Here is a 144,179-nt window from a genome sequence, read left to right as displayed (position 1 = left end):
AATTATAGGGGAAAGGGTAGCAGAACTCTGGACAAATGCTTATAGCTCCACGGTTTGCCTAAATATGTAAGCACACACATGAACGCCTCAAATGTTTGTGAGCTCCCATCAAGAACAGAACTATTTAAAAATTGTAGCGCTCTCCATTGACACCAGCTGAAGAGCAATTTTATAGCATAATTATAATGCATTGCATAATTTGGATAAGCTTTTGTTCTCATTGTGATTATCCCCAGAGAGTTCCTTTTTCACCTCCCCCTTCCCACATTGACTGAATTAAGAACAACCAATCCTTACAGGCTGATTTTCCTCCAAAGAATAAAAATTATGCTTTAAGATGAAGGGCATCAGAAGTGATGGGCGGGAGAGAAATTTTAGTACATGACTCACTACTTTATTGTGCTAAAGGTAATTTTTTACTGTTTTTAAAATTTTCCAGGTAGGATTTCATTAGGGTAGGGAGAAGTCAGAGGAAGAGAGTTGTAGGCATCAAAAGAGGGAAGGCAGGTAGGTTTAGTAATTTGTTAATGCCTTTGGGCAAGTCACAGAGCCCCTGGGGTCCCATTTTGCTCATCTTTGCAATGAGGAAACTAGACCCTTAAAATAAACTCTTAAATCCTAGAATTCTATTATCTGGGAGATAAGAAAATAATTAGGAACCAAGAATCAGATCAACTTTCTGTGGATCTTAGGAAGATGAAAAATTCAAGTTCACTTTGGATTTAGTGTCTTAACTATCAGGATAAAGCACTTTAGAATGATATTTGCAAGTCCTCCAGAAATGCTGCTGATAGTTCTCTAACTGATAGTGCCCGATTTTACTGTCTGTCTACAGCAAATAGCCCTAAAAATTAAATAAGAAGAGTGAAGGCATCAAAATATACTATCAGTCTTGGGCACCGTATACTGAGACACGTGTAGCATGAATCGTATGTAAAGAACACCTGATGCTTTTCTTTTTCTTACGAAGTACTGGATTTTGATGTAGTGAGCTTTGGCTGAATCAACTGGTTTTTGCTGTTAACATTTTTTTCCAGTCATCCCTAGCATGCCTAGGAAGTCTTCATAGATATGGTAAAACATGCAGCAGTATTTTAAAGGCACTTAAGGGATCAGGGACTGTCACTGTTAATTAAAAATTATCAAAGTCATACATACACATGGTAAAACTGTCAGTACAGGAAAATCCAAAATAATAAATGATTTTTATTTGACTCATTCCTTCTCCTAGTCTCCTTCTATAAGGATTTGTAATTTTAGACATTCTGGTGGCTACCTCTATAACTAAATAACGAGCTGATGGTTTTTTTTCTTGATTTCTTCCCTTTAGACAATATTTATCATTTTCTTTCTATGAAAGATGCAAATTTAGATTATTCTCACTATCTCCCATGCTTCATGCCTTTTCCAGTTTTTGAGAGTAATACTATTGATTTTTCTTCTTCTCTTCATTACTTTTGTATCTTCAAATACTATAATTTTATCTCTATTTCTTGTTCTTTTAACCGTGGGCCTCTTAAATGGTCTTACTCTATTGAGTTTTCTGGCCAGTTCCTGCACAGAATTTACTTGCTGCCCTCTCTGCTATTAATCCATGCCCACCACTTCCTCCAGTACTCTATTTTAAAACATCGTCATCCTTGAAATGTTAACTAATGCTTAAAAGATGGCCATCCTTTTAATCATTATTACACTATCTACACAAAACACTAATGTAATATTAATTTTTATGTGTTTATCTGTATCCTTCACAGGATAATATATGCTGATCTTAACTTCCTTCCTAACCTGATCAACTTTTTGAGGGCAGATAGGATTATTTCTTTATCTTCCCACAGACAGAGATCTGCACCGAAGTGTGCTTGGTACATGCTGCCGATTAAAATAACTAAAGAGACACATTTTTATCCCCCAAATTACTGTTGACAATTTTGAAGTGTCAGCTCTAAGTCACAGGCTTGGAAGAAAATGAGATTCTTTCCAGCCTAGGAGAGCACTTCTGTTCACCTTGAGAGAGTGTTAATTAACTGATATCTAGTGTGTATTCGTCATCCCTTGAGAGTTAGCACCTCTTCTTGGCAGTAAACCAAATAGGTGGGTATTAAGCATTGCAAGAATTAGATAAAGGCCAGGTATTTTTCATACTTTCTTTTTTTTTTTTTTGATATGGATTTTGTTTTTGTGTTGTGCAGTACAAGGTTTGATGGTTCTTAGTTTCTGATCCACTTTTTTTTTTTTTTTTAAATCTCAGTAGAAGAAAGTAAGAAGCCCAGGCTGGACGGGATGTTCTGGGAGGAGAGGGGAAACGATTGATTATGTAACCTGGCTGTGGTTCTATCCGTGCCAGTCAGATTGTGACGAGGCAACTAAAGACATTGGAAGGTGAGAAATCTTCTGGGAAGCAGGGTAAGCACAGCACACTCAAGCTGGTAAAACCAGCTTCCTGATCCTTTGAGCTCTCTCTTAATTAGATCTTCTTTACTTTTTCATAAGGTTTGTTATGAAGAATTGAAAGCACCTGCAGAGTCTCAAATGTCTTTTTAAATCATCAAATAAAGATTCGATTCAATTCAATATCGTCCTAAGTTTTTGAGCAGTACTAATCTATTTGGTTAGCAGAGAGCATCCCATTTCCTGATGATGGCATTACACATTTTACTGATAAGCTCAGAAAGGAAGTTGTCCTTTGTCTACTGTCACCATTTAATCTTCTGGTTTGGGGTCAGCCATGTGATGAAGATCTACAACTGCTCTGTGGTGACCCTGAATCAACACCCCTGTAATGTGCCGTTGTCTGGCCCACCCTTAGAACACCATCTCAGTTCAAATAGGCTGGCTGCTCTGAGGAGGAATTTAAATTTTATAGTAATACGGAAGCCCCCTCCCCTTTCCCCACCATGACTGAAAGCAATTTCCATGCATTGAACAGAATTCTATTAGGCAAATAAGTATTGGCCCTATGCAGTATTTTTAAGTTTCCTGGGGTGGGGTGGGGGCAGGGGATAAAAGCAGGGGCCTACCTAGGGCTCTGCCAGTGTGAGACCACAGCTATCAGCTGTGGAAAAGAGACGTAGTGATCTCTAGCAGCTAGAGGCTTCTGAAAATATGTGCAGCATTTTCCCAGCATGGACAATTGCCTATTCCAGAATGCTTTCTGGTAAGTGCGAGAGAAAGTGCTGTGTGAGAGGTGGGGCACGGTGCAGGCTTGCAGGTGCCTCAGGAAAGCTGAGCACCGTCTCTGGCCTCTGAGGGGAAGAGAAAGGGTTCTGACATGTTCTAATATGGAATTAGAGATGGAAATTGGTATGTATTGACTTCTGATTTGCCGTCTGTCAGCCCTTGGAAGAGCAAGTCCTTCTGAGGGCTACTTGGCTTTCCGTCTCAAACACTGCAGATCTCAGGATGACGGGTAGGTCATTTCCCTCACTGCTGGCTGTCCTGTCCTCTGTGTAGGCCGCTCCGGAAGTGTCAATGGGAGGGTGTTAACAGATCAATGCCCTCGGCTGTACACTGCCTGTTCCCACAGTGATCTCCCAGGATGCCTTAAAAATAATCTCTTCTTTTCACGTGGAGTGAATTTGCAGGTCTGAAGTCCATAAAGCCAATTTTCATTTTTAATCTGGTTTGATCCCATCTCATTAATCAGTCAAGGCCTGCTTTTCACACTTGCCTTGGGACACAAAGGGAGCCCAGTTATGAGCTGTTAATTAGCTATTAGGGGACTGGGAAACTTCCAAGGGGTCATTATTCACACTGTTTGAGGCTAATACTTATTTAATTAGAACTATTCCTTTCCTGTCATAAATCCCTAGTTAAAATAAATTTAGCTCAAAATGTCAGCTCAGCTCAAAAGAAACTAGAGGTTAATTCAAATTCTGCTGATTTTTTTATGGCACAAATGTTTGAACAATTGCTGCAGTCCTGCCAAGCCAAGCACAGTGAGAGTAGGGACTAAGCAGACCTGGTGCTGTGGGGACGTGTGTGTGTGTGTGTGTGTGTGTGTGTGTGTGTGTGTGTGTGTGTGTGTAGACAGAGAACGCTCATGAGACCAAGGAAGTGGGCTCTCCTTGACCATACATCACTCTCTCATACACTTTTTTTAGCCTTTTGAAGACTTTGATAACCTGAGACCTGACTGAGTTGGGAGAAGCAGGAGGAATGGGATCGAGCAACATGGTCCTTATGCACACTCGCATGCTGTGCAGACGTGTCTTATTACATGGCCACACATTCTTACAACCAGGATTAACCAAAGCACTTGGAGAATAGAGTGTCCTGGATCATGAGGTTTGTAGTTAAAGTGTTCAGCAGAACACTTTGTTTCTAATGGTTACTGAGGCTTTCGAAAAAGGAATTTCTGTATTTTCCTCTAGTTTTAGTTATCTATTGCTATATAACAAATCACCACAAAATTTAGTGGCTTGAAACAACCATTTTCCTTATAAGTCATGAATTTCGGTAGGGCTGTGTTGGGTGGTTCTTTAGCTCTACATGGATTCTGCTGGGGTTCACTTGGCTGCATCTGAAAAGGTTTTATCATAGGTCTGGCACCTGAGTACTATTCCACAGGTTCCATCTCTCTCTCTCTTTCATTGTGGCTAGCTCAGGCTCCTTCACAGCATTGTGGTCAAAGGGTAGGTAGATGTCATATATGATGGCTTGGTTCCAAGAAGGAGTGTTCCAAGCTGCATTGGAAGCTGAAAATATCAAAAGGCCCAGCCTCGGAAATTACCCAGTGTCATTTCCACTGCAATTTATTGGTCAAAATAGGCCATGTGACCAGCCCACACTGAACAGAAGGGGAAATTGATGTCACTTCTGAATGGCCTCCCAACGACAAAGAATGTGTGACCGTCTTTAATGCACCACACAGAGCTCACTACATGCAAAACCTGTACTTTGTTTGTTGATTGAGGGTTGTGTGGTGCCTCCAGACCATCATTCAAGATGTGACTGATGATTGCATAGTTCTGCAGAGGCAGGAAATGTGGTGAATCCTGGCATCAGTTAAAGATGCTTTCAGCTGTGAAAAACAGAAAATCTAAATCAAATCTGTTAACATCATATGAAAATATGAAATTTATTTGCTTATAAGGCAGGAAGTCCAGAGGTGCGGGATTGCATTCAGGGTTGGCTGATCCAATGTCTGAGTGATGTCATTAAGTGATATCTCATTGTCCTCATGTCTCTTTTGTGACGTTCCCAGTAATGGCCTCGTCTTAATCCTAACTCCTCTTCTTATGCCAGGATGGCTGCCAGTAGCAATTGTGGCTGCTGGCTTCCTTGTTCACATTCAGCGAGAGAGACTCATTATTTGTGGGTCTTTCTAAGAGCAAGAAAGATGTTTTCAGAAGACGCTATCAAATCTCTTCTCTAGTCTTACTGGCCACAGCTGGCTCACATACCCACTTCTGAATCAATCACTGCCAAGAGGAACGGGATTATTTTTATGCCAGTCTGCCCTATCCTGGACCTGAGGGTGGGATGAGCTTCTCTGAGAGACATGGGTCCTGTGGAACAAAAAACAAAGTTGGAGCTATATTAGTAAGAAGGAAGATAGTAATAAATTTTATAGAGGCAACCAAGAATGTCTTTGCATTGCTTTAGAAATAAATCCATGGCATCTATTTATTTTCCTAAGAAAGAAAATTAAAATCCCTTTTAACTGAGGATTCGGTTTAGGGAGAAATCAATGTAAAGTAGCAACATTATGCAGACAAACCTCGTTAGAATCCTGTTTCTGTACTGAGAGAGTAATCTTCTTAAAGACCCTATTTTCCCTCCCTAAAACCAGAATAATTGTATGAGCTACTTAGGGTTAGTATTAAAGAGCGATAATGTGTGCAGGATAACGTTTGCAAGAGGAAGTAAATAGCCCTACTTTGAGAGCTTAAGAGCATGCGAACGGAGGGGTTCCCCTGAGCAGACAGTGGGGTATTTCTGATAGACAAGGGGTAGAGGAGATGCGGAGTACAGTAGCTTTTCAAGGCAGATTATCTGAAAGCCCAGAATGTAAACATTTGCAACTAGGACCATCTGGAATGGTAGAGGTGGTCATACAGAGCTGGGGCAGATTCCTCCAGGTGTTTCCTCCCCCACAACATGTTTTTTAGAAGTGAGATCAGGTTACGAAGAGCACTAAAGCAGCTTTGAAGGGGAAATCTTAAAAGCACTGGCTGCAGCTTAAGGGTGTGAGCATGTGTTGTGTGCTCGCTGGGGAAGGGGGCGTGGGAACAGCAGGCCCACCTACTCAGCCTTGCCTGATGGCATATTAGGTCATTAGCTGATGGCCTCACCTCCTCCATGCCTTCTGCCTCTCTGAGTCACTGCCCAGCAGGGGTACCAGTGGGAATGTCCCAAAGCTCAGGCTAGGCTCTGGGTCCCTTCACCCAACCTGGAAAATGACAGCTGTAGAGCTCTTTGACTCCCACTATTTCCTACCTCCTACAAACAAAGAGAGGTCTTTCTCTCTCTCTCTCTCTCTCCTTCTCTCTCTCTCTCTCTCCCCTTCTCTCTCTCTCTCTCTCCTTCTCTCTCTCTCTCTCTCTCTCCTTCTCTCTCTCTCTCTAAGTATGTCTGGAAATTAAAGTTAAGAGATTCTCAAAGAGGAGAAGTTTCCATCCAAGTATCATTCAATGAAGATTTTTTTTTCACGTTACCTTAGCCAATGTGTCAATATATTTGATGCCTTATATACAGTAAAATTAAGACAATATGTTCTTCAAAGGTGAAAAACAAGCCCCAGACGTTTCAAACAGCAGCTGAGTCATAAAACACTTTCAAAAATTTCCTGTAACTTTGTTTGACTGTAGTACAGACAATCTAAAAAAAAAAAACTTTAAAAAGATTTTAATGTTGCACATGGAGTTAACTAAGCATCATATTTCAAATGTTTAAGACAATTTTTGGTATGTTTTGGGGAGACATTAAACCTGAAATGAATATAGAGGCTGGCTGAATTGCAACAAAAGAAAAGGAAATCTTTATGTCGTGAACGCCAATAGACAGCAGGCCAGCTATGTGCACCATGTTCTTTTCACCCTTTCCAAAAGCTAGAAGGTTGGTGTGAACATCTTATTTCACAAGTGAGAAAACTAGGGTTCAAGGAGTCCATGTCGAACAGGTAGTAATTGGCCAATCAATTCCATTTCTTTGTGTGTTACACTAGTTTCCTGCTGATACAATAACTTTTCTTTATCCATGTGCTGGTCCTTGCATAAGGTAAGTCAATCACAAGTTGGGGCATGTGGGTTCCTGCCCTAGCTCTAACCCTGTATCAACAGGCATTGAATGAATGCCACTTCCCCTTTCTGAGTGAATGGACCAGCTAGAGGGTCTCTGAGAGCAGAATCAGCTCTGAAAAGACAAGGTTGCTTTAGCTATGTTGCATCCTCGTCAGTATGCTTATTTAATTCTACCTGCTCACTAGTTCTCACGAAGGGGTATAAAGTTGTATGGCTGGGGTATAGCCTCCCGCAAATGTCATGGGTGGGAGGAGAGTAGGAGAGCCTCATCACACCTTTCTCGGCCGGGAGAGCCACTATCAATCAAGCCTCCCTGGAATCAGCCATTGGAAGTGCATTCTCTCTGTGAACAAGTTGGGGCTGCAATGTGGGAGGCCCTTCTGTTTTCATCCTAAAGATCACACTGTCAGATGTCTGTAGATTAGAAAATAAATGAAGTTTCTGTTGAGATGAGGTATTATAAAGTATTGCACGTATCCTTACAACAACTTTGCTGTGTATACAAGACAAGATATAGATGATATCACACTGGCACCACTTCATGTTTATAAACGGTGAGAGGTGAAGTCAGGGAGTAAAGCAGGTGGGTGAGATTCACCAATAGGCTTCTTAGAAATGGTGGTTTTGAAAAAAAAGGAAGGGAAGTTCTAAGCTTGGTATAGATGTTTGAAAAAGTTTTCTGATGCATTGGAGCTAAAAAGTAGCTGGAGGAGGAAAAATGCAAGGTACAAGCTATGAGGACAATGAAGATGCTTGTTAAAATTGGCATTTGTAGATGTTGCTAGGAGGAAAACTTGGGATCTGCTGGATGGTGATTGACTTATTTCCACTGCTTTCTTTCCTTCTGAGGATGTTTGCTTTGGGTGGGGCCTGCATTGATATATCTAAAGCAGGTGGCTGGATCTAGGCTCAATGGCAGTGGGCTGGGAGATGGGGAAGGACAGGTGGGTGCAGATATTGCAGACAGATTAAGGCGACCTTTCTGCCACCCAAGGGACAGCCACCTTCTCTTACAAACATTTCCTCTCTTCTCATTACTTCCTCTTCTGTATTTATTCAACTCACTGAGGGTGATTTGCAAAAGACTTGCAAAGCTCTGATTTTTAATTTTAATTTCAATTGCAAGTTGGACGTTGAAGGAGGACAAGGCAAACTCTTTAGTAGCACTTGCCCCTGTGGATACCGTGTTCATGTGTGTTCGTGTGTGTTAGGGATGAAGGCTTCACACTGCCTGTGACTATCCAGCAAGGTCCTTGGGGAGCAAGACACTGGGAGGACCTTTTCTTGTAGAGAATGCTTTCAAAATAAAAATACAAAGTCTATCCTGGATCCTGAATACTAAGGCTTAGTAAGTTTTTATGGCAGCAGCTGGTTCTAAGGCACTTGGAGTGAAAACCACATGATCTTCTTGCCAATGAAAAATATACAAGATAAAAAACCACACTGACCATAACGTGGAGGTACAGCCTACCTTTGTCTAAATTGGAAGCCGCAAGTCACAGGAAGATGTCCTCTCCCACATAATGGGGGTTTCCTTTAACAGCTTCCATGACAAATGGCAGTTAGCCTCTTGAACAATTCCTGTGATGAGAAATTCAGCTACCACTCCAGGGACCCCGACGACCTGTTGTTGAAAGATGTTCCTCTTAATACGGAGCTGAAAACCGCCTCCCAGGAATTTCCACCCCCAGGTTCTAATTCTGGAATTACACACCGAAAACCATTTTCCTCTTTCAGATGACAGCCCCTTTAATATTGTACGACCATTTCCTTGTTCCCTTTTCCTTCCCTCTTCTTTCTCATAAAAGTTTATTTTCTAGGTCTGAATTCTCTCAGCTGTTCTTCAGTCTCAAGTGGCTTCCAGGCCCTTTTTCTGCAGATGCCCTGGATTGTCACTGTCCCAGTGAAAGTGTCGTCCAGGATGAATACGACATTACAGACGGCCTGCTTGGCAAGGAGGCTGGGGGGCTCTGATCTCTCTTGAGCTGGGTGTTAAACTGCTATTATGGCTGGCTAATCTCAAAATATTATGTTAAATGAAGGAAACTAGACACAAAATCTTGCAGGCAGTATGGTTCTATTTATGTGAAATCAGGAATAAGCAAAACAAATCCTTGCTGATGGAAATCAGAAAGTGGTTCCTCTGGGAAGGAGGAAGAGTGACTTCATTGGAAAGGGGCACAAGAGAGTTTTCTGGAATAATAAAATATTTCTTGTTTTGTTTGGGATAGAGGATACATGGGTGTACCATTCTCAAAACTCACCAAATTGATCACTGATTTGTGTATTTTACTGTATGTAAGTTATACCTCAATATAAGGAAAACTCAGATAGTTTTCAAATAGAAAACTACTTTGTTTCCACAAAATTTCTTTTCATTTGTTCAGCTTGAGGTGTTTATAAGATACAAAAATGCCATAAATGTGTATCAAGAAGAGCAGCTGCCAGCTTTTTTGTTGTTAGTCAATTAAGCGTGCACTGATTTGCCTTCTCTATCATGTGCTTCCTCTTTTGTGTTGAAAGAAAAATAAAACCGAAAAGAAAACTCAATCATGAGTAATATTTTAATGCCAATTACTTTCATAAAAACTAATTGCTCCTTGGTATTGTGTTAAAATACAACGATTATAAGGTGATTAGAAAAAAAACCTTTATGAGCTGAAATCTGACTTATGTGCCTATGGAATAGAAGAAGCAGTGCCACTCAAACAAATGTGAATAAAAGCAAGTGATACTAAAGGTTTCTTATAGGTTCTGCAGTGCAAAGAGTAGGTTTTAAAAGCAGATATTTCAATACTTTTTCTTCTACTATTTTTAACTCAGAATTTGAACATTAGCTCAGTCCACTAACATGGAGAGAGACACTGAGATTTTCCAGAGATCAGAAAGAACTCTCTTCAGTCAATAGTTGGGACCATTTTCAAAGTCTATTCCCCAAGCGATACAAAACAGGATGTAAAAAGCCAAGGGTGCCCCATAACCCCAGTCCTACTGTGAGAAAAACATCAGACAAATTCCAACATAGGGGTGTCCTTTGATATACCTGACAAGTACTCCTCAAAACTGTCAAGGTCATTAAAAAAGTCTGAGAAACTGCCACAGTCCAGAAAAGCCTAAGGCATGAGGAATAAGTGCAGTGTGGGGCCCTGGATGGGATCCTGGAACAGATAAAGGACCTTAGGGAAAAAACGAAGGGGACCCAAATAAAGTGAGAACTCCAGTTAACAATAATCTATCTATAGTGGTTTGTTACTTACAACACATGCATCAGACTAATATAAGATGTTAATAACAGGGAAACTGGGTGAGGGGTGTATGAGAGCCCTTTGCACTATCTTAATTTTTCAGTAAATCTAAAAGAGGTAGGTTACTAAACAGTTTGCATAGTATGGAAAAAAAGTTCAGAAGGTTACATAACAAAATATTTTCAGATTTTATATATCTTTAGGGTGGAATTAAAGGGTTTTAAAAAAACATGGGGGGGGAAAAAAAAGAGCAAGTTCTTCTCACCTGACCCCTGCGCACAGGTCTTTGGGTCTTGGGAGGGCAGTACTAGCCTCTGACCGTGTACTTTGACTATGCTACATCTAATATGATGACTAGAAGCTTGAGTTTTTATCCTCAGTCAAATGAATATTTTTGCCAACATTTGATAACGTCAGTCTTTTTGATATTAGCCATTTTGGTGGGTATGAAAGCGTGTCACATCTTGTTTTTAATTTGTATTTTCTTGATGAAAATGGATATCAGCAGCTTTTCATGTATTGTTGATTTTCGTTTGCAAAGTCCTTCCTTCTGGGAAGCCAGCTTCTCCTTCTATCATTGGGTTCCAAGTCTGAAACTTGGGTTTTATGTCCAGTAGCTGGGCAAGGGGTCATGGATTTCTACTGGAGCAACTGCCCGCGGCTTCTTGACCATCCATTTTCAGTTTATTCTGATGGTAAACTGGAGAGTTCCTTTGTTGACTGTCCCTCTATTTTGCCCCTGGGGATGCTGTGTTATGTTGACTGCCTCCATAACTCTCCTGGCCAGGCCCTCCTGGCTATCATGCCAACCTTGCAGCTCATGTGATAATTGGATTCATCTGATTTCTGACAGTAAAATGCTACCATCCTGGGTTGAGGCAAGTGGTGGTTCCTGTCATACCTATTGCTATCAGCCTAGTTCTGTGATCACCTTTGCTGCCATCATCAGTGATGGTTGGAGAGCCCCCACTGAAAGTTTTGATGATGCTGATGTACGTCTTACCAGTGCACTCCTTATGGCTTTCCTGTGCAATATAATCATTTGGTGGCTACTTTAGCCTTACGTGGTATGTCTACTCCAGCATGCCCACTTCTCTGGGTCCTTCAATCTCTTCTTCCCGCACCTGCTATGGTAATTCTGGCATTTCACCCTGACTTAGTGGGAGCCATCGCTTTTCCCATGAATCTAGGAAACAGCATAGTAGTGAGTATACACCATTTCTTGGGGTCCTTGCCAGGATGTTAGAATCTGTACTTCAGAATCATACTCCCAAATCAATAAACTTTTCCTTTTTCAGTATTATGTTCTAGACTCCTTGATCAGGTACCCTCAGAATCCAGTCCCGTGTGTGTACATACTAGGTAGGTTTTGCAGCTCCTTTGGGTGTGTAGCCCCTTTTCTCCCTTATCAGGCCCAGCATGTCTACAGCTGAGTTAAGCTGCAACTTAATCCTAGTTATAAGATATAGGCCAAGAGGCCAGGAGGGGAGGTAGGGGCCTCTGCATTATCTTAAGTAAGGCAGTGGTCCTAGCTCTTAACAAATAGCGGTGGATCACTTCTTCAGACTTAGAGGATTTAGAAGAATTTGGGAATTCAAGAGTTTGGGGTAAATCAACCAGACATTCCATCCCATGGGTCAGGATTTATTTCATACCAATCAAATTCCTGACTTTTGATCTTCCTGGACTGGGAGTTTTAACCTTCATTGGAGTTTGGGCTGCACTCACTAAGAAGACATGCGTCTGTGTCTGGGTCTCAACTCTCCCCGGCCCTCCTCTTCAGGAGAGGAAAGCCTCTTCATTTGCCTTTGTGGAGACCATTTGGCTTGAACTGTTGGCTTTCCATTGCCTGTTAATGACTCTCAGACTTTTGTTGAGCTATATTCTTTTTTTTGTAGCACTTCACCAGAGTGTAACAACAGGTACCCTATCTCACTTTTCTTAAGGTTACCTTTTCCCCCAGGCTTTTCTAACCAAATACGTAGTACCAGCTATTGTGTTTCCTTCTACCTATGCACTCTCTTCTGATTCACCACAGGAAAAGTTTTAATGATTGGGCTGGGGCTGTCTGTGCTCCAGCTTTCTTCTGTGATGGGGTCCTCATGGCCAGCCAGGTGTGAATGAGACAGCTCCTAAAGATCAGTTTAATGCCTGCTTTCTTGAACCACTCCTGGCAGCGACCTTCACAGGTTGGATTCTCTGGGAAGCAGACTCTGAGCTGGAGTTCAGGGTGCAGGACGTTTATTAGGGAGTGTCACTGGGATCATCCTTGGAAATACAGAGGAGAAAGAAGGACTGGGCAGTGGGAGAAGTCATCTAAAATTTTATATTACAAGAATTAAATGATCATTGCAGAAAACTTAGAAAATAAAGAGAAGCAAAAGAAGCAAAAAATCCTTCTTAATCCCAACACTGCTACTCTTTTGAGGAATACTATTTATACATTCTGATATGCGTGTATGTGTAATTCCTTTCTAAAAAATGTTTTCACACTGTCTTAACTTTTCGTAATCTACTTTGCTCATTCATATATTATAACCATTTTTCATGACAGTGAATTCGAATCTATTTTAAAGGCTTTACAGAGAGGCTTACATATCATATGAGGGGCTGTATAGTGAATGTCTAAGAGGGCAGGCTCTGGGGCCAGACCCGCTGCGTGCTGATGCTAACTACGCATTGACTAGCTTTATAACGTGGGACAAGTTAGTGAACCTCTCTGTACCTCAGTTTCATCATTTGTAAAATGCTGACGGTATTTATAGTACCGTACAGTAATTGTAGTTGGGAAGATCATAGGAGTTAATATGTGTAGCGTTAAGAAAAGAGCCTGGCATTCGGTAAACACTATGTAGGTAGCGTTAGTGCTTTGTACGAAACGCCATTAACCAAAGTTCCTCCTTTTCGATTCTTCCTACGATAATGTTGCAATGAATACTCTTCTTCTAGGGGGAGGGTCAGGTACACCTATTTTCTTATTTCCCATAGATAAATTCCTAGGATTAAAATTGTTTCTGTGCTAAAAGACGAGTGCATTAAAAAAAACCCTTTTGATATTTCTTGCTAAATAAGCCAGTTCAGAATTGCAGAATCAGCAATTTCCAGAATCAGCACTAATGTATGAGGGTGCCTATTTCCTCATGCTGTCTGCAACATAAGCATTGACATCCATATAAACCTTTGTCAGTCTGCTAAGTGGAAAATGAAGTTTTAATTTATATTTATTATTAAAAAGGTTGATTTTTTCATAGTTTTATTTGTTAATTCAACTTATTTTCAGCTGGCTATTTTATAGCCTTTGACTATTTTTCTAAGGAGTATTTTTTTAATGGATTTGAAGTAACTACATATTAAAGATGCTCTCATATTCTTATTTAAGTCTTAAATATAAAGCTGGCTCATGCAACTTTTATATTGAAGTTTGAGTTAGGCAAGGCATTAAAAGGTATGATGGATATGAAAGGGATCAATTGGTTTTTTAGTACCTCCTTTTAAATAAACTAGTGAATCTGGATACAGAGTATACAGGAGTTCTTTCTACTACTTTTCCATTTTTTTCTCTAAGTTTGAAATTATATCAATATGAGAAGTTCTGAAAAAAAGAAAAGAAAGCCCATTTGTGGGGTTGCTGGTGCCTGGCTAAGCCAACCACTAGCTTCCTGACTATTCTCTTTCATTATATTTGTGGCCATTATAAATAGAGAGGCCCCATGGTCATGTCCATGGACAGCCTGAGACAATAGTCTATGAGCTACTCCTGCTGAGACCAGCTGCCTGGAGCTCTGCCCTTCCCTGGCCAGAACCTGGGTCTGCTGGAACAATCAGACCCTTTCGGTCTATTATCATGTGTTCAGTATCCTGCTTGAGATGGTAAGACACTGCAACCTTACCTAGCCTTTTTTGTAAGGGAGTCTCCCCTTGCTTCTCACTGGTTTCAGGAGGATAGAAGGTGGCAGCACAGCTCATTTTTGTTTTCGCCATCCCCCATGAGTCTGTGCGTCGTGATAGGGCTCATTCAGAGGAAGAAGACCCTGCTCTTAGTTTCATCTCTGCAACTAGAAAGTTAAGTCCTTGGTCAGACAGACATACTTACTAGGTTATGCTGCAAAAGCAAATTACCCCCCAAATCTCTACGGCTTAGTGCAGTGAAAATTTATGCTACCTGTTCAACATGAGCTGTGGAGGTTTGGGGTCAAGCAGCATGGGGGTTAGTGATGGCTCTCCTCCACATAGTCACTCAGGGATTCAGGCTAACAGAGGCTCTGCCACCTGTCATGTTACCAGCTGCCACAGCAAAGGAACCAAGAAGCATAGAGAAATTATACTCACTTTTCCCTGCTGTGACTCAAAAGTGCCACATGTGATTTCTGCTCATGTCCTATTGGCCTGAATTAGTCACAATTCCCCACCTAACTGCAAGGTGGCTGGAGAATGTGGGGAAGGAGGCTGTGTGGTGAGCTTTGCTGTCTCTGCCCGTTCCCAGCATTATAATTTAACTATTTATAATATTTTGTTTAATGTCTGCCTTACCGCTAGATGCGGAGCTTTTGAGGGGTTGGGATCTGGTCTTTTGTTTCACCATTGGGTTCTTAATGCCTAGCAAGGTGTCTGGCACATAGTACGTGAATAGAACTATGACTTCCGATGCCATCTGGTGGCAGTACACATATATTACAGGAGCAGTTACTTTTAAATTATGCAGAGACTAAGGACAAAGACTAATTCTTTTTGTGGGGTGCAAGGAGCGTGGGGAAGTGAAACAGAGTGTTAGAAAAATGAAAGATTTTCAAACGTTTCAGTAGACAGTGCTCTAGAGTGAGAATCTCTATGTGTCATAGTGTAGTTGTCCTATCGGTTCTGGCCTCACCTCAGTTCACCCCTTTCCCAATTTGGCTGGTGAAAGAGCTGTTTAAGTAGTCTGGGTTTCCAGAACTGTTAGGAGACAAAATGAGTTAAAATTACATATCAAATAAGATTAAATCATATACCCATATCTGTTAAGTCAGTTGCAAAATGAACCGGTTTACTGGTCTACGTCAACTCTGACCTACCCACCCCTAGCACCAGGGAACAGAAAACAGAAAAAGCTAGTGAACATTTTTTTTCTTCTAGTACATCCGTTCTTCAGAACCCATGTTCAAGTGGCTTTTGTCAGAGCCTAAAACATTCAAGGTAAGGAACATTATTAAGGAGATTTCTGAAAAAATTATCTGGCCCCGAACCTTGAGATTTCAGAGAGTCAAGGTCAGCTCTGGCTGCTGACTGCTGTGTCAGATGAAAGCTAATGACCCCTGGGGGGCAGACGAAGGGTTTTAAAGAGCAAAGCTTAATAGAAGGTAATAGTGAGAGACAGGCAAAATTGGAGAAGAGTAATGGACAGGGTGCATTAGTGAGGCTTCTACGCTGTCGCCCTTTATCCAGGGACTCCAGGCTCTTGTGTAAGTGGCCCCTTGCTCTCTGGAATCCATTATCTCCCCAGGATGTCCCATTATGTGCTCAGCGAGAAGGAAACTGTGGTGCCCCACCTCAGGCGCTCAGAGAGGAACCAAAGGAAAATAACATTTCCCAGAAAATAAGAAACAAAATGAAACTAAGTTAAACAATGAAGAAAACAGACTTAAAAAAAAAAAAAAACCTTTTATTTTTTATTTTATTTTTTTTTAAGCCAGTCAAATTTAACAGTGGGGGGTTGTACACCAACTTTAGTGACACTAGGGTTTGCAAGTTCTGATACCCTACTACCATTGGACCTGCCAAAAGCAAGCTTTCGATGTACAAACTTTTGCCTGAGAAGTATGCTTTGTTTATGAGGAATTGGTGAACTGAATTTGGAAATGCTTTTGGTTTGTTTGGAAGTGAACAAAGACTTACAAATATATATACCTCGTTAATACCATTTCTGAACACAATAAAGAAAAATTAAGAGAGAAAGTTTACTCAGGTGACACCCTTTTTGGAATCAGGGAGGACAATCTTAAATTTTCAATTAATAATAACTAACATTTATTGGGTGCTTGGCAGGTTCCAGATACCAGAGTAAGTGGTTCCGCATGGTTTATTCCTCAGTTCTCATGGTACTCTGTGAGGTACATGTTGCTTTGATCCCCATTTTATGGAGGAGAAATGGGCTCAGAAGGTTCTAGAACTTGCCAAGTTCATGCAGCTAGGAGGGGTGGGACCTGGACTCCACCCTGGACCTGCCATCTCCAGAGTTCCAGCTTTCCCAGCAAGTCTATGTGACTGCCACTCTGTACTTTCCTGGACCATGAGTCCTAGTTCCTAGATCCCACCTCACTAGTGTTTGTTCCTAGTGGTTCATTTTGTCTCTCCAGGCTGCCTGCCCTGAACTTCCCTTCACTCCACCCCCCTTTCTTCCTTGCCTCGTTAGTGACATATTCGAGCTATCGTCAATATCATCAAGATAAATTTAGTGTGCTGTGCCAGAACACAGGGGGACGTAGCCACATATGAAGGAGGGGCCCACGGTCTCCAGAAGTGATGCATCTGGCTTACCAAGTTTTTACATGCTGGTTCTTCTGTCCCTTGATTGTCACTCCTCCCACCCCCCTCCCTCCCTGCAGCCCTCTTTTCTTGGCCCCACCCAACATCAAAACTGTGATCTCAAAGGAGCCCAGAGAGAACAGCTAGAGGCCCCTGAGCCACCCTTTCCTGTGGGAAGTTCTTAGAATTTTTCAAACGATCTACCCAGTGTTACAGGGTTACAGGTATCACGGAAGAGCTCAACAGCCAGCTGAAGCGGATCTTCAATGAAATGCTTTAAACTAGTTCTAACTCAGTTACTCAGTTTGCTGAAGATTAATTATTTTTTTGCTCGGACCTAAACAGGGAAAGTACAATAGGCAATTTGGGGACTATAGGGTGAAAAATGTCAACTGGGCTCTGAATTTCCTTTCTTGCTGTGTAAATAAATATTTGCACCTACAACACAGAGGAGACTGAAGGTGGCAGAAATTTCTCTGAGAAACTGGAGGAGAGTGCACAGAGGCACTGCAGCTCTGGTAGGCCCTGAGCGTGGTGAGGGTGGGGGCGATTAGGGCTCAGAGGCCTTTTCATACTTTAGCACAGGGTAAGTGTGTCCTGGCTGGTAGTTTTCTTATAGTCAAACATTGGGTCACTGTCAGGGACAGAGTTCAAGATTAGGAGTTGGAAGATTAGGGCACGAAGTTTAGCTTTCTCACTAACAATCCATGCATGATCCTAAACATGTCACTTTTCTGCCTTAGTTTCCTTATCTATAAAATGGTCTAATAGTGCTGTTATCCTTTCTCATGAGTTTTGTTAGTTAACTAAACCAGTCAAAAGTAGTAAATTCTTTTGAAATACTCTGGTCAAAGGCCTTAGTAATGGGTAGAACTGATCACATCAAAACTCTGCTTAAGAAGCTTTGGCTCAAAGGTTAAAGTGCCATATTTTAGCATGGAATTGGTATAGAGTTGGTATAAAGATGATTTTAAAATGAAAACATTTGAGGTAAAGAAGATGTAGAAAGAAATATTATCCGAACTTCTCTTCTGTGACTAAAGCAGACTCCTGAAAAATACAGCTGTCATTTAACCCCCCTTGAGGATTTTCCTTCAGATTTAGCTGGCAGGGAGATAGACTGCCCTTTCCATTAGCAGCAAAAAGCCCACTAGAACATTCTATACTTTCTCATTGAAGCCCTGACACCCCCCACCCCTTTGTAAAGCTTGGTACAAATAAACCCTTGATCTCTGTCTATTGGATGAGTTACTCATCACTGAGTACTTTCCAGTTGCATGTGTAAATAAAGTCTGTTCTTTCCTTGTTAATCTTTTATTTAGTTTAATTTGCAGGCCCCCAAAGACTTAACATGAGAGGGCAGAGGAAAAGTTTTTTCTTCCCCTACAGCATACAAATTCCTTTACCGTCTGACTACAAGATCATGTCCCTCCAAGGCTTGCCAAGTTCCCTGTACTCCTGCTGTATGCATTTATCTGGAGTTCTTAATCAAATACTTTTCTTCTTACTTCTGTCTGGGCTGTTTTCTTTGCCTGCGATGCTCTAATCTTCCTTGTCTGCCTTGGAGTTAGACACTGGGTTTATCCTCCCACCATCACTTCTTTCCTTATAAGTCAAATGAATTTGCACGAGTTATTTAGTTTATATGAGCTTTGGTTTCCCCATCTCTAAATTGGGAATAATAATTTCCTGTGACAAGCTGGAAGTCCTGGGGGAGGGTGGGGGACGAAGGGGAGGAGAGAGGGAGCACAATTGTTATTCTAGACATGATGGTTATTAAGACTCAGATGAAAAAACATTAGAGGAAGCTGTGGGAAAGAAAGCTGGGTTTGTTCAATATGCATTTGAGACATCAATGGTCAGAACAGGGAGACACAGAGGAGATGGTCAAGGGATAGGACCTTTTAATGTGCTCATTCTTTTTGATGGTAGAACCTGCCCACTCTTCTAATGCAATTTCCACATCAGTTGATATGAGGATTAAAGGAGAGAAAGTTTATGCAGCATTTGATACAGGACTTGATACATAGAGCTCAATAAATGTTAGTTATGACTGTTATTTTTCATTAAATTGCTCTTTTGCCAGCGCTCCTATGGTGCTTTATGCATAACTTATTAAGCCACTTATTTACTTGGGAAGCCGCTTACCCTCTTTGCACCTGGATGTCCTCATCTGGAAGATGAGAATGCTAATAGTACTACCATCTGGTGGTGTTGTGAAGATTACTTGAGATAATACATGAAGCACACCAAGCAGTGACCTGCAGAAGGCATCAGCTGTTACAGTCATTTGTTGTGAGGGGGGTCAAGCAATACCATGAGAGTGGCCGGGCCTAACAAACATTAGGGAAGTTCAAGTATATTTGGGAAGAACAACAATGTTAAGACTTGCTCTAGTGAGGATGGAGAACTGCAGCTGATGGCGGCCAGCTGATGGCTGGGCACCCCCCGTGAAGATTTAGGGCATAGCTGAGTCGTGGGTCTCCTCCAACTTGCTTACCTCATGGGTTTGAATGGGAAATTTCTAGGAGAAACAGAAGGAATTCAAATCTAAAGATAATGAAAACTACTACAAGTCCTATGTTTTAGAAGCAGGTATCATGTTGTACTGGCCTTCCCTCTGGCTGCGAAATTGCTTGTGAATGAGAGACTGTGAACTAAGCCTTTTAAAAAGCATACCAAATAAGAATAAAGATGTGGGTCATTGCATTCAATTGAACCCCCCTTTCGATGACCTGTTGTTATTGTAGGTAACAAGTATTGGTCAGAAAGAAGAGATGGGGGGATTGCATTTACTTCTAACTCAAACACACACATGAATTAAGGGAATGCACTGTGGTCTGAAGTGGAAAATGTACTCCTCAACCAAAGCCATTTTGTTTCTCCTGCCTCCTTCATGGCTCATCACCTTTCCGTGAGTCTGCTTTTTGATTTTCTTCTTTTGGAACTACTTCTTTCTAGGGGCACCCTGGGAGGATGACTGACTGAAAGAAACCCCAAGACTGCAGGTGGTAGAAAGTCAGGCCCAACCTCGGGCTGTGGAGGTGGAGCAAATATAAAGTGCAGATCTTCTTCCTTCTTGCAGGAAGCTGTAGCTTTAAAAAGCCATGCAAGGTGTGAGGCTAACCAATGCTCACTGGTGATCCATTTTGACCAGTCTCCTTTCTGGCCACCTTTCTGCAGTCATATCCAGCCCAGTTGAGGGTCTTTGAAGGTGTAAGAGATCAGGAAGATTTTTCTTCTCAGTCCTGGGTTGGTGTGCTCTGAGTAGGTAAAGTAACATTAATTTTTTCCTCAAAAGATCTCTCCTCAGTAGGATTTAACCTGATCTTCAAGAGAGCAAGTCAAGAACCAGAGCAACCTTAGCTCAGGGTCTGCGGCTTTCTACAAGGAGCAGGATGTGCCAGGGGAGATCCATTCCATGCTGATCTTAGCCCAGGGTGAGAAAGTACTGGGGCTCAGGGAGGTGGTAATGTGGAACTGGGAGGTAAGAGTTCTGTTACTGTGAAGGTAAGAGAAGAGAAAATGTTAGCAGTTCCTGTTCTAGAAGTAGCTCACTGTCCAGGGAAGCAAGGGTACATACTTTTACAGGGCTCCAAAGAGGAGAATGTGAGTGGGATACACATGAGGACACAGGTTCAAAAAATAGGGCAGAAAATCCAAACATGGAATGGTCTAGATGAGCATGCTTGCACTTTGGAGCTTCACAAACCCAGTTTCAGGGGGAATGGCTGCAAGGTGAGGATCCAAGCATCTCCATCAGGCAGCGACCTCAACACCCAGCAAAGTGTAAAAAGCGTATTTTATGCATGTGAATGTACATGTGAATCAAGAAGGGGAAAAGTGTGCCTGAAAAAAATAGCAAGCATCAAATGGATGTGTTCTAAAGTAAAGAATAGCAGACTAGTAATTGCAGACCAAAAAGCTTTTTCCTCTCCAGAGCCCAAGTGCTAATGCAGGCATTGTTCTTTCTTCAGACATTGTCACAATGCGTTAGTGCTTCAGAACATTTATACCTGTTAGGGTGTGATCATCACAGCTCTTGACAAAGCCTCCAAATTATACCTTTTATAATTTTCTTATTCTTTTTGGGCCGTGAAGTCTTATGCTGGGCGTTAATTTAAGACGATTAACTCAGGAAGAAAAGAAAGACTAGACTTTTCCCTTTCCAGATGCTGAAATCGCCCCATAAGGTGCTCTGTTGGAATCGCTCTCGAGCGCCACCTTCAGGCAGTATCTTGGTACTGCTGCTGAAATTTCCAGCTTCAATTTTGCATGTGAGCTCCTGTAGGAATATGGTACAAGTACAAGACCCTTCCAAGAAGCACTGATATTTCTGGTGACTGCTTGCCACTGGAGATCTGATTATTTTACAATGACCAAATAAAAAATGAACTTTCTAATGTTTAATGTGAGGGCCCTAAATGGAAAATTAATGGACTGAAGACTCAATTCAGTTGAAAAACTGGTTTGATTCATTAGTCACTGAGTTTATTGGCTAAATGAATAAATTTACTAAATGTTTCAGTGAAATCCAAGACAATCCAGATTCCTTATTTTAGTTATTAGTTTTAGTAAATTTCCAAACTTCAAACCTGGACTTTCTCTCCAATTTTATTTTTTTAAACCTGGCAATGAACTATCTAAATAATGTTCTTCATTTTCAGGTAGGTTGGGACTCTGATGAATAGGAAAAAAGGAAGAAAAAAATTAAGATAATATATTACAACCTTAACAAACTGTCTCTCCCCCCCTTTTTTTATTGAAACATAATTGATTGTACATATCCATATTGAAGATCAATACCTATGTGCAATGTGTGATGCTCAAATCAGAATAATGAGCATATTCAATAGTAAACAATGTAATTGCTTTTTGTGACCCTTTACCAATTTCTCTCTAACTCCCCTTTCCTTTTTCCCATCTCTGGTAACCTCAGTTCTGTTCTCTCCTTTTGAAAATTCGGTGTATTATTGTGATTGTTGTACCTTTCTTTCTTCTTTTTTTTTCTTTTCCTTTTTTTAGCTCCCATTTATGAGTGAGGACATGCGGCATTTCTCTTTTTGTGCCTGGCTTAGTTCACTTAACATAATTTTCTCTAAGTTCATCCATTACAATCCACTTTTAACAGTTAAAATCTGTCTAGAAATTTGATAATGCGATCCAAATATCCTCCCGATGGTCTGTTGGCCTCTCCTGACTCTTAGCTTCTGTTGGCTGCTTTATGGTTGGACTTAACTTTTGATTCTGCCACTTTCTGTATGACCATATCACAGCTTCAAGTAATGAAAAACCTCGCTGAAACTGGCCAAATCAACCTTTATTAACTCACTTAACAGAAAGTCCAGGGGCAGGGCAATGCCAGGGTTGGGTAGTTCATTTGCTAAATATCTAGGCCTTTTCCCTCTTTTTTTCTCTGCCAACCATGGTGCATTGGCTTTTGTTCTGAGGATGCTGTCCTCAATTCCAGGCTTCATATCCAGGGGCAGCACAGCTTGTTTCATCAAAATTATGTGTCTACTTTTTTAAAAAAGGAATTCTGCCTTCCCAGAAGTCCCCAGAACATTTTCCCTCCATGTTAATGAGAATGGAAATTATCATGAGTAATTTATATTGGCCATGCCCGGCCTTGGATGCACATTGGAATCACTGGGGAGCGTCATATAACCACTGAGGGGTAGTCTCGTCCCTTGAGAGGCTGATTTAACTGTCCTGGGATGGTTCTGATGAGCAGCCAGCATTGAGGCCCCTGGCTTAGTCCATTCAAGATTCCCTTATATGGGCTGGAGGAGGGGCTCATCCTCCCCTGAACACTGCCCAACTGATATCCTTTAGAAATCAGGGTTCTGATAGTAGGAGGAGGTTGGCTGGGAATAGCAATTTGGCAGGAGGACAAGTGCATTATCCATCATCAATCAGTTATACCTTGTGTCTTCAAATTTTTGCCTGGAAAACAAGAATTATAATACATGTCTTGCAAGGCATGCCTTCAGGAGTTGCAGCTCAGAAAACTCGGGGATGGGGCAAGGAGAAGAATTTCATTCTTAGCTACTCCTCAGATCCCCATACCTCACAGAGAGGCCATTCTATCTTTCCTTTTTTTCCTCGGGCCTTTCCTTTCCCAACTCAGGACAGGCCTCAGCATTGATAACAGGTGGCAAGGTTACAAGTTACTTCTCACTCGCTTCTAAAGCAGCATTATCCACAATAACCAAGATATCAAAACAACAAAAGTTTCCATTGACAGATGACTGAATAAAGAAAATGTGTGTGTGTGTGTGTGTGTACAAATGGAATATTATTCAGCCTTGAAAAGGAAGAAAATCCTGCCATTTGTGACAACACTGATGAACCCAGAGGAAATAAGCTAGACACAGAAAGACAAATACTGTATTTTATGTATGAAATACATGTATCTCATGTATGTAGAATCTTAAAACATGCCAAAACTTGAGAATAGAATGTTGGTTACCAAGGGGCAATGGGGAGATATAGGTCAAAGTGCACAGTTGCAGTTATGTAGGATGAACAGGTCTAGAGAGCTAAGGTCCAGAATGAGGACTCTACTTCATAATATCGAGCTGTGTACTGGAAATCTGCTAAGAGTAGATTTTAGGTGTTCTTATCATAAAAAAAGGGTTACTATGTGAGATGATGGCTATGTTAATTGGCTTGACTGTAGTAATCATTTCACTATGTATATGTATATCAAAACATCATGTTGCATACCTTAAATATATACCATTAAAAATAAACATCTGACATATCCAATTAAATAAGTAACTAAATAAGCTCTCTCTATCCCTCTGGCCTCTAGTTGGCTTTACAGCTCACTATCCAGCAGGGGGAAAATCCAAACAGCTTTTCTGGCTCACTTATATTGTGCTCCCTGATAGTTACTCTTGGGCAGGGCTCTCTACAGGTGTAGGAGTCCAGCATCCAGTGTCTCGCTTCCCAGAGATCTTCATGGAGGCTCTCTGGAAATAAGATTTTTCCAAAAGATTTCCAACATGGGCTTGCAGGGCCCTCGTAATTTTACACTTCAGTGCTCTTCTCCCCTGGGTGGGGATGAGAATGACATACGTAGCCCTTTACTTGTCCCCGAACAGCCATTCCATCGGCTGCATGGTCCCACCCTCTCCTCCAGAGTCCTTGTCCCTGTGGGATGTCCCCCAGAGTCCAGTTACCTCGCTCCTTCCCTCCAGTCTGACCTCCTCTGGGGATTCCCAGCCCATCAAACATTTAGTCTGAGTATGCCTTTCCATATTTCTTCAGCCCATGTTTATTGGTGTTTGCCAGGCACCATCGGAGCCCTGGGACACAGCAGCAGCCGAGACTGACAGACGCCTGCCTCACGGAGCTCACCCTCGTGCAGAGTGACACAAGACAGCAAACAATAAGCAAACCACGTCTAAGATCATGTCAGACAGTGACCAGAAGAAAAGAAGAGAGGAAGGCAAGTCCTTGGGGTGGGTGGGCTACTTCAGAGAGGGTGTCAGGGAAGGCCTCTCTGAGGGGAGATGTTTGAGCTGATGCCTGACAGGTGAGAGGGGCCTGGCCAGGAGGAAGCTGTGGAGGGATGTTCTAGGTGGAGGGAAAAACAGGTAAGGCCTCTGAGGTGGTGAAAAACTTAGGGTGTTGGAGGACCAGTGGGAAGGCTAGTGGGCTGGAGTAGAGGAGGGCCCCAGCCCATTCTGAGGGCACACATGGAACTTAGGCCAATCTCAGGATGTGACTGGACACCTATGTTAAGGGTTCCTAAATGGTAGTGTAACAATTGAGAAATTTCCCAGATGTCCTATGATGTCCTTGTTTGCCCAGAGCATGCATTGCCCAGCTCCACCTGCTCACCTGAAAGGATTTTATCTTCAACTCTAGAGACAGGGACATCCATTTTAACATCACCCTTGGTGACATTATAATTCTGATGTGTTCTGAAATATTTTAAACATGAATCTACATCTTCCTGAAAGCATGTAGAAATCTTTCCCCATGCTCCAAGAGCTGTCTGATACCCTTAGTCAATAAGATCTTGCAGGGCTCCATGTTCTGGGCATCCCCAGACAGCCTGCAACATCACAAACGCTCTCGGCCAGTGAGCTCTCTCTGAGTTGAAGACATTCCGCAACATGTGACTTTATTGTTGCTATTAATTTCGTGTGCTCAAAATCATTAGCTTACATCCCCAGTAAAGACACTGGGTCTAGGACCGGAGCTATTCCCTATGAAAAGGAAGAGGGACTTTGCTCCTAACTTCCCAAAAGGTGGATGGTTGAGATGATGTAGGCAACTTTTGAGGGGTGCAGAAAGGGGGGTGCCAAGGATGCTGTCATTCCAGGTTAGGGATCTGCAATCCCTTTGATGTAAAAGCTTGTTGGGTAGTTGAACTATTAACTTGTTTCTGGGATTCAGACTATGAAGCTGAAATGTGGGAAGTTGCGATATTTTAAGAAGGTGCAAAGTCCTTTCCAGGGAAGTTTTATTCAAACTGGATCAAGAACAAGAGGGAAATTATGTAACTTTGGTAACAGAAGCTACATCTACATGTAATCAGCAGTCTGAGGCTGCAGAAGGTCAAATAGTCTTGTGCCTTTCTTAGCAGCAGCAGCAGCACAGTTCTGTGTCATACCCCATTACTAAAGCTAAAGTTTGCACATGATTAGAGACATTTATTATTCTGGTCACTGTAATGGTGCTCTTTGGGGGAAGATCAAAGAAGAAAACTCCCTCCTGGCCATACCCAGAGGCTGATGTCCTTAAAAAGACAACCAGGGCACAGTGCGTAAGACCTACTGGACAGAGTGATCCAGACCTGACAGGTGCTTTCTTTAGAGTGAGACCCATCTTCCAAGCCACACAGATGTCATCAGGAGCTTGTTTCCATTGACATGTTTCCTCCTTGCTGCCACTTTGTTTTGTGTCACTCAGGGCTATTGTCAGTGACTTAGCCCTGAAGAAGCACGCAGGAAAGATAAAAAAGGAATGCTGTGTTTGTGGGGAATCACTTCTTGAAAGCCTCTTGCCAGCAAATTTTAAGTGGTAGGAGGAGAAGTGCCAACCACAGCTGGCATGTTGGGTTTTGTGGTTGAAGAGTGTTGACCCTTTACCTCCGGGGCATCGAGCACCCCTGCCTGGAGCTGCTCCTGCCGCTGGAAGTCTGGCTGGCCAGGACGTGATGCTGTGGTGTGGACTGTGGCTGGACCCCGGCTGAGGAAGGTGGAGCAGCCTACCCTCTCCCTCTATTTTGAGTTTGGTCTGGAGCAGAGAGCCTGAGTTGTGTTGGCCAAATGCCAGCCTGTGCTTGTCAGACTGGGCCGATGACTTCCTTTCTGGTTTATCCCTCACCTCTCATGCCATGGCTCTGGGAAGTGTGACACTCAGCAGGGTGACCCGTGGCCAGGATGCCCACCAATCCAGGGAGGCCTGGGACTGGAAGCAATGTGGGGGCAGGATCATGGCCGAGCCCATCAGGAGGCTGCCCCTCCTGGAGCCCTGCTGAGGGCTGCGGCCTCCCAGCTGACAGCTAACCACTGTGCTGACTCACCATCCTTGTGGTTGAGAAAAAAACAGCAAGCCGGTGGCTCCCATAAGCCCTGGAGCTGCAAAATGTAGCCCAGGGAGCCTGGGCCGGAAGGAGCTTCAGTTTGTGAGAAACCAACCTTTCTCTACCCTCTCCCCATCTCTCTTTTATGATATGGAGGTATAAAGGGCCCAAGAGGACTTGGGCATTTCCCTCTCTAGTCCCCTGGGGGACAGTGAAACCAGGTCAGAAAACGTGGTAGAGGGCAGAGGCAGCATCTGTGTACAGGGGCCTCTCTGGGATGCTGCGACTCCCACCTTGCTCTTGTTTCTCTCTCTGCTATGGCTGAACCTGGATCAAGCAGGGTCCCTGACTCAGTCCCCTGGTGAGCTTAGCCCCTGCTTCCCGGGGAACTGTAGTGACCCCATCCAGAGACCTTCAGGAATTCCAGCCCAGAGCTGCAGCCTGCATCACTCAGGGGTGAAGGCTGAGGAGTCAAAGAGGTTCAAGGGCAGGTGGGGTTTACATATTTTATATAAATGGAGCTGCCTGGATTACTGCAAAGGAGCCCTAAGTCAGATGTCCCAGTGTGTGGTACCCCCTCACCCTCCCAAAGCCCCTGATACTGACAAATCAGTGCCTAGCACTGTACCTGGCAGATTAAGATATAAATAAATACTTGTTCAATATATAATGGTTTGGTAGGCAGAATAACGGCCCTCAAAAGATGTTCACATCCTAATCCCCAGAACCTGTGAATGTGGTACCTTACATGGCAAAAGGGATTTTGCAAGTGTGATTAACATTAGTGATTTTGAGATTGAGAGGTTATCCTGGACTATCTGGATGGGCCCAATCTAATCCTTAAGAACAGAGAACCTTCCCTGTGGGCAGAGAGAGAAATGTGTCCGTGGAAGAAGCTCAAAGAGATGGCAGTGCGGGAGGGATTTGATGCTCCGTCGCTGGTTCTGAGATATGTAGGGTTACGTGCAAGGACCAGAGAGAGAGTCCTCTAGGATGTAAGGGTGGCTCCAGCTGCCTGTTGCCAAGGAAACAGGGACCTTGGTCCTACAACCCTATGGCCCTGCCAATGCTTGAATGACCAAAGAAATAGTCCCCTAGAGCCTCCTCTAAGGAACACAGTTCTATCAACACCTTGAATTTAGTCCTGTGCACCCCATGGGACTGTTGGCCTACAGATCTAAGAGATAATAGATGTGTGTTTCAGATGCTAAAGTTGTGGTAATTTGTTACAGCAGCAATAGAAAACTAATACAAATGGCTAGAAAATGAGATATATTCTATAAGTGAGCATGATTTCCTCACCTCTGGTGTCTCTGCTTTCCTTGGTGGCCCTTCTTCTTAGTGGAGAAGTCCTATTTCGTGGTTGGCTGTGTGCTGGTGGTGGGGAGGGCGTCCTTCCTTCCGGTCCCATGTGCTTCCTGGCACCTCTGGGTTTCGTCCTCTGCTGGTGTCTGCTGCTGGCATCACCACCCAGCCTGGCCCTGGCATGGGTGTTGCTGGAGGCCAGTCTTCTTAGGAAGCACACAGGGCTTCACCCCAGGCAGGTGGTGTCCACGCACCCCCATTTACTAGTTACCAGTTCTGTGCAAGGAACTCAGTAAGTTTTATTTCATTTAATCCCCATAACAACTTTGTGAATTAAGTAATGCTATCTCCATTTTACAGATAAGAAACCTGAGGCTCAGAGCGAGTATATATCTTATCCAAGCCCCCACATAAGAGATTGGGGATTAAAATCCAAGAGAAGAGGCTCCTCTTCTCTCATCCGCATGTCCTCCCGGGGCCAGCAAATTGTCTCAAGTTCCCACTAATGTGTTCAGACCACACTGGGACCCAGGAAACTCGTGGATCTCCTCCAGTACAAAACTGGGCTTCAAGGGAAGCCCGGAAGTGGCGTCCAGCCTCTCCCAGCTGACCGAGCCCTGCCCTTTCGCTACTTCCTTCCTCCCCAGGACCATGGCAGCCATGTCCGTGGGGGCTGCAGTTAGGAAACCCCACTGGGGGAGAGCACGCCAGTCTGTCCTTGGGTCCTCTGTGGGCATCCTGCTCAGTTCCTTCCTCCCCCCAGCCCCACACCAGACAAGGCCTGAGGGTTGACAGTGGAGGTGGTGAGGGGGTCAGGGGAGAAGCTACACATTGCTTCTCATTAGCTCTTCTTTAAAACTTTCCTACCCCTCTCCTCCGCAGTCTGCTTAAAACTCTCACTCCAGCAGGGGAGGTAAAGAAGCCCGTCCTGTCCACATGTACTCTGATCTCTAGTGGCTGCTATCTCACAGCTGCTGCGGTGTCCTTTGCATCTACCAGTCTGGTCTAGACATGAGTGTCTTTGTTCTTAGCAGTTTTTGTGGGGTTGGTAGCAGAGGAAGAAAAAAGAACAGTTAATTTGATTACTCAAGTTCTTTGTGTGCAAAAATTAAAACCCGAGCACTGCTTACAAGTGGATGGTTGTCATGTTGTGACAACAAGGACGCCAAGCAGGACAGCTTTCCCAGGGTGTCTGTCTTCTCAGACCTATCTGAGGGCTCAGCGCTCTTCTTGTTCATGCAGGTTGGATTTACTTTGTCCTTGGCTTTCTCTGGGCCTCAGTTTCCCTATTCTAGGCCAGAAGGAATTTGTGGCGTTAAAACAATCCAATCCTGACAGATCATTGATGCTTTCAGCCTGTAGCCTCCTTAAGGCTTATTGTGTAATCAGTTTTCTAAGGGTCCATGGGTGGCCTGTTGGGGATGGATGCATGAAATGTCTGGATTGGCTGTTACAGGAGCCACCTCAGCTTTCTATGGAGATAAGTCCTAGTCTGATTTACACTCTGGGCCTGGAAAGTCCAATATCCAACTTGGAAGTGGAACTAGAAAGACTAAACAGAGCCCCTCAGGGTTCCTTCTGAGGTTACTCAGAAGAGGAGAACCAACCAGTTTTGGACTTGAGATACCTGAGGTCAGTTATTTAGGGTTAGCCACCAACCCCTGACTTGGTTCCCTTCCACCAGGACCTCTGACAGGTTCCTCTTTGGGTAGTGAGGAAGTCATTTTTAGGTGAGGTCAACATGGGCAAAATAGTGAGGCCCATCCGTAGGCCACTGTGTCTTTTCTGAGACTCTGCAGAAAGTGGCTGCAGCTTCCAGCTTGGAGGGCCTTGGTGAGGACGGACCTTGCACCTCTGCTAACGAGCACTCCGCTACTGAGTGCTGACTGCACCCCGCTACTGAGTGCTGACTGCACCCCTGACTCAGTGGCAGGCTCTCTATGTACTTCATCTCCTTTCATCCCACAGCAGCTCTGGAGGGAGATGCTGTCATTATCCCAGGAGAGGAAGGTGGGATTGTTTGGGAATCAGCCTGGGGTCATGCAACAGCCAGAGTGCCGGGTTTCAGTCCTTAATCTCTTACGTGGTGGCCTTGGATGAGATACATACTCGTTCTGAGCTTCAGGTTTCTTATCTGTAAGATGCAGATAATGTTACCAAATTCATAAAGTTATGAGGATTAAGTAAAATAATATCTATCAAGTTCTTTACACAGAATAGGTGATTAATAAATGTTCTCTGCCCCCACCCTCTGAAATGCAGAGCAAAGCTTTGACAAGGTCCTCCTATAATTTTAGGGTAGGCAGAAGTTTCAGTCAAAAACAATTGGATGGAGCCCCTGCCAGTGCTGTCTGGAGCCTCTAAACCTCCTTCCTCACGAGAGAGTTCAAGCACATTGCCAGGCAGTGGGCAACATGCCCACACCCATTCCCCTCTCCTTTACCTTAGAGGGCAGCACTCCAGCTGCCGAGGGTGGACAGGAGACTCTTTTGTCTTTCTTTTTTTTTTTTTTTAAAAGATGACCGGTAAGGGGATCTTAACCCTTGACTTGGTGTTGTGAGCACCACGCTCAGCCAGTGAGCGAACCGGCCATCCGTATATGGGATCCGAACCCGGGGCCTTGGTGTTCCCAGCACCACACTCTCCCGAGTGAGCCACGGGCCGGCCCTCTTTTGTCTTTCAACACTGTCTGACCTGTCTCTGGTCCTGCACATGTTTTCTTACTGATTTTGTGGTTGTGGTTAATTTAGATTTTTGCTAAACTTTCAGTGAAATAATGTCTAGTGGCATTCCTTTCAATTTTCCACGTGCTATTTTCCCCATAACTCCATTTTCTTCAGGGTGGTTTTGGGCCTTCATTTTTCCACCACGAGGCCGTGATAGGCTTTCCCCCACGGGCTAGCTTGCATACCCCAGACTTCCTGCATGCCGAGCCTGACATTGTCGAGCTGATTCTATAGAGAGTGAAACTGCCACCTAGCGACATGAAAAGGCTCAGGACTTTCTATGAGATCTCTTGTTATTGCTAAAAAAAATTGTCGAGGGTTTTCTTTTAAACGAACTTAGAAGCTGTGATGTGAACCAGACCAAACAATGTATCTGCTTCAAATCCTTATTGTAAAGAGGTGGAATGTAAATGAATATTTTCAAAGCTAAGTGAATTGTGAAGCAAACAATGCTTATGTTCTGTAATTATGAATATGCTAATTAGCCTGATTTGATCATCACATATTGTACACAAGTATTGATATTCAGCTCTGTACTCCACAAACACGTAAAATCAATTATGTTTCAGTAAAAAAAATCAGATTGACATGTACCACTTTGCCAAACTTTAACACTAAATTTTTTTTTTTTTTACTAACTTAAATCTAATTGAAGTCCCACAAAGATAAAAGAAACCAATTAACAAACCACCTACACCAAACAACCCAACAAAAAATGGAATGGTCATTTTCATTTATCCAGCACAAATCCCCTTAGTGCTGGGCTGGTTCTTGGGTGCTGGTTGGCACCCAAGTGTTTAGTGGTAATTTAAAATTAGGTAAAAGAATGCAGTGGGAGGCCACAAAGAGCAACTTTGTAGAGTAGTAAATTTGAATTGAGTTGTCAAGTAAGATTAGCTCTTGTCTGGCAGGAGGGAGAGAGGGCAGGAGGGAAATTCCACCTCAATGAAGGAAGAGCTCATGCAAGGCCCAGGGGAATGGAAGAAAACAAGCTCAGGTGTCTGAGTGGTTCACTGTGGCTGACAAATGTCATTCCTTCTAAAGCCTTGTAAAAGTAATGCATTTATTAGCCACATATTTTATGTATTTATTGTCTATCTATATTATTCAAAGTACATATACAAAGGTATGAGGCAGTGAGAAAAATTTAAGACAACGTGGAGGCATGTCGTAAAGATGTCAATTCTCCCCAGATTAGTCTCTAGATTCAAAGCAAACCCAGTAAAAATCCCAGCATGTTTTTTCTTTTGTGGAAATTAACAGGCTACTTGTAAAATTCGTGTAGAAATGCAAAGAGCCAAGAATAGCCAAAACAATTTTGAAACAAAACAAAACAAAACAAAGCTAGAAGAGTTACACTACCAGATAACAAGACTTTCAATAAAGGTAAAGAAACTAGTTGTTGGGAAACTGGCAGGATCTGCTAAAATCAAAGGCACACCCTCTGACTCAGCAATTTCACTCCTAGCTATATGCCCAACAAAAATGCATATGTATTTAGCAGAAACTTACACTAGATTGTTCACAGCAGTACTATTCATAATAGCTCTGAACGAGAATTATCTGAATGCCCATCGACGGTGTGGTGTCTTTGCACAGTGGGGTTCTATACGGCAATGAGAATGAATGGTTTACAGCTACACACAGTACTATAAATGCATTTCACAAATGGAGTGTTAAGAGAAAGAAGCCAGACTCAAAGGAATACATAGTGTACAATTCCATTTATATAAAGCTCAAAAATGGCCAAAATGAATTATGGTAGACTGTATTAATAGCTCCGATTCTTCATCTCTCCTGATATCCATGCCCTTTGCCATGCGGCTCCTCACACTAAAAATATGCAGTGACTTCAGCAGGGTCAGGACAGTGGGGAGACAGTGAAGGCACTTGCCCCAGCCATAAAATTAAGGTGGCACCAAAAACCTCAGTAACCAAGAGAAATAATATTTTAATGCAATGTTTTAAAAATGTTTTTAAAAAATACAAAAAATAACTATGGTGAACAAAGTGTCAGCATTTTCAGTAAAGATAGTAGCTGACCCTGCACTTGAGTCATCACTTTTTTAGCCTCACTGTAACGTTGGCTCTATCAGATCCCATCCTGAGCGCACAGGAGGCTTGCCTACTTCTGCTTGTTCTCTAATCCTCTGCCATCACCATGCTGAGCACCGGCCAACCTGCTGGAGCAGAGCTGTCCCTATCCTAGCCACAGACACCCAGCCAAGGTGAGCAGAGCTGCCTGTATGACCACCCCAGGTGAGTGAATGATAAAACCCTGAAGTTTTGTGATAGTTTGTTATGCAGCAACGGCCAATGGATACACTAAACTATGTAGTTAAAAGTCAGGATAGAGGTTGCTCTTAGAGTGTGAGTAATGACTTGATGGAGGCATGGAGTGGGCTTCTGAGGTGCTGGTAAGTTCCATTTCTTGATCTGGGTGCTAATTCCACAGTTGCGATCAGTTTCCAAAAATTTATTTACTTGTATGCTTATGATCTGTACACTTGTCTATGTTTTTATTATATTTGAATAAAAAATTTTCAAAGGTAGGAGAAGGGCCCCTATCAATTTTTTAAGGACAACTTAGCTGGGATAAGAATCAAAGAAAAGTTACAAGCACCAGGAACTGAAATAAAAATCCAGAATAAATTGAATTTGACTCAATATTCAGAAAATCTGTGAAAATTTTATTTTGGACTCTATCTGCAATCATTTGTGAGAAAACACTCAGAATTATTTGGGCCATTATTTTAAAACTAAAACTCTGTTAGGCCAGACAAAGTCAACATAAGACTATTCTCTGAACCAGTATTTCATTTGGCTTGGGTTTTTGCCAAATTCATCCTTACATTTGGCTTTAGATTGATTTCATTTTAATGAAAAAAAATAAGTATGATGATCATTTATTTTCAACCAGATGTTTACTGCTAATGTTGGAAAGCCTGGCTTTTTTATGTACAGAGATTAGCTACAATTATCATTCAGCACCAATTGAGGAGCTACTTATTGTCTGTCTGTCTGTCCGTCCGTCCGTCCGTCCGTCCGTCCGTCCATCCATCCATCCATCCATCCATCTATCTATCTATCTATCCTTATTCCTAATGGGAAGAAGCTCATCGTCTTTCCACAGTAGATGAGGGCCAGGCACAGGGCCAAGAACTTTAATTACAGGAACTCATTTTATCTTTGCAGCCTCCCTATAGGGAGGTACAAACATTACCTCCTTTTTACAGGTGAGGACACTGAAGCACAGAGACGTCGGATCACTTGCCTAAAGTTCCACAGCTAGAAACTAGCAGAGCCCAGACTGAACCCGGCTGTCTAGCTCTGGAGCATGTGCTCTTAATCATCCAAACTTGCTTTCAAATCGTCCCTGAGCTCACAATCTCAAAGGAGCTGTGAGAAATCCTCTTTTAAAGTGATTTATATTGTAAACAGAGCTACCTTTCCCTCGTTTGCAGCTGATGTAAATCTAAATCTTTACACACATCAGGTTTGCTTGATGTGGGACAGGACATTCTTAGAGTATGAATTTACAATAAATGAGAAAATTCTGAAACTAGTGACTTAAAATTGTCTTTAAAAGAAGTACTTATAAAGTACTTTAAATGTATACCTTATTTTATACTGTCCTGTTTTGACTGCATCACATAATAAGTCTGCGTGGTGTTTTGTACTCAGTGACCGTGTCACAAATCGTGGAGGCTGTTTAGGACAGGAACCAGTTCGTCGTCTCTTTTAAAAGCTGTGGCGCCCAGCACAAACGGTAAGACAGTAGGTGCTCACTGATTGATTAATGGACTGAAGTAAACGTCTTACAGCTTAGCAGAGATTCCAGAGAGAAAAGGAATAAAGTAAATGAAAATGGGGTCTGTCAAATTGACTAGCGGTACATGTGTAAGTTACTCAAATGTTTTCATTGACGAACAGAAATAGTACCCTGGCTATAAAAATATTGTATCTGTTTTGCGCCGTCTGTGTTCCCTGGTTGTAGCAGTCTTCCTCCTCTCCTCCTACCAGCATGAGTAAAGCAGCATCACAGAAGTTTTTAGGAGATCACCCAACAGATGAGCCCCTTTGACTGTGAGACACTTTAGCTTTCAAGAGGTCGCAATTTCCACTTTCTACCTGAGGGTCTGTCTAGTCCACTTCTCTTCCAGGAATCTCACAGAGCTCCTCCTCTACACACCTTTCTTCCTTTTTTGTTGTCAGAAAGCTGAGTTGTGAAGATTCCAGACAGATGGTGAGAAATCTAGTGGTTTAATCCTGCTCTGCTCATGCCTGGATGAGAGGGTGTTTCTGGGGAGACTGTCCTGGGCTCCCAGTCCTCCCTCAGTCACGGCTGAGATTCATGGCTCAAAGGGTTCCTGAGTGCACTGGCTACAACATCCGCTACCAGCCATCTTTCCTGTAATCTCTGTCATTAGGAATTGCAGTTCCGTTGTTCAAAACAACATGCTGACTTCAATCACCTGCAGTGGCAACCCATTCTTGCTCCTTAGACAGACTGGTCACCAACTTATTTCAAGAATTCAGCTAATGTTTATGAGCTTCCATTATAGACAAAGTCCTATTCTAGGAGTATCTCAGCATGGGAAGTTGAGGGTGCAGATCTGCTCTGTGGGGCAGGGGAATTGGGGACAGGGAGTTAGGTTAACTGTGACATGTGCACTCTGATGAGGGACACGGAAGTGGGAAATAGACACCAGGTGGGAATGTGGGAACACCCTTTATTGGAAATGGGATCCATGGATCCCGGGTTGAAGAAAACTGCCTCCTTTTAATTCCCATCTTAGTTCTGGCATGTATTAATTCACATCCAAATTTGTTGCAAATGCACTTAATTAAGCTGCCAGCCTCCAGTCTTGCTCCACTGGAAGCCTGCTCGTCACTGTCACAATTAGTGTTCCTGAGTCACCCAGACAGTTCTTGGACCTATAAGGGGTTTCTCCTTTGTGTAACTGTGTGCACCCTACTCCCCACTACCCAAGACATTTTTCTTTCTGGATTCAGACTTTGGTCAACATTAAAATGATCCTAACTTTCATAGTTCATATGGGAGATTTTGGAAAGAAAGCGGCCATGGATTATATACAAATTGGGTTATTTCCTCATTTGGAAATGGTGTACCCAATAGAAAACATGTTAATTGTAAGCAAACATGTAATAAAGAATGCTTGCCTTTGGTGACCTGGAGCTAAAGCCACATCTCTTGTAAGCAGCGCAGGTCTGGCAATGCAAGGTTTGATCGAGTCTGTTTTCCTGTTTCAATATCAGGTACAGCTGAGATGCTCCAGTGGGTCCAATTGTGAGCTTGCAGATTGGCTATAATTAGAATCCCCTGAGGGGAGCATTTTGAACCTGCAATTTCTTAGATTCCAGCCCTAGAGATTCTGTTGACTTGGAAACCTGTTTTCAGAAAGCTCTCCAAGGAATTCTGTATAAGCCAAGTTTGGAAATCATTTTTGCGGGGACTATGTGATTCGCAAGTGAAAATACTGGACAGTATTGATACTGAATTAAAGCTCTTACTTGGCCTCAGTTTCAGGGGTGCCCTCACTCCAATGCCTCACTGCTCATGTGGGTGAGAAGAAGGATAGCTTGTTGGGCAGGGTTGATAGTGGTCACCATGTTGGTTGGACACACTGGGTTTGTTTCCACTTGGGAGAATATTTTTTGTGAGTATGATATATCATTTTGAAGTGAGTTTTGGGGAATTTGGATTGATCCTCTTGTATATCTACACAATTTAAGCAACAACAACTTACTGATTGGCTATCTGTCACCATGTATCATGACTACAATGTGTAGTATTAAGTGACACTAGAAAAAGAAATAAACCACACTGGTTGCAATCTTTATATATCCCCCTTTTCACTTTTCAACACTCCCTTATTATATTTTTTATCTTCTGCAAATTCATTTTTTATTAGCATATTCATTATTACAAGTCATAATTATTCTTTATGCCCATTACCCAACCAATCACTCCCCAACCCTCCTCCCCCCCATCCAACTCTAGTATCCTTAGGGTTCTCTCCTTCTGAGAGTTCAACATATTATTGTGATCTTTCTCTCTTTCTCTCTCTCTCTTTTCCTCTCTCTCTCTCCCCTTCCTTCTTTCCTAGCAACCAGTTATGAATGGAATTTCTCTTTCTCTGCCTGTCTTATTTCTCTTAACATAATTTTCTCCAGTCTCATCCATGTTGGTGCAAATGGCAGAATTTCATTCTTTTTCATGGCTGAGAGGTATTCCATTGTGTATATATACCACATTTTCCTTATCAAGTCTTCCGTTGAGACATTTAAATTGGTTCCATATTTTGGCTATTGTATTGTGATGAACATGGGAGTGCAGGTGTCCCTTCAACATGATAATTTCCATTACTTTGGCTATATATCCAGTAATGAGATTGCTGGATCATATGGTAGTTCTATCTGTAGTTGACTGAGCAACCTTCATACTGTCTTCTATAATGGCTGTACTAATTTAAATTCTAACCAAAAGGGTAGAAGTTTTCCCCTTTCCCCGCATCCTCACCAGCATTTGTTATTCTTGGTCTTTTTGATAATAGCCAGTCTAATTAGGGTGAGATGACATCTCAGTGTGGTTTTAATTTGCATTTCCCTGATGATTAATGATAATGAGCATTTTTTCATGTATGTTCTTGTTGCCTGTCAAAGATCAGTTGGCTGTTAATATATGTGAGTTGATTCCCAGGCTTTCTATTCTGTTCCATTGATCTGAGTGTCTGTTTCTATGCCAGTACCATGCTGTTTTGGTTACAATAGCTTTGTAATATAATTTGAAGTCAGGTAGTGTTATGGCTCCAGCCTTATTTTGTTTTATTTTTCTGCTCAGGATTGCTTTGGCTATTCAGTGTCTTTTGTTGTTCCATATGAATGTTAGGATTATTTTTTTCATTTCTGTGAATAAGGTTATTGGTATTTTGATGAGGATTGCATTGAATCTGTAAATTGCTTTGGGTAGTATAGACAGTTTCATGATGTTGATTCTTCCAATCTAAGAGCATGGAATATCTTTTCCTGTAGGGTAGCCCTGGCTACCACTGTGGTGGTAGTCATACTTGCGGAGGCAGTAAGTATGGCGGTGGCTGTGGTGGACCACCTTGGCTCCTGCTCAGGCAGTGGAAGGGGCTCTCAATGGCTTTAGGCTGGGTCCCTGCTGGCATGCAAGAGTGGGATGCTCACCTTGGCTCCAGCTCGGGCAGTGTCTTCTTATATTCTTATAATCATAATTTTTGCTCTGCTCTCATTCTCACAGTAGTATTCTACTGGAACTTTTCTTACATTGTTACAGAGGTTTTTTCTTTTTTCCTTTTGACACCTGCCTGCTCTTGCTAGTTTTTACTGTACCTGGGTTTACACCATATAAGTGGACTTTTTTGCTTGGCAAAAATCAATGTACTGGAAGTTGCTGGAAGGCCATACTCACACTTTCATATTTTAGGTATAGTTTATTGACACCATTCATGGCTTGGTGTACTTTAACGGCCTGAAAGTCGCTCTTAGCAAGGGCTCAGCTGTATCTGACGTTTCTAACTCTCTCTGTGCAATACACCAGATTGACCAGCAGATGGTGGTGTGGATCAACTTTTCTTCCACATTCAGCAGTGCACGTGGTTTTCAGAGAACCCAGGAGGAATATCATGAGATAAAGCTTTCATTTCTTTCCTACTAGGGTTAATAAACTGCTCTAGTCTGCAAGCTAAATAAAATATTTCAAATTAAAAAAAAATTAATTTTAACTAGAGATAAAAGATGATGATGGACTGACTTTTAATACTGCTCTAAAGCCATCAGATCTGAACTTCACACTGAACTTGAACTTGGAGGAGGTAGTGGGTTGAATGTTTACTGGCAGTTTCCTTTCTTAAAAGAGAGTTCAGAGAAAGCTTTTGAGGAAGACTGGAGACCAGACTGGGGCTTCCTGCTGCCCTAAAGGCAACACAGAGAAGTGATTACAATATAAATGGAATTCTAAAAAATGCATGTATTTTATGTCCTCCTTGGTTTACTCATGAAGGAAAATGTTGCTGTGTACAAAATTAGCATGAGGAAAACATCTGGTGCCAAGGGTCATAGGATTTGCCCAAGCCCTTTGTAACTGCTAATGCAGCTGGCTCACTTTCCTAGGCATTCTAAGATAATGCTAACAGACTGTTTGGTTTTCTTCTTATGTATTTATAACCTCTTCTGGTGTTTGTAGTTAGAATGTGGCCTGTTGGAATAGATTTTCTTTTCCTATTTTCATGTAAATAAATGACTGTGACCCTGTAAATTTCCCACAGGCCCTTTTAGAAATTGGGTGTTGTTATTCCAGAGGTAGGGGCCCCTGCATCGTTACCAAAAGTGTCTAAACCAATTAACTCAGTTGGTTTGAGTATGGCTTAGAGCCTTGGAAATCCAAGGTCACAGTAACCGTCTGTGGCAAGATCAGTCAATTTAGAAAAGAGAGAGCCTGTGTATTCCAGGTACCAGGAAGAATGTGCTCCAACACAGGCAAAGGGTGGTATGGTAACATGGAAAGTTATTGGTAACATGGAAAAATATGTGTGGCTCAATGTCCCTCAAGCTTAACAGAGAGGCACTCGATGATGTCATCCTCAATAGCAGAACCATTTATGTCTATAGAGGGCAACCACCTTCCCAAGAATAAAGTTGTGAGAACCCATACTTCCTGACTCATCTGTATCCATGTGACTCTTCACACTACCACTACCCGTGTCTCCTAAGTTTTCATTTTTTTTAAACCATCACAGACAACAATTATAAAGAGATGGAAGAAAGATAACTTTGCTCATTTACGGAATCAGGGAATGGTGTGAAACTCCGTGGGTGATTCTCCCACTGGGGGGCCCCCACCAGCTACAAAATTTTAGGGAGAACTGTGCAAAACAGGTTTTTTTTTTATCAGCCTTGCATGCTTTCTATTGGGTCTGCCTATTAGCCACTGCAATCCAGATGTGTACTTGAGATTTATAGTTGTTTACTTGGGAAGAAAAATCTCATATGAAACAGGAAAAGGATTTTTCATATAAAGAATAAATATTTGTGTTCTAGATGGAGAAGCAAATGCCTTCCTGAGCCCAGTTTCTGCTGCTGGCTGGCTAGATGTTGGGTATATAACAACAACTCACATTCATCGACTAAGGGAAAGCACTGTGCTAAACACAGAACAAACATACCTTCTTTTAATTCTCACAAAACCGTGTAAAGGTGGGTACTGTTATTATCTGCATTTTTAAGGATGAGGAATCAGGCTCACAAAGATAAAGTGATTTCCCTGAAGTTCCTTAGCTAGTAAATGGCAGAGCCATGATTTGAGCCCAGGCCTTGTAGTTCTGAGGACATGTTCTTAAGCACTATGCTATTCTATTAAGCCTGTAGTTTATCAGATACAACCTAATCTCAATCTGATTCTTTTTTTTTTTTCCCAAACAGGATTACATACCTGTAATTCTGTAAGTGGGAAGTAGGCATCAGTTTCTGTGTTTAATTATGCCTTGAAGCTTCTCTTCGATATGTTGCAGGTTCAGGATTGTTTTTCAGTAAGTCCTGTGTGTGTGTTTAACATCTCTCCTTGGAATGCAAGGCTACCTTGTTCTTAGTTTGGGAATATGTCAAAAATTCTAGACAACAGGAAAAGTTACAGCAGAATATTCCACTCATGGACCAAATGGACTAAGACACTACCTAAGTCTATTATGTGTTCGCTCTCACCATGCTCCAACACGTAAAGAGCTTGGAAGTGCTCACTAACATCCTCACAAAACAAAAGCTTAAAAAATAACAGTTCTTGTTAGATCCACCAGAAAAGTAAAGTCACAGGGAAAATCACTGCCTCATAAAGCGGAAAGGTAAATACAGAGAATCACAGCTTAGAGGCAGAAGTCACTAGAATAAATAACTAGTAGAGACACTTAAATGGTAACCGACAAATTGTAGAGGCTGAGCTGTGGACTAGCTTGAGAACTGGAAGGTCTTGGGGGCCCAGTCTTAGGTGGGGCTTCCTGCACATTTCTGAGTTTTACCTCCGGGAACCTCATTGGGTTCTCACTGTGAAGATCAGAGAAAATTTCCCTCCTGCTTCAGGCAGGGGCTTTGGGGGCAGTGGGGATAAGCAACCATTTTTTAAATTCATTCAAAGTGTTCTGCTCTCCTCAACAAAGGCCTGCCCTCAAGAGAAGCTATTTCACCAAAGCCTTGTCTAATCTAGGGAAGGGCAATTATACAGCTTGAACTCCCGCTAGCCTTCTCACATAAGGGGAGAGAAGAAAAAGGCTAAGAAATTCTTCTGAAGGTCATGACCTGACTCTGCCAAAAAAACCTGAGACTTAATCATAATATTAGAAAATACTTCCCCTCCCCAATACCCTACCACTACATCAATAGGGCTTCAGGATAATATATGTGGATTGCAATTGAGAGAGCTGCAAGACAGACTCTATTTAAGAAGGAGTTCTTAGGGAAACCCAAGGGCAACAGGGAAGGGAAAAGCACCCTGAGAGACAAACTAACAAAAACCAAAATCTAGAGGAAACAGAGGCCTCTGGAACAGCTACAGCAAGCATTAAACGTAGCCCAGCTCCTAGCCTGATTAACATAATACCTCATACTAAAAGCCTGAGTACCTTAGATACATAGTATCTGGCTTTTAGCAAAAAAATATCACAAAGCATGCTAAAAGGCAAGACAAGGTTAAGAAACCCAATTTACTAATGATGCATGCATTGAAATTTCTGCCCTTGCCCAGCTCTTCTTCCCAGTGGCAGGGGGAAATCTTATGACCAACTGAGACTCTGTGTGCTCCAAAATGAAGGAAGGTGGAAAAGATACAGAGGGTGGGGCCACAAATTTAAAATGAAACTTCAGCTCTAGTGAAATGGTTAAGGGTAGGGGCTCTGTAGCCAGATTACCTGGGGGTGAATACTGGCTCAGCTGCTTACCAGTGTTGCCCTGGCTGGCCTTTCTGTACTCTCTATTAACAATCTGTAAAATGGTGCATATGTTCAGTACATTTCAGAGGGTTGTTATGATGAGTAAATGAAATAATACAAATTAGGCACTGATAAGTGCACCAAGCACATAATAAGCATTCAAATATTAGCTATTGTTATCCACAAAGGCTAAAAGTCATTCAGCTGTCTACATTTTCCAATGTATCTCCTGTTCTTATGATCAACAATCTTCTGTTATGCCAAGAAGAGATTTTATTCTGATGTGTGGAGTAGTTAAATAACAAGGAACCAGAGTACTAATTTGCTGGCTGTAAAAAAGAAATTTTATTTGTTCCTGTCTAAATTCAACTGTCTTTAGAGCACATTAATACATATAATGTCCATTGCTTCATTTCTAAGAGGTTCTGAAGCCTTCATGCCCTGGTGTTAAACTAAAAACCACTATCAGCAGTAGGTACAGAGAAATGATCAACAGTTCTCCATTAGAAGAAAAACTTAATTCAAAGTACAGCTTGGCTCAAAGATGATGGCTTTTCAGAATAAATGTGTCCTAATCCTTAGAAGACAATTTCTACTTTGAAAGAAAGGAAAGAAGGAAGGAAAGAAAGACCACAGTAGTGTGGTGGTCTTACAGAGGGAAGGAACATTCCTAGGGCTACAAAGCAGAGTGGGGGCAGAGGGGGAGGGGATGGGAGGTAGGGGGATAATGGGGTAGGGACACAGGGTACACAAGCAATTTCTGGTAATTTGTATCTATGAATATTCATAATAAATAAGTAAATCAATTAATTAAAAAAAGAATCTAAGTAAAATATTAGTATTTGACTATTAGTATTATAAATTGATGATTTAATTATATTGCATTACAATTTCTATTTGTGAATACTGGCTATTGTTTTGTTTGTTTATCCATTCTGTATTTGACATTAGTCTTTAATAACTACTAAGGGGGAAATGGGTCCTATGGTTACGGACTTGGGGCAGAATTATCTCGCATATGTATTCCTTTCCACTAAAATCTCATACCAATAATATTGAATCAATTCTATCTGCCTTAAAAGACTCATTAGTTCCCATTTTGGTGCCTTACTTCAATTCTTAATAAGTTATTTTTTGCTATGAAAAAAAGAATATTTCACTCATCTTAGTGCTCAGTAAAATGAAAGTGATAGGAAGTATCCTTCTTAGAAGGTATTTAGGGATCCATCTATTGTTATTTGAGCATATTCTCTGAGGAATCATTCATTCAAAGCATCCCCCTTTTCTCTTGCAATGCATGCACTACTCTTGCAAAGGAAAATTCTTCCATATTATTATCATGAGGATACATTTTTCTTCAAATAACTTATATATGTAAACTTAAAACAACACACAGATAAATAAGAATTTGTTTTAAATGTCTAACTTGGGCACATGATTTTAAAGGTGAGAATGTAGTACCACTCCCTTACTTTGGAGGTTGGTTGTTTTTTCCCTGCAGAGGCCTTCCTCCCTAGAAGTGTCTGTCTTGGGTATACCATGTGGCACTTTGCTACAGGGACTTGAATAAAGGGTATGCCATTATAGATAGGTAAGTTAGGAAAGGTTTTGTGGAAGTTGGACTTGAGTTAGACCTTGAAGGAAGTGCAGAATGTGGACTGATAAGGGGATGGGGCAGGGTGAGTCATGTGGAGAGAACAATAGGATGAGCCAAGATGAAGTGAAGGAATTGAGCCTACAGGGTATGGAATATGAGGCCTGACTGGAGTAGAAGATAAGTTGCCTCTATGGGGTGGGAGTAGGTGCATATCTGAATGGATGTGGAATGTAAAATTAATGTAGGATGTTGTGGAGTTGGAAGGATACCAATAGCAGGATTTTAATGTGGACATATCTTTGGAAACCTTCTATTCCAAGCCTCACACCCTACAGAGGAGACAACAGAGATTCAGGGCAGGGAGGCCACCATCCCAGGGTCTCACAGGGTACCAGTGGAGGAAAGGTCATTCATTGTTTGCTCCTTTGAACAGTCCTGCATTTGGATTGGTCTGAGCACAAACATGAAACCATTGTAGCCCAGGAAGTAAAGAAGCTCTGCTAAAACCCAGTGTTTTAGATATAGTACTAGTTTGCTGGATATATTAAGTAGAGAGACAATAGAAAATCAGAAGAAGAAACTACCATTATATCAAAAGCTTGAAGTATATACTGTGGCCATGTTTATTGGCAGGGGAAAAAGGAGATAATCAGATACACTGAAGGAGAAGTTGGTAAAACCCAATATAGGGTCCATAAGCTGACTGCAAATTTCATATTTTGGGTCCTTATAGAATAGTGTCACAGGGACAAGGAGGGCAGATTCTGAGTTTGAGTTTAAAAAGGTGTGGAGAACAGACTTTGTGATAGACAACTGGGAATAGCCATTCATTCATTCATTCGTTCATTCAAGTGAATGTTTACTGAATGCAAACCTTGAGCTGCTGTGCTAGGTGCTGGAGACACATAGGTAAACAAGCCAGATGTGCTTGGATCAGGACTTCCCAGAGCTTTCATTCTGGTGTTTTCTGGTGGGGAAATGTGGCTTTACGTGGAAGGCGCATCTTGGAGTGGTGGCTCTGTGGTGCTTGGTGGTGACCTCTTGTAGACAGTGAGTAGAGAGTGTCCTGTAGTGGGCTGAGGACAGAGCATGCAGACACTTGATTGTTGCAGTCAAGTGCTGTCATTTATTAACAGGTTATAAATTTTACTTAAATTGTTATAAGAGTTTTTAAACCATTTTTTCTGTCTCAGTTCTTTTTATTTAAGTCAATTTTTTGAGCTCTTCCTCACTAGAGAATTCTCTGACATTCAAGTGAATAGAGAGACTGGTTACACAGGCTATCAATGGTGCAGATATGTCCACTGATCCAAGATAAAAGGTGACAGGCTCTAATCATATTTAAAAATCCCTCTGGCCCACTGAGCCGGCCCTGGCACCTTTTGTGATTTTATTTTACAGGATTCTTCAAGCTTGGCCCCAGCTCCACAAGGTGATATTAAGTGCTAAACTCTCTCTTTCTCTCTCTCCCTTTTTCTCTAGTTTTAACCCAAACTTGAAATGGCTTTTAGGTAGATTAGGAAATTATGGTGAGTGGGATACCTAAGGGTCATAAAACATAATCGCCTGGTTAAATAGCACAAGTAGTTTAAGATAAAATCGTGTTGAATGGTAATAAATACTAAAATTAGCATTGATTTATGTTTTCAAAGGCTTATTTACTACTTCATTATATTACAGTGATTAATTTTGTCAAATTTAAAACTTTTAGAAAATTCTAGATGCAATCACAATGTAGATCTTATAAGAAGGTAAAAGATCAATTATTAAAAGCAAATCTACACCAAAAATAATTAGAAAAATTGGTAGTTTTTTTTCCAGAAATGTCTTCTTGGGGTGTGTGTATGTGTATTGAGAAGACCCATAAATGTTCACCCTTTGAAAGACTCGTGATCTGAAGAAATTTTTTGATTCCTTAGGGCAGGAAGGAACTAATCCCCAAACCCGTATTTGCTCTGCCAGCTTTCCTTCTCTCTTCTGTGTAATCGTGTGTGTGCGCAGGTGCGTACTATCTTAATACTTTTGTCTGTGGAAATGCTTGGTCCGCTGACATGTTCTCTTTGCCTGTGAATCTCTTTATCCTTTCTTTCACTTTTCTTTCCCAGGACACAAAGGGTCTTAGAATTTTGCTTATATCTGTTGTGATCCATTATGATTTCGTTTTAAAGTTTAATTCTCAGGATGGTGTTATTTCCTGTATGTTGCAGTTCATGTTGGGATGGGGGAAAGTGTCTCACTACGTCTCCCATGTCTAGGCAACAAGAACATTTGTGCTGGAACATCCTGGTTAGCTGTGGATGCTGCAGATCTGAGGTCACAGCAGTGTGTCTCGATCTTTTCTGAGGTGCACCACAAAAAATTCCCAATTATTAACAATCTTAGTACCAAAGTGTGTGAATGATAAATCTTGAAACATAAAAAATCAGAGAGGATTATAAGTTATCGCTATAATCAGCAATCCTCCCTCCTTGGCATTCCAGTGTATCTGGAGTGGAAGGGAAAGCTTTATTGTATCATTGGATCAGAAATGAACATAGCCCACAGTTGATCTGGGTACCTACAAGGCTGTGAGTTTACTTATTATTTTTCAGGATGGGAGGCAGAAACTGCATCATTGAGCTATTTGAAAAAAAACCTTCAGATTTTATTTAATAATGAATCAAGCAACTGTGGGGTTCACACCCCTCTCCCTCATGAATATTGAAGTTACATTGAGGGAAGTAAAATTAAAAGGAATTTCTATCACAGTGTAGTTCAGTCAACATGTATTGATTGGACATGATTTATAAATCTAGCTCCATCACACGTTTGGCTCTTTGGAGACCTGCTGAGCCCCTGGGGCCCACCCACCGCCCACCGCCGGGCAGCACCTCCCACTTCTCTCTCTGCCCGTCCTTGCTCCTCTCTTCCCGCTTTCCTGCTCTGCTCCTTTCCTCCTTCCTGCTATATGTACTTCCTCACCAGACTCCATCGCTCTTCTTCTCTCAACAGAAAGTCTGTCTTCCTACAGTGTGGCTCCATGCCAGAAATAGTGGAAACGGTGGAAAATTTTCTTGTGGTTAGAGGTGAAGCCAACAGTGAGGGAAGCTTGTCCCTTGGTCTCCTCGCCTGCAGACACCCTCCTCCCCAGCTAGGCGTTCAGGCTGGGGGTGGGGAGTGTAGGAGGTGCAGCCACAAGATCAAAGAGATTCTCGTTGGCTTTTGCTGCCTAATGTGTGCTCCGAAACAGCAATCAAAAAAGCTTTCTGGAAGCCCTGGAAGGATGGGAGGGTGCTTCAGGAAGAGGGGCTGGACACCAAAGAAGAGCCCCCAACTTTCATGGGATTACCCCTGCTGGACCCCTGGCAAACACAGCGGCCCAGTGGAGTGTATGTCTCCAGACCCTCGGGGTCAATGTGGGCTCGTTAAAACTGTGCCCCTGTGTGCTTGGGTTAGTTCATTAGAGAATTTCTAGGACTCTTGAAATGCTTGTGGGAAACCTGGAATTTCCTTAGAGACCTGGCTGCTGAGATCACTCACCAGCTTCAGGGATCCACGCCTTCTGTGAGGGACAAAGACATCTGTGTGAAAGTGGGTCCAGGAAATCATTGGAAATTCTTCAGCCATAAATCCCCTATAAGGCACAAATATGCCAGTGGTAAAAGTTCTAGGATATGGCAGAGAAGGTTTAAATCTCAATCAAGCCAGATATATGCCTGCAGCTATCACTGTCTCTGGCTCACTCTAAAAGCCAGCTTTTTAGTATTTGTTGCCACAGGCCACACAACTCAGGAGGCCAGCTTCCATTTTCCTAGTTCTCCTTGAAGTTGAAAGGCAAAATCCTCATGGGGTTCCTTGTAAATCTCCAGGTCTCATGACACAAAACAGTGGTTGGACAGTTGATGTTCTGAGTAAAGACTTCACTGACCTTTCCTAGCAGATGCTAGACTTAAATTCCATCAAGGGAAATCTCAGAAATGGGTACCTGTGTTCTTCTTTTGAGATGGATCAGAAAGGTCACTCTTGTTTCAGCCGTCATTCAAGCACACACTTGCGAACAGGAAACACTTTTAGGGGCTACTGCCTTTCCCTAACTTTCAGTAGTACCAGCATGTTCCTTTCTCATAGATCACAGCATTTTGTCATTTTTGATTCACGTAACAAATGTTTGCTAAACATGTGCCTGATCCCTTATTAAGTAGTGAGGAAGAATGGTGAGCAGGATTGTCCCAGGTCCCTGCACCTCCCAAGTACAAAATCACCATAAAACAGGACAAAGGGTCCCTTTGATGCCACACCTATGGGCATAGGCTCTGGAGCTTGGACAATACTGCTGTTCTTGCCCATTTCCCCACAGCCGTTCTGACTTCAGCAGTCGCTGAATCAAAGGTCATAGACTAACAGCGTGCTGTCTCCATCTCTCTTGAATTCTTTTCCAATAATGTGTGGGCACTCAAAGAATAAAGTGAGTTTGGTATAGTATGTGATAGTTCAGGCTGGGGAACCAAACTGCCTAGGTTTGAATCCTCTTCCTCTTCATTAGCTGTGTGACCTTAGGAAATGTTCTTAAGTCTCTCTGTGCTTGCAATTCCCTGTCTTTAAAATGATGATGATTTTATTATGCACCTCATAGGGTTTTTGTGAGGATTAAATGAGTTAATAAGCAAAAAGTACATAGAACAATGTCTAGCCCTTAGTAAGCATTCAATAATATTAGCTATTGTTGTTAATTACAAAAAAGCACCAGGGGCTGGAAGGGACTTGAAGATCTAATCTTCAATTCAGATAATGGGCATCTTATGAATGAAGCCCTGGTTAAGGTGGGAAGGGAGAGGATGAGAGCAGATGGGAAGCTCACTCTCTCGGTTCTGCCAGCGAGTTGTCTACATCAGGGCATCTGGAGCTTGCTCAAGACGTCAGAATGCAAGATCGTTTGAGAAGAGATGCTGCGTGTTACTGACCTACTGGGGTGCTGAGAAGACCTCAATTTCAGAAAGATGAGTGGGAGGTCTTCCACCAACCGGGTCATAAGCAACGTTCTTGTAACCCCAGTCAGCTGTTTCTTGGGAAATCTACTTTTCTTTCATGGTGTTTTCCCTCAATTGACAATTGGCAGAAGTTATTCTGGGTTTGGGGTGAAGCCATGGCATAAATGAGCTGCTATATAGTTTTCTTGAAGTGTTTATAAATGGTACTTCTTACATGGAGAGAAACTTCTGGGAATGATTCTTGGTTATTGAGGACAGACCCACTCTTGGTTCTCTGCACCATTCCCGATGCCAGTAAATCCTTGTGTCTTTTCCTGGTGAAGGTGGCAATGATATGGACCTGAGGGGTGATGGACGGGAGTCATGGACTGTGAGTTAGGAGGACTGGGTTCCAGTTCTGGCTGTGTGTGTGGGGTCATGTAATATGTGTGCCTATCAATTTCCATATACATCGAATGTAGAGTAAAATTCGATACCTGCTAACGGTGCTTGCAACTTCTACTAGTGTTTGTGTAACATGCCCCAATATCGAGTGTGCCTATGCATTTATTAATTTACTCACCTATTGATTTGTTCCCTTACTTAATACTTCGGTTTTTGTTTTCTTTTTAATAAATTTTGCTTAAGCTATGAAAATTTTAATTACACACACAAATTACAAATATTTATGTGTCTACCATTCCGGTTTAACAGATATTAATATTTTCTTGTATTTAATCCATATTGTTCTTTAAAAAGAAATAAAACATTATAGATAAAATAACCCCCACGTCCTCACTCCCCAGTGATAACCGCTATCTTTAAATTAGTATTTATTCTTCTTGTGTAGATTTTTGTACTTAAATGTAGATATGTTCTCAATATATAGTATTGTTTTGAGTTTTAAAAATGAACACGAACAGTATACTGTAAGTTTCTTTATTTTTGTTCAACTTTATATTTTCCAGATTTATCTACTTTACTGCCTATGGAATTTTTTATTCATTCATCTTAAGAGAGGCTTAGTATTCCATTATATGAATATACCACAATTTGTCCATACCACAGTTTGATGGCATTTAGATCATTTCTAACATTTAGCTCTTATAAAATAACATGACAACAATCAACTGTGTAGAAGTCTGCCTGTGCACGTGTGTTAAGAGTTTCTCTAGGCTAATTACCTGCAAGCAAAATGACTTGGTGGCAGGATATGTTTATTTTCAGCTTTTCCAGATAGTGTGAAATTGCTCTCCAAACTGCCTGTAGGTATTTAACCTCTCACCAGCACTATATGACATCTTGTTTTCCCACATCCTTGCCCACTTGTGTGTTGTAAGACTTTTAAATTTTTTCCAATCTGATGGGTATGAAATAATATTTTCTTGATGTTTTTATGTATTTATTGGCTATTCAGTTTTCTTTGCAAATTTCCTGTTCATATTCTTTGCCTATTTCTTAAAAACACAAATTACACTTTCTAATTTCTAATCTTTCTTCCCAGTGATTCATTGTAGGGGATGAGTTATAATTAGGCACATATTTGACTCTTTAAGTTATGGGATTATTTACCAGCCAAGCAATATGTTGATTTGGTTCTTATATTTGTGATTTGGGATAATAAATAGAGTTAGGGTGAGACCACACTGTTATTCATTTGAAGAATATATTTGTATATTCTGAATACTAATTTTGTTTTGGTTTCAAGAGTTAGAAATATTTCCTCTTAACTGGGGCTTGTCTTTAATGTTAGAAAGATATATTTCTGCATATCCTAAAAGTTTTACAGCAGTGCTTTATTTTAATATCTAGGTTTCTAATCCATATGTGATTTATGTTTGCATAGGAAACTAATTTTAATTTATTTATTCAATTCGGATAGCTAACTGTCTTGGCATCATTTATTAAATAACTTCTTTTCTCCATTGACTAGTATTGTTACTGCTGTCATTCACAAAGTTTCTATATAGATGTGGGTATATACCATTGGTGTGCTGGGCTAACCCTATTATAATTACTGTAGCTTTAGAGAAATTCTCAACAGCTAGGTATGTAAGAATTTTATTTCAAAATTTTCTTGACCATTTTTTTTTTTTGACCGGTAAGGGGATCGCAACCCTTGGCATGATGTTGTCTGCACCACGCTCAGCCAGTGAGCGCACCAGCCATCCCTATACAGGATCCAAACCCGCGGCCTCGGCACTCCCAACACCACACTCTCCCGAGTGAGCCACGGGGCTGGTGCTTCTTGACTATTCTTGATGCTTCACTTATATGTACGAATTTTAAAATCAGTTTGACACATTCTGCAAAAAAAGGTCAAGATATTATTTAAAATGGCATTAAATGTATAGATATATTTGAGCAGAATTTTCATCATAATGATACTGAAACTTTCCTACTATGTGTCCAGAATATCTGTTTATTTATTCAGATATTTTTTCTTGTCTTGAAATGTTTTGTAGTATGTTCCATAAAGTTTTGTCTATCTCTTGTTACATATGTTTCTGTTTACCTTAAAATTTTTATTGCTGTTGTGCATAAAATCTTTTTAAAAAAATAACACTTTCTAATTTTTCTAAAGTTGTAATTTCTAATTTGCTGTTTCTGGAATAGAGGGGTGATATTGGTTTTTTGTGTATTATTCTTAGCATGCACATTTGTTGTTTTCTTTTCACACTGTTTTTTGTGTGTAAAATCTCTTGAATTTTCTGTTTAGGAAATAATATCATCTGCCAATAATGAAAACTTTGTTTTTTCCCTTCCATTTCTTGTACTTCTTATTTCTTCTCCTTGTTTGCTTATGCTGGCTGCGACCTATAATACAACACTGAGAAGTGGTGAGGGAGGGGATACTAGTGCTGCTCCTGGCTCCAGAGTGTACCCCTTTATTATTTCGCTCTCAAATATGCAATTTACTGAGGTCCTAGATTAGGAGTCCTTTAAACCCATTCTAAGCTTCTGGGTGTCCCTCTGCTTTTCTTTCTTACCAGTTATTCATGATAGAAAATGAGTTGTGATTAGCATATATTTGACTCTTTAAATTGTGGGGTTATTTACCAGCTAAGCAATATGTTGATTTGTTTCTTATATTGTCATTTGGGATAACAAATAGAGAGCCAGGATGAGACCCACACTGTGAATTTCCTTACCACGGAGAAGACATTTTCCTGGATGATGTAACTGTGGAAGAATGGAAGTCATGGGCCACAGCGCTCTGTTTTGTTGGGAAGGGCTGACTGTACCTCTGGATGGAAGATAAAGGTGACTTTAGTGTGGAAGGCTTAGCCTGGTAGATGGTTGGATTGCTTGGGCTCACCCAGGCCTCCAGGCTTTAGTTCTTTTCAGAAGAAAATTTCAGGGACTGCTAGAGTAGGATAATTTTTATAATGTGTGTTGAGTGGTAAGGCTAAGGAATAAACTCTTATGAGAGATCCAGCATCTGTAGCAACAGAGTGGGAAAGAGAGCACCTTGATTACAAATAAACATAGAGCTAATGGAATCTTTTTTTCCTTTTTTAAAAAATTCTTGAACCTAACTGCCTGGCAGAAAAATCTTGGCCTGTGCAAATGGTGCGGGAAAGTAATTTTCTGCACTTCAAACTCATAAAATCATGAAAGGGTGTAATATTAAATTCAGTATGATTTGGAGCCACCATTGAAGACCTAGAATAAGGAAGAAACAATCTCACCTGTAATTCTATCTTCTGGGACCAACTCCATGGGTAGTGTTTTCAGGACTTTACAGTGAGGTGTACTAAGGATACCAGAAGAGTGATCAGACCGATGGATTCCCAGGAGCAGAAGCTTCATAAGGGACTGGGCAAGCTATTCTCTCATAGAATAGACACCTAGAATGCTAGTGCTTTATGTTGAGATTCTGCTAACAACCTCTTCTACTGGGGAGCCACTTGTAAAAAAAGAAAGGGGGGAGGGGGGAGAGATAGAGATGAGAGAGAGAGAGAGAGAGAGAGAGAGAGAGAGAGGAATAGCATGGTTTTAAAAACGACCATCACCAGCCATCTGAAAAAGGAGTACAGAGTGCTGCTGGTTTTGTGTCGGTCATCACCTAATTCTCTGGGGTGAGAGTCTTACCTGAGTAATGTGGGGCTTAGTCTCAGTAGTGACATAAGAGGACTTAATAGCCAGATTTTCTCTTTAGCTAGGACGACTCTGTATACTGGTCTGCTTATGATGGAACTGGCTTATGTATTTTAGTTAATATTGTACCGCTTTACTCTAAAAAATGTCCTGTTTGATACTATAAATTATGTGGTCATCCCATCTTGAACTCATACAAACCATTCTTATAAATATGTTAACAGTTGTCTGTTCGCTTGTTCGACTCCCCTCTTACACCACAAACTTGTCAAGTGTACAGACTATGTCTGTTTTGTCTTTGTATACCCAGTTCTTATCACTGTGCAATTAGTAGGTACTCAATATTTCAAGAAGGAATGGATAAAATTTTACCCCAAAGGAGTCCTTTTTTGAGTCATTGAATTGATGAAAGTACCTTTGGGACGTGACATTTTAAGTCGCTTATGAGCGTCTGAATGAAGTGCTTAAGACTAGGTGGTAGGGTAGACCCCTAACGAGGAGGAGTGTGGGAGCTACATGAGCAAGTAAGTACATTAAAAAGCTGATGTGTAAAAACAGGCAAAGTCTGTATTCTTCATAGTTTGTGGCCAGGGCTGACTTTGAGCCAGTCTTCATGATCTTATGAAAAAAAATGCCACAGTAAAAATGAATCAAACAGCCTTTTGAGATCTTCAAGAGAGCTCTACAATTCCTAAGAAGCCCCAGCTCTCAGCTTTAGACTCATCCTCTCTGCAGTGAGAATGTCTTTTGGGAAGGAAACACTCCTTTCTGTACTCTGCAATTATTTAGATAGAATAATCTACAGCTGGAAATGGCCTTAGATACTGCTTACTTCAAAGCTCTCATGCTAAGACTAAAAAAATTGGCTCAGGCAAGTTAAGCAGTTGGCCAATCCCACAGAGCTAGTTAGTGTCAGAAGCTAGTTCATGTAAAGAAGAGCTCTCTCTAGGGCTCCTCTTATCTTCAAATTATTTTAAGATCTACTTTGCATCTCTTTCTACAGCATCCTGATTTCAACCCCTTCCTGGTTCCAAGACCTGCATAGAGTCAGTCATTGCCAGTTGGCAAAGCCATACCTTGATCAGCAGAACTCAATTTGCACAAAGTGGGAATTCAGGGGCTCAGTAGTAGAGGATATAACATTGCAGACCAATTTCCAATTTGTCTGCAATATTATATCCTCTGCCACTGAGCTTATCCTGAACCACAGTGAAAAGACGAGTGAAGGGAGCCCTCTGAATGCTTTGTGGTATAGAAGTGGATGTAATTGTCCACAGGATAGGGAGAGGGTGGATTGTGCATCTATGCTGCACATACTAAATTGACAACAATGTCCCATGTGGCTCTTGAGGTGAAGGCAAACCCTTTTCTTTTGTCTATAACCCCACCATAAAAACTGACAGGAACAGATGTTCCATCCATGAATTCTGAAGTTTGGCAGTTAATAAAGGGTCTGGAGACGTGGCATAAAGGAAGGCAGATCATCTTGGCTGCCCATCCTGTCATGTGGATGGAAAAATGTGCTGGGTGGAAGTAAACAGCCTTCAGGACACCGGGCTGGCTCAGGAGGGTGGTCTCCAGGGTGGGTTGGGAAGCTGGCCTTTCCTCCCATCTCACCTGAACTGTCTTTATTAACGACCTTAGGGAGAGAGAAAGGACATGAAAATGAAATTCGCAGATGATTTGGAGCAGAGAAATGTGACACACACCAGAAAGCAAAAGAATAACCTAAAGGAATTAGGAAAATGAGAAAGGCAGGGGCAAAATGCGATTCATCATGGAAAAATGCAAATGGACCTGTCTGAGGCGAAATAATCCACAAACCAGATACTCGTCGGGCAGGAAAATTCTGAAGTGCTTTAAGAATAGAAAATCTGCTCTAAAATGGTTGCATTCTGACAGTTGTAGAGATTGAAGTGGGTGGGCAGGCAGGGAGGAAGTGAGTGTGGGAGATGGGTGGTCCTTACAGGAGGCTTACCCACAGGTGTGAAGTGGTTTCATTACAGGGCCTGCTCCAACCTTCTCCCCACCTAAGGCTTCCATGGCCCCTTCTGATGTCCCACGGGGTTTGCTGGGGGGAGGTGCACATCTTGCTGGGGCTGGGACATGCCTATCTGGGGTAAACAGGTAACATTACCACTGCTTTGGAGTGAGCTTTCAAGACTGTATTTATTTATTTATTTTTTTACAAAATAAGTTTGATTTAGCAAACAATATCTGGATTCTTCTTTAGAAGAATAAGAGAGTGTGAAAAAGAATTTCCATCAAAGAACAAACATGTCCTATTTATATTATGCAGAGTAACAAATTTGGGATAATTGTCTTTGTTATATTGATTCTAGAAATTTGCTACCAAAATCTTTCCTTTTAACCTCACTTGTAAAACTTTAACAGTTACAAACTGATGATGACCAGAGATTCTCACATTTTCCAAAACAGCCAACATGTTTATAACTCTGGAAATTGCTCTGTTTTGGAAAGTTCTGCTTGAGACCCCACTGAAGAGCTCTGTATTGATGAGGCCTTCAGCCTGAGGAATTCTGAAGAAAAACAGAACCCTCCAGCCCTTTCCTATTAGAGTGGAGTCAGAGCCCCCTGGCACAGGCCCAGTTTCCCTGAAAGTTCATCCTCTTGTTTTGAGCAGCTCTTCAACTTGAAAAGCAAGGCCAGAAATCAAGGTCTTATAACTGTTGACCAAAATCACTTAAGAAAGTACACGAATAGTGGTGCAGACTCCTGGGAACTTCTTTTATCCTCCAAGTGGATTATCTAGAGGAAATATTCAAAAAATATAAGCTGAAATAGGATATTTGAGCCTTCATGATTGATGAATAGCTTCTCCTTGCAATAGGAAACCATTTAATAAGCTATTTATTCGTTTGTTTATTTTGTTTTCGGACCTCTTTCCATCTTCCTTTAATCACAGTAATTCTCTCCAGGGGGGCAGATCAGAATCTCCTGAGGAGCTTGATAACTACTCAGGACTTGGCCCCAGGATGGGGCCGTGGAACATGGTGGTGGGGAGGCAGGAGGGCAGAGCTATTTGACCTCCTATTGATGACCTGACCTGGACCAATGGGGCCAAAGATCTAATTACCTACTGACAGGGAGCCCGAGGATGCAGCTGGAGACACTGTCTCTGGGGACCCTGGCCTTCAGACTCACACTCCTAAGTCCCAGCCTCGGTAAGCCTGCCCTCAGCTCAGGTGTCAGAGGGGAGCCGGAGCCTCATCTCTCAGCAGCCTGCCTCCCATCTCCACCCTCTTGTGATAACCCTGGAAAGCCTGTCCGTGGGCAGTGGCTGGGCTGGCTCACCCTGGGATGGGTTCCCAAGGGTTGAGTCTGGAGGAGGAAGAGAAGAGTGAGAGTCAATCTCTAGGATGCCAAAATCTCTTGTCAATTTCAAGCACCCAGAAACAAGAAGCAAGGCCAACAGGGCCTGAATAAGGGCAGCCACGGCAGTTAAGTGAGGGCACGAAGTAAGAGGCAAGGAGAGTAGCACTGAGTAGTGAAAGAAGGCTTAAATCTCAGTTCTTTGTTTGCTGGTGGGTGTCTGTGTAACCAGCTGTGGGCTCTGGGGTGCTCGGGTGGGCGTGTCTGGTTTAGAAATTCACGGCCAAGACAGCCCCAGCTGCCTGGTGAAAGCCCAGTTCTGTTCCTATAGGTTCCATTAAGCATGGCCTGCCTGATGGAAAGCTTTGGACCCTCACAGGGAAAGTGGTGAACTGTCCAGCAGGGCCCACCCCAGGTGGATCAGCATCCACGAAGTGACCACTGTGATATAAGGGTCCACACCCGAGGACCTGGGCTCCCGGACAGGTGACTGGCTGGGCATAATGTGGGAGTGCTGGGCACTGGCAGTCATTTGAACTGAGGTGTGATCAGGAGCAAGATGGTACGGGTGGAAGCAGCCAGCAGAGGGTGGAGGCTGGGACTGTGAGAGACATGAAGGTGCATGAGAACCTGGCTGAATTCAACCTCCAGCCAGAGGCTACCCCATCTACCATTTTTCCCTCAATTGGTTTACTTTAGGTGTTTCTTCTTCCAAGATTCAAAATACTAATTCTGGTTCTTGACAGACTTACATGTGTTTATTTTTTCTCAAGAGAAGAGGTAACTCTGAGTGCCAGTCTCAATCATCATTTTGTCTTCATCTTGACATAGCACCTATGGCTACCCTATTTTATTTATATTTGTGTCTTTATTGTGTCTTTCCTTACTTCAATGTTATCTCTGTGGAGAAGGTATCATGACGTTTGTCACCACTGTGCTCCCTTTGCACAGTGTGGTGCCTGACACGTCATTGTCTCTTAACAGGATGACACTTAGATGAATGGTTTGACACCTTGTGTACATGCATGTTCGGAACAGGAGTTGCTTTAGAGCAGTTTGAGTTGGTGGGACTCTCTGACAAAAGGAGCTTATAAAATGGACCTATGAGGTGCTCTCTTAGTATTTTAAACAGCTTTATTCTCCTTGTTACGTATTTACTAGTGAACAGTTTTGTAGTGACCCTTGAAAGAGTGGAAATGTCTTTGCCTGGGGTTCTCCATCCTGATGACATCTGGATTCACACTTTCTATGCTGGGCAGACGGCATGGTGGGCACAAGAACATACATCCTGGGGTCAGTCCAGGCTCTGCTTCTTACAGTGTGACTGCCTGACTTCTATCTCCACTTTCCTTGTCTAGAGTTCATGGACGACAACAACAACAAAACCTATTTCTAGGACTGATTAGGGGAGTTCGTGAGTGCATATGTATAAAGCATTGGACCGTAGAAAGCACTATATACGCATTAGCTCTTATTCTCATTGTTAATGTGAAAATTACAAAAAATATGGCAGTCTAATGAAAGTTAGTTATTGTGGTATTTATGACTGTTGTGTATTGAAAAGATTTTCATGATGTCATTTATGGGTATTTGTTTTGCAGCTTTATGTCACTGGGTAAAAATGGTTAAACAGGAATAACTTTGGAGCTGCCATAGCCAGGAAAGCTACAGCATTTAATGGCCTTACCTATAGAAGCTCATAGTGTTTCTTTTTGCTTAGTGGGAGAAAGCTCTTTCTCAGCTAGCATCCTGTAGCAGACACTCCTTAGGTAGCTCCCTATGACTCAGGCCCTTGTATAACCTCCTCCCTTTGAATGTGGGTAGGAGGTTATACAAGACTTACTTGTAGCCAGTAGAATACAGCAAAGGTGAAGGAATTTTGCAAATACAACTAGGGCACCAAGTGAGTTGAGTTTGAGTTAATTAAGAGGGAGACTACTTTGGGTGGGCCTGACTTAATCAGGTGAAAGCCCTTAAAATAAGGACTGGGGCCCTCCCTGAGGTGACAGACTCTTTCCTGCTAGCCTTGAAGATGCAAACTATAGGAAATAAACCCTATCATTCCTCATTCCATACTAAGGAAGCAGGAAAGTGGATCTTTCCCTAGTTGAGCCTCTAAAGAGAATGTAGCACGGTTGACTATAGCTTTGTGCAACCCTGAGCAGAGAGGACCCATCTTACCCCTGCCCAGACTCCTGATCCACAGAAACTGTGAGATAGTAACTGTGTGTGGTTTTAAGCCTCTGCATTTGTGGCAGTTTGTTATGTGCCACTAAAAACTAATATAGACCCAATTAATAAGTGACTCTTTCACCTTTAAAAGTGGCTTGTAATTTTTCTTTTTGTTACACAGATGTAGAGATCATGGTCAGGTGAGAACATTGATATAGGAAAAAATACTGTGAGAGAAAGCTGTACTGTCAAGCAAGGTAAAAGTTAAGTTGAAAAATGCAGGAGTCAACCTGCTACAAATTATATTGTTAGAAGAAACTGCTATGGTAATCCGTTGATAAATGTGATTAAAAGTGATTTTTGAGAATATATATAGAACTCCTACAATGTAATGTCAAAAGAAAAAATAATTCAATTAAAAATGGCAAAAAATGTAAAAGACATCTCTCCAAAGAAAACATACTAGTGGCCAAAAAGTACATGAAAAAAAGCTGAACATCATTAGGGAAATGCCAATCAAAACCACAATGAGATATGACTCCACTTACCCTAGAATGTCTACAATCAGAAAAAAAGATAAGAACTGTCGGTGATAATACAGAGAAATAGGAACACTCATACATTGCTGGTGGGAATGTATAATGGTACAAGTGCTGTGGAAAACAGTTTGTCAGTTCCTCAAAAAATTAGTTACTATATGACCCAGTAATTCCACTCCCAGGTGCTTACCCTAGAGAATTTAAAACATATATCCCTCCTAAAATTTGTATATGAATATTTATAGCACCATTATTCACAATAGCCAAAAAGTGGACACAACTCAAAATTCCATCAACTGATGAATTAATAAATAAAATATAACATATCCATACGATGGAATATTATTCATCCATAAAAAAATGCTATGAGGAAGATACACCTTAAAATATGATGCTAAGTGAAAGAAGCCAGACATAAAAGGCCACATATTGTATGATTCCATTTAAAATGTCCAGAAAAGGAAAATCCACAGAGACAGAAAGTAGATTAGTGGTTTTCAGAAGTTGGGGGAAGGAGATAATTGGACATGACTGCTGATAAATATGGAATTTCTTTTTAGAGTGATGAAAATATTCTAAAGTTAGTGGTAGTGGTTGCACAACTTTGTGAATATGCTAAAAATCACTGACTTGTACCTTTGAAAAGGATGAGTTTCTTTTTTTAATGACAATTTTTTATTGAAAGATAATTGATAATATGTATTTGTGGGGTACAGAATTGAATATCAACACTGTGTCCAATATATGGTGATCAAAACAGTATAATTAGTATACTCATGTTTACAAACTGTAATCAATCTTTGTGGCCTTTAGTTTCTTGCCATCTCTCCTCCACCTCTTTTGTCACCTCTAATAACTGCGGTTCTGTTCTCTCTCTCTTTTTTTTTTTGAAAGATTAATGTATTATTGTGATTCTTCCTTCCTTCCTTTCCTGAAAAGGATGAATTTCATGGCATATCTCAATGCAAAAAGTGAATTTTTAGTTGCTACTGTTTAAGAACCCCCAAATGAGGAAGGAATTAAGTCCAGTATAGATGGCATATAATCCGAACAGCAAGAGTCACCCAGAGAAGGATTAGCAGAGGCTGAAAGTTTGGATTGAAGCAGACTGGTCGCTCCTCTCTTCCTCATTCTGCCCGAAGGCTTCTCCCCAAACCTCCGTGGGGTAAGGCTAGAACTGAACAGGCCCCAGATCAGTGTCCAGGCTGGCCTGTGATTTCCTCCACCCTTCACCCTGCCTGGCAGTATGCTCCCTTCTGTTCTTTCCTAGTCTGCATCCACCACCATATCAGTCAATAGGAGGATCTGTTTAGGCTTCAGGTGTTCAGTGCACTAGCTCTGAATCATAAATTAAATATGTCTTGGGCACAGCAAGATATTAAAAAAAATGTTGCATGTGTAAAAATTTAAAGTGTGTCTGCATTGATAGAGAGAACCAATAGGTATGTACTCAAAAATTAAACACAAAGAAATTTGGGTTTTAAGGCATAAAAAAATAAACCAGAAATGGTCCATGCTCTTTATAAGCTTTGGGTAGTTAGGGAGTTGACTCACAGATAATAATTAACTACACAAGGCAGCATGTTATACCCAGTGCTAAAAGTTATTAGTTAATGCCACTCTCTGAAGCTATGGCAGCTAACAGGCGGGAAAATTTCAATTAGGCTACAGAGATCAGGGCAGTTCCTCCGAGGAAGAGCTATTTGAGATGGATTTGATTTAGACAGAGAGAACAGGAAAGGGAACTCCAGGGCAGAGGGAATGTCAGGCATAAAGGTATAGAGGCCAGAATGTCCAGTATGTGCTGGGAAGTGTGATTGGACCAGCTGGCCAAGAAGGATTTGCTTTGGGAAGTAGTGAGATAGAAGTTTGGAAAGAGATGAAAGAGGAAGGGAACGCTTATTTTTGAGAGAGAGGAACAGTGAGAGACATAGATTATTTCTTTTGTAGGCTAGAGCTAGAGCTAGGCTGGAAGAGCCCTTGCAGATTCACCTCTTTACTTCGCTCTTCTCTCTGACTGCATGGAGGAAAAAAAAAAAATCTAAGGCTTCCAGAAGCTTGGAATTAGCTACATTTCACCAGAGAAGACTACTCTGCATCTACAGGGAGGAGAAATCCTCAGGCAGCACAAGTAGAGCACTGTTGAAGGCTCATGATGATGTATGTTGAAAGCTTTCTTTGGAAACATCTTGGGCTGTGGTATTTGAGCCCAGTATTTATTCTATGATGCAATTGTCCTCACACAGGATGCTCTTGATTACCAGCTTTGTCCACAATGATGCCATGCATACATGTTGGCATGGACGTATAGAGTGGGTTTTCAGCACTGCTGGCTTACAATTGGCTGCCATTCAAATTCACAATCCAGCTCGTGCACAAGCAGCTTCACAAACCTCAGACAGAACAGCTTTGTATCTACTGCACCACCTTGAAAGAGAAATGTACCCTTACTGGTCTTTCTTGGCTTAAGTTCTTGGCAGTTTAGGGCCTTTTTCAGTGGAGACAGGTAACATGTGGCTGTGGCCATCAGAAGAACTCTGCTTTTCCATCCTGGCCCACGAAGGATACCTCTGAACACTGGGGAATTGAATATGACCTCTTTAAGCACATAAGTATGTGAGTATTTCCTTCAAGTTAGAGACCTGTTGTTTATTAAAGAAACTTGCCTATCCCGTAACACAGGAAAATTATTAATTTACCAAATTACCCTTGGAAAACTGGCACTTTATGCGAAGGATGAGGAAATGAGCTATTTTCTCCTAATGTCTGTCCTTTGTTGTTTTATGGTGGTGGCAGTGATGGGCAGAGGGCCATGTGAGTTATTTTCTCCACAAGAAAAGTTCCCTGTGAGCCATGGATATCCTTGGGTGGGGTCTCCAGACAGAGTATCTGGGTCTCCATCAAAGCAAAACTCAGGGCTCCAGGGGAGTCATTCTCTTCCTTCTCTTCCTTGTCCCCTTACATGCCACAAATACTTTCTTCTCTGCATCTGTACATGTGAATTTCCTCTCATGGCAATGCCCTCCTTGGCCACATTCATCAGTCTTTCATGCTCCAAATCCCATGGCATCCCCTTCATGAACCAGCCACTGGTTAGTTCAGTTCACATGAATGACCCTCTATCTGACTCCTGCTGCCTCCCATGCCCTCCCCAGATGCCTTCATGTGTGTGTGTGTTATCTCCTCAAACAGACAGCAAACCTCCTGGGCACAAGATGCTTGGTAGAATAAAAGAAAGTAAATAACTGTGGCTTTGTAAGAGCACAGTGATAGTGTTTACACATTTGTTTTTCTTCTAGAAAGAAATGTAAATCAAGAAGTCTTTGCAGAAACTGTTATCGTTAGGAGAACATCATCAAACAGCTATCAGAAGAGGGTAGCCTACAGTATTGCATTCTAGTTTTGGAAGCAGGCAATTTGCCCTTCCCAAGCATCTTCCTTAGCACAGCCAAAAATAGGGTGGTGGAAGCCATGGTTGGGCTGAGTGACTGAGTGGTGAGGTGACAGAGCAAGGCTTGGCACATGGCGGGCCTTGAGAGTAGATCAGAACCAGGGCTGTAGTGAAATAGGCTGCTCTTGTGTCAGTCTCTTTGCCTAAAAGTCTGCAATTCTTCCCAATTTCATAGCCAGTTTTGAGAAATCTTTTCACTTTAAGTCAAACCAATGTCAAAATAAGAAGAATTATCTTAGGATAAAGGAACTTAGAGTCAGCTCATTGATAAACTAATATAAGTTGTGGGTACAGATATTGTATGTCTCTCTCTACCTCTCTTCCCATTTCTATAATGACTCTCAGGCCATAAATGCAAAGGGAACCCCATTTAAAGAGGAAAAACTGCTGGAGATGCATATCTAATAGAGTTTACATATCCCTCTCCTCCTATTTTATTTTACATTTATAGTCTAACTTGATTTTGTCTAGTTTTTCCTTTATCTAAGCCTAAAATGCAGGGCTACAATGGCATTACAGGTCATCATTTCTTTCAGTGACTCAAAAGTCACCTTATTAAAGGGGGTCTTCTCTGATCATCCCATAAAAAATTTCATTACTCTCTTTTCACCCGTGCCTTGGCTATTCTCTCCGCCACTCACCCTGCTTTAATTTTCCACATATATCTTATGCTCCCTGCGATATCATATATCTATTTGCTTATTTTCCATCTCCTTTTGCTAGAATATAAGTACTACAAATATGAGTCTTTCTTCTGTTTCCCGATGTATCTACAGTGTCTATAATAGTGTCAATAACTAAATGTGACTCTACATCTAATTGGTATTTAGAAAATCAAATACCAGAACCTAGAGAGCTTCCTCTTTCTCTTTTCCTTTATTCCCTGTAGTGCTTACTGCTGTGCAGCTCTCTGGTGCTGTATTAGTCAGAGTTCTCCAGAGAAACAGAACCAACAGGATATATACAGATACATAAGAGATTTGTTATGGGAATTGGCTCACCCAATTGTGAAGGCCAAGTAGTCCCATGATGTGCTATCTGCAAGCAGGAGAACCAGGGGAGCAGATGGGGTAAGTCCCAGTGCAAGTCCGAAGGCCTGAGAACGGAGGGTGGGTGGGAGGGGGTGGGCAGAGAAGGGTAGTTGCTGCTGCTGTAAATTCGAGAGTGAGTCTAAAGGCCTGAGAACCAGGAGCTCCAATGTCCGAGGGCAGGAGAAGATGGATGTTCCAGCTAAAATGTGAGAGAGTAAATTAACCACTCCTCTGCCTTTCTGTTCTGTTTGGGCCCTCAACAGATTGGATGATGCCCACCCACGCTGGTGAAGATGGATCTTCCTTACTCAGTCTCCTGATTCCAATGCTAATCTCTTCCAGAAATACTATCAGAGACACACCCAGAAATGTTTTACCAGCTATCTCGGCATTGTTTAGCCCAGTCAAGTTGACACCTAAAATTAGCCATCACAGGTACCTTGTAATATATGACTTTTTTGTAGTTAATGATTTTTTTCTGGTTATTATCAATGGTAATTTTGGCCTGATGTAGATCATTCTATCCTACCTGGAGGAAAAACTCTTTGCTTGCCCCTGTCCCTAAACAGTGACAGTTCAGTTAGATCCAGTCTTCCTGTTTTCTCCAGACTCAGTCGATCAGAAAGGATCAAAGCAGCATTTTCTGCTCTTTGACCTGCCACTGTCATGCTTTCAGGGCCACTTTTGCTCATGCCTTTACCTGTTTCCCACGGCCAGTTCAGCTCATTGGCTAAAGGTTCTTAACTTTTCATCTCTATTAAGGGAGATCTGATAATCATTGCTTTGGATGCCATGATGTAGTACAGTCTTGTATAAGTTGATGGTTTGCTTATTAATTTCTTTTCAATAACAATAGAGGGCATTGCTTACTATTTTCTAATATATTGACTAAGCAGTTGCATAGGTGTGATTGGCAACTTCATGATTTGGATGCTAGTTGAAGTAAAGCACTATAAATTAACTTGTCTATAGACATGCCACAAAACTATGTTGAGTGTGTTAGATAATGGAGTAAAAAATTTTTAAAAAAGGATTCCAACAAGCTATGCTGATGGACTGAAACTGTAGAATAAAACAGAATAGGGATAGATATGTAATCCTACATTTAGGAAAATAAACTTGGCTGAGGACAAGATAGATAAAGATGGCTTAAAAACAGGCATTGGCATTTATTTACCACAAAGTATAAATGAACTCTCAGTGTGATGGAGTTGCTAAAAGTAATGTAATAACATTTTCGGCTCTTCTAATACTGGTGTGGTATCCAGGTTAGTTCTACTTTTCTTGGTCACACTACATCTAAATCATTCCAATTTTGGCCTTACTTCTTAAAAGGGACACAGATAAACAAGAACTAATATAAGTATAGTGAAGAACTTAGATAGAAATTTTAGACTGGAGAACAGACTTATTCTTTAATAGTTGATTTTAAATATCGGAAGCATGGCCGTGTAGACTTACTTTATGTGTGTCTTAAGACAGAATGTTCCAAGTCAGACAGAGGTATAATTTGGGGCCATGTAACTGTAGACATTTAAATTATTACAGCTGTTTAACAGTGAGGTGGGCTGCTGTCTTGAGAGAGAAAACTGCCTGTCCTTGGAGTTATAACAGAATGGTCGTGTCCCTCTCAGGAATAGTGTGACAAATGGAAGGTTATAGGAGATGACCACTAGGGTTGCTTCGACTTTAAGATGCTCAGCTTCAGAGTAATTGTGCAGCTCTACCTCAATGCTTTGAGAAGCACTGAAGTAGGGGGGTCAAAAAGATTATAAGATTGTCCTTAGACCTTAGGAGTCTGCAATCTGTAAGAAAACTAAAGGGATCACAGGGTAGAGAGAGAAGTGGTGGTTCTCACTTTTTTAAATTTTATTTTTACAGTTACAGACTCCTCTCTCTTGCCTTTAAAAAAATAAAAGGCAATATAGATCCCAAGTTGGAAAATAAATAAAGAGCTAATTTGAGTGCACAAGACTGGGGACAACCACTGACCAGGAGCCCCATCGGCTCAACTTTTCCCTCACCCACAAAAAGTTTCCTTTGTTGTCTCTATGGAACCCAGAGCTCCCTGGAATTCAGCATGAAAGCCACTGCTAAGGGCAGGCTTGAGAGAATCGCTTGGATTTGTAAGGAGAAAGAAATGGGAAATTCCTGGGAAAACATTGTCTAGTCTCTTCAGTCCCATTAAATACACTATGTTCACATAAATAAACCAAGAACAATAGAAAAAAATTCTGAGGAGCTTTCTCTCTTCAGTTCCCTTCTACCTATTCTGAAGTACCTCATTTATTTTCTCCTTATTCCTGTGTTCTGGGACTACAGTTTAGATCCCACTTTTCACCTTCTTGTTAGATTTAGTGATCTAGTTTTTGATTTGCTAGCCTAGTTCAGCTGGGCCAACTCTTCATCCAGTCCCCACGGGTCAGGGGAGAGAAACGGAAGAAATGTGTAGAGTCTGTATGCCAGAAGACCTAAATGTTGGGGTCTGTTATCTAAAACAAGAGGTGTGGCCACCCCAGGGAAACCTATCTGTGTAATCCCCAAGTAGGGAATGCTCAAAAACTGTGCCGGAAGCTGTGGTAGGAAATGGCATGCTTTCTTCCTGTCTCTTCTCACCACACACTTAGGGTACATCTTTGGTCATGGGGAGGTAGGGTGGGGACAGAACGGCATGACAGCATATACCATCTGTAGTCGTCAGAGTCCAGCACACTCAGTTTGGGTTATATGAAGAATGTAATGAAGGTGCAGACAGGATTTAGGGAAAACAACAGGAGATAGATGTAGTACTACCCCTGCATCTGAAGAGGCAAGGGAAGGACTTGTTTCTGGAACCCACACAGACAAAACTGTGTGGATAAGGCCGCCTAACAAGAGCTGTGATCTTCAGCAGAGGGAGGCAGCCAAATGTCAGCAACCTTCAGGAGTGGAGCTAGAGGATTAATGCCCCGCTTTCCCCACTGCTTTTTGACTTCCTGCTAGAGCCTTCCATTGTCTGAACCCAATGTGAAGTCAGATATCAGTGCAATCATTTGATTGTGTTCAGGCACGTCAGCCTCCTGGGTTTGGAGCAGTGTGGAAAATAGATCTGAATGGCAAATAAAAGATTTTCAGCACACTAAACCTCACAATCCAGGCCAGCCTTTGTGTCTCAGCTATCTGGAGAACATCACTTTCATGTCCCCTCACTTTTATTCAAAGCTCAGTTGGAGCCATGTTTTACTGATGGTTATGCAATGTTAGTAGATACAGGACTCCTCCCTACAAACCATTTGTCTTTTTTTGATGGGAAGCTCATTCTTACTGAAGTTAGTTCTTGACCGTATCTCCAATCATTTCTCAGGAAAGTGAAGCCAAAAGAACCATTTAAGGATACCTGATTCTATCTCCTATCTGACATTTGCCTTTGTTGGTCTTCTAAGCAGACACTTCAGGGTCTGAGGTACAAGGCTGACCAGGACTCCAACACTGAGGAACATTCTTTCTGCTTTAGAATTGACCTTAAGGGATGATGGGTAAATAACAATTGGCCTGGACTTTATAACCTCATTTTGTTCAATTGTCTCATTTGTGGGTGAAATCCATTTAATTCTCCAACTTGTTAAGCAGATAGATATAATTTTTATATGGGTTCTAGCTTAACATCCTCAAGGAGTGTGATGTAGCCAAGAAATAATTGAAAAATAAATTGCTGTAGACTGGATGCCCCTGCAACCTCACTGAGGCTTCATCCCCCCTCTAGCTGTTGAGGGTGAGAAGTCCTATTATGGTAATTGAAAGGTGGAGCCTTGAAGAGCTGATTCGATTCTAGGACCATGCCATAGTGAATGGATTAATAATGGTGTTCAGGGGCATGGTTATGAGGGCTTTAAAAGGAGAGTGAGTCAGGAGGTTAGGCTCTCTCTCTGCTGTGCCATTTCTCAATGTGATACCTGGGATCATTGTCACTACCACCAAGGACTCTCACCAGATGTGTTCCCTGGACTTTGGACTTCTCAGCCTCAGAAACTGCAAGGAATAAATTTCATTTTCTTTATAAATTACCAAGTTCCATGTATTTTGTTATAAGCAACAGAAATGGACTAATACATAAATTGTCCATTTATTTAGCACATATGCTCAGTTGGGTGTTTTATTCAAATGGAGACTTAGTCCATTTGAGCTGCTATAACAAAAATGCCATAGACTGGTTTGCTTATGAACAGCATAAATTTATTTCTTATAGTTCTGGAGGTTGGGAAATCCAAGATCAAGGTACTGGCAGTTTCCATGCCTGGTGAGGGCCTGCTTCCCAGTTCATAGATGGCCATCTTCTCACTATCTCCTTACATGACAGAAGCGGGGAGGGAGCTATCTGGGGTCTCTTTTATAAGGGCACTAATCTCATTCATGAAGGTTCTATTCTCATGACCTAATCACATCCTAATGGCCCCACCTCTAAATATTATCACACTGGCAATTAGATTTCAACATATGTTGAATGTTGGGGAAACACAAATATCCAGTCTACAGCAGATGGACTTTGAATAGATTACTTTTCCTAGAAATAAACTGGATTTCTAAATTACAGGAAACTCAAATGTAAGCTACCCCAGTGGAAGCTTATGAAGTGTCAGCTTCCTTCTCAGTGGAACAACTAGTTATTGACTATCTATTACATGAAAGTATTCTAGTTATCAATTTCTGCATAAGAAACTGCCTGTCTTAATCTGTTCAGCTGTTAATAACAAATTACCTTAGACAGGGTAATTTATCTATCTATCTATTTATTTATTTATTTTTAATTTAATTTAATTTTTTTATTTATCAATATACAATGTAGTTGATTTTTGTATCCCTTTACCAATTCCTTTCCCCTCTCCTTCTATCTCCTCCCCCCCCATCAACATCATATCTATTCACTTAGGGTAATTTGTAAACAATAGAAGTTTATTGCTCACAGTTCTGAAGTCTGGGAAGTCCAAGATTAAGGCACCAGCAGATTTAGTGTCTGATGAGGACTTAACACACACAGACGATGGCTTCTTGCTGTGTATTCACATGGTGGAAGGGGTAAACAAGCTCCCTCAGTCCTCTTTTATAAGGATACTGATCTCATTCATGAGGGCTCTGCCTTTATTACCTAATCACCTCCCAAAGGCCCTAACTTTTTAAACCATCACATTGGGGATTCAGTTTCAACATATGAAATTTGTAGAAACACAGACATTCAGACCATAGCACCACCCTAAAACTCACTGGTTTAATACAGCAATTTATCATTATTTTTTATAGTTTACTGTGTTGCCTGGGACACCTTGAGACAGACAGGGACATCTGCGAGGAGTCTATGGTTCTCCAGGTGAGAGAAGCTGAGGGTCTAAACAAAGATGGCGATGCAGAGCATGGAATGCAGGGGATAGAATTAGAAATTTTAAGAGCAAAACTGGAAGCTTTGGGTAATTGTTTAAATTTTGGGAGCTGAGTCCAAAGAAATTATATGTTTTAATTCCAAGATTTCTGTCTAGAGCTTGAGGGTCTCAATTTCTGAATGAAGTAGTTAGAGATAATTCAAGAATTTTCCTTAATTTATAAAAAGCTTAATCTTCAGATAGTAGAAACACATTGCACCCTGAGCATAACAGAGAAGGAAAGAGTGTGTGTGTACATGTGTGCATGTGTGTGTGTATCTGTGTGTGTGTGTGTGTGTGTGTGTGTGTGTGTGTGTAGTCCTTACAAGTAATCAAGGCACAAAGACAGAAGAAAACTTGATCAATCCAATGTAAGTCAGGAAGGGAGTATAAAGAAACAAAGAAAATATATGATCATAAAAACACAGAACACAAGGGTAGAACCAAGTAAAAATATATCAGTTCTCACCAGTATGAACAGCTTGAAGACATTAAGAGATTCTCAGAATGGGTGAAAATATATTCCAGCTATATTAATATATGTGAATATGTTTGCATGTACACATGTGTGTGTATATATATATTGTGGAAAAGGATGTAGCAGGAAAATATTAAGCAAAATGAAATTAGGTCACTATAGCAATGTCATCAATGTCATATTAATGTCATAGAATAAATTTAAGATAAAAGCCATTATAGGTGATATAGTATCATTATATAATAATACCCCCAAAATTCGATATTGCATCTGCACGCATCAAACATATATAAATCCCAGACTGACAAAATTACACAGAGAAATTGATAAATATATAATCATAATAGTTTTAACATACATTTCTCAGAAACTAATATATCAAGTAAATGACAAGTTGATAAGAATAAGAAAAATTTGAACAAAACAAATAGCAGGCCATATTTGTGAGGTTAGGAGAGGTGATGCTGCTAAAACATTTATCCACAAAATTTCAATAAGTTAGTAGTCATGACTCACTTCCCACTCATACTTTGTCCAAACGAATCTGGGACTATGCATCCACAGAGACTAATGGAGGCTTACTACTGTTTAGCTTCACCATCTGGGACAAGTGGTCTTCTTCATTCACTGTAGGAGAGAAAGAGAGAGCAGAGAATTATGCGTGGCTTTTCACTGCCTCTGTCTGGAAGAGACATGACCCTCGCACTCATATTATATTCACTAGAGCTAGTCGTATGTATGCTGTGACTCACAGCAAAGAACCTGGAGAAAGGGGAAGGGAAGATACAGCCTTCTTAAGAATCACCGTCTGTCACAAAAGCTGGATCTAATGCAAACACAGATAATTCTGGACCCGTAGTGCTCATATTGGAATTTTGTTTTTCCAAACTGACGACACACTAGACCATGAAAAAGATAAAACAAATATTGTGGAATCAATATTCTTCTGATCAATATTCTTTTGCTTTTCCAATTTGAAAAATAAATAGCACACAATTGATTCATGTTTCATAGAATAAACCGTAATGAAAATCATAAAATATTTAGAACTAAATAATAAAAAATAAAAGAAAATTTATAACAATTTTTGTGGCATTGAGCTAAAGTGGCACCTGGAAGGACATTTATAGCTTTAAATGCATATATTAAAAAAGAAGAAAGATTGAAAAATGAGTTAACTCTTTCACTCAAAAATGTTTGGAGAAAACAACAAAAGATAAACTCCCAAAAGTAGATGGAAGTAAATACTAGTGGTAGAAACAGAAATCAATAAAATGTAAATCCAAGAAACAACAAAGAAGATTAACAAGGATGAAATCAAGTTCTTAAAAAGAATGATGAAATAGATGAAATTCTGGAAAATTAATCATGAGAAACAGACTATAAAATGAGAGGGTGAACACCATATAGACAGCATAGAGACTGAAAACAATAGTGAGACTATCCTTTATGTCAACAGTTTGAAAATGTAGAGAGTATGTACAATTTTATAGTGAAAAATAATTTATCAATCTTGACTAAGGGTAGAGACAATCTGAAACCTATAAATATTAACCTATAATCTTAAAAAAATTTGAATCAGTACCAAAAACATCCAGCGAACGTCCTATTTAATGACTGAATGTTAGACACTTTGTCTTTAAAGTCAGGAACAAGACAACATTAGTTGTTAACAGTGATTCTGTTCAAAACTTTCCCGAACAGTCAGGACAGTGCAGGGAGATAAGAAAGAGAAATAAGAGGTATAAAGACTGGTGTGGAAGAATCAATTTCGTTATTTGAGGATATTCAGTCATGTGTCGCATCACAATGTTCTGGTCAATAATGGACTACATATATGACAGTGGGCCCATAAGATTATAATGAAGCTGAAAAATTTCTATCACCTAGTGAAATTGTAGCTGTCATAATGTCATAGAGCAACACATCACTCATGTAGGAGCAATTGGCTACATTATATAGCTCAGTTGTGCAGTAGACTATACCATCTAGGTTTGTGTAAGTATACTCCATGATGTTCACGCAAGGACCAAATTGCCTAATGACACGTTTCTCAGAACATATCCCCGTCATTAAGTGACACATGACTATACTGTACAAAATCCAAGGGAGCTTATAAACCCTTAGCACTAAGTTACTGTCATTGCTATAAACTAATCGATGTCAACTAAAAAACTGTAATAATGTATATTAAAAACAGTCCCATTCAAAATAGCAATTAAACCTACAAACTTTGTAATAGGGAAATTTTGGGAGCCAGTTAAATGTCAATCGGTAAATCAATAATTAAATAAATCATATACTCGAATACAAAACAACAGTTAATATAAAATAATTGATTCTATCTCTATTAATATTGAAAAAACAATTATTCAGAAAAAATTTTGGGTAAAAAATATAAGGTATCAGAATATCTGCAGTATGATTCTGTTTATGTAAATTGGAAAACGTACAAAATAATGCTACTTATTTCAAGTATATATATATATATATATATATATATATATGCTGTGAAAGTATAAAACATGGATGGGAAAGATACATACCACCCCAGGATGGAAGTTACCTCCAGGAAGGGAGGGAGAAGAATGGATCGGGAATTGAAGGATTCACCAGTAATGTCATTTCTTTTGAAAAGATAAGAAGTGAATGATTCAAAATGATATAATTTGCTAAATCTGGATGGTACGTAGCTGTATGTCTGTTAGCCTCTCAGGTTCAATTTATTGCACAATTAAATAATTTTTTAAAAAGTTTAAAAAGTGAATAGGAGGTGAAGAAATGTACACAAAGTTCATTGCCAGCACTTTGAAGAGGTTTGACCATGAAGTGCTATACTTTCTATTGAGGTGTGCTGGAAGACGAAGCCAATGTGCAGTTTCTCACCTCCCAGGGCTTTTTCAGGCTACTCATGACTGCTTTATTCTACGTGCAGAGATGATCTGTCTGCAATATCTCTCGACTTTTAATGAGCAGGGTGATGGGTTCTGTCCATTTATCCAAAACACACACTGTGAGGAAACGCAAGAGCTAGATTTTCCTTTGAGGCACAATAAAATAAAAAAAATATTTTCTAAATCATTTAAAAACTATTGAATTGCTATTGGTAGAGCTGAAGTTTTGATTATTGTATTCTAATTCCTCAGAAGTTAATTCCTTAATAGTCTAGTCATTTCCAGAACAGCCCCATGTTAAAATAAAAACTTCAGACAAATTAAATTTAGCAGTTTAATTGAGTAAAGAACAATTTGTGAATCGAGCGGCCCTCAGAACCAGGAGAGGTTCGGGGCACTCCGTTCCACAGTGTGGGAAGTCAGCATTTATGGACAGAAATGGAAGCGAGGTACAGAAACACTTGGTTGGTTATAGCTTGGTGTTGGCTTCATCAGTTGGCTGCTTGTGATAAAATGAAGTTGGGTTACTACGATGGAATGAGACTCAGCTATTTGTTAGGCTTTCAGTTAGTTCACATACTGAATTAAGTTGTCATTCGTTATGTAAGAACTCAGGTACAGAGGCATCCTCAGGCCACATTTAGTATAATCTATCATGTGTTTTCTCAGTACTGTACTTGAGTTTACTGTAATGTCTGTCATCTTGTTTCAAGGAACTTAACAGCAATGGTAATGATGGTGTAATTACACAGGACGATGTATTTGATGATAGTTTTTGTGTTTGCTGTTTCAATTACTGTCTCGATGATCTTCAAAATCAGACTTATCAGGAGGACACTGGAAGAAAGCCCTCATTCTAACTATGGGAAGGAAAATTTTGTAAGATGAAGTGCTTATGCTATCGGTTTGAGAGTTACATGATACAGTCCTTTTGGACAATTTGGTAGCACCAATCAAAAATTAAAATGTATATGACATTTAACCTAAGCTTCAAAGATATTTTCATATGCATGTGATTGAACAGAAATGAGTTCACCCACCTTCATACAGTCCAGCCAATAAATCCATACACCAAGATTTGCAGTAGTAAAGATTAGCATTTATTGGAGGGTGCCAACCAAGAAGAACAAGCCAGCTAAAGCTGTACCTGAACCCCCTGAAGGCTTAGAATCACAAGTATTTATAGGGTAAATTTTGAGAGTAGGAGTCTGGGGTTCGTGCTGGATTTTGATTGGCTTGCAATGCAATCAACAGCTTTATTGATGTCTTCTCAGAGTCTCGTGGTACATGTCGTATAGCAAGGCTGCAGTTCTAGATTGTCTGGAAAACAAATCAACATACAAATAGTGTCATCCTGCCCCATTACCAACATTGTGAATATCAAATAATCATGGGAAAAGAGGGAACTCAGAGAGATGCATGCTAAGCTAGCCTTTATGTACCTTACATTCTGCTAGACAAGCATACTCCTATTTCATAGGATTCAGCCAGCAAACTTCCTCCAAGGCTGAGGCCTGCTCCAGCCCCAGGGGAAAAGGATCAGAATATCAGTTATGGGGGTCCTGCCATTACATGTGCGCAAAGCTATGCATAAAAGGAGGTTCACTGTAAAGGTTATTCATTGTAATATTGGAGTGAACATCCTTGAACATATAACTGAATGTATGCTCAAGAATACAGTAGTAGTAACTTGGAACTAGGCCAAATGTGCATCAATAAGGGAATGGATAAATACACAATGGAACATCTATGTTATGTAATAATATGTCAGTTAACAATAAATGAGGTAGATCTCTTTATATAGAGAGAGACAAGTTCAATGTCTAAGATATATTGTTAAATGAGAAAAAGGTTATGGAGCAATATATGAGATATGATTCCATTAAAGTTTTAAAGATCTCAAGCCCATATATGTACAAATGTAAAATATACCCATATGTAAACACATGGAAAAAGTCACAAACCAAACTGTTAATACTGGCTACTGTTGGGAAGAGGGTTTCAGGTGGAGAAATAGCATGCTTTATACATATATTTCTGAATTTAATATGTGTCTATTCACATATTCTTGTATTAGTTTTTAAGACTGCTTAAATTCTCATATAAGGTATGTTAAATACAAATTCTACTATCTTTCAAACTCATTGTTGCCATATTGGCTTACAAAATTAATTATGAAAGTAATGTGTTTTTTCTATAATCAGGAAAATGTTTTTTTAATAAAGTTGTGGGTGCTCATTGTGAAAAATTTTAAAATATGACAAAGTACAGAGAAGGGAAAAATCAATTATAATCTCATCATAATATTTTGATGCTTTCTCTTCCTCTATAACTACAGTTGTGATCATACCGCATATACAGTTTTTATTCTGATTTCTTCTTAATGCGTAAATATTTACCTAGTTATTAAAAACTTCAAAAACAAGATTCCCCATCATTCACTTAATTATTCTCAGTTGGTCTTAGATTTGGTTAAAACAATGATCAGGAAATCTGTTTCTGAATCAGACTTTGAGAGCACATTTGTGAAATTAGAGAACCTTTGGTGAGGTAGCCACCATGTGTCTAACATGAGCAAAGGTTAGAAGGAAATCTAGGAGCTGAAGAACACATTGATGTTAAACAAGACACTTGTTGGGAAGCAATGACCAGGAGCCCAGATTAAATGCTTTCTCTTTTCTACCTTGTATTATGGTGTTGGCAGAACTTATCTGTGATTGACATAAATTGAATCTACTTTTGAAGGAACCTTCTATTTTTCATATATTGGAGAGAGTAATGATCCAGCAAGGAGGTCCCATCCTTAGTTCTGTCAGAAAAGCACAATTCCTTTTTGGATGGAAAGGACCCTTAGCCCCTAAGATTCACAAGAGAGTGGCTCTGATGGAGTTTATTTGATATTAGAAGAAATGTGGGGAGCCCTGAGGCACAAGACAAATAGCGAAAGACCACTTGCAAGTGTGAAAAGTGAATACTTCTCCAAAGGTTCATTAAATCACACCACTTCCCTTGGAGAGGGTCTTTATGGTGAACCTCACTTCCCTTTTTTCAGGCCAATAAGCAGAGGCCCTGGCTGAGACCACCCAGACTGCAATGGAAGCTCAGGTTTTACAGCAGAGGCCCCTACCCCTCTTACCCACAGGGACAGGCACAGGAATTTCTTCTCCAGTTTCATCTGGCGAGGGTTTGAGGTTTCTCTTTTTGTTGGACTCACCGCAGATTGAAACAACAAGGCAATAGAAGCCTGCAGTCCTTTACAAATGGTCTGAATGGGAACCACAAGGCCTGGAAATCAAAGGGCTTTGGCAAAAATGCTGCTTTGTTTTTCATGTTCTTAAATTGATCTAGCTAAAGCCTAGGGCAACAAGGAGCGGACAGTGCTGGGTACAACGTGTGCTGTGTGCTGCGGTGAGGTCGGTGGGTTGTACTGGTGCTTCTGTGAGACTAGATCCTCCCCATCTGCTATTCCTGCAGTTATTTTGTGGCTCCATCACTCAAGCTGAGGGCTTCCCAGGTTCCTGGCTAGGCTGATTTTGTTTTATTTTATTTTATTTAAAAAAGCTCATCTCTATCTCTCACTGGCACATGTTTGGGTGTTTTCTTTTCTGATCAGCTACATTTGCCAAGCCACACATTCCGTGATAAACAGAGTGTGCCTAAGTCTCTGCCGGCTGTGTTTTCTTCTGGATCAGTCCTCATACATCTCTTACTAAAATGCCTCTGGGGAATGATTTGACTGATCATTCATTCTTCTGTCTTTTCATTTTTTCATTTATTCGATGCATATTTATTAAGCACCTGTTATGAATATACTCTTCCTGAGGCACTGTGCTTGGGAATTCAATGGAGAATGAAAACAGACCTGGCCCTGCTCTGATAGAACTGTATTAACAACTAGGGTAGGACAAGGGCTTTGATAGAAACAAGCTATCACCTGAGAACATGTGGCATGATGGCTGGGGTCCCAGCAGTTCCACGGCAGATCACAGGCAAACAGGAAGAGAGCCCATTGCAGCTTGATAGAGATTCCTTTCCCATGGTCCCCAGGGGTGGGCAGTGATGGTTTTGCCACAATTTACAGTGTTGGTTGATCAGGTCAGGTATATATATATATACTGCAACCATCACCATCATCATCATAGATGTTATAAGTATGAAGTGCTTAGCTATGCCAGAAGGTGGTATCAAAACTCAAATTTTCTTTATTAAACTAGGTTTCAATGTCTATTGAAAAACCTTCCCTGAGGAAGAAAAGGACAGAATCAAGGATGGGATTCTGTCCCCTTACTTTACAACTGAGTCTTTGATTCTGCAGGGATGTCCACATATTCACACTGGTAAGAAGGCTGAGCTTTGCAATATTTGGGGAACCCTTGGTGGATGGAGGGCAAGAGAAGGCCTGGAGCCCACAGCAGTCTCTGTCTCCTTGGACATGGTCTCCACTCACCCTTCTGTCCCCTCACCTTAACCTCACTTTGCCCTCCAGCCAAGTAAGTTTTAAAGTTTCCTGATGTTGGCCAGGGAAACCCTGGGGCAGAGATGTTGATGGTAAACTCCACGAAAAGCAGGAATTTAGCCTTTCCATCTCCATGCCCCTCACACAGCATAGAGCCTGGCACAGGACATGCACATGCAGTAAGTGCTGAGCAAATGAAGGATGTGCACATCTGGGAGCTGTATGTCAAGTGAAATGACCTTATTTTAATTTGCCTGTGTGAGAAAAGACAGATAAGTAGGTTTTGCTCTCAGAAAAAGTTTTCTTCTATCAGGGGCATGATACCAGAGAATCCTAGCCTTCTCCCAGTTTCAAATATCCCCTGGGAAAAGTAGCTTGCAACCTGAAGGGTCTAACAGAGCCATGAATATTCAGAGGGACCCACAGTGTCCCTTAGTTTGGACTGAGTTCCCTGGGAGCCCGAGGAGCCAGGCAGCTTGTGTTTGAGGCAGGGTTCAGCTGTCATTTGTGTCCTATATTGTTTAACATCATAGCTCTTGAAGTCAAACTACATGACTTCTCGTCTTGTCATTCTCGAATCCTTTTTTTGCTTTTCCTTGATTTTCCTAATGTTTGACTCAAATGCATAGGGGAATCATATGCATTGTCTAATTCAGTTCAGTTCATAGTATAAGGTTCTGTGGCTCTATACACAGGAAACTCTAAAAAATGTTTAATTCCCTCACTGAGCACAGCCTGCCTTCATAGGGAAGCCCCTCTCTCATCCCTGAGGAAACACGGACACTCTAATTCCTTCCCCTCCAAGTCTCTCAGTGACCCCTCAGACTTCGTGTACATGTGTTTGCTGGGCTCTGCGTGCAGGAAGCTACTAGCTTCTGCTTGACCTCTGTGGAAGGACATTGCGCCCTCCTCTGCATGACTTTCTTGAAAACGTGGATACAGGGAGGATAATGTGCCAGTAGAAAATTGAGGCAAAACAGTCTGCAGCCAGCTGGATGGTTCTGAGGGAAGCCATCTGGGCAGCTCATGCTGGCTCCACACAGTTTGACTGCCTGTGGTCTGCTTCTTGGACCCCAGGGTGGTACCCCATGAGGAGGCCATCTCTGGCTTGGAGGGATGAAGGGGTACTGGCCCCTAGCACTGTAGTTCTGGAGCATCCAGGGTTCAGGCTCTGGGTGGCGCAGAAGAGGGTCGACTTGCACATGGCACTGAGGAGAGCATCTTCCTGGCTTTACTGGTTCCCAGCAGCCTCTGCACCTATAACACAAGCTATAGCTTTAAGGCTTTGGCTGAGGGTCAGATGATGACCAACTCAAACAATGTCAATGTATGAGTTAAACCCAGATCAGAGCCCGTCTTAGGCCAACTGGGGTGGGGGCTGCAGTTGCTTCCCCCACAGTCAAATGTTACTTCCCAAGACATGATTAAGAAGCTTCAGGTAGGATATTCAGCCTCTCTTCATTACTAAATCAGGCCAGGTAGGGTTTTTTAGAGCATTACAAGTCCTTGCCCCATCACGGTGTTCATTGGGAGGCATCATAATGTAGGATTCAGAAGAACTGTGTTTTGTGCGGGCTCTGCTACTATCTGTGAAACTCAAGTAAGCTGCACTATCTTCCCATTTCCATTTCTTGGGAAAATGCTGTCTGCCCCTCCATGCCTCGCAAGGAAGAGTCTAAATGAGAGGATCAACCAAACACCTGGAGCTCTTGAAAAGAAAGATGCTGTGCCCTCTCCCACCTTCCCCCACGAAGTCCCCATGTTCATTGCCTTCTGTGGTCTGCTGGATGACGTGATACTGAAGTAACTAGAAACATTAAGGCAGGCTGAATCCAACTGCAAAACTGCTATATTTTCTTGTTGGTGAGGATTGTGCTGCTAGAAGTTCTGCATACTCTCTTCCTCTCTCTCTTATGGTGATGAGCTTTCTTGGTTTGCACGAGACTACAGGATTTCTGGGAAGCAGGACATTTAGCAGTAAAACCAGGACAGTCCCGGGCAAACGAGGAAGTTGGTCATCCTACTAGTAACCCAGGAAAAATTGGCCAGAGAGCAGCATGCTCTTGCTTCTCCTGCCAAACCTCGGCTTATTTGAAGGGCTGTGTTTGGGGAGACACATGGGGGGGAGACATTGGGGGACAGGGAGAGGAGAGAAGATTTGAGTTGTAAACTAGTATTTTGAATCTCCATTTCCCGAGCTCCAATTTGGATGGATATCTCCCTGCCCAATCTATTTTCTAGTAAATTAGTGGCTTTGTGGGGTGTATGGTTAGGCTTCTTTATGAGAGAACCTCATTACTCACTGGGAACTTAGGCACCCTGAACAGAATTAAACATCCTTTATTTCTATTATTCCCATGGTAATGATTTGTTCCTCTTTTTTGTGTCTTGCCACCTCACTATGCTATTATTTGCATGATCATTTTAATGGCATGAGAACTCAGTACATCCAAGAGCCCATTCAAGGTTCTATATACCCTTAGACACCAAAAATAAAATTGAAAAAGAAGCAAGACCAACATTACTCCTGGCAGCATAGCCAAATTGGTGAAAGCCACAGCTTCCATCAATTGTTGACCAAAGACATGGATAAATAAAGAGGTAAGAGGCTTAGACTTGATTAAAATGGATTTCCTCTAGCCCCTAGTAATTGACAAGCTTTTAGAAAGATACGAAGAGGTGACAGTGCCAGGGAGAAGCAGAAATGAGGAATGAGTTTGGAAGAGTTTGAGTTTGCTTAGCGGTAAATATACAATAATTCATTCTTTCATCAAATGCCATCCTGCTCCCTTTTCTTCATGTCCACTTTATGAGGGTCTGGGTGAGGTACTAGAATAAAACAGTAAACATAATTTTTTACCCGCTGTAATGGTCTTAGAATTTAACAACTCCAAACTGATAATCTGTATATGTGAACTCATGAATTTTGCATTAAGTAAAATACATTGAAATCTAAAAGCTTAAAAAAAAAAAAAAAAAACTGCCATAAAGCCCTGGCCAATATTTCGAGATGGCATAGCCTGTAATTTATAGCTGTGACTTTTATATGTTTCCAGATGAGGTAGTTTGTAGCTCCCACAACTGTCAGTGGCAATAGACAATCCATTGGGCATTTGATAAATGATACCATGTTGATGGTGTTTTTTCTTTTATAGTTGTTTTTGTAGAGGGGAGCTATCTCCCTCTTTCATATCTCACAACTGGATATTTAATACATGTCCCTCCAATCAAGAGGAAAATGAGCAACAGCCATTGGCAGCAAAATGAGCTTCTTAAACACAGGGATATAAACCACAGAGAGGATAACTTGGAAAAGTATGTCCTGAAATAAAAGGACCAAACCACAGAGCACTTTAGCAGTCACCAAAACCCACAGATTTAACACAATTCACGTTAGAACTTAATTAGGACACATGCTTGTATATTTATAGAAACAGAAAGTATGACAGAAAAACAAGCTTGGCCAGGTTATTAATGCATTTAGAAATGATTTCAAAGGGGAGCTAGAAAGACACACTGGCTGCCTGAGATTTTAATATTGGAAGAGTTCTTGGTATTAGCACAGTTTTAAAAAATATTGAGAATACCTGCGTGCCTGGACTCCCAGAGATGATGACAACTGATGTACCAATAGAGGTCCAGGGGGTTGGGCAGGAGGTGTGACTGGATTTAGGGAAATAGGTGACAAATTCATGTTATATGCCACCTGCAACACTGGCAGACAGGTCAGGCTGAGACTTAAGCTTACTATGGTTTTTACCAGACTGAATAACCTACCTTTTTCTCTGCACTCCCCCTCCCACCACCCACCTTACTTTTTCACAGTGCTGGAAGAGTTCATGGTAAAAATTTTTGTACTGAACTGAGGAGCCAGGGGCAAGTGACTATGTGGCTAGAATGTCATTTAGTTAGAGCCACTGGGACACTTCAGAAGTCAGGGAATTTGGCTTGACAAGTAGATCGTCCAATCCACACCCCATGATGTCTCCCTTTCTTGTGCTGCTCCGTTTTGAACATTGTAGTTGCTGCAAGAACACATCTGCCGTAGCCAGTCATCAGAAGAACTCTTTGCTGTGGCCTTTACATAGTGAAGTAGCTCCCCAGGTATTTAGCTCAAGGGCTCAGGGAAACAAATCTATTCTTAGAATCAACCTCTTTCTGCTCTGGAAGCTAGGAAACAGGATTCCAGTTTCCATCCTGTGTACATCTAGCTGTGTGACTTTCTGGATTTCTGTTTCCTTTCTGTAGAATGTGGAGTTGACTTGGACTGAGAAACTTTAAGATTCCTCCCACATCTAACATCCTATGAACTTCAAGTATTTACAGTCCTATCTGGAAATATATAAACCTTTCTACGAATCTCTTATTTGACAACGGCAAAGAAAATCCAGAGCAAACAAGGATCAAGCCTTGGTTCAGCAACCCCAGCAGAATTGTTCCTGAGGTTGTTTCTCTGACTTTTCCATGAGGTGTCCAGTTGTCTTTCCCATGGAGTCAGCCAAGGCACCAGCTGGAGGCAGTTACAGGAAAAGAGATGATGCAGATTTTAACAATGCAATTAAAACTGTCATGTTTTGACAGGTCTATTCTAAGGGCAAAAACAAAGAGGGATGCGAAGTAAGTGTTTGGGCTGTTTTTGATCCCTGTGGCAGAATGGTCTCATTGTCTACTGAAAAACAAACTGGAAGATGGGCTCAAGCACTCTCTCCATTTGGAGGTGTGCTACGAACCCCTAACGTCTTACAGAGAGGGTTTACTCGTATGTTAGAGCAAAATACTTATAAATTATCCTCAGTGTTATTGGCCTTCATATACACACTAATAACTATACAATACTAGACTTGACCTTGGCTATATATCAAGTTGTTCAAAATGGCTTTTTCCCTCCATGACAGAGGTGAACACTGGCTATCCGATTTTGTCTTTTCTTCCCTAGTGAAAATTTTCCTGGCTAGTGTTGGCTCTTTGCAAAGTTGTGATGCAGGCAAAGGTTAAAATGACTGACATGCCCTTTTGTTTCCCCAGCTGTCTTGATATGATTACATCCCTAGGATGCCATTTAAAAACAAATAAACCTTTTATTTTAGAACAGCTCTTAGATTTACAGAAAGGTTGAGAAGACAGTACACAGAGCTTCCATATACCTCAGATCCAGCCTCCCCTACTGTTAACATCTTTTATTAATATGGTATATTTGTCACAATTTTAATGAACCAATATTGATATGTTTTTATTAACTAAAGCCCAGTCTCCATTCAGATATCCTCAGCTTTTACCTAATGCCCTTTGCCTGTTCCAGGATTCCATCCAGAGTACCACACTACATTAAGTTATCGTGTCTCCATAGGCTCTTCTTGGCTGTGATACTTTCTCGGGCTTTCCTCATTTTTGATGACCTTGACAGTCTTAAGGAGCACTGGTCAGGTACATTGTAAGTTGCTCCTCTACCAGATTTGTCTGATGATTTTCTCATGATCAGACAGGAGTCATGGATTTTTGGGAGAAAGACCCCAGAGGTGAAGTCCCATTTTCATCAGATCTTATCAAGGGTACATTCTATTGCCATGACTTCTCTCTGTTGACTTTGGTTACTTGGTTGAGGTAGTATTTGTCAAGTTCTCCACCGTAAAGCTATTCTTTTTTCCTCCTTTTCATACCGTATTCTTTAAGGCTGGCTGGATAGCTCAGTTGGTTAGAGCACAGTGTTATAAAACCAAGGTCAAGGGTTCAGATCCCCATACCAGCCAGACGCCGAAAAAAACAAAAAACAAAAAACTTTATATTGTACTCTTTGAAAGGAAGTCACCAAGCAAAACATACACTTAAGGAGTAGAAAATTATGTTTCCATGAGGGCAAAATGTCAACATAACTTATGTGGAATTCTTCTACATAGGAGATTTGCCTGATGCTATTTTGACAGCTCAGATTCTCTTTCTATAGACTGGGCCTTTTTCTTCAGATTTATCCCATGGTTGAACATTTTCTCAACTGCTCTTCTCACATAAAAACTTATTGTCTGGTATTGTACTCTGTACTAGATTTGATAACTTCTAGTTATTCTGATGAACTCACCCAAGCTTATCTGTAAACAGGGGTCAGTGTGTTATCCTTCCCAGACAGCAGAGAGATACTTCACAGAAACGCTCTCTGCAGAAAACCTTTAAGCCAAGGAACTATGTCCAGAAAGAACCTCGTTAAGCACAAGCTACTTTAATTCCTTCTCCCGTGGCTTTAGTAACAATTTTTTCTCCTGTTTGTCCTCCTAACTCAAGCTGTAGCTCAGGCTCCCTTTCCAATCTTCTTTCTTCACCCACTGTTTACATGTTGGTGCCTCTCAGGGCCTAAGCTGTGACCTGTTTAGGCAATATCCACTCTGAGCACCACATGTGATGGTACCAGGAAATCACCACTGCCTCCAGAATCTATATTTCCAGCCTGACTTTCTCCTTTGATCTTCTGATCCACACGTTAAGATATTTACTAGACATTTTCATGCAAATGTTACACAGACACCTCAAACTCAACATATACAGAAAAAGATATCCTATTATTATATGAGTCCCATCACCCACATCCATGGTTCATCAACACTTGTCAATTATGAATCTTTTAAATTTGTCTCCTGCTGATTCCCTTACTTCTAGTCTTTGTCATATGTCATACAGATCCATTCTCACTGATCTCTCCTTATCCAAGCTTTCTCCCCTGGTTAAATTGAAGACCGTAGACAGATGTCTCACAAATTGAGTACTCCAAGATACTTTAATGATACTGGCAAATGGAGAGCAAGCTTTATCCAAATAATTAATTTTGTTCCTGAATTGTTCATTTTCAATATTAACTGAATTGGAAGAATTATCCAACTGTAATTCACTTTGTTCTCCAAAGCATTTTTCTCCCTCTATTCTGAAAAGAGTATATCATATATGTGTATTTCAGGCTGTATGTTCCAGTTGAGTAGGTACAACTTGCTTGGCACAAAGCCCATCATTCCAGTAGAATAGCTGCTCAAGGAATATTGGTTGAGAAATTATCTACTCGGATAGAGTGACTTTAAACCTTTAGCATAAAGTCTCATAAAGGGCCAAGTGGTGGTAATCTTTATGCTTTGCATTGCCTCCAGGCTGATGAGGCTGGTGAACACGAATTAATAATAATAACATTGCTAACATTTTTGTGGTCTTGTGTTGTGCTGAGCAATGTGCAAAACCCTTTACAGATATTGACTCATTTAATTCTCACAACTTTCCTATGAGTTTGATCCTATTATCCCCTCTTTACAGCTGAGGAAACTGAAGCTTCAAGAGGTTAATCAATTTAACTAAGGTTGTGTAATGAATAAGTGTCAGAGCAAGGAGACCAATACTAACATAAGTAGGGGGAAAAAGTTAGAAGTGAACAGAAGAAGAAATGAGGGACAGAATAAATTGGTGAATGGAAAACTGACAGTGTCTGCATTCCCTGTCCTCCAGTAATTGAGAGGCATGCCTGAAACTCTGGATGACAGTGCCCAGAACCACCAGCTGTTTAAGAGACTGGCTGTCTTCCTGCAGAGCAGGCTACATCCTCATGACGTCAGGAGTGGCAGCCATTGTTGCTCTCTCCCATGGGATACAGCGGTAGGAAGCTTGGTAGACAGAGCATGAGTTGAACTTGCTTGCTAGAGAAGCATTCTACCTGGGTTCAGCTATTGGCTGTGCAAACTTATTGTGTGAACTTGGGCAAGTTATGCTACTTCACAAACCTCAATTTCTTCATCTTTAAAATGGGTGTTACAGGGCTGAGCCCGTGGCGCACTCGGGAGAGTGCGGCGCTGGGAGCGCAGCGACACTCCCGCCGCGGGTTCGGATCCTATATAGGACTGGCCGGTGCACTCCCTGGCTGAGTGCCAGTCACGAAAAAGACAAAAAAAAGAAAGTTCAGAAGCTTTTGGGCCGAGCCCGTGGTGCACTTGGTAGAGTGCGGCGCTGGGAGCGCTGCGACGCTCCCCCCGCGGGTTCGGATCCTATATAGACCTGGCCGGTGCACTCACTGGCTGAGTGCCGGTCATGAAAAGGACAAAAAAAAAAAAAAAAAAAGGGTGTTACAGTAAATGTGATCCAGAGCTGTTGTGAGGACTAGAAATAACACACTCAAGGTCCAATGGGTGGCAAATGGCTCACATTCAATGTGTGTAGCTGTTATGAACCTGTACATGGTCCAGCTTAGGGACCAGTGTCAACAGCTGTCTCAGTCATGTCCTAGCCACTGATTCCACAGTCTTCTCATTTAGTATTCCCCAAATGAAAGTCAAAGTCATTTAAAAAGAGCATTTTACTGAGACTCAGGGAAGCTGGCTTCTGGATTTAGTCCAATCCAAGAGCACCTTGGCTTTAAGCATGGCCCTCATGGGGAGTGACTCTTTCTACTCCAAGGACAGGGCACATAAGGGCAAATTCAGGAGCATGGAATCTGCCAAGCCTCCTCTGTCCCCTAGTCCCAGTCTATGATTCCTGTCCCACCCCTCCCCCTGGGCCAGTCTGACCTCTGTTTTTCACTCCACATTATATTTGGCATTTTTATCACCAGGGTTTGGGCAACTGGGCAAAACCTTCTGGCTAAAACTGGGCATTAATTCTGAAGAGTTTCCCTCAGTGACCTGCTCGACACTCTGCTGGGTCTGAGTGGGTGGTTTTGACAGCTGCAGGGAGAGGTGTGTGTTCTGGGGTGGGATGGGCGATGAAGACACCATAAATCCCCAGTCTGCCTGGAGCATAAATCCGAGGGCTGTGCAAGTGCCAAGGCAAGGAATTTGGGGGTGAGGAGCCAGGGAAACAGACCTGAGTCAACAGGAGCAGAGAAGCAACCCTTGTGGCCCTGCCATCTGCAGCCTGGGGCCGGGTTGTCAGAGAGTTGGATGGCTGACTTCTTAGCAGTCATCTTTGGTTTTTATGGTTTTCTGAGGTTTGGGAAAGAAAATAAATGCAGGGCAAGGGTGGGACTCCTTCTTGCAGTGTCTGGAGCAGATGCTTACAGCACCATGGCGCCCGGCAAATTTTCCAGATGGCTCAATCCTTTTGGCGCCTTCTCTCTCTGGCCAAGTGAGGAAAGAGCTGCTCGGCTGCCCCATGGGTCACGGATGGGCAGGTCCCTGGTGAAAACATAGAGCTTCGAGTCAGAGTACCCTGGTTCCAGGCTCTGCTGTGCTACTAATTGGTGACATGATTTTAGGTCTCCAGACTTCTCTAAATTTCAGTTTTCTCATTTCCTAAATGGACATAATACCAATAGCCTACCTACTTCAGAGGCCCATATGAGGTTATAAATGTCAAATCATTTCAAAAACTCCTTATCTTGGGAAACTGTCAGACTGTGAACATTTATTAATAATAATAATAAAAAAAGACAGCTATCAGTTGCTGAGCACCTTTTAGATACTTGGCACAGTAATAGGTGACATACAAGACTGGTTACATAATTTGCAGGGCTCAGTTGCAAAATAAAAATGTGAGGCTCCTTGTTCAAAAATAAGAAAAAAAGTGCAGTTAAAGGTATTAAAATAGAAAGCTTTTTTCGTTCTTCCTAAGTCTCTCTCTCTCTACCTGTCAATGTGGTTTTTTATTTGCCATTTAGTGTTGTACTCCCTTGGGCAAAGGGATACTTGCAGAATGAATACAGACCCTCATAAGCTCCTGGGGACTCTGCTCCACAACTCTGTGTTTGTGCATGTGCATGTGCGTGTGGTCCACCAGCTGCCACACTGATGTGCCATGTCCTGGCTGGGGTGGGGAAGTCAAACCAGGTATCTCTCCTTCCCCAACCCATGGTGTACAGGTGATCCTGCACTGGGACCCACTATGTACCTGAATGGAGTGGGTGGGAGGCTCACCCTTGCTGAATTGCCCAATAAACACACTCTGGTTTGGCTATCCTGGGAAGTGTCACCATGCCCTACTCTGGCATGCACATACCTGACCTTGACCTCCCTATGCCAGTGGGCAGGACCCCCTTGGTGGAGATGAGGAAGGGCAGCAACCAGGTTGGACCCAGGACACCAGATAGAGGGGAAGCGGGTGGCCAAGAACCTTGCCCCTGGGAAGTGGTAGGAAGCAGGACCATCGCTGGACCAAGGCTCCAAGCCTCCTGGGGTGTACTCCACTGTCCTATCAGAATTCCCCAACAAAGCACAAATTCAAAGATATAATTATTAGGAATTTTGGAACTGCCACTGAAGAACTTTACACGTCCCATGTGGGGCTCCCTTCTGAGAACTGGTACTGTGAGACTGCTTAGGTTGCATGACCTGAAGCCAGCCCAGGTGATTATCTCTGGAGGCCTAAAGATGATAATGCAAGGGAGCTATTCCTAACTCCCATTCAGTAGGAGAGAAAACTGAGACTTGCATCAAGCCCTGTGGAAGGAGAGGAGCATTTGAGCCCAGGTGTAATTTGTATGAATCCAATAGGATCTCCCTGGAATGGATAAATGTGCAAGTTAGGCTGCTGAACCATGCTCTCATCTGGCCTAAGTTAGTAAACTAATACTCGGGTATCATTAAACCTCTCAAAGAGAAAAGTCATGGTGCATCTTATTTCCAACAAATGATCGTTCCAGCAACACTGTGAAGAGTCTGTTTGATGAGGAATCTAACACCCAGGGTGGTTACAGGAATGGTTGAGTGCATTCTATTACTGAGTGACAGGTGTCACAGACTAGAATTTTGCTTCGCATTTTGGGGGAATATACATGTGATCAAGATCTGGCCTCTCCCCTCAAGGAATTTTTTTCTGCCTGGAAACTTGCAAACACTATCCTTAATGCAAGATCAGTAACAAAAAGTGCCCGATGAGAGGAAACAACTGCTTTCAAGGAGGGGGGAATTCCAAGAAGAGAGGCCTCTTGGAAGGGATGGAATAAAGCTTCCTGGCTGGGTGCTACTCAAGATGGCCTTGTCTGGAGGTTGTGAGGTGAGATCACAAGGCGGACATGAAGGGAGGGGACAGCAAGGGAGAATCTGTAGAGCTTGGGAAAGCATGCAGCCTGTTCTGGGAACTGCCCCTCCTCTAATCCCAAGCTTGTGTTTTCATGTCCTCACCTGACCCCGTGTCTTGGCCGCATCTGAACGATCGAGAGGTATGCTTCTCTGGGATTCTTTTTTTCTCCATATGCATGGGAAGAATGAAGGTGACAGGCAAGTGGGTGATGGCAGGGCAGCGAGAATTTACTTCCTTGTTTCCAGTTCTTCCCAAAGCCCAAAGGTTGCACCAGCTTTCTGTTCTGCAGCTCTTCCTTCTGGGGTCCTTCCAGTCAAGCCCTCCTGTATGTAGGCTACTTCAAGGTGAGTTTTTGTTCCTTGAAATCCAGAGACTTTGTTCAATTACAGGGGAAACTGCAGTGATCCAGGAGAGGACTCAGGAGAGCTTGCTGCAGGGCAAGGGGAGAAGGTGGAGGGAGGGTGCTGGATGGAGGACTCTTTGTGGAGATGCATGTGATGGGACTGAGCTGTCAGGATGTGGTGGCTGTGGATGCATAGAGAGGCAGAGATGGTGGGCGAACCAGATTTCAAGGGGTAACCAGTACGGAGGCAGAGTCACTTCACACAGCACTGTGATCAGGGAAAAGGAGTAGTTTACTTTTATGCTCTAAGGTTTAAGAGCTGTCCTGGCATCCACAACCATATCCTTAAAGCAACCAGAAATGTAAACCTTGTCCCATAGGTGTGGGTGCCTATGAGGGAGTTGCATGCTTAGATTCTGGAGCCAGGCTCACCTGGATATCGCTCCTGCTCAGCTACCCACTAACCATGTGACTCTGGATAAGTCATTCTCTCTTCCTCAGCCTGATTTTGTTGTCTGTAAAATGGCACAATATCTAACTCACAATCATAATATGGACTAAATGAAAAAAGGCACTAGTGCCTAGAACATAGTAAATTCTGTTGATATTAACAAAATCAAACCAAACAAAAACTTACTGATTACTAGCCTAAGAATTTCTCTCCTTCTGGGAAATCCTATTCTTCATATCCTATTGACACAAGGAAACTGAGGAAAGTAATCCTAATATGTGCTTGGCGTTTTTAAAAATTGAGATTGTATTAGTTTTTGGTTGAGGATCAGTACACAGATATTATGAACTATTTGTACATAATATAAGTCCCACTGATTCTTAATTAATTTCATACACCTCCCACTACCTACTCAAAATTTTAATTTTTTATAGGACATTAACAAAGTTATTAGGAAAAATGGCCAAAGATGTCACAGAGAACACATCCGAGTTTAGATCAGCGAGCAAGTTTCTTTAGGAAACAATTCTACTTAAAACCAATATAGGCACATGAGTAATTTAAAAGGCTTAACATATATTAATTGCATGACTGTGACTCTAAATTGCCATTTAGTATGGTGTGTATTACAGGATATAAAAACTGCTCCCAATCCAACCTATAGAATGTTAAGTTGACACCAAAGACAGTCAAAGCTTTTTGTAATTCAATATCCCACTGTTTTCTGATTGTGCAGAAAGATAGACAACCAGCACAAGATTTCACATCTTAAAAAAAAATTTGCATTTATCCAAATACGTTTAAGAAATGGGATGAGGTGGGATTTTCTTCTTCTGGAAAATCTATTTCTAGAGCTGCTAAAATACTTGTGTTTACAAAATAGTTGATGAAATTATCCCCCTTCTGGTTGCACCAGAAGAAAGACAAGGGCCACTGATAAGATATGGTGTATATTGCACAGAGTGGCCTTCTTTCTCTCCCGCTTCATCAGACTAGACTCTCTTTGGTTTTGGTTTCTCCATTTTCTGCAGGTGAATCTTTTTTAGATTCTTGATTATCGCTTTAGCCTGTTTTGCCCTTACTCCCTTTTGTTTGCACTTTTATTTTGTCTGAAGAATTTTCTTGCTCTCCTGCAGCCCCTTTTGGGCTTAGTTTTCGTTTATGTGGGCGCAGGCTTAGCTGACAGCCTTGCCGATCTCCCTGGAATCTTCCTTTCCTGCCCCTTCAGCTGCGTTAACCTCCTGTTGGATTGCCCTCTCAGTATCTAAGTTTCCAGGAAGACGATGTTGTAGAAATTCACACTTAATGGGAGCATAAGAAAAACAGAGAGAGCAAATAATGGCTTAAAAATATTTTGATAATCCTGTACATTTGTTTGTATAGTCAACCATGGATTTCCAAGAATGTGAAGGAGGGGGAAAGGGAAGCAAAGTTTAATGGACCAATTGTAGGAAATAGACTTGCAAAGCTGAGAAATATGATCTAGAGGCTTTAACAAAACACACACTGGGATGATGTTATAAATAGCTGCGGCAGCATGTGGAGTTCATTAAGGAGGAGGAGTGGTGCAGGCATCTTGGAAGGGGGCAGGCACACACCAAGCCGTGCCCTTTCACTCACAGACTTCACAGATGTCAAGCGTTTCCAAGGGCTCTGGTCTCTCTGTCTGCCCTCTGAGAGGTGTGGCCACACGTTGCCCTTTGCGAGGCCTGGCTCAAAGTGACCAGAACTTGCAGAGCAAATGTCTGTTGTTAATAGATCTAACAGAGGGATTTGGACTTAGGACTGGTGAATTTGCCATACTAATGTTTGTTCTCTCCTCTTTCTCATAGCTGCTTAATGTCACACTAAAGTTTACAGCTGTGTATCAAAAGTAATTAAATATAATTTCTGATGTTGGATGCCAAAAAGCAATATTTCTGGCATTAGCCACATGACGAATGGCTCGAGCAAGAGAGAGCAGGGCTAACCTGCTCACCCGCTCTCCTTATAAAGCCATCAGAACCATGCCCATTACCACCCACTAAAATCAACTTCTCACTCCATGAATGGATCAATCCATTCACTAGGACATGGTCCTCACAACTGACCCCGCCTTCAATTACCATAATAGGATTTCCCACCCTCAACACTGTTACAGTGGGGATTGATACCTGAACCTGTGGGTGACAATTCAACCCATAGCACTACCTCATCATTCTTTCCTTTGAACCCTTTTGGTCTCCATCTCTTGCGTTGTGTAAAAGGAATGGGATTTCACAGACTGGTGTTCATGTCTTGGCTGTGTCTCTTATATGTTATCTTGAGTAAATTCCAGCTACCATGCCATTTAAACAGGGATTACTAAATGATCGGTGATTGCTACATTACATTTGTACTTTTACTTAATTCTCATCCAAACTGTATAGGAGGAACTCTTATTACCTTCACATTTTCCGGATGGGGAAGCAAACTCAGGGAAAGGAATTGCCCAAGATCACAGGGCTTGTGGGTGGTAATGCTGTCAGGATCTGAATGTGGATTTCCTATCCATTGTGCTGTATTGACTCCAGCTTAACTTTTTTGAGCTTTGGTTCCTTCATCTTTGAAATATAGATAGTTGTGTAATTGTAATGATTTAATGAGAAAGAGAGCCTGAAGTGTTGGGATCAAACTATGTGTGTATGTAATCTCTTCCTCCCCCTCCTCCTTTAATTAGGGTTTTATGACATGCTGTCATACATCTCCTCATGTTTATAAATTGAATTTCTACTTAGATCCTGAATTTTCTGTATGTGGTGTCTCTCTCATGCAGATTCTACAGATGCCATCATGTAACACAGTGGTTGCCACACAGGACATATGGACTGTGGGGATGACTTACTTCATTTGATAATTACGATGTCTCCTTCTCTCCTTTTGGATACTCCTCCTAGCCTGGCATCACGTCCATCCTGTGAGGTTAAAGCAATCGAGACTTGTTTGTTACATTCCTCCCCAGATGGAAGTTTGTAACTATAGTATGGCTAGTCAGGAAATTAAGTCCATGGAACAATCAAACAAGTTTCCAACTATTTGGGGATTTTCTTCAAAGATTCTTGGGTGTTTACTCTTTCTGTTAGCTATCCAAAAGTATAATAAAAATAGGCAAGGGTGGGAACATGTGCAGAGTCAGGTAAGCAAGATACTTGGGCCTCTCTGAGCTACTCTTCTATAAGAACTTTTGAGTAGTTTTTGAGTGAAAGATTTTAGCAAAAGAGAGCTGTGGGATGTAAAAAAGAGGAAGAGGGGAATGTGCAAAGAGGGAGGTTATTGGTCCCTCATTAATTTCTAGCATTTTCCAGTTTTTTGGGACATTAGATGGTGGGAGCATGTGTGTCCATGGCAGGGGTGGGCAGTGGACACAGCTAGTGACCCTCAATCCTGGCTGCACATGGAAATAACTTGGGGAGAATTAAAAATGCCAGTGCTCAGGCCAAACCCCAGACTAATTAAATCAGAATCTCTGGGAATAGGGCCTAAGAAATTGGTATTGAAAACAAATTTTTAGGTCATCTCTTGGGTGTCTGGTGTTGAAAACAACTAGCCTGGGAGGGTTAGCCAGACCAGGCCCAGAAACAAGCTGTTTTCCTGGCAATGCCTTTTGGAGAAGTGATAAAAGAATATAGTTGATCTTGAAATATAGGAAAGTGGAAAATTTTAAGGGCCTCAAGAATGTGCACTTTGTGTGTCTTTTTGGCAGAGGTGACTACCACCATTTATGTGTATTAACAACAAACTAATTTCCTGTTAGAACCACAGGTGAAAGGTCTAGGACAAGCATGTCTATGTTCAGAGGATTATAGAAGAGTAGGCAGGATGGAACCAAAAACCCTGGAAATAAGCTTGCTTTATCCAGTTACACCTCCAGAATACATCCCATCCTCGGCTTTCTTTCCCTGGTCTTGAAAATAAGGGTACCAATCCATCTCAGTCCTCTCCATTCTTCTGCTACAATCCCTCCAGTTCCATTGTGAAGAAGAAAATTTTCAATTTTCCTTTGAATGTTATTTCTACCTGTTTATTATAGTAGTAAATGGTACCATTGTCATTTTCTTTGAAAACCAGTGAAAACATAGTGTGAGGTAGTGGAAAGAGCATGGGCAGGAATGAAACAGAATTGTTTGAGCCTCTCATCTGCTGTCAAATTCTGACATTGAGCAAGTTTCTTAATCTCTGAGCCTGAGTTTCTCAGTCTATAAAATGGAGGCAATATTGTCTACCTTAAAAGGCTGTTGAGAGGTTATGTAAGTAAATGTATGTTACACATGTAGGCCAGTGTCAGGAATATAAAAGTTGTCTGGAAAGTGCTGATATTGCTGTTTGGGATTTTTTTTTTTCCTTTGGTACATTTGCTCATTTAATATCAGAGAGGAATAACTATGTTAGATTGCTATAAGAAGTTAGACTGAACACACCACACTTAAACAAATCCTATTCACATTTGAAGATCAAACACAAATTATGTCAACTTTAACCCAAATGAACTAATAGTGACAAAAAACACTGGTTCAGGGCTTGGAGCATAGTAGGCATGCAATAAATGTTCCTTATTTTCCTGTTCTTTCCCCTATTTTGGGAGAATTTTCTAGGCAAGAAAGAGAACTCAGCACAGTAATATTATATGCTGAAGATTATTATATTATTATTCTAGAGCATTATAATATAATTATTGCTTTTACCCTTTTGTCACACCATAAACTTTCAACAATTTTTCCACTTTTGGAAACACTTTATCTAAATCTTACTCTCATTCTAATTCCCAGGTAATTCTATCTTGATATTGAGCCTGCAACTTGGTCCTTCCCTCTACTCCGTCCACTACTATTATTCTCAGGGAGTTCAGCAACCATGTTGACCTTCCAAAACCCTGAAGTTATAGTTCTTTGTCCTTTAATTACTTTTCTTCATTCTACTACATCTTCCTACATGCATGACTATTATTAGAAATGTCTCCTCTGCCAAGATCTGAATTCTATAATTATACTTTCTGAGCAAAGCTACCCTCCCTTGTATCTACTGGATATGTTTGGACACACAATTCCCAGATGGGGTACACAGTCCTTGAAGTGGATGTATAAAGAAATTGTCAACAGAAACAGAGCCAGAGAAATCAAGTTGACTTCAATGCCAAGCTATCCTAGCTTCTTTTGAGAACCTGAAACAGAATGCTTATTATGAATGTCAGCTGATATTTGTAGACACACAAATGGTACTGAGCTGTGGATTATATTAGATGGTACAACAGCAGTGAATGCAGGAACTATAACCCTTTCACTGGCCTGTAATTACACTATTGATCCTGACTTGTTATTACATTCAACTTGGTACCATCATTTGACCCGGGCCAAATAACCTTAAGTAACGTTCACGTGTTGGGGTTGAACTGAAGTGAATCTGAGGGAATGGAACACATAAAAGAATTAGTAGAATGGAATCATTCCTCAGTCATTGAGCACCTACCACATTCTTTGAGCACCTACTATGTGTCAGACACCATACTAGGTTCTGAGTGTGGAAGCTAAAGTTGATGAAAAGCCATCTAGTGAGCAAGACAGTAAGGCAGACACAGGTGGCTGTCCAAAAAGGTATTTCTAGCTCCTCCCTGGATCACAGTTTTACAGAGATGTTCATTGTGATCATTACCGTGGGTGGGGTTGTGATGGGCATAAGGGCTGCCAGTTTAGGATGTTCTCTGTCACCTTTTATACACAAAGAATAAAAACGTCTGGAGTCACCCTAATGAGTTTTAAATTTTTGAGCTTCTTGGCATTACGTTAGAGTAGTCGGCAGATGGAGTTTGGTGCCAGGTCAATAATTCAGATTTATAGTCCCATATATTTGGAAGTTCCTTAAGGGACATTCTGGAAAGGAAGTCTATTCCAGGAGGATTGTAATGCCAGTGGGTGAAGTCATCAGATGTACCATTGTTCATAATGATTTTTAACCATTTCTGGTACCAAAAGGAAAGGAATGTGGATATATGAAATGCTGCTGCCTGACTATTCAATAAAAGAGACTTGGGGAAGAAAGAGGCAGCCTTGAGACCTCAAAAATGGTAAGGACAGTATTGAAACCCATTTGATCACTCCAACTCTTAGAGTACATCCAAGAAAAACTTTTTCCAACAGGCTTTGGAAACAGAATTTATTCTATCCCTAGTAGTTTCTAAGGAGGTCATGAAGGAATGTTTTGTCCCTTAACCGTTTTGGTACTCACCAATCCTTAGTGAGAACAAAGAATATGCTTTTTGGATTCCCTTTGGTGTGAACAGAAGAGTTACCAGAGATCATGTCTAAAGGAAAACCCTCCTGCCAAGGAGAGGTCTTGTGGTCTCTCCCCTAGAGCTCCTTGCTGATGTATTTATTCGTAAAGCTACAGATCCTCCAAAGTGCTGACTAGATGTGCCTTGGTGAATGTGTCGCTGTCACGCAATAGGAAATGACATTAGGTCAGTTGGTAATTAGTACTCCATGGGAAGTATTTGCATCCCTGCCCATGACTATGTTGGGGACCCTGCTGATCCTAGAGTCATCTCTAGAAGGTTCAGTCCCACAGTTCTCCCCCAGCTTCCTCAACATCTGATGGCTGTTCAGAATTAATGGTTTCTTTTGTCCACATGCCCGTGGCTCTCTTGTAGGACTTCCCCCCTATATTGTAGTTATGTACATTTCCATCTCCATTAATAAGTGATAAATTCTATGAGGGTTTGCTTCTACATCTCTCAATAGTCTCGACATATTGAGTGTTAATTTTCTTTTTTGTGAAAGCATCAAAGTAGCTTTAAAGGAGTAGGAGTGAGTGAGGAAATTAAAAGGACTCACATACTGGAAGGTCATGATGCTGGTCATGGGGGTAGGGGGCACATGTCCCACCTTTTATTCTGGTAATAGACGTAGGGGACATATGGGGTTGGCTGTGATAAGAAAAGTGCTGGTCTTTATTTCAAGGTGTCAGCTGCCAGTTACATCTTTCTTTTTGACTCACTTCCTTGCTTCAGATATAGCATCTCAGACTCCAAAATAAATGAAGCTCAGCACTGTAGCAGACTCTGTGGGGGATGCCAAAGTTGTATGTTGGTCCCTGACCTCCATCAGCTTATTCTAGTAGAGAGTTTGAGTCTAACTGCTGTGAAATCACTAGATAACTAAGCAAAAAGACCCCTCAGTTGTCCCGGGAAGAGGATGATTAATAAGGACTGGATAAATTTGAAACATTTTAAAATTAGGACTTGAACATCTTAAAAAATGAATAGCATTCAGACAAGTGGAGAACAGAGGGGAGGGCGTTCTATGAAGGGACTGGGGATATGACACAGTGCTTGTGATGGTGAGATCTGCTCTGTTCAGGGATCTTTATTCTCATAAACTTTAGTCACTTTCAGCAAAAGATACATCTGAAGACACCAGGCATGCTCTGAATAAGTTACAAAGGGAATGTATTGACAAGAAAGGAGACCGGCCGCTTTCCTAAAACATTTTTTTCTTGTAAAGGATGGATATGACCATGGTTTGGCCTGGGAAAGAGAGAGACAGGGTAATCTATTCTGGAACTAAAATCAAAAACTGTTAGAGTAATCCACATATATTTAAGTTTCATCTGTCAACTTTTGTCATTGTTTTTATGAAAGGCAACTATGCCCTCTAATGCACTCTTCCCTGGACACTTCTGCTCCTTTTTAAGCTTCAACTCCAATGTCACCTGCTCTGTAGAGCCTTCTCTGGCCCCAAATCCAGCATCTGCTCTCTCTGTGAACCTTTTGGGTATAGCCATCATGACACTGATGACCTTGCATTGCAGTGGTTGGGATGAGTCTGTCTTGTCACTGGACTTGTAGCTTCTTTAAGTAAGGCTGTCTATAGTGCATGGTGTGTGCTCAATAAACTAATGAAAAAATAGGGATTCTTTGGGACCATTTTAATACCTAATAGATAGGCTATAAGGCTGACCCATTATGGTGTTTCTTAATTTTATTAAGTAGAGAAATATATTGGTAGAGATGGATTTAGGCTGTATTAAGTTCAGTCACTCATTTACCTTCTTAATGATTTTATTGTATGTGTTAGCTCATGTACTATTATTCCTATTCCATCAGTCTTTTTTCTTTTGCTCAACATTTAAGTTTGTTTAATAGAAAAATTTTAAGAAAATGAGGAGGGCCGGCCCGTGGCTCACTTGGGAGAGCGTGGTGCTGACACCACCAAGTCAAGGGTTAAGATTCCCTTACCAGTCGTCTTTAAAAAAAAAAGAAAGAAAGAAAAGAAAATGAAGCACATGTGCATAACTTTCCATAAATAGAGGAAAAACATTCAAATTGGTTAAAATATGAAGTGCTAATTCCATGCATTGCTTAAAATTACTTCAGTATAATTAGGGGTAAGTAGATCACTCTTTAGAAAACATGGCCCCAGGGCTTTCATGAGGCCACTATTTTTCTTACTCTAAAGTATCCTTACCATTAAGCATGTTGTCAGTATTCCTCAGACATCTCATAATGTCTCCACTAAAGTAGTATGCACGGGAGAGTAGAGGAGACAGCCCCTCCCGAGGTGGTCCACCTCCCACAGGCAAGAGTCGCCACGCTGTCTAGGGTGGTCGGGTGCACAGCATCAAATTGGACCATCATAAACTTCTTGGAAATCTTCACTTTTGTCTTGACAGTCACAGACATTCTGCTCTATACCATAATATATATTTGTAATTATTTTCATACAAAGATATAGTTTCCTCCAACTATTGGAGTAAAATTGATGATCTTGGATACTGTTTATTTGGTGATTTTGAGTACAACCAATTATATCACCATGTGCCACACTTTGAGAAGCTAGTCTTGAGTAAGACACAATGTTGTGTTAGATAATCTCCATCTTAGTACCAAGATATAATTTGGTATAAAGATTCCTCACTGAATGATATTGAAACAAATCCAGAGACTGAAATTTGCAGAAAATTCCAAAAAGAATTTATCTACTGAAACAGTAAGGAGTAAAAAGCAGTGGTCATTATTCAGATTGTTTTAGACCAGACTTCAAATTATTTTTAAAAAATTGATTCTGAAGGAAGTTGAGAACTAGTTTTTAGCTGAATGAGAGAGTGATAGAAATACACCCTCAGTCGGGGCAGAGCTGGGACTAGGACATTTGACTGGTACATGTTTATATTTTGGCTTATCTGATCTCATTTTTTGAATTTATAAAAGGGGAGGAGAAGCTCTTGGCTTTGTGTTCGTATTCTTTTCCTGTACTTACTGCTAGGGAGGTGGCTGGCAGATTGATTAAACTGTCTTCATTTAGCTAGTAGGAGCCTTATAAAGCTAACAAGAAATCAACAGAACAAGCCCCCAAGGAAAAATAAATAACTGCATTGGAGTCAGTTTTAAAGTTTGAGACTTTGCTTCAAATAAAACAATCTACATGGGCATTATTATTTAACAGAAATTCTAGGATTTTTAGTAGGTTTAGCTAATAGGATCAAAAAAGACAAATTATTTTAATGTAGCTTTTTAACGTACTGTAGCATGCTCAGTCTTACCTCATGACGTGTGTGTGTATGTTTGTGTGAGAGTGTGTGTGTGTTTACATTTGTATGTGTGAGTGTATATTTGGAAGGGAACTGATGGACCTGTAGAGCAGTTTCTGCCAACTATTGCCTCATTGCTGGCCAAGTACTTGGGAATAAGATTTGGTGGCAAATGGCCATTGGGCTGAAGAAAATTAGCCCACGTGCTATCTCCTGGTATACTTGGCTTTAAGAGCCATTAGTAGCTTTCCTTCAAAAGCAACAGAAACTGGGTCCCTCTGTTCCATGGTGAGGGCTGATAGGTTTACTACCTATTTGAAAACCAGAGATACTCATGAGAGATAAAGACAGGATCCCTGCTCTGACCCTCCAGCTGGCCTGTGGACTACTTCTTTGAGTCTGTGTTTAGGAGTTGGAAACCCAAGAACACAGCCCCCATTCATCCATTGTTAACTAGCCTTTGAGTAAACACAGATGCTGCACCTATAACGAGCCTTGTTTCTTGACAACATTTTGTTTGCAACCTTTAGAAAGATGCCCACAAAGGCCAGAGATGCATCTACTTTGCCTCTTCTTTCTCCCAGTGGTCTGAGGTGGATATGAGGGTAAGAGCTGCAAGTCTTAGGGCCCACCCTGTTTATCAATGAATCTCTCTCCACATGACTCAGCATAAAGAAGAGGAGCTGCATGGGAAATGTCCCACACTGCCATCCTACCACACCTTCCCAAAGGCAAGATGGTGGGGATTGTTAAGATTTGGCACTGGCAGACACTCCTGTGTCTCTGACAATGGGTGGTGCAGACAACTGAGAGGAAGCTGAACTCCTGCTACCAGTGCTCATGGCCAGCACACATCACTGCTCCTCCTAATTGCCCAGTCACTCAGCAGGGTTGACATGTGGCGTGGAAGAAGGCTGGACTCCGCTCTGCCCCTTGCCAGCTGTCTGACCTTGGCAAGCACAGACTCACCTCTCTGAGCCTTTATGTCCTTGCAAGTCAGAGGAGGGGTTTGGACATTTTCTACTTATTGGACAATTTCTACTTATTTGCTCTGTCACCTTAAGCAAATTGCTTAACTTCCCTAGATCTCTGCTTCCTCTTCTATACATCTGGAGGAACACCACCATCCATTTAGGGTTGTTGATCTTGGTATTTTTATTTTAAGAACTAAGTGGTTATATATTTGAAGTGTCCAGGATAGGGCAAGCTTGTGGAGGTACTCAATAAATACATGAATTTTCTCCACTTTTCCCTCTCTCTTCCAATTTTGTGAAACCCAGTGTGAAGCTGGGTCTTTCCCTGAAGAACTTGCTCTGGGCTGGATGTTCTGATTAGGTGTTACTCAATCAAGGTCAAAGGTAGCATTCAGAACATCGCTGATGCTCTTCAGAGCAGGAAAGTGCCAAAGCAGAGACTTTTCTACTTGTTCTCCATGTTTTCTGAAGCTGTGTAGGTGAAGGATGGGAGGGTGCTCCAGACTGGCACAAGCTGTGCCCCTCTTTCCCACCCCTCCCCCAAAGATCCCCCACCTCCTGAATCTGATCCCCTTATTCCAGATACGGCTCTACAGCCCCTTTCTCTGTGGATTCTTCCCTGGTTATTCTAGCCAAAAGAGCCCTCTTCCATGTCTGGAGCTCTCTCACACTTCCTCTATGAGCCTGCCTTTCACTGCCTTATGAAATATCATCCATATTTCAATTTGGCATTGGGGTTTGCATATCCTTTTGCCATTTAACACTGCACCTTTCTCTTATCTCTTCACCCAGATGGCAGATTTCATGACAGCAGAGAGTCTGTGTTTTCTACAGCTCGCTGGACATGGCAAGCATTTCACATGCAAGCAGAGCCCATAGGAGAAAATAACTTCACACTTACACCTGTTCCAGGGGTAGCACTGAGTCTCTTCTCACACACTCTTACCACTCTTCATTAGTGATAATAAAGACTGATTTAACCCAGTCAGTCACTTTGCTTCTGTTCATCCTAGAGGAGATGAAGCTTCTGAACTTGAGCTTCTGTTACTTTTAGAATGATTATTTTATTTTTCTCTTCTTTTTACACATAAAAATGAGACCTGCTTTCTCTTTTTTTGCCCTTTGCATACCTTTCTGAGGTCTCAAAGACCTGTCTCTAAACTCTCTTCCAAGGCTTTTAAAGGTGGAGAATACAATAGCCTTCCAATAACGATAACTTTTCTTTAAAAATGGTTGTCATAAGCTCTTGATTCCTTCCATACTCCAGGGCTTCATTATTGTATTCCAAGAATCCCCCAAATTGAAAATATCAATCACAGAAATCAATTTCCAATTTCCACTTAACCGATTCTCCACAGTCAAATCCTAGCACCCACCTTAGAAGTTCTGCATTCCTCTGATGCTAGATGATACAAAAATGTCAAAACACCCTTGTGTTTGAATCAGACCATGTCTCGCTGCTAATATGGGCTTATTCAGCAGATTGGCCCCTGGTGGAGGGTACTGGTTTCTGGGTTCATTTCTGGCCAATTTAAAACAGACAGAGGCATCTCCAAGGCAGCTTTGTCAAAGGCCAAGGACATTTTTTCGGCGTAGACTCTGAGTTTATTGCCACATAAACAAATAGAAAGAGTTCACTTTAGCTTCCTCAGTGTTTTTGGATTGACAAGTGCTAAGAAGGAGGCAAAAGCCAAGAAGGCAGCCCAGAATAGTTAGAAGCCCAGAAGGAAGCCGAGAATTGTTGCTCTGGCTCTGTGCTCGGGGCGAGGCTGTGAGCAAGCGTGAGCCATGAACAAACGTCTGGAAAACCTCTCAGCTGGACATTTTGCCTGTAGACCCAGAGGTTGGGTGATGTCAAAGTGAAGAGAATCAACCTTGGCTTGTAGCTACTACCTCCCGGACTATGTAAAATAGAAAAGATGTTTAATGAAGTCAAGATAAGCCCTTTACTATTGGAAACTTATAAAAAGCATATATTTTAACTTTCATATATATATAAATATACACACACATACATATGTGTGTGTGTGTTTATCCCTATTCTAACTCCTAAAGGGGCTATCTAAAAGGGATATGAGTTAGGGAAATGATGAAGGGGAGTAGTTATAAATAGCTAAAACATATTTTATAAAACTCTTCTACAGAAGTGAAAGAAAAAAAAAAAACACAGTCAAGGTATTCAGAAGAAACCATAACTTCTCATGCTCAACAATCAGTGGTTTGCCATCATGGTTGCAAAAATCCCCTTGAGATCTTCTCAAAAGTGTCCATGCTAAAATTCCAATTCAACAAGCCTGGGGAGGGGCCTGGACATGGGCAAGTTTTAACAGCCTCTCAGGTGATTTCACTGTGCATCCAGGGGTGAGAACTACTCACCAAATCAAAGAAATCCAGTCACTTCTCTTCACTTTTATATAATCCAGCCTCTGGGATCTACAGGCAAAATGTCCAGCTGAAAGGTTTTCCAGATGTTTGCACAAATACACAAATGGGACTACATCAAACTGAAAAGCTTCTACACAGCAAAGGACACTATCAACAAAGTGAAGAGACAAACCACAGAATGGGAGAAAGTGTTTGCAAACTACACATCAGACATGGGGTTAATGTCCAGAATATATGAGGAATTCAACAATTCAGCAGCAAAAATCCAAATAACCCAAATGAAAAATTGGCAAAGGATCTGAACAGACATTTCTCAAAAGAAGGCATACAAGTAGCCAACAGGTACATGAAAAAATGCTCAACATCATTAATCATCAGGGACATGCAAATTAAAACCACAATGAAATATCATCTCACTCCAGTTAGAATGGCTATTATCAAATAGACAGAAAATAAATGCTGATGAGGATGCAGAAAAAGAACTCTTTCTACATTATTGATGAGACTGTAAATTAATACAGCCTTTATGGAAAACAGTATGGAGGTTCCTCAGAGAACTAAAAATAGATTTACCTTGTGATCCAGCTATCCCAGTACTGGACATACACCCAAAGGAAATGAAATCAATATATCAAAAAGACACCTGCACTCCCATGTTCATTGCAACTATATTCACAATAGCCAGGAGACTGAATCAACTTAAATGTCCATCAATGGATGAATGGTTAAAAAAACTATGGTATACAGACACAATGGAAGGCTATTCAGTTATAAAAAAAATGAAATATGGTTAATTGTAGCAATGTGGGCAGAACTGGGGACCATAATGTTAAATGAAGTAAGCCAGGAACAGAAAGACAAATACTGCATAATCTCACTCATATGTGGAATCTGAAAAAAAAAAAAAAAAAGTGGTTCACATAGAAGTAGAGAGTAGAATAATGGTTACCAGAGGTTGACAGTGGAGAGGAGGGGGCTATGGGGAGGGGTAGTGGTGGGTTAACAGATACAAAACTATGCTATCTATCTAAGTGAATCAATGTACAGTATGAACGTATTGAAACAACACACTGTACCCCACATACATGTATAATTAAATCTTAAAATTAAAAAAAAAAACTACCAAAAAAGCTAGAAATAATTAAGCTTAGTGAGGAAAGTATATCAAAAGTTGAGATAGGCTGAAAGCTAGGCCTCTTGCTCCAAATGGTTAGCCAAGTTGTAAATGCAAGGGGAAAAAGTCCTTGAAGGAAATGCTACTCCATTGAATACATGAGTGATAAGAAAGCAAAACAGCCTTATCGCTGATATGGAGAGTGTTCGGGGTCTGGGTAGAAGATCAAGCCAGCCATAGCATTTTCTGAAGCCAAAGCCTAATCCAGAGCAAGGCCCTAACACTCTTCAATTCTGTGAGTGCTGAGAGAGGTAAGGAAGCTACAGAAGAAAAGTCTGAAGCTAGCAGAGGTTGGTTCATGATGTTTAATGAAAGAAGCCGTCTCCATCACATAACAGTGCAAGGTGAAGCAGCAAGTGCTGATATAGAAACTGCAACAAGTGATCCAGAAGATCTGCCTAAAATAATTGATGAAGGTGGCTGCACTAAACAACCAATTTTCAAGGTAAACAAAATAGCCTTCTATTGGAAGAAGATGCCATCTAGGACTTTCACAGCTGGAGTGGAAAAGTCAATGTCTGGCTTCAAGGCTTCAAAAGACAAGCTGACTCTTTTGCAAGAGGCTTTATTAGTCAGTTTTATGTTGCTTATAACAGAATATCTGAAACTTGGTAATTTAAAAGAAAACAAAATTTATTTCTTATGCTTTTGGAGACTGGGAAGTCCAAGGTCTAGGGGAGCATGTGGTGAGGGCATTCTTGATGGGGACTCTCTACAGAGTCCCATGGCAATGCAGGATATCACATGACAAGAGGCTGAGCAAGAGTGCACTAACATGTTTCTTTCTCTTCTTATTAAGTCACAAGTGCCACTCCCATGATAACCCACTTAACCATTAACCCACTTATCCATAAATGGATTAATCCATTCATGAAGGCATAACCCTCCTGATCCAACAATCACCTCCTAAAGGCCCCACCTTTCTACAATACCACACTGAGGATCAAGCTTCAACGTGAGCTTTTGTGGGGACAAACATTCAGACCATAGCAGGGGCTAATACAGCTGGTGACTTTGAGTTGAAGCCAGTGCCCACTTATTATTCCAAAAACCCTAGGGCCTTTAAAAATTATGCTAAAACTACTCTGCCTATGCTTTGTAAATGGAACAACAAAGCCTGGATGTTAGCTACAGATACAGTGATTCCTCTGGTGGATCTGGGCAAAATAAATTAAAAAATCTTCTGGAAAGTATTCACCATTCTAGATGCCACTAAGAACATTTATTATTCATGGGAGGAGGTAAAAATAACATTGCTAGGAGTTTGGAAGAAGTTGATTCCAACCTTCATGGTTGACTTTGAGATGTTCAAGACTTCAGTGGAGAAAGTAACTGCAGATATAGTAAAAATAGCAAGAGAACTAGAATTAGAAGTGGAGCCTGAAGTTGTGACTGAATTACTGCAATCTCAGATAAAACTTGAACTGCTGAGGAGTTGCTTCTTATGGATGAATAAAAAAGTGGTTTCTTTGAACTACCTAGATTCTTATCCATGTTCTGCATATAAACTGTCTGGGGAAGACTAATTTGTCAATTTTTCATCTGTAAAATAAGGAAGCTGCCTTTAGAATGCCAGGGTTTTATTTCTCAGCATGTGTTCTGTGGAACACAAGTCCACAAAATGGGCATTGGCAAACAGGTTCTAGGATTAAATAAATTCAAGTGAAACACAAGCTAGCCCTCCTCTTAGTGATTCATAATATGAGGGGATTTCAAAAGTCATGAGAAAATGAAATTAAAAGATAAAAATAAAAAATATGAAATTTTTTCCTCAATGTAAGGTTCATCAAGTTCAAGACACTTTTGTAAGCAATGATAGCAGCCATTTAGTCCGTCCCTAAAGAACTGAGGGTCCTGGGAATTTAACCATGTCATTGCAGTCATTTTTACATTACTATCTGTAGAAAAATGGGTGCTCTTTAAAGATTTTTTTAAGATTAGGAAACAAAAAGAAGTCAGAAGGGAGCCAAATCAGGACTATAAGGGGACATCTAATGATTTTCCATCAAAACTCTCCCCAAATTGCCCTTGTTTCATGTGAGGAATGAGCAGAGGCGTTGTCATGGTGGAGAAGGACTCTGTGGTGAAGCTTTCCCAGGCATTTTTCTGCAAATGATTTGGCTGACTTTCTCAAAACACTCTTATAAACAGCAGATGTTATTCTGTGGCCCTCCAGAAAGTTAACTAGCTAAATGCCTTGAGCATTTCAAAACCTACTGCCATGACCTTTGCTCTTGGCTTGTCCACTTTTGCTTTGACTAGACCATTTTCACCTTGTGGTAGCCATGGTTGTGCTTTCACCTTGATTGTGCTTTGTTTTCAGGATCTTACTGGTAAAGCCACGTTTCATCTCCTGTTACAGTTCTTCAAAGAAATGATGTAGGATCCTGTCTCCACTTTAACATTTTCATTGAAAGCTCTGCTCTTGTTTGCAGCTGATCTGCGCACAACAGGTTTGGCACCTGTCAAGCAAAGAGTTTGCTCAACAGTAATTTTTCAGTCAGAATCATGAAAACTGAACCAGTTGAGATCTCTATGGTGTTGGCTATTGTTTCTATTGGTCCTTTTCAATTAGGGCACAAACAAAATTAATTTTTTCCTTGCAAATTGATGTGGATAGTCTGCTGCTGTGGGGTTCATCTTCAACATGTTTCATCCTTTCTTAAAATGAATTATCCATTTGTAAACTGCTGATTTATTTGAAGCATTGTCTCCATAAACTTTTCACAAAACATCAATGATTTCACCATTTTTCCAAGCTTCACCATCAATTTGATGTTTGTTCTTGCTTCAATTTTAGCAGAATTCATGTTGCTCTGATAGGGGCTCTTTTCAAAATGATGTCTTACCCTTCTCAGTGCCTCAAAATAGATCCTGTTAAGATATTTTATAATAAGTTAGTATGAGTTTATTTTGCTGCAAAAAAAGTTTGAAATCCATGGGTAGTTTTTTCATAATACACATTATCCCTGAACGTTTTTGAAGATTCCTTGTACACATGAATGTTGAGAGTTTTGCACAATCACTTAGTAAAGAACTCTGCTTAATGTTATTTAACACAGTTTGCCAAGTAAGTAGCCATACTTGTTTGACTGAGAAGCTGTATTCCCAGGATCAAGAATACATGTACAGAAATGATGCTTTCTGCTCTATGTCTCATAAGAATCCCGGGGCATTCTCATGATCAGATCAATGGTATTTTTTATATAATGTCACCCACCCTATTCTCCTTGGGGTGCTGTTGCTACTTAAGTCTATGTCATCCCTTATGTAGATCCTTTACTTCCCAACCTCAAAACATAAAGCTAATGAACCTCTCTGGCTGGTTGTGAGCAGATTCACAGAGGCCATAGATCACCTGTAAAAAAAAAAAAAAAATGGAAGAAAGGATTTGAACTGCATGAAGAATTCACTTGGTAATGCAAGGCAGAAGAGAAAGAGAGAACTTTCATTGTTCACCATAGTTAGGAAGGCAGGTAGACCTGGCACAGTAAGACTACAGGGAAGGCAGTGTTATGTCCTTTTCTCTTAATCATGGTCTGTGATTAATCACATTGATATAGACATTTGTTATTTCTAGGATAGTATTTTTCCTCTTCTTGATGGCTGGTTCTTAGAGAATACCAGTAGACTAGATCTAGGAGGCATCTTAGAGATTACAGAGTTGAGATATGGCAGAGAGGTTTAACAGATGGTGCCAACTCTAACAGTGGTTGCCTAGAGCACTGGATTGAGAAGGACACTTAGGCTGTATCCTGACTCAACACATTTTGTGCAACTCCCCATGATGACTGCCATATGTAAGATGGTGACACAGTGTCGTGTGAGCAGAATATTTGTCATTCCTAACGTAGATGAGGAAATTACTTGCAGATGGGAGAATATACTTGTCCAAACACATAAAAAGTGGCTGGTTCCTTTCTACTTTCTCATTTATTAAGCATGAACATTCTTGATATTTAAAGGATAAAGGAATGAATTATATACCTTGACATTGTCTTAACCCAGTTGAAATACGCAATCATTTGTTAGCTTTGAATAAATGGTAGGGGCTAATAGGAATCCCTCATGCCCTAATTCTAGACTAATTCTAGACAATTGCTTCCATGTTTCCTTGCCTTTATTAGCCCATAAAAACATGGCCAGTATTTGCAACCAAAGCTGGAGCACTAACTTAGTGGTTAAAAGACTTTTGAATTTTGTTGCTTTCACATTTTGTCACCTGGGAAAGGCTGATATGTACTGGCATTTGGGAGCCTCTGCTCCAGCCTCCCAGAGGACTTTTCAGCTTTACCTACAGGTACTTTCCAGTTCTGATGTGGGTTTTTACAGAATTAGTAGGTGACATGATCTTCCAGAGACAAAAATTTCTTCCATTCCCTAAGAATGTGTCCCCATACACAGCCATAGATATCTGGATCTCAGACAGGAGCCATTTCCCAAATTGAAGACCCTGGCTTCCTTCTCTTTACTTCTGGCTTACCTTGGAAGACCTGGATGACCCCTTTCAGTTCTGTTCCAAATATCCAGATCATCCCTTGACTCTGGACACTCCCAGCATTTTATTTTCCTTGGCAGCCATTCTGGGGATCTAATGTGCAGTGCACAGGAATAAACTGCCTACTGAATCAGCAAAACTTTCAAACTCAAGCCTTCTGCCCAGCTCTGATGAGTGTATGGCAGAGAGACACTCTTCTAAATTGAGCAGAAGAAATATTTTCCCTAATTGTTATTGATGTTCAATTCAGTAGACCATTACTACATATTTGTCTTTCTACTTTGCAAACTGATAGACAGTTTAGAATAAGTTACATTCCATTTAAAAAGCTGTGCACTAGTATATGTATGTTTATACCTTCTAGTGAAATATACCACACATTATGGTTAACTTGGGGAGTGGGAGTGGAGGGGGACTTGAGGTGGATCTTCGCTCTCTATTTTATAGAAATCAGTTTTGTTTGATTTTTTTTTACAAATAAGCATGAATTTTTTAATTAAAAATAAAAACATTAAGTAAATTTTTAAAAATAAAAATCATTTACAAAATCTTAGAGATGAAGAGACTCCAGAGTTTATTTGGTCCTCTGATTCAAAATCTGCTGTGTATCTTTGTCAAACTTATCATTCAATTTTGTGTGCGTGTGTGTGTGTGTGTGTGTGTGTGTGTGTGTGCATGTGTATGCACTGGTGTAAGGTTGCCAACTGTCCTTTCTTAGGAAGGATTGTTCTTTATTCTGAATTTTGTCTCTCTTATATTTTTGGGGTTAAAACATCTTTTTGTTTATGAAATAATAGTGATAGCAAATGACAATTATTTTAAGTCCTTACTTGGTATAATAAAGAATTAGAGATTTAACATCAGTTCTCAAAACTTTTAGACACTTATGGCTTGTGAATTTATTAAAATTATACTCTTGGAACTATTAGTATTACCAACTTCCCCATTTTATTGATGAGGGGACTGAGATTCTTCAAAATTGTGAAATATTACCAACAATTGATTTAGCTGTGTTCCCTTCAACACACCACTCTGTCACTCAATTTTAAAAAATATTATTTATACTATATTTAGCATATAACATTTATTAGACTAGGTGCTAGGGATAAATAAGAATAAATAGATATAGGCTTCTGGAGTTTATAGTGTGGTATAATGTCTAGCAGCGTTAGTTTACATACCATATGTTAAATCATTAAAATACTTTTCTTCTTTGGTAAATAAATGAGCCTATACCATCTTATTTATTACATATCATCATTTCTTTATCTATAGTTTATTCCTATTCTTTATAGCATTCTGCTTTCTTCATAACATTGGCATTTTGCCTTGTACTTGAACCATGCAGGAAATTGAAATGTTTTAAAAAGTTAGGCAGAATGAGTATGCATGTTCACTGTAAATATTTAAGCAGTATTTAAATATGCAAAGAAATAAGTGAGAATCTGCTTTCCCTGCTCGTATCTCTCTAATTCTCCTTTGGTCCTCCAGAGTTAACCACAGTTGATAGTTTTGTATGTGTTCTTCCAGAGCATTTTCCTGAGTTTATGCATAGATTCAGAGTTACTTCTCTTTGTTATGTAGCTTTTCTTATATAATTATATATTTGTTTCTTGCAGAGTGAATTCACTTTAACCCAATTAGAATGATCCTGTCATTTTTGAGAATATGATCATCAACCAGTCTTTAGGAGCCAGTCTGTGACAGTTTTACCCACACACCGGCCTTTTTCATAAACAAGTGGTATTAAAAAGGTTTTTGTTTTATAAGCTGATTGCTTGGAACTTGAAATGCATTTTCTCATAAAATGAGTTACAAATATGCTTTAAGAGTTGGCTGTCACATCACAAGAAAAAGGTCAATAATGGGAAAGGAACTTTAAAGAGTATTTACCGTGTGTGAGAAAGCTTGTTAAGAACTTTCCTTTGCTTCATTTACTCTTTGCAACATTTTTTTACGGTAGTTATTATTCTAGATTATACAGACGGAGCAACTAATGTTCTGTCTAAGTAACTTGCCCAGCATCATGGATTATAAAGGGCAGAGCTGAGAGTCAGGTCCAGGTATGTTTGGTTTCTAAGCACATGCACTTTCCATGTCTCTAAAAGTCTGTTTAACATGGGAAAGGTGCACAAAGAGACACTTTGAGCCTCAGGAGGTGGCACAGTGTTTGCCTCCTCTTGCTCAGGTAATCACAGAGGGAAAGATAAGAAGCTTTAGGCTAGAAGATCTGATTCCACCACACCTCATTCATACCCAATCAATGCCTATGTCATCCCAGAGGATGTTGCTGTATAGGTGTTTTTTCGGCTTCCAGTGCCAGCCAGTAAAAACACCTTGCTGGAAATTCTGTTTTTCCCTCTAGATCCACCGTCCAGCCTTCTGCATCCTGCTCTGTGCCTTGTGAGATTGACCACCTTGGGCTCCATCAACTGGCTGCTCCCTTTTCTTTTGGCTTCTGGTTGAGTTTGTCCAATGAGAGGCACCAGCAGGAGACTGGGACATGTGAGGGAAGAAATGTCAGAGCACTTAGCCCCCTGCTCCTTTCCTGTCAGAGCTATTTTGCAGTGGCTGGATTCCTATACCAAAAGCCACTGCTCCTGCTGGATGGCCTCCCCTGCATCTCCAGCTCTGCCTAAGTTCCAGCAAATACTCCCTGCCTTGTCCCTTCAAGCCTTGGGCTGCTGACAGCTTTCTATTCTTACTAGCCAGGTGTTTTACCATTTCTCGTTGGTTTAATAGCCTTGCTCACACTCTTGTAAATGTTCCTTCATTAAACTCTCTTTAATTACCCCTTTTAAGTGTGGCATCTATTTACTGCTGGGAACCCGACTGACCCAGTAATGGATCAGGACTGATACAGTAATGAAACCAGGTTTTGTTCCAGAAAATAGATCCTTAAGTGGGATTCTGGCACAGGCCACAGATAATCTCCTTGCCAGGGTGAAATGGATAGCATGACATGTGGTGGAATGACACTCACATTATCATTAGCTGTTGCATAGGATGGCATGCAGGTGAAGGGCAAGGCATTGGGTGATCACGTGACTGTGGCGTCCGTTGATTTGTCAGGTGATTCAGATGACGTAGAGGGTGCCATGTGCTGGCTACGTATGAAATCCTGGAGAGATAACAGAGAGGACAAATTATCAGCCTTGAATGCCCAACACACGGCATCTTTTTTCCTCCAAGATTATTTTGACTATTCTAGATTCTTTGCATTTCTCTATACATTTTATATTAGTTTGTCAATTTCTAACCTAAAAATTGCTAGGATTATGATTGGAATTGTATTGAGTTAAAAACAAATAATGGCTTTATTGAGATATAATTCACATGGCATAAAATTCACCCATTTAAAGTGTATATTTCAATAGTTTTTAGTATATTCACTGGTACACTCAACTGTCACCACATTCAATTTTAGGACATTTTCATCATTTCAAAAAGAAACCCGTACCCTTTAGCTTCCACTCCCTTATTCCCCCTAACTGCTACTAATCTACTTTCTGTCTCTATTCTAAACATTTCATATAAATGTAATTATATAATGTGTGGTACTATGGACAGAATTCCTCCCCACCCCCCCACCCCCCACTGCCCAAATTCATATATTGAAGCTCTAACCCCTAATGTGATGATATTTGGAGGTAGCATCATCTTTGGGGTAATAAATAAGGTTATATGAGGTCATGAGGGTGGGGCCTTAATCTGATAGGATTGGTGTCCTCTTAGGAAAAGGAAGCGACATCAGGGAGCTCTCTCCATGTGTGCAGAGGAAAGGCCATGTGAGGACACAGTGAGAAGGTGACTGTCTGCAAGCCAAGAAGAAAAGCTGTCACCAGAAACTAACCCTGACAGCACATTGATCTTGGACTTCTCACCTCCAGAACTGTGAGAAAATAAATTCCTGTTGTTTAAGGCATTCAGTCTATGTTATTTTGTTATGGCAGCCTGAGCAAACTAATACACGTGGTCTGTTGTGACTGGCTTTCTTCCACTTAGCATAATGTTTTTAAACTTCATCCATGTTGTGGCATGTATCAATACTTCATTCGTTTTTGTGGTAAAATAACATTCCATTTTATGGATATACCATAGAGAATCTTTTACCTTCTATACCTGCAGGGCAACTATATCTGGCCCAAAGTAGCTTTTAAAGAATCTTTTTTTTTAAATTTTATTTTATTTTATTTTTTTAAATTTTATTTTGTCGATATACATTGTGGCTGATTATTGCTCCCCATCACCAAAACTCCCTCCCTTCTCCCTCCCCACCTCCCCCCCAACAATGTCCTTTCTGTTTGCTTGTCGTATCAACTTCAAATAATTGTGGTTGTTATATCTTCTCCCCCCCCGTTTTGTGTGTGTGTGTGTGTGTGTGTGTGAATTTATTTATTTATTTTTAGCTCCCACCAATAAGTGAGAACATGTGGTATTTCTCTTTCTGTGCCTGACTCGTTTCACTTAATATAATTCTCTCGAGGTCCAACCATGTTGTTGCGAATGGCAGTATTTCATTCGTTTTTATAGCTGAGTAGTATTCCATTGTGTAGATGTACCACATTTTCCGTATCCACTCATCCGATGATGGACATTTGGGCTGGTTCCAACTCTTGGCTATTGTAAAGAGTGCTGCGATGAACATTGGGAAACAGGTATACCTTCGACTTGATGATTTCCATTCCTCTGGGTATATTCCCAACAGTGGGATAGCTGGGTCATATGGTAGATCAATCTGCAATTGTTTGAGGAACCTCCATACCATTTTCCATAGAGGCTGCACCATTTTGCAGTCCCACCAACAATGTATGAGAGTTCCCTTTCTTCCGCAACCTCGCCAGCATTTATCGTTCAGAGTCTTTTGGATTTTAGCCATCCTAACTGGGGTGAGATGGTATCTCAGTGTAGTTTTGATTTGCATTTCCCGGATGCTGAGTGATGTTGAGCATTTTTTCATATGTCTGTTGGCCATTTGGATATCTTCCTTAGAGAAATGCCTACTTAGCTCTTTTGCCCATTTTTTAATTGGGTTGCTGTTATTTTCTTGTAAAGTTGTTTGAGTTCCTTGTATATTCTGGATATTAATCCTTTGTCAGATGTGTATTTTGCAAATATTTTCTCCCACTCTGTTGGTTGTCTTTTAACTCCATTAATTGTTTCTTTTGCTGTGCAAAAGGTCTTTAGTTTGATATAATCCCATTTGTTTATTTTTCCTTTGGTTGCCCGAGCTTTTGGGGTCATATTCATGAAGTCTGTGTCCAGTCCTACTTCCTGAAGTGTTTCTCCTATGTTTTCTTTAAGAAGTTTTATTGTTTCAGGGTGTATATTCAATTCTTTAATCCATTCTGAGTTTACTTTAGTGTATGGTGAAAGGTATGGGTTTAGTTTCATTCTCCTGCATATTGATATCTGGTTCTCCCAGCATCATTTGCTAACTAGGCAGTCTCTTCCCCAGTGTATAGCCTTGGTGCCTTTTTCAAAGATCAGATGTCTGTAGGTGTGTGGGTTGACTTCTGGATTCTCTATTCTATTCCAATGATCAGTGTGTCTGTTTTTATGGCAGTACCATACTGTTTTTGGTTATTATAGCTTTGTAGTATAGTTTAAAGTCAGGTAGTGTTATGCCTCCAGCTTTATTTTTTTTTGCTCAGCGTTGCTTTGGCTATGTGTGGTCTTTTGTTATTCCATATAAATGTCTGGATAATTCTTTCCATTTCTGAGAAAAATGTCCCTGGAATTTTGATGGGGATTGCATTGAATATGTAGATCACTTTGGGTAGTATGGACATTTTCTCTATGTTGATTCTTCCAATCCAAGAGCATGGGATATCTTTCCATCTTCTTGTATCCTTTCTAATTTCTCTCAGCAGTGGTTTGTAGTTCTCATTATAGAGATTTTTCACATCCTTGGTTAACTCAATTCCTAAGTATTTTATTTTTTTGGTGGCTATTGTAAATGGGCAAGCTTTCTTGATTTCCCTTTCTGCATGTTCACTATTGGAGAATAGAAATGCTACTGATTTTTTTGGTTTTGATTTTGTATCCTGCTACTGTGCTGACATCATTTATCACCTCCAAGAGTTTTTTTGTAGAGGCTTTGGGCTGTTCGATATATAGGATCATGTCATCTGCAAACAGGGACATTTTGACTTCATCTTTTCCAATCTGGATGCCCTTTATTTTCTTCTCTTCTCCAATTGCTCTGGCTAGTACTTCCAACACTATGTTGAATAGGAGTGGTGAGAGTGGGCATCCTTGTCTAGTTCCTGTTCTTAAAGGAAAAGCTTTCAGCTTTTCCCCATTCAGGATGATATTGGCAGTGGATTTATCACATACGGCTTTAATTATGTTGAGATACTTTCCCTCTATACCTAACTTATAGAGGGTCTTTGTCATGAATGAATGTTGAATTTTATCAAATGCTTTATCATCATCTATAGAGATGATCATATGCTCCTTGTGTTTGATTTTGTTAATATGGTGTATCACATTTATTGATTTGCATATGTTGAACGAACCTTGCATCCCTGGGATGAATCCCACTTGATCGTGGTGAATAATTTTACGTATGTGTTACTGTATTCTGTTTGCTAGCATTTTAGTGAGGACTTTCGCATCTATATTCATCAAGGATATCGGCCTGTTGTTTTCTTTTTTTGGTTATATCTTTTCCTGGTTTTGGTATCAGGATGATGTTTGCTTCATAGAATGAGTTTGGGAGATTTGAGTCTGTTTCAATCTTTTGGAATAGTTTGTAAAGAATTGGTGTCAATTCTTCTTTGAATGTTTGGTAAAATTCTGCTGTGAATCCATCTGGTCCTGGGCTTTTCTTTGTTGGGAGCCTTCTGATAACAGCTTCAATCTCCTTTGTTGTTATTGGTCTGTTCAGATTTTCTACGTCTTCACGGTTCAGTTTTGGGAGCTTGTGTGTGTCCAGAAATTTATCCATTTCCTCCAGATTTTCAAATTTGTTGGCATATAGTTGTTTATAGTAGTCTCGAATGATTCCTTGTATTTCAGATGAATCAGTTGTAATATCACCTTTTTCATTTCTAATTATTGTTATCTGAATCTTCTCTCTTCTTTTTTTTTTTGTTAGCCATGCTAATGGTTTGTCAATTTTATTTATCTTTTCAAAACACCAACTTTTTGATTCATTGATCTTTTGTATTGTTTTTTGGGTTTCAATTTCATTCAGTTCTGCTCTGATCTTAATGATTTCTTTCTGTCTGCTAACTTTAGGTTTGGATTGTTCTTGTTTTTCTAGTTCTTTAAGGTGAAGTGTTAGGTTGTTCACTTGCCATCTTTCCATTCTTCTGAAGTAAGCCTTTAATGCAATAAATTTCCCCCGTAGTACTGCTTTTGCAGTATCCCACAGATTTTGGTATGATGTATTATTATTTTCATCAGTTTCAATAAACTTTTTGATTTCCTGCTTGATTTCTTCTTGGACCCTTATGTCATTAAGTATAATGCTGTTTAATTTCCATGTGTTTGTATAGTTTCCAGAATTTCGTTTGTTATTGATTTCTAATTTTAATCCATTGTGGTCTGAGAAAATACATGGGATAATTCCAATGTTTTTGAATTCGTTGAGACTTGATTTGTGACCTAATATGTGATCTATCCTGGATAATGATCTATGTGCTGATGAGAAGAATGAATATTCTGAGGTTGTTGGATGGAATGTTCTGTAGATATCTGCCAAGTCCAATTGGTCTAGAGTATTGTTTAGATCTTGTGTTTCTCTGCTGATTCTTTGCCTAGATGATCTGTCCCATATTGACAGTGGGGTGTTCAGGTCCCCTGCTATTATGGTATTAGTGTCTATTTCCTTTTTAAGGTCTAATAGAGTTTGTTTTATAAATCTGGCTGCTCCAACATTGGGTGCATATATATTTTTGATTGTTATGTCTTCTTTATGGATCAATCCTTTTATCATTACGTCGTGTCCCTCATTGTCTCTTTTTATTTAGTTTAAAGTCTATTTTATGAGATATAAGAATAGCTACTCCAGCTCGTTTTTCTTTTCTGTTTGCATGGTAAATCTTTTTCCACCCTTTTACTCTTAGTCTATGTGAGTCTTTATGGTTGAGGTGGGTCTCTTGAAGGCAGCATATTGTCAGGTCCTCCTTTTTAATCCAGTCAGCCAGTCTGTGTCTTTTGATTGGGGAATTTAAAACTTTTATGTTAAGAGTTGTTATTGAAAAATGTTGATTTATTCCTAGCATTTTATTGATTATTGTTTGGTTGTCTTAGGTGTCTTTTGTTCCTTGCTTTCTGATTTACTGTTTGTTTTCTGTGTTTGTTGGTTCCTTAGCTTGTAGGTAGCCTTTTTGTTTGTTTGTTTTCTCTTCATGATTGCCATTTTTATACTACTAGTGGGTTTTGATTTTTCTTGGGTTTTTATGGCAGTGGTAGTTATTTTTCAGGAACCAAACCCAGTACTCCCTTGAGAATTTCTTGTAAGGGTGGTTGTGTGGTGGTGAACTCCCACAGTTTTTGTTTGTCTGAAATTTATATATTCATTTCGGAAGGATAGCCTTGCAGGGTAGAGTATTCTGGCTGGCAATCTCTGTCTTTCAGTATTTTGAATATATCATCCCATTCCTTTATGGCTTTTAGGGTTTGTGATGAAAGGTCTTATGTTCGTCTGATTGGGGCTCCCTTATAGGTGATTTGACACTTCTCTCTTGCAGCTTTTAAGATTCTCTCTTTGTCTTTGAGTTTTGCCAATTTGATTATAGCATGTCTTGGAGAAGACCTTTTTCGGTTGAATACGTTTGGAGACTTTGAGCTTCCTGGATCCGAAGATCTGTGATTTTTCCTATACCTGGGAAGTTTTCTGCCACTATTTTGTTGAATATGTTTTCAGTGCAATCTCCTTTTTCCTCCCCTTCAGGACAACCCATGACTCAGATATTTGAGCACTTAAGGTTATCTGATATCTCTCTCAGATTTTCTTCAATGTCTTTGATTCTTTTTTATTTTCTTTTTTTGTCTGCTTGTGTTATTTCAAACAGCCCATCTTCAAGTTCAGAGGTTCTTTCTTCAACTTCCCCAAGCCAGCTGGTTAAACTCTCCATTGTGTGTTTTATTTCACTGAATAAATTCTTCAGTTCGGCAAGTTCTGCTACATGTTTTTTCAGGGCATTGATTTCCTTGTACATTTCTTCTTTCAGGTCCTATATACTTTTCTCATTTCATCATGATGTCTAGCTGAGTTTTCTTGTATCTCATTCAGTTTCCTTAAAATTATCACTCAAAATTCCTTGTCAGTCATTTCAAGGGCTTCTTGTTCTATAGGATTTAGAGCTTGAGAGTTATTACCCTTTGGTGGTGTACTTTATTGATTTTTCATATTTCTGTTGTCTTTTCTTTGATGTTTATTCATTGTCGCAGGTGGTTTTACAGTCCACAGGTTTGACACTATTGTCTGACTAAGATGTTGCTGTGGTTGCCTATTTGGTATGGCTACCTCAGTGACTGCTCAGTTGGCCACCAGTGCCTTGCGTGTGTGGTTGCCTCGGGTCTTGGGCCTCTCCGGGGAGCCACCTTTCTGGTCAGCTTGGACTCGGCCAGGCTGCTGGGTCACGGGGCCATACCGCAGGGTGTGTGGTCTCTGCTGAGCTTCTACTTCCTGTGCTAGATGACTCCCTGTTCTGTGTGCACTGGGCCGGGCTGCTGGGATGTGCAGAGGCACCGCAGAGCATGTGTTCTCTGCAGAGCTTCCCCTTCCCCTGCTGGATGTCTCCCTGCTTCATATGCGCTGGGTCGGGCTTGGGATGGAGCCAGGTGTCGGCAGTGAAACCTACCTGCTGCTGGATCGCGTGGCGGCAGCCCCCCCACAGGGCGTGTGGTCTCTACAGAGCTTCTGCCTCTCTTGCTGGATGTCTCTCTACTCCATGCGCACTGGGCTGGGCTGCTGGATTGGGCGGCGGCAGCAGTATGGTCTCTGTGGAGCTTCTGCCTCCCCCGCTGGATGTCTCCCCATTCTGCGTGTGCTGCTGGATCACACAGTGGCGGCCCCACAGGGTGTGTGGTTTCTGCGGAGCCTCTGCCTCCCCTGCTGGACGTCTCCCCACTCTGTGCTCACTGGTCTGGGCTGGGAATGGAGCCAGGTGGCGGTGGTGAATCCGATCTGCTGGATCCTGCGACAGCGGCCCCGCAGGGCATGTGGTCTCCGCGGAGCTTCTGCCTCCCCTGCTGGATGTCTCCCTGTTCCGTAAGCACTTGATGTTATGTTTTTATAGTTGCGAATTGGTTGATTTGTGGGAGAGAGTGATTCGAGGGACTGTCTATTCCACCATCTTGACCAGAAGTCCTCAGCTTTTCTCCCAGTGTAATCCCTTTTTGTGGCCCTTTAACAATTTCTTGCTAATCCTTCCTCCTCTCCCCCCTCCCCCTTCTCTACCTCTGTTAGCCTCAGTTCTGTTCTCTCCTTTTTAAAGTTCAGCAAACTATTGTAATTGTTGTATCTTTCTTTCTTTGCTTTTAAAGAATCTTTTCTCCCACAGCTTCAGGGAAAACATGATTGAAGATCATCTGAGGCTAAACACATGTACTACTTCCATCCACTTTTCTCCTGTTATCTGTACATAAATTGTAGAGGCTTGCAACCTAGTAGAATAGAAGGTGCATGTGCTGAGATTCAAATCTACCTTGGAATGACTCTCAACTCTGACACTTACCACCTCTATGGCATTGGACAAATTAATTAACCACTCTGAAAGGCAAGTTGGTGCATGAATAAATGTGCAACACTACTTGGTTTTATATGATAAGAAAAGGGCATAAGTGGAAAAAGAGTGGGTCCCTGAGATATAGGATGGAGATGTTTGGGCACACACAAGGAAGATTGAAAACTGTGAACCTCCAAATTCCCCAGATCTCTTATTGCCTAAGGAAGAAGTTTTGCTCCTCCCTGCCATGTCTGAGGCAACCAGCCTTCTCCCACATATTTTTTGCAAGCCCCAACAGGAGAATCATAGTGAAGCCTCTGTGTTTTGGAGTACAACCATAACCCCTCTACAGACGACTATTCTTCCTTTAAATAACTTCTGTTTTGCTACTGGGCCCTACTAGAAACTAAATGCCTGATCATAGTAGTTTTTTTTTTTTTTTCATTGTGCTTGCAATAACAAATTATGGCAAACTTGGTGGCTTTAAACAACAGGAATTTATTCTCTCACCATTCTGGAACCTTGAAATCTGTAAGGTGTTAACAGGGCCACACTCCCTCTGTAGCCTCCAAGGTAGAATGCTTTCTTGCCTCTTCCAGCTTTTGTTGTAGGAATTCCTTGGCTGGCACTATGTAGCTCCAGTCTCCGCCTCTGTCTTCACATGGCCTTCTCCTTTGTGTTTCTTCTGTGTTTTCCTTTCTGTCTCTTATAAGGACACTTATCACAGGATTTAGGGCATAGTCAGTAATCCATGATCTCTTCTCAAAAATCCTTAACTTAATTCTGTCTGCAAAAATGTTTTTTTCAAATACGATCCTATTCACAGGTTCTGGGGGACATATATTTTTGGAGGGCCACCATTCAATGCATTATACTGACCGTGTGACCTGAGCTGCCCACAATGAACTTGGTGTATCTGACCCACCATGCATAAATTTGGCAATGTGCAATAGCAATCATCAAGTGAAAATGGTGTATAGAAGATTAGGTTTAACACGGGCAGGTGGCTCACTCTTTTACCACCCACTCCTGGTACATTGCCTCCTCTATCTGACTTCACACTATGGCCTTATGTTAGTTCCCTATACCACGTGACCATGGAATGGAAGAAAAACCTGGGCCTGACTTAGGAATAGGTCTTATGATGTGCTGGCACAAGGCAGAAGTGGACAGCCACTGCATTACAGTTCCAACCAGGGTGGCCCTGAAAGACCGTGGTGAAGGGAAATTATTCCAACCAGAAGACTTTTAAGCAATACATTTGGTTGTTCCCTTAGGCAAGCAGAAGATGGCTTTAGGTTTGTATCTACATATACATGTGCAGCAGCTAAAAAATTAGTTGGTCAGGGAGTCTAAAAGAACATGTTATGAAGATTGGTGACAAGGGGAAATATGCGGGGATGGCTTTCTCATAATGGGCACAGAATATTCTTTTACTATACAAATGCCCACCAGAGAGCATTTGATTGTAGAGAGACTTGATAACAAGGTGAAAGATGAAATCATCCTGTTGCTGTCAGATTTTTCTGTCAGCCTGGTGCTTATTCCATCGGTTCCTTATAAAAAATTGTTATATCAGCAGGAATTGAGACTCATCAGTGTGATTACCCTCATCAAAACTGATCTGACTACTGCCACTGCTCAAAATCCACCCTGTCGGCAGCAGAGAACAGTGCTGAGCCTTTGACATAATATCATTCTCTATGGGGACCGACCTACTACCATATTATTGGACTCCTTCTGTCATTGAAGAAGCAGCCATTTTTTTCTCAAAGGAATAACTATATATTCTAAATATGTATTTTTTCCTTACCCCCAAGTCTTTTGCCAGCACCACCATTCCTAGACTTATAAGATGCCTATTTCCCCCATTTTACTCCATATAACTCATTGAATGGTTAATAAAGTGTGGCAGTGGATTCACACCCACTGCAGTCACTGCCCCATCATTCATATAATTGTGGAATGAGCTACTGCAGGCTCAGTTGCAATTATAGGGAGGCAATGAACTGTGAAGCAAGGGTATGTACCTCAAATCAGAGGTCAAAGTGTGGTGCCATTTCCTGATAGCCAGAACTCGTAAATCTAAGAATCAAGACATGGAGGTGGAAGAGGTCCTTCTCGTCATTATACATAACACCTCACTTGAAGGATTTTTTCTTCCTGCTCCACAATCTTGGGATTGGTGGTTTTGGTGGTTCTAGTGCCAAAGGGAAGAATGCCTCTAAGAGGTGACAGTCATGGTTCCATTAAATTGAAAATTGGGACTGGCTGGCTCCTCATGCTGCAAAGATAGGAGTACTCTGCTGGTCCGAGTGATTGAACTTGCTTATGAAGGAGAATGTGGATTTCTGTTACCCAGTGGGAGCAACGAGGACTATGTCTCGAGCCCAGAAAATTCCCTGGAGCTCCTCTTACTATTTCTCTACCATATTGGCCTATGAAAAATTGCAGCATCCCGGTTAATACTGGACAACAATGGACAACCAGATTTTGTGTAAGTAAGGTTTGAATCACACTACTAGGCAAAGACTTTATCCAGCCAAGGTGCTTGCAGAGAGTAAATGGAAGAAGGAATGGGTAGTAGAAGGAGGAAACAGTGGTTATCAACGGAGACCTGTGTCCAGGTACAAAAGCAGGAACTGTACGAGCTGTGGTTGTGTTGTCCCCCCACCCTCATCACTTTCTCCCGTGTGGTGCTATTGAAGAACACTGATGCTGGCCTGTGTTTTCCATGTTTCATGTGGGAGTATCAGTGAATTGACAGTTCTTCATGATGATCTATCAGCTGATTGGAACTATGTGTTATACTGGGGACTCATGTTTTCAACCAAAGGAAAAACTGAGGGACGAAAATGGTGATTGTGATAGAAATGTATTCTCTGCGCCTTTAGAACCCCTCTCTACCCAGCTAGGTGCACTGAGAAGTTGACCTCTATGAATTGCTTAAACCAGGCTCCCATGCCCAGTGGCAGTGGGTGGCCAGAGCAGATCTGAGTGCTAGAGGACAGAGAGCCCAAGCTGTACATTTCCCAGCTCCCTCCTGCCTGGGCCACTGTTTGGCTGTAGCTGCTTTTCTCTTTCCAGATCTATGGTTCCTGTTGGGTGGTCCTGTCCCACAATTTTTGTCAGGTCTCAGTAACTACTTGTCCCTTGTGCCTTCAGTCTTTAAGTTGAAGGCTCCCAACACCATCCCTTATTGGTTTCCTTCAACTCTATCCTCTCTTTAAAAATAACCCCTTCATGAAACTCTCTTTTGTCACCAATTTGAATGAGCCATCTCTTTCTTGCCAAGCTTTGACTAGTACAGCACTCAAGGTCATGCTCTTTTGTTCAGGATAGGGAATCTCTCTCTCTCCACCTCCACCAGCTTATATGCTCACATTTCATCAGCTGCTTGTCCACGGATCTGTGTACATATACAGAGAGAAGGACAGTTCCAAAGACAACTTCTTTTCCTTGGGCTCTGATCACTTCCAGTACAATGACTATAGGAGGGAATAGGAATTTCTTTCTCTGTTAGGTTAGGAAATTTTGGCCCCTGCTTGGCCACATATGCCAAGTCCTCTGAACTTAGAAATGGATGCATTGTTCACTTTTTAGTATTATAGTGAGCAAAGCCTATTTACTATAGTTTTCTAGTGGCAGTAAAGATAATAGTCCATTCAAATATTTGAAGCAAGCTTATAGGTGACTGGCCAGTAGGGGATCTGAATCCTTGACCTTGTTGTTATCAGCACTACATTCTCCCAAGTGAGATAATTGGCCAGCACTTCATTCATCAAATATTTAATAAACACTTGTGTGCCAGATACTGTTCTAAGCTCTGATAATATGGAACTGAACAAAACAAAGACTCTACTATCATGAAGTTTATAATCTCATTAAACAAGTCCTTGCATGCAGGGAACACATTTGCTCCCTTTTCTATGGAATTGTGAGCACCGTAGTAGAGGCTCCAAAAATCATTAAATAAATAAAGATGAGGATTGAAAAAATCATAAAAATATAAGTAAATCATAGTTACATAGCATTTCTCCACAGTTAGCTCAAGGCAATTTAATCCCTCAGTGTGAGTGTGGGTTTTGTAACACTGGCCTGTCTTATTCTCAAACTGTCCAGCACTGAGAAATTTGTGAATACTCAATCAGCTTTTCCAGGTTCCTCTCAGATCCAGGTCAAATTTTTGAAACAATCCGAATCCCAGTCTAACTGTTGCTGCCCCAGAATCAGGTCCATGATCTCTTCTGGAAAAATCCCACATCTCTTGCTCCATTGCTATGGATACTTCTGTTTGGGAAAGTTCTATTGAGATGACTGGGCTTCTTAGCCTTCTGTATCTTGGTCTCTTCTGAACTCACTTCAGCTTCTGCTCACCAGGATTCACTTCCTCTAAGCTGGATTCACTTCCTTCTGGCCTGGATTCTTGACCTGATGTCTGTCAATCAACCCTGGCCCTTCATGCCACTGGGAGTCTACTGGGAATCCTGTTGACAGACAGATATGTGGTGTGTCAACAGCCCCATTTTGTAAAATGGAAATTGGAAGAAACCTAAAACAACAGAGTAGGGGATGGAAAGCGAAGTCATTTATTCCAGATATAGCTCATTCCTGGTAGGTCTCTGACATTTCCTCTTCATACTGTTTTTTTTGTTGTTGTTGTTCAGCTCAAGGTCAAATTTAAAAATGTGCACGCTGACACTCACAGTTATGCCTTCTTATTGTTGCATGGCTGGTGTGTGGTCAGGGTTTTTCAGCTCTTTGTAGTTTTGTGTGAAAACTCACAGTGACATGGGTGGAAAGGGCCATAGGGTAAATATCTTGCTCACAGGAGAGCTGCAATCAAAGGAATGCTTCAGGCTATGAAAAATGCCTTCCTCTTCCCTGGCTCCTGGCTGTGAGCACTGAAGCCTTGCAAAAAGTAATCCGGAAAAGTGAGGTATGGGGAAGATGGAGATTTTCACATTGTAGCAGGGAATTTCCATAGTTTGATTTCAGGTTTTATTGTACGTGGGTGGTGTAGGATTATAAGTGCTCATAAATTGTCTACGCTGATATTGAATTCAGCCCCTCTATAATGTGTCAGCATGAGCTGAGCTGAAGCCAGTAAAATAGGCCAAAACATACTAGAACTGCTGCCAAACTGACAACAGAAGGTTTGAAAAGTCAGCTAGAGAGACCCGTGCACCCAGCTTTTTGGAGTAATAGATTTCTTGTCTTGAGCCTCTACAAAGATGCTATTTTTTCCCTTGCAGGGTGGAATATGAAATGAGAAGGTACTGATGGAGAAACTGACCATCTTCTCTAGTTGAAAAAGTAGCATGAGATAACTTAGAAGACTATTCAGAAATTTCAGGTAAAATCCATCATGTGGGATTCCATAGGGCGTTCAAATTGTCTGTTGTAAGATACATATCCCGTTTTTTCTTTTCTTTTTTTTTTTTGGTTTAAAAATGCAAACACTACTAGAAACAGAATTATTCATTTTCAGTAGATAGAAAAAATTGATTTCTGATTTCTACAAAATAGCAATTAAAAAAACACACACACATTGAACCCCAAAATTGAAGTACTAAGGCATTATGCAAATATTTCCCGCTATTGCTTACTGGTTACTTTTTACAGGTAGCTACTTTGATTGATTGATTGACTGATTAGTGTTCAGTAGAAAAATTGTGTTCCTGTATTATTGTTTAAATGTGAGGTATTTTTGAAGTTGGGAAGTGTAAAGGGAATTAAAGAATAATTGCATTTAAAGGTTGGGCAAATAAAATCTACACAGCTTGGTTATAGCTCAGATTTTTTCTTTATGCCTGGTATAATATTATGAAGTTCATTATCAAATTCCGCAAACTTTCTGAGTGACAATTGTCTATGGAGACTCTTGTAAGGACATAACCAGACTTATTGGAGGTGCTGGTTGGTGCTGGAACAGAGATTTTTGAAGGAAATAGTCAACCCTCTGGACAATGATCAAATTGAGCAGCTAACTAAGTCACATTGAAGTGATAGAGTTGCCCTACTTGGATTCAGTACAAGGATTCATATATAGGTCTAGTAACGAGGACCCTTTTGGATATAAAATTATTTTGTGCCATTTAAAATGTCCTCTTACTGGGTACTCAAGGAAATTATCTCAAGCTTTTCTGTTGTTTTGTTTTTATGGAAAAAGGGAGAGACACTTTAGAAAACAAAAAACAGTTGACATATTTGTGGCATTTAAGAGACCTTAGAATGAGACCCCTCTTTGGGGGAGTTAAGGAATGTAATCTTGTTAGTGAGACAATTCTTCTTGCTTTATCTGGAGCAATGAAACCAGGTGTCAAGGCACGGCCAGGCATGGTGGCAACAACAGTGAAAGCCACAAGATGGGGAAACTAAGATGTGCAACTGGAAAATATTAATATTAACAGGTACTAAGGAGTATTTGTAAATCATTGTCAGCGAAAGGGAAAAAATGGGAGAAACTGAAGTTTTCAGATATCCCATCATCACTGCAGCTCGCACATAGTAGGTACTCAGTAAATATTTGCTGAATGAAAGAATGTGAGTAAAACTGAGAGGTGGGTGTGGGAGGAACGACATCAAAGTATCTAAATGTCTGATCATATGGAATTTGCAGGAAGCAGGTTGAATTTTTTAGAAGAGGCTAACTAAGATGACCCAGAGTCAAATTCTTAGTTTAGGTACTTATACTGCCAGTAAGGAAATTAGTAAGTGCGTGCTCTGGGATCTGGATGGAGTTTTAGAGGAAATAGACTTTAGGCATTAAAGTGGTGTGCTGTACTGACAAGGACTGCAGGGCCCTGGGGGCGAGAAGGCAGAGCCAGCTCAGCTGCTGAGGCCAGCTGCTCTCTGATCTGCGGAAGCTCTGTGGCCTGAAAAGGACTCCCAACCAATTGTCCTTCCATCAGTAGGAGCCGGCTGGTCTGCTTGCCCCAGGCCGAAAACATGTTTGAACTCATAGCATTTTGAAGAAAAAAAGACAACTTGAATTTCCAAAGCATGAAGCATTTTTACCCTTGTGAAAGTAATTCCTTTGCAGAATAAACTGCTTTAGGGTAGAGGTTCTGAAGTATTAAAAGGAAAAGAATCTCCTGAATCCCTAGTATTGGCACAGATTGTTTGTAGGATAATGTTACTTAAATATGTATGAACAAACATAAAACTAGGAATAAATTCTTTAATGCTATATACTCATACAATCAAATTTAATGTTAAATTAAATTCAGACAGTGAATTTGGCATGTCTACACTTCATTATGATGTGGCTCTGTGATGCCTCAGTTTTCCCACTACTTTCTTCTTTTAACTTCGTACAGTGTGCTGTGAAGTCACTGTGTCTTCAGTTAGTTTTAATGCATCATTTACAAGGCATATTCACCTCTCCTTTTCTCATTCATCTATGGCAATTCATGTAGCACATAATGTTGTATCAAATCTCAATTTATTAAACAACTTAAGAAAAGAAGACTTATTGTATTAAAATGTCTCTTAATTACAAATGTCCAATGGAAGGTTTAACTCTCTAATGAATAAAACATTATGCATGAGTAAAAATGGTGCCTTTGAGGTAATCATTGTCATTTTGACATTAGGACATCAATTTAATAGCTATCAGATATGCTTATCAGTACACTGAGGGTCAAATGCTGCAACTCTGGTGATCTCTTAGGACTAATGGGGTCATAAACCTAACCAGGGTAATGAATAAGTGACAGTACACAGTTCTCAGGTGACTGAGACTATATTAATATTAATTTTTCAATTCTTAAGTTTTTAGTTAGGATATATTTTAAATGTGGTAAAGTATAGGCGACAATATAACAGACTTATAGAACCACCAAATAAACTATAAGATGATAATAAGGCTCCCTTGACATTTCTTGTAAACAAGTTGTGTGGGTGTAGTTAGTGCACATGTGCACCAATATATCTTTTTAGCTTGATGCTATTGTGTGTTCTTCAGTTTGTGAAGCAGGCTGGCTGGCAGGCAAAGAGCTCACATCTAAAAATAGAGCATGCTTACTCTGCTGGCAGCTGCTCAGTTTTTGTTTGGATTTTGCTGGTAGCAGTTGAGTTTTGGAGTTTCCCTGTGGACTGCTTAGCTCCTAGTGTTGTGTGTGCTGAATAAAGACTATTCCTTCTTCAACCAAGGCTCCAAGGACCTTTTTGCTAGTTACCTAGCTCATAGACCTGTGTGTGAAGGGTTTGTGAATGGGCTCGAGGGTTCTGTGAGCTCCAGACACAGCCCTAGCTCTACAAGAGTAAAATACTTTTCTTGTTGCAAAACTCTGAGTTTTAACACATGTATAGATTTGTATAACCCCCACTAAAAAAGAAAAAAAAACAGTTTCATCACCCCCAAAATCACCTTGTGCTACCCTTTGGCAGTAAAACCTTCCCCTACCTCAACTTCTGGCTACAACTGATCTGTTCTTTGTCTATATGTCATTGCCTCTGTCAGAATGTTCTATAAAAGGAATCCTACAACAGGTGACATCGGAAGACTGACTTCTTTCACTCCATATAATGCATGCTATGCATACCAATATGTCAATTCTTTTTATTGGCAAGTGTATTCCATTGTGTGGATGTACCATACTTTTACTCACTGAAGGACACTTGATTTTTCTTTTTTTTTTTTTTTTTAGTATATGGCAATTATGAATAATTCTGCTATAAATATTTGAATACAGGTTTTTGTGTGAACATAAGTTTTAATTTCTCTAGGGTAAATGCCTAGAAGTAAGATTGCTGGGTCATATCATAAATGTGTGTTTAACTTTGTAAGAACTACCCAATTAGTTTAGAATATCTGAACCATTTTTTATCCCCAATGGCAATGTGTAAGAGTTGTAGTTGCTCCCCTTCCTTGTCAGCATTTAGTATTGCCAGCTTTTAAAATAAATATTTTAGCCACTCAAATAGATATAGAAAAGTACCTCTTTATGGTTTTAATTTTTATATCTCTAATGACAAATGATGTTGAATGTCTTTTTAGAACTTATTTGCCATCCATTCATATATTTCTTTTGGTGAACAGTTTGTTCAAATCTTTGTTTACACACACACACATATATATATATATATTTAAAGTTGGGTTGTTTGTTTCTTATTGTCAAATTTTGAGAATCCAGTACATATTCTGGATATAAGTTCTTTTTTTGGATATGTGTTTTGCAAATGTTTTCTCCTAGTCTGTGGTATGTCTTTTCATTCAGTGTTTTTTTATCTTCTTTTTCAAAGAAATGAAATATTGTAGAAATTGTTATATTCCATTTCTCCTCCTGCTTGTTCTCACTCACTAAACTATAGAGAAGTTAATGTTTGTCATTACTGTGTGTGTCATGTTTACAGCAGATGTATACATCTATTAACTAAATATTATTTAGTAAATCATTAATTACTTATTCCTTCAATAAAGTAAATATTTAACAAATATTTATGAGTTAGTCACTATTCCAGTTGTTGGAGATATAACAGTGAACAAAACTGATGAAAATTCTATTTCTTGTAGAGCTTGCATTCTAGTTGGGGAGGTAGATAATAAACAAGTTAAATGTAATATTTATTACATTACCTGATAATAAGTGCTAAGGAGAAAAATAAAGCAGGAAAAGAAAATAGGGAATATGATTTTTTAATTTTTGTTCTTGGCCAGAGGAGTCTTCACTGAGAAGGTGACATTTGACTAAAGACTGGAAGGAGGTGAGGTAGCAGATACCTGGAGGAAGAGCAGTTGAGGCAGTGACAACAGCAAATACCAAAGTTCCGAGCTGGGTGCATTCCTGTGTGTTTGAGAAGCAGGAGAGAAGGTCTGTGTGGCTGGATTGGAGTGCCCCTGGGGACAACAGCAGGAGAGGAGGTCAGAGTAGTCATGAGAGTGTATGCATGTGCGTGAGGGGAGGGAGCAGTGGTGTGCTGCTAAATGTGTAACAACTGGATTCTTTGGGGGGGGGGAGCCCTGATTTGTAGCATTTGCCAGTTTCTGTGGTATAAATATTCTCACCATAGCCATTTTCAAACTTCCAACCTAGCACCACTGAATATGGAGTTGGAAAGAGATGCACAGTAGCACACAATTGCATAGCATTTCCACCATACAGGTAAAATAGGTATAAATACCTCAATAGCATAAATAATGGTAAAATGTACTAAAATAATTAAAAAGTGATGACTTATGAGTATTTCTTACTTTTCTTTGTGATATAATTTATTTAATTGCAAGTTTTATAATGGTTGTGTTTAATTATTGGCTCAAAAAATTCCTGCAAATGTAACAATTGGCTCAGTTGGGAGCTGGTAGGGACCGGCTTCAGCACACCGCAGTGGGGAGGGGAGCAGATTGTGTGAGGCCTCTTAGTTTATCTAATGAATCGTGCTGTTTTTGTGAGATACGGGAAGCCATTGACAGTTTTGAGCAGAGAACTGTTGTGATCTGATAGATATTTTAATAGGATCACTCTAGATGCTGTGCTAACACAGACTGTAGAAAAGCAAAGTTAGAAGAAAGGAGACTTATTGTAAGGCATTTGAAATAATATTGACAAAGGTAATGGTAGCTGAGGCCAGGTGGTAGCAGTAGAGGTGGTAAGAAGTTATGGGTTGCTTTGCTAACCAATTAGATGTAGAATGAGAAAGGAAGGTAAGTCAAAGATGATGCTAAGGTCTTGGGGTTGAACAACTAGGGGGGAAAAAAAGGAATTGACTGAAGTGTGAAGACCATGGGAGAAACAGTTTTGGGGAAAGATCAAGAACTCAATCTTGGATGTGTTAGTCTGAGACACCTATTAGACATCCAGGTAGAGATGTTAAGTAGATGACTGGATATATGAATCTAGAACTCATGTCTGAGCTAGAGGTGGGTATTAGGGAGTTATCAGTCTATAGTATTTATAGACATGAGTCTGGATGAAATTTTCAAGGGAGTCAGTGTAGATAACAAGAGGAGGTCCAGGGGCTGAGCCCTAAGGAAATCTAACATTTAAGGGGTGAGATAAAAAGGAACTACTAAAGGATTCTGAGAAGTATTGGCCAGCAGGGTAGGAGTACAAAAAAGAGAGTGGGTGATGTCCTGGAAGACACATATAGAACATGCTAGAAGGTGGAGGGTGTGGCCAACTATGCCAAACGCTGCTGAGAGAGCAAGGGAGACGAGACCGAAGGACTGGTCACTGCTTTTAGCAATGAGTAGGTCATCAGTGAAATTAGTGAGAGCAGTTTAGATGGCATAGTGGGGATGACTGATGGGAGGGGGCTAAAAAAAGAACGGAGGAGAAATTGTACAGATAGAGAGCAACTATACACAATTCTTTAGAGTTTTCTTCTTAAAGGGAAGTAAGGAAAAGGAGCACTAGCTAGAGAGAAGTAGAATGGAGAGAGTTTTTATTTATTTTTTTGTGGAAGCAACAAATGGAAGCATACTTGTCCACAGATAGGAAAGATCCAGTAGGAAGGAAATAACTGATGATGAAAGAGAGAAATGAGGTAAGTGAAAGAGTGATGACCTCAAGTAGTGAGAGAAAATAAGTATGCGTGGAAAGGGGTTTGTTAATTAGCTCCGAATGGATTCTGGATGGATTCTTCTATCTTCTTATACCAGAGAAATTAATCCCTGCTTTAGAAAACCATGTTGTTATTTTTAGTATCATTATGAATTCGTGGTCAACACATGAGTTAATACTGTTGGCAGATCTGTTAAGTTTCTTTAGTCAGCTGGCTCTTCTGTTCTTTGCAACCGTTTCACCTCCTCACCACTCACCTTAAATCTCTCGCTTCCTGATTCTGCTGACCCAGGTTGACAGAGGACCTGCGTCAGAGAGAGAAACTGTCAGAAGGAAGCTCCATCAAATTTTTGTTGCTAAGTCTACAAACCAGACTGTAACCTACAAATCTGTTTGCTTGTTGCGAGCACCCACACCTTTTCTTTTTCTGTTACAGTGAAAATATTGTTCCTCCTTCTAAGGCTAATCCCTCCATCAGCCTCCAGTCCCTGTCATTTTCCTCAGTCACTGTCCTATGAATTTTGTCCTCTTTTTCCTGTATTTATAACTTTTCTTCTACTGATCCCTTCCCATCTGAGTATAGACATGCTCAGGCCTCTTTCAACTTGCAAAGTCCCTTCCTTGACCACATCTTTCTGCAGGTAAGTCCCAGTTCCCCTTCACAGTTAAACTGTTTGAAGTTTCTAGTGAAAGTTACTAAAAATAATGCCTTACCTCTCACAACCTAGCTCTGCAGCACATGCAATTTGGATTCTGTTTTTCCTGCTCCTTTCTACCAAAATTGTTCAAGTCCAAGTTACAAATGACTCCCACCATTGCTACATGTAATGAATACTTTTTAGTCTTCAGGGTTTTTTTGTTTGTTTGTTTTCTTTTAGGTCATATTTGGCACCACTGATTACTCCTTCTTTTCAAAATATTTCTTGGCTTGTCTTTTGAGATCCTACGTTCCTCTCCCAGCCCCATCCCCTTCTCTCTCCATCTCCGTCTTTATCCCATCATTAAATATTGGTGCTGCTAGGAACCTGTAAGACCCTCTCATATTTTCACTATCAACTTTATCCCTGGGTAGGTTGAAAGTTTAATTTGTTATCCAAATGGAACGGTTTTAGGATAAAAGGGGGCACCGAAATATCAAAATTTTATGATTAATTTAAATATCTATTTATTGAGTAATAAATTTAATTTTTGATGAATTTATAATTCTATTAAAAGCTGTTTTCAAAATTAAAAGTTATTTTAAAAATAAAATGTCTAAATTACTTGAATATTAAAAATAACCAGAATAATTATCTTTAGTTCATAATTACTTTCTCTAATATGTTTCTTAGCCGTAACTTTCTCTAAAGGTGGGTTATGGGTATCTTTTCCCCCAATAATGTATTTTTATCAATACGATCTTATTATTTTAATTTTTAAGTAAAATCACCTGTAATCTTCTTCCAAGTTGTATTTGATTATTAAACTTCCAATTAAATTGATACCTGCAATAGATTCTTCTCTAAAGAATCTATGCTTAATTGAAAAAATTACTCTCTCTACAAATGCTGAGGTACAAGGTAAGCTCAGAGAAAATTCTGCTAAATGGAAGATATTCTGAGTTTGAGAATGTAAATATTTAAATCCAAGTGCTTCATTCGGAGTACATTTCTTCAGCCAATATTTTAACATGAAAAAAATTTGTCAAATATATTGTTTTTTGTTAAGATATTTTGGAGTGTTTAGTCAAGTTTAGACGCTGGAAAATTGTAGGCCGCTTTATTTCATTTTAGTACTGAATATAAATCTATTAATTTAAAATAGAAACTCCATCCCAATAGCTTTTAATGAGTTGGGATATTATGAAAAGCCACTACAGAATTCCACCTATAGAATTTGTACATCATTTGAGATCTTACTGCTGAATTTGTCAAGTTCTCCTCTTCCTTTGGAGAAATAATGAATCCTTGTTGGAAGCTTTATTTTCAATAAACCTTTAAAACTGTTTTTTTGTTTTGTTTTCCAAATTATTGGCTCTTCTCATCGAATGTTTTTACTAAGAATTTTCCAAACAAGTCTGACCAAAATGTAATAAAAATCTAGAGGTATCAACTACTAAAATTTAATATGGTTGTAGGGCACTGACTTAGTATTTTTTCAGAGCTCGAACATTGTGAAAATCCAGTCTATGTTAGGAAATATAAATTGCATACCACTTCATTAAAACTATTCTTGTATTTTTCATTTGTTTCCTCACATAAATATTTTAAGTTTTGTTACTCTAACTGTGGGGATATACATACATTCATATATTTAATATTGCAGATTGTTTTGGACACAACTATGAAGTATGTGTGTACCACAATTAATTTCAAGTACATTTCTGCTCTTTAGACTTTTTATTTAGTAAAAACATTGTTTTATCATGATGTTGTGTTCCAAAACACTTTGTATGCATATTACCACCTCAGAAATAAATGGTTTTTTCTTTAGTGTTGAATTTTAAACTAAGTTTACCTTAGCCTTCACAATAATGTCAGATATATCACCTTTGCCTAAATAAACTTTGATAAATTGGATGAAAAAAATCCAACATCATTGGAACCAACCAATTTTCTATATGAATCATGCAATGCTACTGATATAAATTTATCATCATTTAATAGTTGGCAACATTCTTCTTCTAATGGAACCAATGCTTATCATTGTCATTTCATTTTTTATATGTGCACAAGAAAATCTGAAACTGAAAATGAGTGACATTAAAAAAAATAATCATTTGGTATAAATGAAAAATCCTGCTTTTAGAGCAGTATCAAAGTCTCCCTTGCCGCTGCACATGTTAAATCACATCTCTGGGCACAGTCTCATTAAAATATTTGTTAAATCTTTAGCAGATACATGTCTTTAATTTTCATGTGGTCACTGATATCACTGTAGCCCCTGGACAGCACTGGATGGAAAATGTTACTTTGTACAAGTTATACATTCATCATCAACTTTCATGAGAAATGGATATTCAGTACTTAAATTTTACTAAACATGCAATTTATTTTTCAGATAATTTCTGCTGAAAGCATTTAATAAAAAGTTTAAAAAGTATTTCAAACAATAAAATAAATTACTGTAGATTTACAGAATACTCTAAATAACCAAAACCACTTTAGCAAGAATGTTCAGACTACTCTACATTTTATGTCAGGACTGCTAGGCCTCTATTTCCCATGCTTATTTCTCATATCTCCCTAGTTTGTAATTTTGTATGTCTCCCACTGACCCTACTGGCTGGTGGTCTAGTGGCCTCGTGTGTCTCAAAAGCCATGTAATTGTCTGGGTGCAACTGATTGATATACCAAGTGGCCACCAGCGGCAGCATTGTGCAATTCTTCCATGCCACTCCTCCCAGATAAAAGAAGTCACCTATATCTTAATGCATTCTGTTTTATCAGCAGGCAACCTCCATACATACTGTCCTTGAAAGAGAGGTATTAATTATGCTGTGTATGAAAATGGTCAGAAGAAAAACATGAATTATTATTGGTCATCATTTAGATTTTACCATGTGTTTAAGTGAGAATTCTGTCTTCTCAATAACTTATGAGACCATGTCAGAAGTGAGGCATATGAAATGGAAGTCTATCAAGCTCATTCCAGCATATTTTAAAGCAACAGTTAAAATAATAGTTTACCAAGCTAGAAAACATCTGGGACAAATGCTGAACTGGACAGGATATTGGGACGGCATACATCAAGTAGAAGGGTTCTCGGCAAACTACGAGGTCTGATTTCTCTATCTCTGGGAGATCTTTTCCATTGTCATGGCTTCAATAGCCATTTATTTGTGGCTGAACTCAGTATGCTGATTCTGTGTCCTGGAGTTTTATTTTCTTCCAGCTATTTCCTGGCTCACTATGTGACAGCAGTACTGCTCAAGTTATTGCTTGAATAAAAGCCCCATGGTTCTTCTCGATTACCTCCTATCATAACCAATCCATTGCTACAGTTTTTCCATTTTCTTTCTTAAATAGCTCATGAATCCTTTACTTCTCTTCATGTCCATTGCTGCCATCTCTGTCTACATACCAGTGTCTCTCACCTGGACTACTCCACAGACTCATAACTCACTGCCCTTGCTCCCTGGCAAGTTGTTCTCCACACTATGACCAAGATGAGTTTTCAAAACGCAAACTTAGTCATGTTGCTTTCCTATTTAAAACCTGTCAATGGCTTCCCCAGTTCTTAAACTAAACTCCAAATTTCTTAGCATGGCCTGCGGTGCACCTTGATCTAGTTCTGTCTCTCTCCACTCTAATCTCTCATCAGCTCCCCTCGTATTTTGCTCACTCTAGTCCTTCAGTCCTAGGAGATGCTGCCTTCTCACTTCTGCAGCTGTTATTGCTTGGGACATATTCTTACTCAATGACCTCTTTGCCACCTTAACTGTCTTTAAATTCTTTATTTTAAAAAGTCAATCTCTGAAAAGCAACAAAATATGAAGTCCTGAACACTTTTCATCTACCTCTTGGTGTCTGTGATGAGTAAGAAAACCCACAGTGACAGAGTGTACTGGAATTTCCCTAGAGGAATCCACCTTTCTTGTTGACTGAATGAGAACTGTTCTCTTCATTCCTACTTAAGTGACGTCTTCTTCTACATTGGGGTCTTGGTCTCTATTTTTATCTGGGATTAGGTCTTAGGCTAGTGGGGCCTTTGGGGATGGCATATGTAATGCATACCTTTGCCTTTAGGCAGGACTCCATCTGAACTAGATCAGATTAAAAATCTCTGAATTGTGTGTAGTATAGAAGATCTTTTCTAATGTTCCCCACTATAGGAGATCCATTTCAGTGCACACTAGCCGTAAGAGTAAATGTCCCAATATTTGATCTTAATTCTTCATTTCCAGTTTGGACTCAAATGCAGCTTATCTTGTTTTTAGGAAAAATAGAGAATGGTTGTCTTCTTTTCTCTGTCCAAAGGACTCTTCTTAGACATGTAAACAGTTCATAAACCAACCTTAGCCTCCTGAAGGATAAAGTCAAAAATTACCTCTGGGAATAAACTCCCTTTCCTAAGACGGGACTTTACTGAGAAGTAAAGCTAAGTAAGATTAAAAATGCACAATGCTTAGGAAATTTGAGGTTTCCTTACCATTTTAAAAATGCACAAAAAGCCCAACTGCAATCTAAATCATGTTTCAGCTATGTCCAGGAAGACTGAGAAGTGTTGTTTTCATGGAAAATTACTTACTACAGAAAAGATTTTATAGCTATATTATAATTTGTGGTAGGCACAGATGTTTCCCAAGGGCTCTCTGATTTAAGACTGCAATAATGGATGAAACTCTGATATCTGACATTACACTCTCTAGAGTGTGAGTTTCATTTACATGTTTCATACACTTCCTTCTCATTCTGCTTCCAGAACTATTTCAATGGCTGCTGCAGAGTTCCAACTGTAGCGGGTGCAGGAAGGGGCAGAAAGAGAGGCACGTAGGGGAGGGGAGAGTTCTGAAGCCAGATCCATAACTATCTCTTTCTGTTTGTCTGACTCCTTGTCTCTTTTCTCTCTCAGACTCAATAAACTTCAACAGGCCCCAGACACCCTGAACACAGGTTGAGCCTAAACAAAACATTTTCTGTGTGCAGGAAGCTACCAAAATAGCCTCTGCAAGTCCTGTAAAGGGCATTTAGTAAACAGGCACATAATGAAAGGCCGATGGTGGCTGTGTTGATGAAAAGAACAGAAAGAAAAGAGCAAGTTCATCCTAGTCAAGATTCAGTTTCAAAGGTTGGTCTCATTATACACAAAACAGCCAGTAGCTGGCCTGGTACTGGAACGTCTCCCAAACCCTTGTAGATGTGTGATCCTGCTGGAGTTGGAATATCACTTAGCCTCTCTGGGCGTCGGTTTTTTCATCAATAAAAGGAGATTGGACCGGTGTTCTTTTCAACACTAACTCTGGGATTCTCATGTACAGGTGGACCCTACATAAAAGAAGCGATGATGGGAATAAGAACGTATAGACTGGATACATTTGGAGGTGAATTTCAACTTTGGATTCTGTAGATCAGATAGTTCTTTTTTACCTATATTTAAAACATTCTTTTTAGAAGTTTCCCGTGCTGCTTAACTTGTATAGTAAATTGAGTATGCTCTTTGGAGGACAGTGTAGCCCGAAGTGGTATACAAGTTAAGGCCTTTACCTTCTTCCTTCAATGTCTTCCATGATATTGACCCCTGATGTGAGATGATACCCTGATTTAGGCCACTAGTAGTGCATAGTCCAATTCTAATAGGAACCCAACATTGAGTGTTAGATCTTTGTTAATGCTGCTAGGTGGAAGCTGGATCATTAAAAGAGAGTGTTTCTATAGAGAAGAGCATGTAGTATTATTCTCTTTATCTAGAAAGTGCTTTCTGAATATTTGAATATGCATGTGAGCACACACAGGCACATATATACTCTCATGCATATACAATCAGATGAGCAGACTTGCCTGCTCAGTACCATCAGATGCCACTGGAAGTGATATGGACAGGCCGCCAGGATGGGAAACAGGGATGAAGAGGTGAAAGTGGTCCAGTCAAAGCAAAAGTGGAACAGTCAAGAGCAAGTCTGTAGCAACAGTTTTTTGGGATGGTCGAGGCATTTTGCTTCTTGACTTTCTGGAGGGCCAAAGACTGATAACATCTGCTATTTATAAGAGTGTTTTGAGAAAGTTAGCCAAAGCATTAGGAGAAAAATGCCCACGAAAGCTTCAGCAGAGTCTTTCTCAACCATGACAATGCTCTTGCTCATTTCTCTTTTCAAACAGGGGCAATTTGGAGGGAGTTGATGGGAAATCACTAAGTACCCACCTAACAGTCCTGATTTGGCTCCTTCTGACTTCTTTTTCTTTCCTAATCCTAAGAAATCTTTAAAGGGCCCCCATTTTTCTTTAGTTAAAAATTTTAAAAATGACTGCATTGACATGGTTGAATTCCCAAGACCAACACTCAGTTCTTTAGGGATGAACTAAATTGCTGGTATCATCACTTATAAAAGTGTCTTCAGGGCCCAGCCCGTGGCACACTCGGGAGAGTGCAGCGCTGGGAGCGCAGCGACACTCACGCGGCGGGTTCGGATCCTATGTAGGAATGGCTGGTGCACTCACTGGCTGGAAAAAAAAAAAAAAAAAGTGTCTTCAACTTGAAGGAGCTTATGGTGAGAAATAAAGTTTATATTTTTTATTTTTATCTTTTAATTTTATTTTTCCATGAACTTTTTGAAGTTTCTTCTTACTCCTGATTAATTGTGTAATCCTGGAAAGACACCTGACTTCTCAGGTAATGTTTTTCCATAAGTAGGGTGACAGGTAGCCATATTACCAAGAATCTTCTAGGTCTATGATTTTATGATTCCGTTATTTCTGTTTATATCCTCATGGAAAGTGCATTAGTCTTCAATATGTATTGGAGAGAATGAGAGTATTTACATTTTGGGGCATGCAAAGTTAAAGCTTATTATTGAGCTTGCTCTGTGGAGATTACATAGAACTGCACTGTGCAGGTAGGGGAAGCATCTGGTTCCAGGTGCTTGAGTGGACAGGTCAGGGAAAATAAAACCAATTGTTTGGCACACACCCATGAGGAAGCTCATGAGTTACGTGTGCGCACAGCTGAGGAAATATGCCCAGCAGAATGCTTCTGTGTTTGACACAGGTTAGATTATCTTCTTTGTATGCTCCTAGGGTTAGAACTGAGAAGCACTGACCAAGATAATTTTATTATACCATCTAGATAGTTACACGGCTTAACTTACATTTATTCTTTCTTCTTTGTTTGGCATTTCAGTCATAATAGTACCAGGGGCTGTACATGAACTCTTTCTTTTGATATCCCTCCAAGACCACTGGCTTTCTTTCCTAGACTTCAGTCTTGGTTTAGCTCTAAGTAACAAGAGACTGAAACTAGAAATCACTTTGGAATCTACTTGTGGATCCTCCAATCAAAGAAGTGAATGATATCTGTGCACTTTCTAGCTTTCATTCACTTATCCATTCACTCAACAAATACTCATTGAACATTTATGAAGTAGGCTCTGTGCTGGGTGCTGGTAACTCAAATATCAATCTGGCAGAGGAGAATTAGGCCCTGCCCTGGAAGACCTTACAATCTTGTCAGGATATTCAGGGATGTGAATCATCCCTTTGTCCAGTGTATCCATCCTAGGTGTATTGCTTACAGTTTCTGAGGCTGGGAACTCCAAAGTCCATCTGGCGGTGGCAACAGTAGCCCAGGAGTCTCACATTGAAAGATGGCAGAAGGAAAGAGAAAGAGAGAGAGAGAGAGAGAGAGAGACTCTTCTCTTCTTTTAAAACCCTCAGAACCACACCCCTGACCACCATTTTTAATCAATTCACTACAGCATGGTTCTACAATCTAATCTAATCACCTCTTCAAGGCTCCACCTTTCAATTACCATAATAGGATTTCCCACCCTCTTAACAGTCACAGTGGGAGCTAAGTTTTAACATAAAACTTGGGGGACACAATTCAAGCTTCAGGGAGTTTTGGGGGGACATAATTCAATCCACTACATTCTACCCCTGGCCCCCCAAAACTCATGTCTTTTCACATGCAAATACATTCATTTCATGCCCCAAATCTTAACTTTTTCAACTCAAAAGTCCAAAATTCAAAGTCCGATCTGTGACGTACTTCCAAGATGCAATGGTAGGACAAACATAGGGTACATATTCCCATTCCGAAAGGGAGAAATAGGCCAAAAGAAAGGGTTAATGGGTCCCAAACAAGTCCAAAACCCATCAGGGCATGCACTAAATCTCAAATAGTGAATTAGGTACCTTGACTCCATGTTCAATGCCCACTGCATGCTGGTGTGGGGGTTGGTTCCCCAAGTCCTTGGACAGCTCTACTCCTATGGCTTTCCTGGTCTGAAACCACACTTCACTTCTCCCAGGCTGGTGTTCCACTCTGGTAGCTCCACAGGTCTGGGGTCTCCATGGTGGTCCCACTCCCATGGCTCCACTAGGCATGGCGCTGATGGGGTTTCTCTGCTGCAACTCTGACCCCATGTTTCTGCTCAGCATTGCATTAGTGAAGTAGCTATGCAGTGACTCTGCCCCTGTGACAGACTTCTTCCTGGGCCCCCAGGCTTTTCCATATGTCCTTTGGAATCAGGGTGGAGGCTCCCAAGCCTTCACAGCTCTGGCATTCTGTGAGCCTGCAGACCTAACACCACATGGATGCCACAAAGGCTTCTGGCTTATGTCTTTCAAAACCCAATTTAGCCATGGCTGGAGCAGCCAAAACAGCTGGGGTGCCGGTGCTGGAAACAGCTTTCCAAGATGGCCCTGAGCAGCAAGACTGTGTCTGGGTTATCAGATCGACTGTCCCAGTATTGCAGTGCTTGTGTTCAGGTAACCCTTATTTTATTTACTAATGGCCCTAAAATGCAAGAGCAGTGATACTGGCATATTGTTATAATTGTTCTATTTTATTATTAGTTGTTGTTGTTAATCTCTTACTGTGCCTAATTTATAAATTATCATAGGTATATATTTATAGAAAAAAACATAGTATATATAGGGTTTGGTACTATCCATGGTTTTAGGCATCTACTGGGGGTCTTGGAATGTATCCCTCATGGATAGGGGGGACAACTGTATATGAAGGAGACAAGTTTGTGTTAGCAGTGCATGGCCAGTGTTATATATATACACTATATATATAGGACAGTGATCTATTTTTTGGGCAAGCCAAGAAATGTTACAGAGAGAAAGAGATGTTTGAGTAGCATCTTAAAGTGTGTGGGGTTTGCCAGTTCAAGAGATTTATGAAGAGATTCAAAATTCAGGCAAAGGGAACAATTTGAGCAAAGGAACAAACATGAGTAGATGTAACTGTTTTGGGAACATCTATTCCTAGACACAGAAAACATCCCTGATATATTGATCACCTATCTTTCCCAAAGAGTTTTTCAATTTTCTCCACATTTAATGATGGCCAGGGAGTAAGTGTGTTAAAAGTTTGAGTCAGAAATGGGAAGCTTGAGTGGTGGGTGGAAATGTCCAGCCCTGGTAATGGCCAGAATAGTATCATCTGTCCTCTGGGTAGGCCTGCTATAGAGGCATGTAGCAAGTGGACAGGAGCCCAAAACAATCACTGTCAGTCAGGAGTTTGAATCCCTGACCTGCTGCCAACTGTCTGTGTGATCTCAGGCATGACTTAACCTCTCTAAGCCTGTTTCCTCCTCCACAAAGTGGGGATAATAGTACCTTCCCTTGGAGTTGCTTTGCGGAGTGAGTAGCTGAATTAACACATGCAAATCTCTAAGAAGGGTTCCTGCATATATTAAGTAGTAGATGATTGTCAGGTTTTGTTGTTGTCGTTATAATTGTTATTTTATAGTTTCCAAATTACACTTCACCTGTAATTATTGAGTGCTTTTTTTCTTAGAGTGATTTTTCTCTCACAGCCCTAAATATTCCAATTTGCAAAGGAATCATGGGATTAGAGGAGGCTTTAATCAATTCTCTATAGAATAATTTTTTTTGAGTATTTTACTATGAGTAAAGCCAAATATTATCTATTAAAATTGTATATTATAGGGGAGAGAACTCTAGGAAACTTGATTTTTCATCTTGGATCAAGGAGTAGCTGTGTGGCTTGTTTGAGCTTCAGTTTCAATGTAGTTTTCAGAGGATAATAACAATTGTAAATTGCTATTGTGGAAATTTGTTTTTTTCATTTCGTGTGTCTGTGTTATCCCCTTTTTCTTTAGGTGCAGGCCTTGCCTTTCATTGGGGATATTTTTTCTTCCCCACTCCAATTTTGTGATTCTGTTGAGTCTGGGATTTATATGTATTGACTTGGGAAGGGGATACTTACCCTCCCACTCCCATCAGCAAAGGAAACAGGAGAGAATGTGTATGGCGGGGGGAGAGAAAGAGAAAAATCTGCTATTGAACTATTGGAGACATCAAATCCCTAGTCTCTGGTTCTATGAACAAACCGAGCATTCTTCTACTAAATTTCCACTTCTGGTAAAGCTCCATCAACTTGGGCTTCTGTCACTTGCAACCAAAGGAGCCTGTCTGCTTTGCAGCATTACTGTGTGGGTCAGATAAGACACAATACACAGGGTTCTTAGAAAACCTAAATCAACAAATACTAACTGTAATCAAAAGAACTAAGAAGTACAGTTTCTTCCCTTGTGGGAGAAGTAAGGTGTTCTGTGCTGTCAGTGTTATTAATTATTTAAGAACAGAAAAGCCAATTGCACAGTCTAAGTAATTGGGTTTAGTGTCCAGAGAATATTGTGAATTGAGGTGAAAAGGAAGGGCTTTAGGGAAAAGGCAGTATTCAAGCCGGCTTGAAGGATAAACAGTGTTGATCAAAGTAAGAAAGGGCTTTCTAGGGATGAAGGATGCTGTAGGCTGAAGCACAATTGTTGGTTACCTAGTTAGCAAATACTTACTGGCCTACTATGAGTCAAACACAGAGGAAAGAGATGTGGAGCTTGAAGAGATGTGGATTCTGCTCCAGCTACTTGTAAAAGTCATTTAAATCATAGAATACCCAGAAGAATCTGAAGTATTTTTTAAAAAGTTAGAGGTGCACATTCCACATTCCTGTGGGTCCTCTCTTATAATCCAAGGCCTTTCTTCTTCCTGGTAGTCTTTTTAAGATTTCCCTGGTGTTTAAGTCAGGTTGGTACTTCAGTGTGTTTTTTATTCCCTCTTTGGAAGTGAACAGAAATGGCCAATTTAGAAAAAAGCTATCGCCCCCTGCAGGGTCCCTTCCTGACTGTCCAGCTTTGATCACTTTTCTCCGCCCTGTGGTTACTCTCCTTTCCCGGTGTGAGCCTTCTTGAGCCACACTTGTGACTAAGCCTCGGGGCTGGAAATGGAAATTATCCTCCAAGAAGACTGATGCAGTTATTTTTTGTTTTTGTTTTTTACATACATTTCATTTTATTGAACAAAGCCACTTGTACACTTTTAACGTTTAAAACTAAGCATCATCTTTCCTTTCCAGTGAAACAAAAAGAAAATTAAAAATAAACAGGAATAAAATTACAATAGAGAATGTCAATTCCAAATAAGATCCTACAGGTTCTGCTCATAATCCCATTGAGTGCAGGGCTCAAGTCATCATTAGGAGGGAACTTTAAAAGTGTCATCTTAAACTGCAAGGATGTCTGTTAAACATCACAATTAAACACTCCAAAAGAGAAGCCATGTTATCAAAATGCCCAGTTAACCCATCTAAGCCGAGAAAGTAGACAGATACATGTTGGTAAATGCTAACTGTCCTTATTCACATAGAGACACAGTGTAATCTCTGAGCCTAATATACAGAGAAAGAGGAAAAAGCTGGAATTCTGTGCCCTACTGCACAGGGGCCGAGCCTCCAGCTTCCAGCACAGCAAAGGGAACAGGTTTTTCTTTTTTTCTTCAGAACACGGTGGTGTTGATCCTGTACATTTTTTGTCAAGGAAGAGATAAAAATGAATTTCAAACAGAAAGGAGTAGAGATTCTTTCTCCATTGTATTCTGTTCAAGGTATTTCCCCCAAATAAGTTGAGAACCAAAGTGTAGAGAAAACAGACCTCAAGAACAGGGTGACTAATTTACAGTCCCATGAATAGTGTAGGAGAGTTCCCCTTTCCCCACATCCTCAGCATTTGTTATTCTGGTCTTTTTAATAATGGCCAGTCTAACTAGGGTGAGGTGATATCTCAGTGTGATTTTGATTTGCATTTCTCTGACACCACAGATAGAACTACCATGTGATCCAGCAGTCCCACTACTGGGTATATATCCAAAGGAATGGAAATCATCATGTAGAAGGGACACCTGCACTCCCATGTTCATCACAGCTCTGTTTATAGTAGGTAAGAGTTAGAACCAATCTAAATGTCCATTGATGGATGACTGGATAAGGAAAATGTGGTATATATACACCATGGAATACTACTGACATAAAAAGAATGAAACTCTGCCATTTGCAGGAACACAGATGTGCCTGGAGAAAATTATGTTAAGTGAAATATGCCAGACAAGGAGGGAGAAATACTGCATGTCCTCACTCCTAAGTGGGTACTAAGAAAATGCAAAAGAAAGAAAGAGAGAAAGAAAGAAAAGACCACAATAATACATTGAACTTTCAGAAGGTGAGAACAAAGCTAAGGATACTAGAGAGGGGGAGAGGGAGGGAGGGAGGGGCTGGGGAAGTGATGGGCCGGGCAGAGGGCGTAAAGAAAAAATTCGACTGGTAATAATGCACATGCTAATAAAAAAATTATATATATATATATATATATATATATATATATATATATATATATATATATATATATATAAAGAACAGGGTGACTGAGCACAAGAGAAAGGGGGAAAAAAGAAAAAGACTGCAACTTGCTCCCAGAGACTGGAGAAAATTAAAAAGAAAAAGAAAAGGAAGGTTGGAACTCATCAGTGTTCTCTTGTCATCTTCTCCTTCCTCCCCTTTGTCAACATATTCCTCTTCACCCTCGCACCGTTCTTTATCAACATCTTCCAATCCTGCACCTCCTCTTCCTCCTCCTCCATCTTCTTCTCCTTCCCCTTCAATATCATCCACACTAGGAAACAAGCAACACTGTAATGGATTTGGCCAAATGTCGTCTTTGGTGACCTCTCCTAAGTCATCTGCACCTGCACCGGAACGGGCTGCAAACCAGGTCAAGAAGCTGTCTGGTTGCCCTTTGGTTTTTTTTTATTTTTTTATTTTTTTTATTTTTCGGGCAACCAAAGGAAAAATAAACAAATGGGATTATATCAAACTAAAAAGCTTCTGCACAGCAAAAGAAACAATTAAAAGAGTTAAAAGACAACCAACAGAGTGGGAGAAAATATTTGCAAAATATACATCTGACAAAGGATTAATATCCAGAATATATAAGGAACTCAAACAACTTTACAAGAAGAAAACAAGCAACCCAATTAAAAAATGGGCAAAAGAGCTAAGTAGGCATTTCTCTAAGGAAGATATCCAAATGGCCAACAGACATATGAAAAAATGCTCAACATCACTCAGCATCCGGGAAATGCAAATCAAAACCACATTGAGATACCATCTAACCCCAGTTAGGATGGCTAAAATCCAAAAGACTATGAACGATAAATGCTGGCGAGGCTGCGGAGAAAAAGGAACTCTCATACATTGTTGGTGGGACTGCAAAATGGTGCAGCCTCTATGGAAAATGGTATGGAGGTTCCTTAAACAATTGCAAATAGATCTACCTTACGACCCCGCTATCCCACTGTTGGGAATATACCCAGAGGAATGGAAATCATCAAGTCGAAGGTATACCTGTTCCCCAATGTTTATCGCAGCACTCTTTACAATAGCCAAGAGTTGGAACCAGCCCAAATGCCCATCATCAGATGAGTGGATACGGAAAATGTGGTACATCTACACAATGGAATACTACTCAGCTATAAAAACGAATGAAATACTGCCATTTGCAACAACATGGATGGACCTTGAGAGGATTATATTAAGTGAAACGAGTCAGGCACAGAAAGAGAAATACCACATGTTCTCACTTATTGGTGGGAGCTAAAAATTAATATATAAATTCACACACACACACACACACACACACACACACACACACAAAACCGGGGGGGGGGGGGAAGAAGATATAACAACCACAATTATTTGAAGTTCATACGACAAGCAAACAGAAAGGACATTGTTGGGGGGGAGGGGGGGAGGGAGAAGGGAGGGAGGTTTTGGTGACGGGGAGCAATAATCAGCCACAATGTATATTGACAAAATAAAAATTAAAAAATTTAAAAAAAAAAAAAAAAAAAAAAGAAGCTGTCTGGCTCCTCAGGCTGCCTCTTCCTGCTGGCTTCATTCTGTGTTGAATGTTTCCTCGAGTCCTTTCTAGATTTCCATCTGATTTCAGTGGACTTTGAAGATGGACCACCTGTCATTCAGACGAAACTCCTTGGAGAGAACTTTATTTTTGAAGTAAGGATATTCATCAAAATAAAAATCTGTTTTGTAACCTGATCTCATACCTTCACATTCTGAAGACTTCTGAGGTTTAGGGGTCCATTGGTGCATTGTTTTCCCCCCTGTTTCTTAAAGTGCCATGCTTAGAAATCTTCCTGAGTTGATTTATCATTAGACTGTATGTATCTCAACAGCACTTTTCTTTAATTCAAGAAAAGTCATATTAGAATGGTTGTCAAGTTCGCTCACTATAAGGCATAAAAAAATCGAAATCTTCATTTTCCCATCTATGAAATAGATTTATAACACCTAACTTTACAGGGATTTCATAAGAATTAATTAAAATAATTGGTGCAGGATTACTTTTGGCAGCACCACAATAATAATAAACACAATACAGAAGTACTAAGACAAGGTGTTATTCTTCTTTATGGCTCATACTCCTTGCCCTAACTCCCTAGTGTAGTCCTCCCTCTGTTATCTTCATGACCCTCTAGATTCTTCCTGATATATGGGCTCATGTTAATTCTAGTTCCTGACAGGAAATTGAGGATGATGCTTGCTGGTTGTTAGTACCTTTCATCTCATCCTCCTGCCAGATAGATGCTAAAAGCACAGAGAGGACTGAGATCCAGGGTAGTAAGTGGCGGGGAGCAGCTGTGTGTGAGACTTACCACCTGCCGAGATGGGCAAATCGGGACCTGCCAGGTAACTGGCTCCACTGAGAACCACGCCAG

The 144,179-nt window shown here is 40.6% G+C and overlaps 1 pseudogene; it reads right to left on the bottom strand.

The window, feature by feature from the left end:
* Positions 1 to 55,879: 55,879 nt before the first annotated feature.
* On the bottom strand, positions 55,880 to 143,553 carry LOC134372631 (protein SET-like; annotated as a pseudogene).
* Positions 143,554 to 144,179: the final 626 nt, after the last annotated feature.

Source organism: Cynocephalus volans, chromosome 3 (assembly GCF_027409185.1).
Source record: "Cynocephalus volans isolate mCynVol1 chromosome 3, mCynVol1.pri, whole genome shotgun sequence".
In the NCBI taxonomy this organism is placed as follows: Eukaryota; Metazoa; Chordata; class Mammalia; order Dermoptera; family Cynocephalidae; genus Cynocephalus; species Cynocephalus volans.
The sequence above is the reverse complement of the archived record's forward strand: the minus strand, read 5'-3'. Positions and strand labels throughout refer to the sequence as shown.